General features: G+C 43.0%; 4 protein-coding genes across 6 annotated transcripts; 1 reads left to right on the plus strand and 3 right to left on the minus strand.

Annotated features, from left to right (window-relative positions):
- Positions 1-8,240: 8,240 nt before the first annotated feature.
- On the minus strand, positions 8,241-33,800 carry LOC310857021 (FYVE, RhoGEF and PH domain-containing protein 6-like). Its single transcript, XM_083762618.1, has 21 exons — positions 33,727-33,800; positions 29,536-31,627; positions 25,969-26,134; positions 24,739-24,806; positions 24,015-24,045; positions 19,777-19,928; positions 17,216-17,372; positions 16,512-16,599; positions 15,948-15,998; positions 15,762-15,820; positions 15,600-15,671; positions 14,743-14,811; positions 14,445-14,528; positions 14,238-14,314; positions 12,761-12,863; positions 10,938-11,075; positions 9,933-10,038; positions 9,206-9,309; positions 8,948-9,073; positions 8,662-8,801; positions 8,241-8,529 (listed from the first exon to the last, which is right to left on the minus strand). Exons 1-21 carry the CDS (start codon positions 33,734-33,736, stop codon positions 8,493-8,495), a joined length of 3,930 nt encoding a protein of 1,309 aa, XP_083618744.1. The 5' UTR covers positions 33,737-33,800; the 3' UTR covers positions 8,241-8,492.
- A 1,979-nt stretch (positions 33,801-35,779) lies between these two features.
- Positions 35,780-56,633, minus strand: LOC310857797 (uncharacterized protein). The gene is made up of 17 exons (XM_083763688.1): positions 56,098-56,633; positions 55,936-56,027; positions 55,333-55,820; positions 54,743-54,799; positions 54,200-54,296; positions 53,689-53,898; positions 53,394-53,543; positions 52,526-52,646; positions 51,092-51,217; positions 50,220-50,376; positions 46,416-46,623; positions 45,182-45,262; positions 44,088-44,502; positions 42,447-42,566; positions 40,647-40,789; positions 38,492-38,626; positions 35,780-37,635 (listed from the first exon to the last, which is right to left on the minus strand). Exons 1-17 carry the CDS (start codon positions 56,161-56,163, stop codon positions 37,533-37,535), a joined length of 2,769 nt encoding a protein of 922 aa, XP_083619814.1. The 5' UTR covers positions 56,164-56,633; the 3' UTR covers positions 35,780-37,532.
- A 186-nt stretch (positions 56,634-56,819) lies between these two features.
- LOC310857798 (methionine aminopeptidase 2-like) lies at positions 56,820-75,523 on the plus strand. Of its 3 annotated transcripts, none has more exons than XM_083763689.1 (11): positions 56,820-57,137; positions 58,076-58,204; positions 58,408-58,470; positions 58,931-59,033; positions 60,679-60,840; positions 61,339-61,520; positions 71,602-71,696; positions 71,827-71,923; positions 72,015-72,118; positions 73,802-73,917; positions 74,694-75,523. In XM_083763689.1, the coding sequence occupies exons 1-11, from the start codon at positions 56,960-56,962 to the stop codon at positions 74,944-74,946; spliced, it is 1,482 nt and encodes a 493-aa protein (XP_083619815.1). In that variant the 5' UTR covers positions 56,820-56,959; the 3' UTR covers positions 74,947-75,523. The 3 variants fall into 3 exon arrangements, with proteins under 3 accessions (XP_083619815.1, XP_083619817.1, XP_083619816.1); XM_083763691.1 differs by having other exon boundaries at positions 58,094-58,204; XM_083763690.1 differs by having other exon boundaries at positions 56,820-57,132; positions 58,074-58,204.
- Positions 75,524-75,528: 5 nt separating this feature from the next.
- Positions 75,529-99,031, minus strand: LOC310857800 (netrin-4-like). Its single transcript, XM_083763693.1, is given in 11 exon segments — positions 75,529-76,646; positions 76,902-78,473; positions 80,946-81,119; positions 82,627-82,695; positions 82,977-83,087; positions 83,090-83,146; positions 89,160-89,348; positions 90,039-90,165; positions 91,026-91,298; positions 94,482-95,044; positions 98,580-99,031. Coding segments are annotated over 10 exon segments (1,794 nt in total). The 5' UTR covers positions 98,668-99,031; the 3' UTR covers positions 75,529-76,646; positions 76,902-78,330.
- Positions 99,032-115,733: the final 16,702 nt, after the last annotated feature.

Below are 115,733 nucleotides of genomic sequence, written 5' to 3' on the forward strand. Positions count from 1 at the left end.
CTTACCAGTGTGTGTGTGTACAATGTAGGACAATAGGCATTATTGCTGTATATGATTCATTCATTTTTGTCACAATTATTTGTCGTCTCAAAAACAGCTACTGTGGGTGCCCTGAAACATTGACAATGACATCACATTTTTCCTTGAGCAAGGCACCTGCTGTCCAGCAGAGAGCAGCAAAGTAAACGGTTTAACAACGTGTGCTGCGGTATTTCTTGATCTAGTCTGAGTCGGGGCCCACATGGTGGGCTGTGAGGGTATTGGAAGTGGGGCCCCAAATAATATAAACATTAATCAAATAAAACAAATCATAGCATTTGTATTTTCTTTAAAATCAAGAACATGTTCTTGATTTTTTTTTTTGATCAACATGCTCTGAGAATGCACACCACTGACTCTTACACTTGCCCTGATTCAGATAAGGTTGGTAAACACTAATGATGGAAAGTAACTAAGTACATTTACTCAAGTACTGTAGTACTTGAGTAAATGTACAAAAGTACAATGAGGTATTTCTTTACTTTACTGGAGTATTTAGTTTTCAGTACGTTTACTAATACTCCATTACATCTCAGAGGAAAATATTGTACTTTTACTCTACAACAATTATTTGAAAGCTGTAGTTACTACTAGTTACTTTGAAGATTTCGATTATTATCACATAAACATACATTGACCACTTCAGCCCTATACTGTAAACCTTTTGGACATTTGAAAATAGCCGATCTACAAATTCACAATGTGTCGCGATACGTACGTTTGTTTTTTCTGGACATTTTACTAACGAGAGAGCTATAACTGTAATGTTTTATATAATTGAAAAAGAATGTCAATAAATATATTGTTTAATCCTGAACGGGAACACATTTTGGTGTCAGCATCATGTTATGCTTTAGCTATTGAAAAATAGCAGATCTACAAGCTCATATCGCGCCACCGAGTGGCGCGATACGAGCTTGTAGGTCTGCTATTTTTTGAGCGACTGACATTTTTAGAATCTGATCTCAGGTCAGAACGGGCTATTAAATCAGACCAGTGTGTGTCCGGTGGAAACCTCGTGTGAATCTGATCTCAGGTCAGAATGGGTTAAAAAAAGAAACAATGTGTCGTGACTCACCACTGTGGTGGTGTGGAATTTGAAGTCAGTGGGGCAAACGGTTCTGGAGTTATAGGCCTACGTGAATTACAGACGTACGTACATTACACACGTACATACAGACAGACGTTACTTACTTTCCACCACTGGTAGGATAATGATCTTATTGGATTACAGGTTCAACATACTGTAGTAATTATTGCACTTCCATTATTGCCATTGGACATCCTCTCTCTAAGACCCAATGTTGAATTGATTGACAACAAAAATGTGTATAGTTCCACAATCTTTGAATGTTTTGCTTTGAATTAATGTTTTTTTTTTTTTCAAATGGTTTTATCTTTTCTACTTTTCTTCTGAATTACATACTTTCAATACTTCATTCAACACTGAGACCTGAGATCAGATTCATACGAGGTTTCCACTGGGACACACACTGGTCTGATGAACCCATTCTGACCTGAGATCAGATTTTTAAAAATGTCAGTCGTTCTTCGATTTTTCAAAAATAGCAGACCTACAAGCTCGTATCGCGCCACTCGGTGGCGCGATATGAGCTTGTAGATCTGCTATTTTTCAATAGCTAAAGCATGACATGATGCCAACACCAAAATGGGTGCCCGGTCAGAATGGGTTAAGGATCTATTTTGATAATAAAGCATTTCAGTCAGACAACTCACGAATAGATTAAACAATATTTATTGAAGAATGAGTAATGAGTGTGCATATGATATTTGACTTGGCGTTCGGCTCTGCTGGATTTCTCCCTGCTCGGCATGATTAAGCAACATCATAAAACATAAGAGCAGGGAGATAGATATACAATAACCCCCCCCATGGGGAGCATAGATAGCAGAGCCCACCGGTGGTGCTGGGGTGGTGGTGGGAGAAAACATCACATACGACCGGGGAACCATGAGCAGAGGAAGGCAGGAAGAGCATGGAGTCTAGTGAGCTTAAGTAGCCTGCCCACTTAGTCAGCTGACTGCCGCATCAGCGAATGACGTGAGAGACTTGCACACACGTATACTCCCACATAGTAATGCAGCATGTTAACCCCTTGAGCATAGTATGGGCCTTTGAGCAAGCAAGAACTTCCCTTGAGGTTGACTGACTGAACTGACTCCGCCGCTCCGCGTGCTGCGTTTGATTTCAGTCAGACAACTCACGAATAGATTAAACAATATTTATTGAAGAATGAGTAATGAGTGTGCATATGATATTTGACTTGGCGTTCGGCTCTGCTGGATTTCTCCCTGCTCGGCATGATTAAGCAACATCATAAAACATAAGAGCAGGGAGATAGATATACAATAACCCCCCCAACACACATACCTTTCGGTGAACTCTCACCGTTGATCCGGGCAGGTGACCCACTATGAATGCACAGTGACGAAATGCAAATATGCATTTCTGGAGCCTGCACGGATTGCTAACCCCCCCAACAAAGCAGAACCGAGAACGCCCTACGGGCACACCCGGGCAGATGTCCCACGCATCCGGGCAGATATCCCGGATATTTTAACTTTACGTGAGCTATGTGTAGCCATGACTGCGAGCCGTGAGGCTTATCTGTGAGAAAGTAATGTGTGGGGTGAAAGCCGGACTCAAAACCCATTGGTTTGGAGTACAAGCATATACTAACCTTAAGCTTAAGCTGAAAAAGGCCTGCATGGCTGCGCTCGCCGATAGGCCATTCCTCTATGCCACTATAGAGGAATATTCTACGCTGCTTTCGCAGGGCTTACGTGTAGTGCAACGCCAATGTTCCTCTACTGCCAGTATGAGGACACACCATTGGCCCAATTACGCCGACGTTCCTTATGAGGAAACGCCATCAGCCTACGGGAATTCTCAACCGATACACATCCGGGCAGATGTCCCACTCGATAGTGACTCGAGAGTGCAAGCTATGCATTTCTGGATCCTGCACGGATACACGTGAGCTGCGTGTAACTATGGCGCATGCCATAGCCGTGAGGCTTACCTGAACTATTTCACAGATCTTACATGTAGTGCAACCATTTATGTTACCCCAACGTTCCTCTAACGCCAGAGTGAGGAAACCACAATTACCCCGATGTTCCTTTAATGCCACTGTAGAGGAACATCAACGAACCATTATTAACATTAGCTTGTGACATGCCACCAATTGAACTACCCCCAGCGACCACCGTATATGAAGGTAATAAGATTACCATTCCTGATCGAATACAGCACTTGCACTCATTACATCCTGAATAAACAACTGAAAGCTCTTCCGATTAGATGCACATGATGATTCATGGGCAGATGAGGACCATGGCCTGAGTTTCAGGTGGCGACTGGTGCATCAGCGTGGCAGTAGAATCGGGAGTAGCCAGGGAATGTGCTGAGGAGACCGATAGCCGATTAAGCAGGGCTTACGCCACCTTACGGAATCCGGAACACAGCCGGAGCAGGTTGCCCAATGTAGAACTAAAAGACACGAGCAGAGACAGAGTTACTTATACTTCATCCTGACTGAATGAATTAAAGAGTGAATAGGGGATCCTAAGCACGGAGAGACTTCCCACACCCACGAGCCGAGATACCAATACTTAAAGAGAAGCCTTAGATCTTAATCCTAAACTATTTAAACACCCAAGTGATAATAATAATAAACTTTATTTGTATAGCACCTTTCATCCATAAATGCAGCTCAAAGTGCTTCACAGGGCAGGACACAAAAATATAATACAATAAAACACAAGTGGTTAAAATGATAGAACAATGGCAAGAACAAAATTGAATATAAGAACATAAAATAAACTAGAAAATTCGCAATTTTAAAATATTGCAGAGTGTGGTTGCCGCAATCGTTGATTTTGTAACCTAGTTTTCTTTTCAGCCAGTGCCAATTATGTAATGTAATCCTGGGCGCTAAACTTCCTCTGCCAACCTGGGGGGGCAGCGGACTGACATCATGCCTCCTTCTATGCATGAGGAGTCCAAGCTGCTTCTGAATGTCTCTCCTTATAATACAAGTGGAATCATTGTCTATCCATGTCAATTGCTGGTCTATAGCAGATTTGAATGCTATATTCATTATTTTGGGGACAACCCAGTCAAGGACCCCACTTTGAGAAGTACATAATCTCATTCTGTATCATGAAATATAATAATTCATTAATATGCATGGTTAATCTTGCACAGTTCTTGATTTCTGTAGTGAAACTCCAAAAACCTATGTTACAGTGTCAGAGTGACATATCTTTAAAAACAAAAGATTTTTGTGGACAAATGAAAGACTGAGAAAGACTCTGTTTGATCAAAATACATTTGACCATGTTGACTTAGTGGTCCGGGCACACTTGGCTCTAAAGTAGCTTGACAGCGCATTGTGAGTCTACAGAGGGTGCGTGACTGAGCTCGAATGGAAGTTTATTCCAGGCCGTTGGGCCGTAGAAGCAAAAAGCTGCCTCTTTTTGTGCATTCTTTTAGGCACTTCAAGTAGGCCAGCATGGAGGACCTGATAGAGACCCTTTATGAATTAACTTAAATGAGCGGCATATGCTCTCAAGCGGCCTTTGAGCAATTGATTCTGAGCTTTAAAGAAGTTAAGCTTCATGTCATGCGGACCCGAGAACTGTTCGATACCACTCTCCAGAACTAAGATGAGATGACCCATGCAAGCAATCTATAAATAATGGTGCAGGATCGACAGCGCTGCAGCCTGCACATGGGTGATGGTGATGGACTTACTTCTTCGCTAGATACTAGAACCATCACTTTCGAAGAAACCCAACCGGCCCACACCGGCTGAAGAAGCATTGGTGAATCTCCTGACTGAGCGACCCGGGACATCTGTGATTGAGCTGAAAGAAAGCTTAGGACCAAAAGATCATCTGGGGTTCATGACCTGATGAACGAATGAGCCACAGATAACAGATAAAACATGATATGCTTTGAGAGAAAGCATGCCTATATATGTGCCTGTCCTGAATAGCCACTTTTTTGTATTAAATATTAATAATTAATTAATATAATTAATTAATTTAACACAGCGCTAAACAGCTTCTATGAAGAAGCAATGACAAAGGCTACGGTTGATTGATAACATATATGCAATTAACTATGAATTGATTACTGTCATCCAATGCCATTAGTTGCAATAACTAAGATGGGCAGAAAACAGCCTTGCCGAGTCATGAGGCCCGAGGGCAGGAGCCTAACTCTTGTTTCAGTAGAGTGAGCAGATTGATGTACACGTACAGCCCCTGGACGTGACGCTAGTATGACGCAGGGACTTACTCCATCCCGACCATTGGTGCCGAGTGCAGAGGATACCTATGACATAATTATCCTGTTGGGTTAAGGTTAGGGTTACACTTGGATACATTTTCCTAATGCTGTTACTCAATACTATAGTGGCACTGAGCGACATCAAATCAATTACTGATCTGAATACAACTGGCAGAGTACAATCCCAAGACTGCACCGGGGAAACCACAACAGATAGGTCGCACAAGCACTGCGACACGGAAGCCAAGCTTGCTGCGAACATAGACATAGTCTATGGCTGCCTTCCTTCAACCCGGATCCTCTCACGGATAAGTGATGAATTATTGCTTACGAGTTCAATTTAGAGCTCCTGGCAGTGGATGTTAGCTGTGCAGAAATGAAGCAACGCAGCGAGCTGCTAACCTACCACCTTCTGAAACATCTTCAGTCCCACGAAGCAACTGCCATTACCTAATCCCACTCAAGGACTGATCAACAGAACATACAATATGAATCTGAGACATTAAAAGTGACAAATGGGCAATGGGACGCACGGTGACAAGACGCTACATACGTGTACGTATATATTGATCTGAACTTCTGACCTCAAAGAAGGTGAGGAGGGTATACACTAGAGAGACTAGACCGACAGCTAGATAGGCTTGAGGGGCGGACGGAGGCAGCAGTTTGTTAAGGCTTTCAGCTCTTCTCCAAGACAGCTCAACCCGTATAGAGAAGCTGAGACATGATACCACGACAGAGGAAGCACTAATTAAATGCCCATTTAAGAAATACATCCAAAATAAACAGCTAGAAACAAATCTTACAGGAGTAAATAAACTAGACAGAAGGCTATGACACTTGACATGAGATTACTGCAAATGCAATTTGCAATCTTAACCTACTTTAATATGACACTGCACATAACTGAATCGATTGAGATGAATTAACAATAACTTATGTTATGATACTGTCATGAATGGAAACATGGAAAACTTTAAGAATAATAACTATGCCACATATAAATTCAAAACTGAAACATAATAAATCACATGGAGAAAGGGTGCTAGCTTTAGCATTAGTTTAGCATGAACAAACCCTCATGGCAATGAGGAAACCTCAACAACCACATGGCTACAAAGCAGTAAAGCACCAAATCTATAGAGATTGCCATTGAGGTAGTTAACTCACGGCAATACTTTCAAAGCACATATAAAAAGTGTTAAGTAATACTAGAGTAAGCAGAGTGTGACTGAAGTCTTGCTTCAAAATTAATGAAACTGGAGACAAACAGGCAGCAGAGTTGCCGGATCTTGAGAAAGCAAGCAACTAGGTGTAGAACCTTCCCATACCTAGGACTCACCACGTGAGAACTTAGTTTACAATATATATACCTTAATGACTACAATGACTTGAAACAATACATTTCATGGACGAGGTCATTTGGATCTATGACAGAACCCCAGAACAACGATTAACTACAGAAAACAAGCCCACAGTTGCTTATAAAAGCGCATGTGGCAACCACTGCGCATGAGTTGAGGACCCATAGCTGGACGGGACAAACACTGCACCTGAGCTGACTTGGCAAAACATCAGCAAAATGAAAGCGTGGCTTTGACTGTAGACACTAGACACGTACCACATTACAATAGAAGCTGCAGCACTGTCTGTGCATCCGGCTGAATTACCAGAACAGGCTATTATGAAGCTTGATGAAGCCACATAATCGAGCTCAGCAGCATTAGCAGACTCATATCAAACTTAATATTGTGCATACAACCTGCAGGCCCTTATCACAGCATGGACAGAAGCTGAGAAGCATAATTTAAGCAGCAGTAGCTGCACACGCGGACAGCAAAGGCAGCAGCAATAACCACGAGGAACAGAAAACATCACATACGACCGGGGAACCATGAGCAGAGGAAGGCAGGAAGAGCATGGAGTCTAGTGAGCTTAAGTAGCCTGCCCACTTAGTCAGCTGACTGCCGCATCAGCGAATGACGTGAGAGACTTGCACACACGTATACTCCCACATAGTAATGCAGCATGTTAACCCCTTGAGCATAGTATGGGCCTTTGAGCAAGCAAGAACTTCCCTTGAGGTTGACTGACTGAACTGACTCCGCCGCTCCGCGTGCTGCGTTTGATTTGTCACTTGCTTTAATTTTGAACAGTTTGTTCCAACAAGAGACTGGAACTTTTTATGAAACCCAGAAGACATTCATTACAACAAGACAATGGCGCATTGGTACAACTATATTTATTCTAGCTACTGTATATAAATCAAAATTACACGGCTAAATATAAAAGACATGATTTCAGATTCATCACATGCTTCTTTAAAATTCTATTTACACAAGATGCTGTAAAACACGGCTAGTGCGATCATTGGGGGAAAGGATTAATACATCTGGGTAAAAAAAAAGAAGAACAGATATAAAGTGCAACAAATTCTGTCTTTTGTCACTACAGTGTGAAACTACATCAATTTGTTCAGGTATTCTGTCTCAAGAAAGCCTTAAATATCTCTCTCGCAATGAGGATTAGTCTCTTCTTGTGCATGTGTTCCGCAACTAACACTAAAGGTTATACAGCCTCTACTAAAACATATCTAAATGGTCTATACCGCCTTCTAGAAATGTTGGTAAATATACAAGTAAATCAACAACATAGTAATGTATAATAATAATGTTGTAAAGACAGTCATTATTGTGTCACATAATCAGGACCCAACTCTCTAAAACAGAGCTGAACATGGTCCGGTTGTATCAAAACTGTACATAAATGAACTGAAAGCTCTTCGGTAGATATAGCTTCAAATGGCCAGAATATGACCATGCAACAGTGCTATATTAGCCTTCACATTATACAAAACAGTAAACGTGCTTAAAGATATATATTGCACTCCAATATTTTTCATTTGGTGTCTCCCATTGTTTTGCTGGTTTACGAGAGGATTGAGGTAAATTGTTCATATTGCTGTTAGTTACTCTAAACATAACATATTCACATTTAAAGCAATGGTAAAACACCCTGCTGAACTGCAGTATCCATTTCACACTTTGTCTGCAGACAGTCGAATCCTCAGTTAATGTAACTCGGAGAGAGGGTACACATGGAATCAAATGCACCCATAGAATATTAGACAATATTAAAGAACCGTGGCTTCTTTGAACGAATCAATCCATCTGAAAAAGAAATGGAAACATTATGCTTAGGACAAATTAAGCATTAGTCAACAAAGATGAATTGCGGTGTGGACATACACATTATTATAATTACTATGTAGTCTACTTGTATGAATTGTTTTAACCATGTACCTCTGGGCTGTTTGGATGTCATCGGCTTTAAAAATGTAGTAGAGCGTGTTTTTGTGGTAAAGCTTGAACTGTAACTTCTCCGAGGAATCTTCCTTCAACATGAACCCCAACAGGGGTTGACTCTCCAAGGCCGCCACATCCTACACGGATAGAAAAACAACAACATCATGGCCATTAGAGCTTCATTACATATGTTTGGGTTTTTAAAACAAATCACTACTTGATGTGGGGTTTCACGACGGTAAACCCCCATGTAATACAAATAATACGGTGAAGGAGTACTCACCTCACTGGCGGCATACGTATAAAGGACCTTGTCCTTTATGACAAACCACAGCCTCTTAAGTCTCTTATTGCCTTTTGAACTCTGCAGGTAACCACTCATCGAGGAGTTGTCCGTGTTCGCCGTAACCTAAGGCAAATTAAAAGCAATTAGATGAGAGTTCTACTCTACTGAAACTTAGTTTATGCTGGCTATTTTCAGTGCATGACACTGTTTTACGACAGTGGCATATATATATACTGTATATCAGGCTTCAGTTACCTCTTTGAGGGCGGCGGGTATCTTCTTAGGTAGCTTCCTCGTGAATGGAAAGGCAGACTTGCCTTGACTACCAGGGGACAGAGCCATGGCCTGTGCTTGTTCACCTTGTAAAATGATTTGTGAAATACTGTTATTTTTTTATTTTATACATTGTCACACAAAAGGTTGTCCGTTTGGGTACGATAATGGCTTCCACCCGACAGCCATGATTTGTCTGTAGGATAAATATACTGTATCCACTATCCACTGATGTGCCTCTTTGAGTCTGACAACATCGGAGAATACAAACCTGTTTGTTGGGTTCTGTGGTGTACTCGACATGCTTATGGCTCTTTTCCACTACAAGAACTACAGTACGGTAAGTAAACTGTGCCGTGCAGTGAAATGTATTTCACAGGCTCTGCATTCGTTTCCATATGCTATTACAGCTAATCAGCTATGTTTCAGGTGATGTTCTCAGAACCTAATTTGGGTCCTGCTTTTTCTTTTTAAAACAACTTCAGGGGTGGCTCTAGATATCATATTTTGGTGTAAGCATTATGTTGTGCTTTAGCTATTTTTGAAAAATCGAAAAGAACCACTGACATAGAAACACTGACACACTTTTTGAGAAAACTGTCAAGGATGTAGAATACATTTTTATAGAATCTGATCTCAGGTCAAAATGGGTTAAATAAGATAAGAAAAGCGTTAGAGAACGCACAAGGAAACCCCTTCAGTAACGTACTTCTCTTCTGCTGGAGGACGGTGAAGCACTGAGAACACACACGTGCCAGCTGGTTCTTTAGATACTCCAGGCCGTGTTTGTAGGAGGAGCACGCCTGGCACACCACCTAATGAGTCATTTACACAAAACGAATTAGGACAATTGATGTACTTTGCAGTTGCAATGGATGTTAATGTGCTGCATTCTCCTTTCGTTCTTCAGTCTTCGATCCAATTGCCCATTTATCACCCGTTTGTGTGAACCGCGAATCTGCAAATTCCTAACTAGAAAGACTGCAATCTGCAATCACATCGGAGCGTCCTACAGTACAGTACCACCTCAGCAATAACCTAGAAACCACCTAGCCACATTCGTTCAAATAATTGCCATTTAATCATTTGATAATATATATTTTTTTATAAAAAATACATTTCTGTTTGGATTTTATGCTCCGTAAGCAAAGATTCCACAGGAAAGATATGACAAATAACTTAAAATATACAATGAAAAGACATAGTTAATGACTTTATATTTTCAAAATGCAAAAAAAGTTTAATAATAAATAGCCCATCTACAAACTTAGTACTTGTTTCAAAATGTAAAAAAAAAACAACAACCAAACAGTGGAGTGGAAATAGCCGATCTACAAGCTCACAAACGGTGCTTTTTTGGGGAAAACTAAAAAGGAAAAGTAGGAACATTTTCCAACGTGGAAATGACTGCCGATTAGGCAAAAATAACTGCGATTATCTCAAATAATCGCGATTATGCATTAACCCATTCTGACCGGGCGCCCATTTTGGTGTTGGCATCATGTCGTGCTTTAGCTATTTAAAAATAGCAGATCTACAAGCTCATATCGCGCCACCGAGTGGCGCGATACGAGCTTGTAGGTCTGCTATTTTTTTAAAAATCGAAGAACGACTTTTTTAGAATCTGATCTCAGGTCAGAATGGGTTAATCAGACCAGTGTGTGTCCCAGTGGAAACCTCGTGTGAATCTGATCTCAGGTCAGAAAAGCCTCACCTTTCCACAGGCTCTGCAGTGGTGCCGCCTCCATGTGAGCGTGAAGTCACAGGTGCAGATCATACACATGGTGGCTCGCAGGTCCGGGATCCAGATGGGCGCTTTGGAGCCCAAACTGGCACCGTCGCTCGGCGCTATCTGAATATGAAGCAACAACAATCATTTTTTTCATGTATTCTTTCATTTTTTACAGAGAGTTGGACGAATTGTCTGTTGATAAGAACCCGTAACTGTTCTTCTATACATGTTCATTATAATACATAATTAACTATTCATTAATTTTAACCACTTAAACCCTATCTAGTTAGCTGACTGGGGCTCTATCCTAGCAGCTCCTTTCTGCCCCCCACAACAACCAAATCTCTTATTTTAAAGGGATTGTGACATTAAAAAAAAGGTTTTGGAATTGTTCTTATTTTTTTTAGGTTTTCTAATCTCAATTGCACCCAAAAAACATGAACTTTTAACATTCAGTACATTTTCTGTGATCTGGGTTTCTGGCTCAAACAGGTGCTCTGATTTTCCGGCAGATTGTGATGCAAGATCCTGCAAATCCCATATATGTCAATGGGATTTGCCAGCAGATGTCACTGTTTTCACTGTTTTGCCTGTTTTCATTGTAGCTCAAAAGGCTTCCAAACCCCAAAGAAAACTTCAGACCACAGAAAATCCACTGAATGTTCAAAGTTCAGGTTTTTTGGGTGTAATTGAGGTCATAAAACCTAAAAGAAAAAAGAAAAAGAAAAAGAAATGAAAATAAATGTCATAAAACCTTAAAAAGGTTAGTAAAACGGTAGGGTATATAGGGTTGAGACGGGACGGTTTTATCGTTCGTCCCAGCGCTGTGATGATAATGTCCTGTCGGTCCAAGTCAACCAACTGGTTCAATTCAATGGCCCAAACCACACCAATGGGTCGTTCATGCGTCGACTCGCAAACCGCTTGGTTGCGAGTCGATGCATGGCGACCCTTTGTTGTGGTTTGGGCTTGAGTCAACAAAATGAACACTGGTTAACGTGGTTAAAAACATCAAAAGAACTAGAAAAAGTGCCCTTCTGGGCACAGGTCTCCACCAGGAGGATAGGAGAGTGTGTGATGTTTGGCAAAATGTTTAGGAGTAATTTAAACATGTTTGTTTGGGTGTGTGTGACGTTTACATTGCCACAGCAAAAGTGGAACAAAACAATGAAAATTAGAGGTAAAAACACTTTTCGGCCAGTTATAGCGCCACCTTGAGGCTGAGTTGAAATTGTTCATGTGGCATTTCTTCCTCGGCCTAGTGGGAATGTGCGTGCACAATTTCACGGAAATCACGCAATGTGTTCATGATTTGCAGCATTTTGTTTGAAACTGAGCACTCCTGTGAACTTTGGAAGCCAATCTTAACCAATCAGGATGGAGTCTGAGAAATCTGAAAGACCCGTTTCGTTGAATGGCTCTAGAGAGACTGTGTACCAATTTGCGCGATGTTTGGACAAAATCTGTAGGTGTACTGTGCAAAAACTTGTTTTGCACAAAGCGGCCTCCTGGTGGCGCTATAACAGGCCGTTGTGGAAATTTTGGGGCAGAGGTTCATCGTTGGCATCCAGGGAGTGTGTGTGCAAAATTTGGCATCGACCGGGTTAACGGTGCGGGAGATTAGCTGCTCACGGACACACACACGGACGGACACACGGACGGACACACACACGGACGGAGTGCAAAACATACTCTCCCCACATGCCTTCGGCCTGGTGGAGACAATAAAGATGGACTTGTCCCGACTTTACTTAAATAATTGTGTCTAAATATTGTGTGTCAATCAACACTGTACAGTACAGTACCTCCTCTGGAGCTTTTCCAGATATGAACGTTATCTTCTTCCTGGTGTAGTCGTTGATGGCCATGGAGATGGCCTCCAGCCACTCGTCTCTCTCTGTGGCAGAGCTAGTACAGCAAGAGGACAACGTGTGATCACTGTTACACCACATAGTATAAACTACAGATCGTTATGGGTGGAAAGCTTATATTGTTCAACACTGTTACTTTTCAGGATTCAAATTTAAGAAATAGCTCAAATAGATTCAATCTATGATCTACACGAGCTACATTGCAGACGCAGATCAGCTATTTCTTTTGCTAGTTTTGTGTAACATCATAGAATGATGAAGTAGGGCATTAAGTTATGAGAAAAACGTAAAAAGTTAAAAATATGGCGTTGGTTTCTGCCCAACAGCGATGATATGGTGTGATTATTGGTTCTGCATGGGGAAAATATTTTCCCGTTAAGAATTTGTTTTTAAGCAGACCCCCCCTTGCAATGCACCCTTTGCATAGACTTATCTGTGATGTTAGGTCAAGAGGTTTTGTTTCCGTATTGTATGATTATTTATTAGAATCTAGTTATGGGACCTTGCTTGTCGATACTGTATGGAGGAATGACATACCAAATCTAGATCCAGATTGGAGCTGGGATACAGTGTGGTCTAATGTTGTCCTGTCTTCTAGGAATCCTGATCATCAACAAATTCATCTAAATTTTGTTCATAGGACATACTTAACCCCCCGTAGATTGTGTGCTATGCGGATTTTAAATAATCACAACTGCATTTTCTGCACGTCAAACGCCATAGGTACATTCTTTCATATGGTGTGGGAGTGTCCGAGTGTCCTCACATTTTGGAATTTGGTTGCTACTAACCTTTCGACTATTCTACAAGTTAACATCACACCCTCCCCATCTCTATTCTTATTAAATCCCAGTTGCCATTAAATAACACCCGTATTCGTGTCTTCTTTGCTGGCGTAACGGCCGCAAAGAAGATGGTTGCTTCGCACTGGAAACCGCCTCATACATTGTCATTTCGCCAATGGGCTTTGACCTTTCTAGACATCATTTATCTAGAGATGTCTACAGCAAGATTGCATGGTGCAAAAGAGGAAAACATTGGGATTTGGTCTGGTATTGCAGATTTGGTTAAGGGCATGGTTTAATCATTATTATTATTATTATTATCATTATTTATTTATTTTTTGTCTCCATTGCACAGTAGTAGGAGTAATGACATTTGTGTGTGGCATCTTTGATCTCGGGGGGGGAGGGGTGGGTGGGATTGTTTGTTTTTGTGTTCCTTGCTTTTGCTGTTATGTGTTGTTTTATATGTGTTTTGTTTTCTTTAAGTCATTCATGTTGTTAACGTGTATTATTGTGATTTTTGTCTTAAAATAAAAAACATTTGATAACAAAAAAAAAGAATTTGTTTTTAATACCACAGGATTGTCCTTTATCATAAGAATGTGGTTTTTGCCTCTTCCTCTTACCTTGCAGAGAGAATAAACGAACGCTCTACACTCTCAATGTTCAGCTCATTCTTCAGGTCTTGGTTCGGCTTGCTGACCTGAAATTATTTCCCCATCGTGAACAGAGAATCAATTAAATACACAGTCAAATCCAACGTGTCAATGCCCGTTACAGTGTGCCCACGGTGTTCTCACGGCAGTCGTGAAATGGTCTGAGAAGTTATTCACCTTCATCCCAGCCAAGGACAGCATGTTGTTGAGCTTATACTGGCCCGACGGGACAGGAGTGGTGTACAGCAACGTGTCGTTGAACTACAGGAGAAATGGTAGAGACGTCAGTCGCTTTTACTAGTCTATGCTGTAAAATCCCGAGTTGAACTTTTACATAGGGAGTGTAGAAATGCCCATACAGGACATCTGTACAGTGTCAGAATCCACAGCGTCTTTGTCCAGTGTATAAAGGATTAATAATACAGTAGAGAATCAGAGGAGTGAATCGCTCCTGAAGGGTTAAGAAGAACTGTACCAGGAAGAACCTTCTGGGTTGCATGACCTTCCTGGACAGCTTCATCAAGACGCCCTCTTTCAGAAACACCTGGAAAACAAACACATGAACGCCGTCATAAGAATGCAGGGGATGGACAGTAGTATGCAGTAAAATCAACAGCCAAGTTAACGCTACAATCCAGGACTTATCTCATTTAATTAAGAAAATACAAATCAGTATGGTAGACTGCACATCTGCAGTGAATGGAGATGGTCTCCCTACTCTTTCACCGAGATATTTTGGCCTTGGCGAATATAATTTAAAGGTTTTATTGACATTCATTTTCTTTTCTTTTTCTTTTTTCTTTTAGGTTTTATGACCTCAATTACACCCAAAAAACCTGAACTTTGAACATTCAGTGGATTTTCTGTGGTCTGAAGTTTTTTTGGGGGTTTGGAAGCCCTTTGAGCTACAATGAAAACAGGCAACACAGTGAAAACAGTGACATCTGCTGGCAAATCCCATTGACATATATGGGATTTGCAGGGTCTTACATCACTTACTGCTGGCAAATCAGAGCACCTGTTTGAGCCAGAAAACCCCAGATCACAGAAAATCTACTGAATGTTAAAAGTTCATGTTTTTTGGGTGTAATTGAGATTAGAAAACCTAAAAAAATAAGAACAATTCCAAAACCTTTTTTTTATGTCACAATCCCTTTAAACAAAGTTATTTGAAGCAGATGCGCACCAGACCAGACTATTGCTGCCACCTTTATTGTAGTTCGAACATTGAACCTCACACTATACAATTAAAGTTTGACTTGGCTTCACAATAATCTGCAGCAACATCTCTTGGGTGGGGGGGAAAAAAAGACAGTTTTGTGCAGTACCCACCCTCCCAGGTAGGACAATCTCATGGTGGCCATTCAGACGACACTGGACCTGGATCAGCTTCTGAAAATTATCCTGAGAGATAGTTAAGATGTTAGAATGGTCCATCTGCAATTTCACATTCATTCATTCAATTGAGTGGATATATTTTAGTCTGGCCCTCACCCCTTGTTTCATGATATCATTGGCATGATTAGCCACCTCTTTGACAATACCAAGGGCAGCTGTATGAATGAGAATGTAAAAAGAATCTAAGTGAAGTAATTGGTGCATAGGATGAGTAGGTGACACCACTGACACTGACAGAATATTTCAGATTAGCAGGTTCATTGCTGACCATCACATTATTACCTTGTGTGTCTTTGTAATCCACCGATTCCGGGGTCAGGTTCTTCAGATAGTCTGAAATTACAAACGATTTGAGAAGCAATGAAAAGAAGAAGCTATAGAAGGAAATGAGACACCCACAGTACAATGGGTTTTAAAGTACTGGATTATTTGTGTGGTACATTCTTCTACTACAATAAAATGGGGAAACCCTGGACACAGAATATGCAGGTTCTTAGTTACGTTCTTAGTTATGTCAGAAACATTCTTCACATTGTGGCATTGAACCTCACCGCACCGCTTAACTCTGTATGTTAAAGGTCCGCTTGTTAAGGGTCACCAGCTAAGTCAAGGGGCATGTCAGCGGGCCTTTAAAGCTTGTTATGTCACTTTAAATCTTAGTACATTGAAGGTAAAGGAGACAAATGCCACACTGATCTCATTCTTACCACTAGATGGTAGTGTAGCACTTGTGATGAGATACCACAAGGTTTGTAAGTTGGAGGGAAATGCATGAAGAAAATAGAATGAATATAATATAATGGGAAAGTAATTGTTAAAATGAAGTGAATATTGTGGAAGTGTTACCTGTAAGCAGCATCTGATACTGTGGGATTCTTTGAATAGGCTTCAGCAAGTAATGTCTCAGCGCCAGGTTGGCACAGCGTGGACTAGCCTGGCACACAATACATATACAGTATTATAATGGACATCATGTGTGCAACATTCAGTCAATTATATTTAAAGAAATATTTTTTTATAAAATAATAAAATTTAAAAAATACAGAAAATAGCAGATCTACAAGCGTGCAAGACTAACAAAATCCACTTGTTGCTTATTCGATGAATCAAAAAATAATTGATCGAATAATTCCTACTGGAAATCGTCATAGTGCTAGGGATGAAGACTTTTTGTAGGCCAACATAGGGTTTCCTTCCCCGTGAATTCCTACCACATCCACAGCTTTCCAATACACTATTTGCATTGGAGTAAATTAAGAAAGTAACCTCTATAGCAAACAAAGGCTTATGATATTCAGGTTTTGTTCAACAAGATAATCACATAACGGCTTCAAAGAAATGAAAATACCCAAAAACACTCCTCGTAAACACAATTGCAGGTTGATAAAAACACTATGTCTTCCATTTTTCTTTCATTTACACTGAGGAAGTTGAGAGCCATCCAGGCCTTAATGTCATTGAGACAGCTTCAAAGAAATGAAAATACCCCAAAACACTCCTCGTAAACACAATTGCAGGTTGATAAAAACAGGTCTGTCGAGCTTCGTTACCTCAAATTCCCGCAGCACTGCAGCAAACACAGAGTTCCTCTTTGTCTGCTCTTCCAGCTGGGTGACATTCTTGTCGAACTCACGGATGTACGTGGAGTACATCTTTAGGTAGGGCCCTTTCTTCACAAAGATGTCTGCTAGCCGGGCACTCTCATCCCTATCAGTAAAACAGCATCCAGACATTATGCATCATAGAAACATTACCTGGCTGGAAATAGACTTGAAAAGCATACAGAGACTCTAACTATATTTATTCGTATTTTATCTTAATTTGCTTCCACCTCTTCCTTGAACGTCTCCTATGTTTCACACTTACTGCTATTGCTGCTATGATACTCTCTCTGGCCAGACTACTCTTCCTCATTCTTTAACTATCTTTAGCAATAGTTACGACAATTCATTTCCGTTAAGTTAAACTAAAATATATTTCTAAGCTGGGGTGGCCCAGTGGTAAAGTAGCTAGTGCCCACCACTGCAGAGTCTGGGGGTTTGAATCCATCACAGCAAATGTGGCTTTGTCGAGCATCTATTGTAACTAAAACAAAAGACACCAACAAACCACACAGTAGAAAAGGAAACATTACAACAAGCCACAGAAAAACACAGAACTCTCAAACGGAATTAAAAGCCAAGGTGTACTGTACAGGTGGGTCTTAACTCTTAAGGCGAGATTTAAAAGTCTTCATGGTGGGGGCCAGTTTCACATGGGAAGGAAGGGAGCTCATTCCACAGTTTGGGGGCTATGACAGAAAAGGCTCGGTCACCTCTAGTCTTTAAACTTGCCTTTTTTGTGACCTGGAGATTCAACTGGCCAGCAGAACGCAATGACCTTGAGGGAGTGTAAACCTCTATAAGGTCACAGAGATACTGTGGCGCAAGACCGTTCAGTGATTTAAAGACAAACAATAACATCTTGAAATCAACTCTAAAACGGACGGGGAGCCAGTGAAGGGAGGCCAAAACAGGTGTAATATGGTCACGCCTACGGGTTCTAGTTAGGAGACGCACAGCAGACCTTTGGACCAGTTGTAGACGTGCCGTGGAAGACCGGTTTAAACCAACATACAGTGCATTGCAGTAGTCTAAACGAGTGGAGATAAAAGCGTGAATGACACGTTCAAAATCGTTGAAAGACAGTCGTTGACAGACAGTCGTTGACAGACTTGATTTTGGCAAGCAGCCTCAGGTAAACGCTGTGGTTAGTTCCAGCTTTTATCACCCGTTTGTCCAGTTTGAGTGCATTATCCAATTTGACCCCAAGGTTAGAGACAACAGGTTTGGCATAAGGCTGCAGGGGACCGGTGGGTCAGTGGGTACAACAACGGGGCCACTAGGCCCAAAACACTATGACTTCCATTTTTCTTTCATTTACACTGAGGAAGTTGAGAGTCATCCAGGCCTTAATGTCATTGAGACAGTTAAGAAGGGGTGTCGGGGACAGGGAGTCGTTGCTTCCCTTTTTTTAGAGGCATATAGATTTGGGAATAATCTGCGTAGAAGTGATAGGCAATGCCATGTTTCTTGAAAATTAGCCCGAGGGGGAGAAGATAAAGGCAGAACAGTATTGGCCCCAGGATCGAGCCCTGGGGGGACTCCGGAAGACAGGGGGGAGGATTCAAAATCTCAGTATAGATACAACAGCAGTGACAACAGAAAATGACTAAATAAGGGAAAAATGTTGTCAAAAATATATGTACTGTATATATTTTTAATATATATTTTCGCTAAGCAGCAAGCTAGATAGGCTTTCACTAATTTACAATATCAGTGTTGTGAATGCGATTGACGTGTGTAATTGTGCCACACATGGAGCCCTTCTATAACCCGACCCATACATCTGACGTTATTCGACTTTTTTGTTGACATTGGTATCAGCGGTTATGCAGCTGATGTGTCCCGAATCCCGTTTAGGGACAAAATATAATTAAATCCATCATGATGCGCTTATAGTAAAAATTTGAAACTTTTTGAAAATCTTTGCCAATAATGACAAAATATGGATGCCAGGTTGAAACTAAAATACACGTTTCTCAAATTGATCAGAAACGTTTTAGCTTTTGGACAAAATACAGTGCATCAGTCAGAACGTCAGTAATCAACAGGCCAGGACTCTCCAAAATCAGGATCACATCGGACCAAAGAATGTGCCATCTTTCGGGCTCTAAGGCCCCATTTAAGTCTAATGCAGACAGGTCACATGGAATCTGATTTAGATCAGATTGTTGCATTCAGACTGAGACAGATCGCCCCAAATCAGATTTGAATCAGATTTGAAACCACCTCTGAAAGTGACTCAAGTCACATTGGAAAAAATCTTGATTCCATGTGACTTGTATATGTCTGCATTTAGACTTATTTAAACAAATCGGATTTCAATCTTGATGTGGCACAGATCTGATTCAGGCTAGATTTGGCTGCCAGTCTGAACACGTCGCAGATCAGATCTGGACACTTGAAAAGGGATGCAGTTGTGAATGGCCGGGCCAAAAGATCAGAACTGAGAAATAAATCAGATTTGAATCTTTTCCATTAAGATCACGGTGTGTGAATGAATGTGGTACCATTTGGCGACTCTTTGCTCCAGCTCTCTGAGCAGGTCCTGGTTGAGCTCGTACAGCTGGGGAAGGTTGTAAAGGATCTGGTTGAGGACACGCTCTTCTATGACGGGCTTCCCACTCTGACGAGACGCCTTGTCCACGGCCTCACGGAAATCCTGCAAAGACACAGACACAGTGCTTAGAATAGACTGTATACTATATGTCATTTTAATGTAAAACAAAAAATAATATGGGGTGACATTTTATTATTAAGCCCTACATGCATACTTATCAAAATTCCATATATTTCCCCTAAGGAAATATGTATAATATCTTTATCGTTTTTTTCCGTTTTATCCCTGCTTCTGGTCATGGGGATATATCCCCACCGTGGAATGGATGGAGCCCGCACACCATAGGTACTAGCAATATATCCCCACCGGCCATAACAATTAATGATCAGAGGGGGGGATATCAAAAGCAGTGGCATGGATCCCCCCCCCCCCCAACCCCCCTGCAAATCGACCCATGCTGTATTTATATAAAGAGTGTCACACTTGGTCATATTATATATCCTGGAAAATTACCTGGGCATGAGTCGTTGGCTGGGCTTACACAACTGAGGGCAACGGCGAACGCCTGGCCAATAATTTGTTTATTTCATACATATAGACGTAATATGTTTTCACGTAGTCATGGAGAAAACAGCATTTCATCAGCACAACAACCGTGGTGCCCATCAATGTGTTGAGTTCAACCGGTCAGTGTGTTGAGTTCAACCGTGGTGCCCATGTCAATGTGTTGAGTTCCTTGCACAGCGAGGTCCCTCATGGTCCACAGCTCACTGTGGACCAAACTTTAGCTCACGTTGATTCACGTTGATTGTCAGTCATTGGGGTTATTAGTTATCAGCCCATTGGGGCTAACAGATATCACCTTGGCTTCTCGGTCCTTCTAGGACGACGACGACGACGACAATGTGATGAATTCTTTATCAGCAATCAATCTGTCTAAACTCCAACACCAAAACCGTCAGAACAGTAAATGGGTGAAAGAAAGGAGCACACTGGATATGGCAAGTTGCACACAGGTCTCAAACATCTTCTACAGAAAGCTGTTAACCCTGGGCCCTGACCCTTACACAAAAGCTGTCTTACATTAAGAGTCCTTACACTTCCAGGATCCCACAAATCCCCGTGCGGAAAAAAAAAGAACAGGAACAGCAGAGCCTGGGGGTGCCTGAGAAAGCACATTCTGTCTCCCTTTTCTGATGACACCAGAGTAACTTTGCGGTTTTATGGGACACAGCAGGGCTCAGAAAGTGCTTACACGTCAGAGAAGGGAGCCAGGAGACAGCTCCAGTGGTTTATACACGAGGAGGTCGAGGACCATGGATGATGTTGGAAAAACCTGGTTGGTCTTCAAAATAACGGCGTACCATTTTAAACCCATTCTGACCTGAGATCAGATTCTAAAAATATCAGTCGTTCTTCGATTTTTCAAAAAATAGCAGACCTACAAGCTCGTATCGCGCCACTCGGTGGCGCGATATGAGCTTGTAGATCTGCTATTTTTCAATAGCTAAAGCATAACATGATGCCGACACCAAAATGGGTGCCCGGTCAGAATGGGTTAACTGATCGAAACAATGCTCACAAGATGGCGTGACGTTGCAGGTCAAACCAAAGCAGGTACAGTAAAGTAGATAATGGAGTCCTTGTTTACACCCTAACCAAAATGAACCCTATAGCATATATGTCAAACTCAAGGCCCGGGGGCCAAATCAGGCCCGTGAATGAATTATCTTTGGCCCGCGGGGTGATATTTAATTAGTATTAGAACTGTCCCTCTGGTATACTGCACGGACCACCATAATACTACAAGTCCCACAATGCACTGCGAGCGCATTGTCACGTATCGAGGGCCCGCAAGCGCAAGCATGCGTCTTCTCTCCACTATTGATCAGCAGTGAAAGTATATCACTTGCTACCCTTCTCCTCCAAAAATGGCCCGTGTGTTGAAACACAGTCCGGCCCTCGACTTGTACCAATTTCTTTATTTTGGCCCACTGTGTATTTGAGTTTGACATCCCTGCCCTATAGAGTCCATTCTCTGGTCATGTCATAATAGGCGAACATTCAGCAAAAATAACAGACCTACAAGCTCACAACGCTTCATGTTGCAATGCGTTGTGACATTGTAAATCAACTACTTTAGGCAAGATTTGATGTCGAGGGTAAAAAAGGAGGGGTCCAAGTACAGGGCCCTAATTTGACATTCTTTCCTCAGTTTATGTGAGGAATACTCTAGGGGTGCATATAAAAACAACCACTCTATTTTTGTTATAACTAAACAAAAATAAACCCTATACTTAGTTGACCATATTCCCAAGGGCTCTAGGCCCCCGACACCAAAATATATCAGACGACAATAGCTGAATATAAGACGCTAGTTTTCAAGTGGTTAAGAACTGTGGCATGTAGGCCTACTGTATATTATTAATACGATTGTATTGATCATATTTTTCATTTGTGACACCAATAAAGTGGACCTTAATGTAAATCCTCTCCATTGAGCCAAGCACAATTCATTGACTCATCATTAAAACAATCCTTCTCTGAAAATGCCTGCGGCCCACCCACCCATCTGACCACTAGTTGGCCGTGTTGGTGGGTACGCGAGGCCCTGAACCAAAAAGGGTTGTGAAACACTGGGGTAGAGTATATGTCTGTGTTCATTAAACTGTTTACCTCCTCCCCCATCGTCCTGTGAAGAGCCCGATGACACCACCATTCTTTTAAACTGACTCCTTACTGGATATCGGACTAGACAAAACAGCCAGTGGTGGAAAAAGTACTCAATTTCTTTTACTTAACCCATTCTGACCTGAGATCAGATTCATAACGAGGTTTCCGCTGGACACACACTGGTCTGATCAACCCATTCTGACCTGAGATCAGATTCTAAAAATGTCAGTCGTTCTTCGATTTTTCAAAAAATAGCAGACCTACAAGCTCATAGCGCGCCACTCGGTGGCGCGCTATGAGCTTGTAGATCTGCTATTTTTCAATGGCTAAAGCATAACATGATGATAACACCAAAATGATAACACCCGTTCAGAATGGGTTAATACTGCAATATAGAAATACTAAATAAAAGTTACAGGAATTCAACATGTACTTGAGTAAAAGTACAAAAGTGTTGGCATCAAAATGAACTTAAAAGTACCAAAAGCACCGTATGTATAAAGATCTTTTGAAAATAGCCGATCTACAAGCACACAATGCGTCGCAGCGCATCTTTGGGGGGGGGGGGCCAAAACAACAACTGTCTAAAATCTTACAACGTTCTTCTCGTCCCACCTACACAGTATGACACAATATATCTGATAATATTCTTAAGTTGACTTAGTTTCATTTTGAGTTCTGACTGAGTCAACAGGAAGAAACTAAAGTGACTCACTGTCTAAGTTCAGAGAAACGTGATGTGTGTGTTATCGTCAGTTCCCAAAAAACCGCCGAAGTCTGGGTGAAAAGACCGTGAGGAATGTGAGCGAATGTGGGCGAGACGGAGGAGCTAGGGTCCACGCTGTCTATCCCACACGGGGTGTGTCTCAGTGGCTAACATAATCAAAGACATATGGGCAAGCTTGGCTCATGAGCTGAAGCTCGCAGCAGATAACACACACAGACGCACACACACGCACACACACACACAGATCTAAAGCTCCGCATCAGTGGTGGAAAGTAACTAAGTACATTTACTTAAGTACAATTTTGAGGGTAGTATTTCCAATTTTCTGTACTTTTACTGCCAACTCCACTACATCTCATCTCCGGCACAAATATTGTACTTTTACTCTTACTTTTACTGAAAACTTTAGTTACTAGTGACTTTGTGTATTTCAATTTTTCTTAGAAAACATACATTAACCACATCAGCCCTATCCAATTTTCGGCCATTTGAAAATAGCAGATCTACAAGTTCACAATGCGTTGTGATGAGTCACATTGTGAGCTTGTAGATCTGTTACTTTCAAAAGACTTTTTACACAATTTGAACTGGTGGATTGCATTCTGTACTTTTAGTACTTACACAGAGTAGGCTACAGTAAATCTACGTTGCAGTACTGATACTTTTACTTAAGTAAAACATTTGAGTACTTTTTCCACCACTGCCGATGGTCCATCACATTTCACACAGCATATTATACTTGTTTTTGTGCCGAGAACCAAAAAAAACCCCAAAAAGGAGATACTTACGATATGCAGCAGCTTCAAGACATCTACGAACCTAAACAGACACAGGAAGTGGGGAGAGTTAAAAAATAAAATGAAAAGGCTTGTTGTTGATATGGTTGATGCTGTAAACAGTAACTCGTGGATATGGTTGAAGTTGTAAACAGTAACTCGAACTGTTAGTAGAGCAGTGGTTCCCAAACCTTTTAGCTCGAGAGCCAAAAGAGAAATGTGTTGTCTCCTGCGATGCGCTGTGAGCTTGTAGATCTGGTAGTTTCACTACTTCTTAAAAAGGTAGTGTTTGGGGTTAGGGGTCCTTGAGGGGTTACCAGGGGCCCCCCAGCTAAATGACTGATAGTTAATTACCAATAGTTAAGTAACCTTTTCAGATCTGTAACTCAAGAGTGTATTAACCAAATGGATTTTGCAGTATTGATTGGGTTCCCAGATCTAAGAAAAATGATATCAAAAGGGGCTCCTTGGCCTCATGCATATCAAACCGGGGTTCCCTGACATTAAAACATTTGAGAATCGTTGGTGTAGACTAGAGCACTGTTTCCCAAAAAGTGTGTCAGGAGTCGACCCGAGTTTTGGGTTGCGTACCTATTTTTACGGGTCTCAAGTAAATAGATTTTCACATTTGGGTCCCGGGAAACATCAAATTTCTCTTTTGGGTTTCCGAGCTCAAAAGTTTGGGAACCACTGATGTAGAGTGAAAAAAGAAAAGAAAAAAGGACTGTGCTCTTACACTTTTTCAGAGCTCATGATCTCAGTGGCGATGTGGTGGATCTTGCTCCTTTTCGGTCCGCTCTCATTCTAACACAAAGACAGAGGTCCATCACAAAGTATAGATGCATTAATCGCCAGAAGGACTCAAGGGTCCATTGTGACCGAGTTCACTTGAATACACACACACAGACACTTCTCAAGACAAATGCCTTTTTCCCCCATTGCATAGAACCGGCTCAACTCGACTAGCTTCGTTTTCCACTGCAAAACAGAGCTGCTGGTCATAGCGATGTTCAACCCTCCAAGAGGGATAATAAACAATGCTAAAGTTAAAGGCCCGGTTTCCCAACGGACACATGGTGTAAAGGGGTATGGTGTAGCACATGCTCAGATGCCCTCTAGGCCGCACACAGAAGCCTGTGATCATAGACATTCCGTGCATAGATGCATGGAATGTCTTACCAGATGACTACCATACCAGGCCTGAGGCCTGGTATGGTAGGCCTCAGGTCTACCATTCTGAAATGTATTCTGTATTCTCAAGCTTCCATGAATGAAGTATTTCCATGAATGTGCGTTTGTCTAACCCCCTCCCCATTACGTAGAGCATGTTGATCATGTCTTTCTTTTTTAAAGGTTTGTTTTTTGGGCCTTTATTGATACAAGTGAAGATTCACAGGAAAGAGGGAGAGAGAGACAGGGGGATCTGAGACATGCAGCAAAGGTCGTCATGAACGGGACTGGAACACTTCACACAAGTGTGATTTCTCTTAAGAATAGGATGGAAAACAGAAAAAGTGCCCCTCGGGGGGCACAGGTCTCCACCAGGCCAGGTCAGGTTGTGGCCTCCTGGTGGCGCTATAATAGGCCAATGTGAAAAGGGTGCCATTTGTTGTTGTTGGACACCATTGATGGCAATTGGATGATTTGAGGCAAAAAAGTTTTTTTTGCAAAAATCCACTTTTGGGGCAAATTTGGGGCAGAGGTTCATCGTTGGCATCCAGGGAGTGTGTGCGCACAATGTGGCATCGACTGGGTTAACGGTGCCGGAGATTAGCTGTTCACAGACTGACAGACACACGGACGGACGGACGGACGGACGGACGGACGGAAACAATCAACAGACACTACAGCCGTATAGTGTATGGAAACGATTCCAGAGCCTGTGAAATACGGCCCTGGTTCACTTGGTTCTTGACTTGTAGTCGAATAACAAGAGCCACAATGGAGCCTCTCGGTCGATGCTCACCTCCCTCTGCTCCTCCTCTTGGTGTGCAGCATCTCCTTTACTGGAGGTGGAGCTCCCATCGTCCTCCTCGTCGGAGCTGTGGGCCATGATGATGTCGTCATCATCATCACCCCAGGAAGCATCGTGCAACTGGTCCACCAACACCTCCTCTTCCACCACAGAGCCTCTGAAAGGAGGACGACAGGATGTTATTTTAACACGGGTCAAAACAGTCCAAATGAATGAAGTGAGTCCTTATATACTGTACATGTGCAAACACTTTAAACCACTGGTTCGCAAACAGTCGGTCGGGAGGGACCCACATGTGTGTCACGGGCACATTTGTATGGGTTATTATTATTATTATTATTTCAAAACATTTTCAAAAAACATTCCTGTATGTGAAGTTGTTTGTGTGTATGAGTGTATAATTTATATATCCTGTGAAAGTATGAAACAGCTGAGGTTGTGAAAAGAAAAGAAAAAAACTGAAATAAAAAAGGAAACTTTTTTTTTCCTTCTCTTTTTCAGTAATTTCATGAAGAATTCAAAGGAAACTCAAAGAAATTCCATAAATTATAAAACAAAAAAGAAGTAGTGAAAATAGCCGACCTACAATCTCACGCCTTGTGAGCTTGTATTTCTGCTATCTCCACTAGTTTGGGTCCCCGGGCAAACATCCTTCCTAATCTCTCTTTTTGGGTCTTGAGCTAAAAAGACTGGGATCCACTGCTTTAAACACATGTATACAGTTTACATACAGTTCCACACTAAAGAACATAACTGCAGCGTACATAAAATACACCCACACATACCGTACTGTAAATGCACTCGCACTGTGGGAGACAAGTAGAGTTTGATCACGAGGGAACGACAGCCCGTGAGTTCTGTATAAGCGTGGGTAAAATAGGACTTGGAATAAGAATAGCTGCGTCAGCATAGTATAATTTGAGGGAGGATGTCTTCTCTAATAAAAACAGAACATGTATTCTAACATTTCCTGCTCAGAGAGAGAGCCCCCCCCCCCCCCCCCAAAAAAAGAGGGGAGAAAAATCAGTATGCATGCAATGCATACAGGAAATGGAGCGTTTTAACAGAGCAGGAAAAGCCTTTTCATGATAACCATCAACACATCACACAGCCCTCGAGCCCTGGACCAGATGCTTGGCTCAGTAGAGTGGGTCTGGCTGTGTGCCGGGGCTGCCAGCCACCTCCAACCAAAACAGTAAAATGGCTCGGTTCCAAACGGGTCACTCCCCACTAAATGTATTACGAGCCTTTGATATGATTTGACCTTGTAGATCTGAAATGATTAGATATTAATAATCTAGGTTTCAAATTCAATTAGTGAGGCATTAGTGTGCCTATTTGGTATGCGTCTGGACCGCTATAGGCGAGCGGGCACCTGCAATTATTACTTTTTGTTAAGAACTCTCAATCAAGTACTAACGACTGAGACAGTATATGGTGGATAAAAGTCTAATGGTAGCCTACTCTTCCATTGATCTTCTACTTTTTGTTTTGTTGCCTGGTATGGCTCAGTCACAGTCAGTATCATTGGTTAATAAGAACAAACTCCATAAAATCATCAATGTATCCAGCAAGATAGCTGGGGTACGACTTGAGAGTATGACATCAATGTATGAGACCCGAGTACTTAGGAAGGGATAGAACACTGGCCACTATGCACTCGGAGATCATTTTATCCCCACAAGACTTCTGAACAAACGGGCCCTATCTCATGTGAGTGATATGCGATGCCACTCAAACCATGACTGGTAGCCTCTTCTATTTTCCTCTCTGTAAGAGGAGTCATGTAGTGATGTCAATGTATTGAGTGATCTGTCCATGTATTGCGTATGTATGCGTTAAGTCATTTTTGTGTTCCAATGGCTGCTCGGCGCCAAATACATTTCCGGCCAAGGTCAAAGAAATAAAGCATCTACCTATCTAACTCTGTAGTCAAATGTTTTCTTTCTTTGTGATCTTAAATTGCTTCGTTACATGGCTCTGGTATACAAGAGCGAATGCTTTGCACCACTGTGCTTGGAAGTAGCTCAACGTGTTTTCAACATGTGATCGTTGTTGCACAGTTCAGAGCAAAAAGGGCTGACATACTATAAGCTGCTCGGAGGCACACGGTACTGTACAACGTGTAATCCTCAGACTGCATTTTTTTTAAAGGTATTTTTTTGTGGCTTTCGCCTTTATTTTATATTTTTTATGGCGGAACAGACAGTAGGCTGACAGGAAATGGGGAGAGAGATGGTGGGGGGTGACATGCAGTAAAGTCCGTTGGGAGTCGAACCCGCGGCACACTGCCAGACTGGATTACCAGCCAAGGTGCCTGGACCGCTGAGCCATGGCCCAGGTCAGACTGCATTTTTTTAGGCACAGACCAAAGTACTACTGGATGGGGTAGACATTCAAGAACAAAACTGTATGCATCTTATTGTTATTGCTCTGAATTGACCTACTGAACACTAGTACGGACATAAACTCATTAAGCACATGAAGCCTAGCATCCCTGTTCTGAAAGAGCCGATCTACAAGCTTATAACCCCTTGAAACATGACACATTGTGAGCTTGTAGCTCGGTTACTTTTGCTATTGACGTACAAAAGCACGAAAATGATTGTCCCATACACATTTCACAAATACAAATTTCAAGTCTTAGGGCTGTATTTTGCGTGTCTTAAGTACCAGGTCTTATTCCCTAACTTGAGTAAACTAAAGACCTGGAGGCGTAATCAATGCCATTTGGCTATTCTGAGTGTCCAAAGAGCATTGATCGATCACGCCTCCAGGTCTTTAGTTTACTCAAGTTAGGGAATAAGACCTGGTACTTAAGACACGCAAAATACAGCACTTGTCTTTCGTGAGCTGGCAAAACTGGTCAAAATCTGAGTCTAAACTTCAAATCTCTGAGCCTGTGCAGCTGTGTAGGTTGTTGTTAACTCCCTGACTGTTGCCAGGACCAAGACTGTTTGCATTGTTTGCATAAACATTCTTTCCCAACCAAATGTCCCATATCAATGTGGTCTCTCCGACAAAGAAAAATAGCTACGGTAAGAATGTTTATTTATGAAAAGTGTGCCATCCTCCTGCCGCTCGTCTGTGTGCTGGTCTGACAGAAATGTCAACACAAATGTACCTGGGATGACGTTTCCTTTTCAGTATTTCTTTCTTTTACTTCCCTTTAGACTAGAGTATTGTTGACAGTGAGTCACTCACCTCTGCACATAAACAGCTCTGTATGACCTACCATTTCTGGTTCTCCCATGACGTCAAAGTTGAATGCTATATAGCAGTCTTTGTCCTTTTTTGGCTTTTTCAATTTGTATTTTGTAAGTCTTCCTGCTTTATTTAGTTCTCCATTCACAATGTGTTTTGTCTAGTAGTCTAGTTTGACTGCAGTTGGTCTCATATAATCCTTGGTGTTGTCATAAAATAAATAATACGGTTGAAAAAAATACAAAGGATACAAAGAGAGAGAGAAGGAGAGAGAGAGAGAGAGAGAGCGGCAGAGAGAAAGTGAAAAACACAAACATATCGAGGTGAGACAAATAAGATTTAAAGCTGCTTTACCTGTGCTTCTGTTGGTGTTCAGTGTGTTTCTGCGGGGGGAGCATGTAAGGTTCCGGCTCCTCATAAATGTTATCATCGTCATACATCTGCAGGGCCTGGTGGGATGTCGCTGCTCTCCCCTCAGGAGGCAGGTTCATGTAGTCCGTTATCTCCTCATAGAGAGGACTGTTCTCGTAGTCTACGCACTGCTCCACGCCGTCAGATAACTCGTCTCCGTCCACGTTCTGCTCAAAGCCAATCTGCGGGCAGGAGAACTTCCTGACGGCCCACCGCCTAGCGTCCAGGTGCTCCTGGGAGCCCCGGTCCCCGTCGACACATTGCTCCGTTTCGGCCGCGTCGCATTCCGGTGTCTGGCCACCTTTGGCTTTCGTTTTGGCCAGCATCATCAAGGAGAGCTTCAAGTCGAGGAGCTTGCGCAAAGAGCTCTTTTTCTGTCCCTCGGCGTGGATGAGGTCGGCGGAGCTGAAAGACTTGGATCTCTGCTTGCACAGGACCGGGCGAGGAGCTTTACAGTGTCCAGGAGACACCAGAGTGGGAAAGAGACTTCTCTTGGTCGTCTTCTCTGGAAGCAGAGGCAGCTCTCTTATTCTCGTGTCCCTCGAGGCTCCATCTTTCACCCCCCGGGGGACAATTCCCCAGACATTTTCAATGGCTGGGGATATGTCCCCCGATGGGTCTTTTTCCAGCATCCACGCCATGTGGGCGCTGTGTCTCTTGGGCTTCTTGGGTGCCATCTTCACAGCCCCATTTCCCTCTGACGACCCGTCACCGATTCCCAGGGCCGTGGCCGGGTGTCGACTGAGCTCCGGAGGGTTTTGGGGACCGCTGGATGGAGGGAAGTGCGCAACGTTGCCATAAAATGCCTGCCGGTCATCTGTTCGTCCCTCCACCCGTGCGGCATCCCAAATGTCCTCACCGTCCACCAAACATTCCATCTCGTAGACACCGTCGTTCCAGCCAAGATTATCCTCCTCTGCATCCCGTGAGGGTGAGCAAGGGGCGGAGGAGGGCGTCCTCTCAGGTGTGGACAGGAAGGGCTTTTTCCTGGGCGGAGGTGCCGGTGGAGGGCAGGCCTTCCTCGACGACAGCGAGAGGGTCTGCTCGTTCTTGCCCACGGCGGTGCTCTGGGCTGGGACGCACACGTTGACAGACAGAGATGACAGGCTGCTCTTCCTCTCCGATGACACCTTCACCTCTCTGGCGCTCATTTCCCCTCCTCCTCGCTCGCCCTCGCCCTCCGCCTTTTCCTGGCGAGCCAGGGCAGCTTTCCTGTAATTCCGCGGACTAGGGACAGGAAGGGTCTTCTTGGGGCCCGTTGGGAATGAGGTGGGGCTGGCATGGGACGAGGCCGACGCACGACTGGAGCCAATCGACCCGTCTTCTGGTCCTGGTCCGACAGAGCTTGATGGAAGGACGTTAACATTAGCCTCGTCGCTCCATGATCTGAGAGGTAGAGAGAGCCTCACGGTCGCCACTGGGCTAACGGCATCTGTGTGTGATTTGTGGTTTTCATTCTCTATCCGTTTATTTTGAACAGGTGTGTCTGGTACAGAATTATTGTTACGACAGTAGGTATGGATGGTCGACTGTAGAACAATGTCTGTGAGAAGGTTGACATTGGTTACTTCCACTCGAACCTGAGATCTAGAGAATGACTTTCCGCATTCCTCCGCTTTACTTTTGTGCCATTTTTTCAAGTCTTTCTCACTTTTACCTGAGATTTTGTCTGTAGCATTGCCCATGCACTGACAGTTTTCATGGGTACACAGGCAGATGGGGATGATGTAATCCCAATCTGGTTTCTTGTTCTCTTGCTGTATTCCATTCTTTGAGTTCTGGAGACCAATGTCTGATTTCTCCACTACAGATGTAAACTGGTGAAGGCTCTTTGGAGAGAGCGAGTTGGATTCCGGCGCCGCTGCAGCACCGAGTTTGGACAGGCAGGGTTTGGGCGCCAATGCCGGTTTGACCCGATGTGGCGTGCCAGGCGAGGCGTGTGGGAGGCCATCTCGTCTGGGGGTCAAGGGAGATAACTCTGACCTCTGAGGTTGGTTGAGCTTTGGTTTAGGGGCCAACTGTGGCTTTTGCATGCCTGGAGAGAGACGGAGAGACATGACGAAAAAAACATGCTTAAAAAAAAACTGTACCTGTTGGTGTACAACCTGCATTAGCATCTATTGTAATGTGAAGCAGCAGGACCATGGGTCCACCAGCACATGGTTAAAGCTTTAAACTGAAACTGTAAATTGATACGACATGAAAATAAGAGCCGGTTTGAATGGCCAAACGGCATCCTTCAGATACTTTAATTAGTCTGTCAGATGTTAGATAAGATAAACTTGTATTGATCCCTGTGGAGAAATGCAGGTGCCGCAGGAGAAGTAAGCGTGAAACACAGGATATGTAGCGGTTAGAGAGGAAGGATAAGATCAAATAAATAGACTGTACTTGGTCTGACTGAGTTAACCCATTCTGACCTGAGATCAGATTCATACGAGGTTTCCGCCGGACACACACTGGTCCTGATGAACCCATTCTGACCTGAGATCAGATTCTAAAAATGTCAGTCGCTCTTCGATTTTTCAAAAATAGCAGACCTACAAGCTCGTATCGCGCCACTCGGTGGCGCGATATGAGCTTGTAGATCTGCTATTTTTAAATAGCTAAAGCATAACATGATGCTGACACCAAAATGGGTGCCCGGTCTGACTGAGTTAACATGTATTCTATCACTAAATATAAGCATGCCATCACAGTACACAAATACACAAACACAAATACACAAATACACAAATACAGTACACAATCCACCATCAGTGAATATTTGCATGAATACATCTATAGCCAATGAATATATGAATATTATGGATATATCAACGGTGAATATGAGACAATATAGGATAGGATGAGGATAGAGTCTGAGAGAGTACTGTAGGTATCTGGATAAGTAAGTATATGTATTGTACAATACACATACTATCCAGATATCGACTGTTTAATCTATCAATAGAGATTATGAGTATGTATATCAACAATGAGCGTATGAGTGAATATACAGCTTGTGAGTCTCGCAAGTTGTCGCAACAGTTATCCTTAACAGTAATAGTTACAGTGTACATTCCAGCAGCCCATGTAGGAGTGTACCAGAGTCAAGCAGGAATCAGTAATCCCAAAGAACAGAACAGAATGTGGGGGGTCAGGAATCTCAGGATTGGATGGGGAGCCTGGTGGCTACTGGTACAAATAAAGGACTGCTGACTGACGATAGGTGAAGAAGTATTATGGGCTTATTATTATCTCCTAAATTGCTCCGTAGTAGCGGACCTGTCCTTAAACCCCTCCAGTAAGCTATTGTTTGTATATTGTCTGCACCGTGCAGCTTGTCCTGCAGTGTGATAAGCCAAGCAAGATAACAATTAGGGAGTGAAGTGAATTGGCCGAGCTATAGAGCCTCCTGGACTGGAGAATAATACCAGATACGACCAAGTGCTACTACACTACTACTACAATGGGACCCAGGGCCAGGGGGCTTACATATCACATCACATGCAGTTTATTGCCACACAATGCCAGTAATCCTGTTGATAAACCAGTCAACAGGCTGGAGGAGGAGGAGGAGGAGAGGGGGCAGGTGGGGTGATGGTGTGAGGTGTTGTTGGTACACTTGTTGAAAAGTCAAGATACTGACTTAACAACTAAGCGTCTGTGGTGGAGAAAAGTGCAACATGCTGACTCTACTATCAGTACGTGGGAGAGAGAGGTTTGTTGGTCTTGAGTTTTTTTCCCCCTCCCCAAATCAGTGTTACTGTTAATTTCTCCACTCGGCAACCCTGATCAGCAAAACAAAATAGAACCTAACGTCTGACTAAGGTAAACTTTGGGAAAAGAGCCACAGGAATTTGACATAAGAGGAACATTAGGATATAAGAGATTCCGATGTATGTACCACCAAATTGTAGCCTATAGTAGCTTACTCAAAACACAGAATATTAAGATTATATTAAGATAAACTATGACCAGATTTAAGCCCACTATGTGGCCTTTTGCCCGAAATGCAATAGGCATGTTCAAAACTATAGCTCCGTTTACTTTGGAACCTCAATATTCAAAGCGTACTCAGATATTGAGGTTCCTAAACTGAGCTAAACAGTGAGATAACTGTCTGATGAGTTGATCGGAATGATCGCTTACCTGACTTCATGTTTAGGTTAAATCCACGTCTTCTTTTTGCTAAATGGTAAACATCAACTTATAATGGAAGCCAACCGCTCTGTTCTTCAAGACACATTGTAAGCAATGTGGAGCACTAGCACAATATCTTTGGAGTTTGTCAGCGCTCCAGCTCCAGCCCACATTGTGACTGATCTCGTCCTAGTTGCGCTCGTGTGTGTGTGCGTGTGTGCGTGAGTGTGTGTGGCATGTGTGCTGCTCCACACTGTTGTCAATGTGTTCCACACGCCACTAGAGGTCACCCGGAACCCAACTATTCAACCTAATTTATATGAGTAATGTAGCTCTGTTCCATAGCTCTAATATCTTTGCATTAGAGCTATGGACAAAGCTATGGACCTAGAGCTATGGATCAGAGCTACAAGTAGGGGGGCTCCTTGAAAATAAATTTAAGATACCCATATATTTTAATAATAATTAGCCCTACAATAACATCGTACAATATGATGCACATCTTATTAAATACGATTGTACAAATCTCTCACAAAACATTTGCACAATCTCAGAGTTAAGCAGTATTAACAGTAAAGGGTCCATTCATTTGGAAAGCTAAGGGTCCAAGAGTTGTAGAACAAGAACCGCACTGATTTGTACAATTAAGCTTGTCAAATTGGCTCCTTATACAATGCAAAAAATATCAAACACTTCTCCTTCAAAGTTTTGTTTTATTTTAACAGTTCACCACAAAATTAAGAATACCACAGTGTACAATTATTTGCACTTTCAAGCACTTATGTTTCCACATGACATTTCATGACGTCATCAATCATCCAGTGTCTATTAATAGCACTGGGATGAGTAAGCAGGGATGTACTGTATGTATGTGTGTGTGAGCCAGTGTAGGCATAATACCTGCTAAATTGAACACTTTTTAAGAGGAAGTGAAACTCAAAATATATAATTTTATCATCTGCGTATTAATCAGTGCTACTTTTCCACTCGATGTAGGCCTACGTGGGCACTTTGCCGATGAGTCACTTTCACAGGAAGGAAGTGTCATTCGTTCAGCTGAAAGAAGACCAATAAATAGCATTTACAAACATAAAAAAAAAGAAACCAAAGCGTGGTTATTTTTGCTCCACTCAAATCTTTATTGACATACTATAAAATACAGATTCAGTCATTCTTTGTGCAAGATGGATTACATTCATAGTGGCTGCTGATGTGCAGCGTTTCTCAGGACCCCAGATTGATCTGAATTGGTCCATAGACCCCCATTTGATTTGATTGATCTGGGAGGGACCCCAATCTAAGGGCCCAAATCTAAAATCCTCCGTGTTTTAACCCTGACGGTGTACAAATCCACTGTGTAAGAGTAGTTACAGACCTGTAAGGTCTCTATTTGGTTCCTAACTATCAGCAATTTAGCCTCCTGGGGGGTCCCCGGACCCCACATTGAGAACCAGTGGTTTAGTGGGTAGACTTTAGGGGTGCGTTTCGGAAATGCGCCCTGAACGCACTGGTGTGCTCTCTTGTCGTTCGTTTATTCAGTGCACTCGGTGCGTTGTCGTTCGAAAAATCCAGTGCGCTGCACACTGGGTGTGCCGAGTGCACGCACTGAGGCCCCTTTTCCACCAGTTGGTTCCCAATGTGAACCGGTTCAGTTCTTTTTGGTTTTTAGTCCATGAGCCAGAGCTCCAAAATTGGAACGTTAATTATGAATTGAGTAGGCAAAACCATACCTATATTAGATTGTTATCACCATGAAACTTCCCCAATTGAGTACTTACATGAAGGCAATGATTTATTATATTACAAATTTTACATTTTTAAATATGCAAATGATGTATTATGTAGGAAAATATGCAAAATAATCAAAAATATGAAAAAGGTACTACTCTGGAAGGGTTATCATGTATTAATTTACTTGTATTGATCCTATAAACAATTTAATATAGGGTATAGTTTTGCCCACCCATTTTGGAGCTCTGGCTCATGGACTAAAAACCAAAAAGAACTGAACCGGTTCCCATTGGGAACCAACTGGTGGAAAAGGGGTCTGAGAGACCCTACCCTGAAGCTGGTGTTGTCCAGCGTCGGCGGTGTGAATGCGTCACGGCTGTGGTCGTTCGTAAATAAGGCACACTGTGACGTCACCGCCCGCCACACTCAACAAACTGACCACATTCCCGGTGGTGCGCATTTCCGAAGTCCGAACACACCCTAGACTAGACTGAGAGACCTTTCTTGTAGTCAGGTCACAGGGTCACCTGTCCAGTATGTGTCGACATAGACATAGAAAGGTAGACGCCTCCTTCGGCTCCAGAGTGTCTGTATCTCGAGGGAAGGCAAGCTTGTTTGTTTGTTTATTTTCACTTTCACAAGAATATTTAAAAAATGATACACAAGGTCAATAAAAATGTGAAGGAGAATGCCTAAAAACCCACCAGCGGCTTCAGAAGTCACATTCTACAGTAATATTTGTGCATTCATAGGAAAACGTTGAATATGCAGATCTATTACACTATAAAACATTAGACCTGTCATACAGAGAAAAAAAATCAACATAGACAATATCACAAGTAAAGAAAACAGCAAGAGCATATCACAATAGTAAAACAAAACAGTAAACTGCTAGGGAAAATATTGAATGGACCCAGGTTAATTTGGCAGACTGTATGGAAAGAATTTGGTGTTTAAGAGAAGTGATTTCATAATCTTCTTGAATAGGTGAGCAGACAACTCCTTAAAGGCAGATAATTCCACATTTTAGACCCCCTGAAGCCTATATTAAACTGAGTTTGAGACGTATTGGAGGTCTGAAGTGATTTGAGCTACGTGTTGGGCAATTATGGACCTGAGAATTATACCCAAATAGAAGAAGGGAAGGGTTTTCCCCAATGAGCCATGAACAAATAGACCAATTTGAAGATGGTTCACTTGGTAAACACTGAGGACACCTAATCGACTAAATAAAGGCTGAGATCGATGAATGTCTCGGATGTGCACAAACACAAGTTTCTGAACACGGTATTAATGGTTCAAGTTTGGTCTGATGAGTACTAGCCCAGACTATATTACAACAATGAATTGTCACATAAGGGGATGTTTGGTAGGCCAATCCGAGGCATTGTAAACGTTTGTTTTCTCATGCCAATAAAGCTCATTTGAATTGAATTGATATGTCCCGGAAAAGACCCGCTGTGATTGGCCAGCCGTCACCCTTTGTGATGCAGGTCGCTCCGATGAACTGCAGTGGTGAATGAGGCATTTAGGTTTTCTATCTACAGTATGTGCGTCGACATGTCCCTGAGCAAGGCACTTGTTCTAACCCCCTAACAGCTCCACCCACAAGCACTCATCATGGCCATCTGAGCAACCATCAACTGGGTGAAGTGTGTACAAAATGCACCGAGTTAAATGAACACACGGTATGTCAGTGTAGCCGTCGTAGCGTTAGTGGTCAGTTAGACCCGGTGCCAGCAGTGTGCTCTTGTTGAATCCTTCCTCCCTGGTGCTTTATGAGGGTTGCCAACTGATGTGTATCCTACTGCCAGTGCCAAACACTAAAACCCGCTCTGCATCCTAATTACAGCCTTGTGAGAGAGAGAGAGGTCCGGTTCAACCCAGTTCACCTTATTCGTCCTCATGGGGCAATTGCAGGCAGGTAGTGCAATTAACAAGTAACAAAATACATCAGTGGTGTGTGTATGTGCTTGCCTGCCAGTGGAGGTGCTTTGCAAGTCTCCTTGCAAATGGACCTACAGTATAGCTTTTGACCAGGTGATGAGCCTTGAAACCGATGCCTCTTAGCCACTGGATTGTGTTCAGTGTGTTGCTATGGACACTGGAGCGGGAGGAATCCTTGCGGCCTTCGAGACAGCGTCGCTCTCCTGCGGCGGTGACATCTCTGGACAGTGAGCGGTCGTCCTAATCGGGGTAGAGATGTCACATCAGACGCTAATGCCTAATTCATGCTCCGTCGTACGATGATGTCGCGCGTCGGAAAATAGCTGATCTGCAAGCTCACAATGTCGCATCCTCGAGGGCATTCTAGAGCTTCTAGATTGGCTATTTTCGGGCACATGCCGCCTGACAGTTTTACAATGACTCATGCCGATCAAGGCTTTAGCATCAGAACGGATCCAACATGTGGGTTCATTGAAATTCAGTGTTAGCAAATTGGGTGATGAGAATACAGCACATTATGGAAAAAACAATGCAACATACAATACGCAGATCACACTGCAAAATCATCAAGTGTCAATTTAACCCATTCTGACCGGGCACCCATTTTGGTGTCAGCATCATGTTATGCTTTAGCTATTTAAAAATAGCAGATCTGGCCCAGGCCGTAGCGTAACGGTCTGGGCACCGGACTGGTGATCCAGTCGCGGTGTGCCGCGGGTTCGACTCCCGGACCCGACACGGCCTTTACCGCATGTCATCCCCCCATCTCTCTCCCGTTTCCTGTCAGCCTACTTTCTATCCCTTAAAAAATCAATAAAGGCGTAAGCCGCAAAAAAATATCTAAAAAATAAATAAAAAAAATAGCAGATCTACAAGCTCATATCGCGCCACCGAGTGGCGCGATACGAGCTTGTAGGTCTGCTATTTTTGAAAAATCGAAGAGCGACTGACATTTTTAGAATCTGATCTCAGGTCAGAATGGGTTCATCAGGACCAGTGTGTGTCCGGCGGAAACCTCGTATGAATCTGATCTCAGGTCAGAATGGGTTAACAATGTAAACATGAACTCTTAGTAGGGTTAGCCGTACGTACCCACCTTGAACTAGTTTGAGTCCTTTTCTTTTCCAGTGGAGGAGTTGTCCCTTCAGGGCCTCCGACCTCTACTGGGGTTGATGTTGAAGGATCTCCTGAGTGAAGTAATGTCCTGGCACCAGGTCCTTCTATTTTAACACTGCAAGCAATTACCGGTACAAGTACTTTATGTTCATGTTGACATTTTAATTTGTGACACACGCATGCGCACGCACGCACGCACACTTTTTTATTTGTTTTCATTTGCCACTACACAACTACACAACTTACTGAATATGGATAACGATTAGGGCTGCGTATCTTTAGGTGTCCCACGATTCGATTCGATTCCGATTCTTGGGGTGACGATTCGATTCAAAAACGATCTTTTCGATTTTTCCGATTCTCGATTCAAAAAAGATTTTTTTCCGATTCTAAAGCAGTTTTTTATTTTTATTAAAAACAATTAAATATAATTTTAGCATGATCTACTCCAGTCTTCTGGCATGAAAGCAGAGTACATTTAGTAAAAAGCTTGTATAATTGTAAAGGTTTTATCAACTGAATGATTTAAACACACAAAGGTTAAATCCAAGAGTAAGAACATGTCTCATTTATTTAGCTTGCACAAATTTGAACCAGTACAAAAGTTACAAAATCTCTTCTCACTCAATACCAGTACATAATTAGTATTAAAACAGGTGTAAAATAAATACAATAGGCCCTGCGGTAAGCCCCGCCCGCTCGCACAGCTGCCTCGATACCGTTGTTAAGCAGGACAAACATCAGCGAACCTCCATTGTGGACCGTGTTATGTCGGCGTTTTTCCGAAGAGGAATAGACGCATTCATATCAACAACATTCATACTATAATAACGCCATGGTGAAACGTTGCTGTTGGGCGTCCTGCAACAGTGCTTAATAAGTACCCAGAACGTTTGGGGCATTTCTTTTTATTCCTTTCCCCGTGGGTGCGCACATCATGCACATGTCAATGTTTACATTCTGGAGGTGGAGGACGCGGCGGTCACTCATTCACCCTCCCTGCTACTAAATCATACTATTAACGTCAACTTTTACTAAACAATGTTTAAATCAATCGTCTAATAAACAACTAACAACTTACCTTGGAGCAAATGGTGTGCTTTGTAACTTTCTAATCTCCACGCTCAGTTGCTTGTGTTGGTCTCCAGCCTCCAGTCACGTTCCCTCCCACTGCGGTTCAGAAAAAGAACGCTGCTTACCATTTTCTGCACATTGTATCCAAAAAGTGAAGGTCCGCTAATGGTCTAAACTATTTTGAATTTAGGAACGGCAAATAAAATAGTTTAGACCATTAGCGGACCTTCACTTTTTGCATGCAGAAGGGGGTAAGCAGTTCTTTTTTTTCTGAACCGCAGTGGGAGGGGACGTGACTGGAGCCTGTGGTTGAAGACAGTTATGTGGCTGCCGTCCAACACAAGCAACTAGAAAGTTACAAAGCACACCATTTGCTCCAAGGTATGTTGTTTGTTGTTTATTAGACGATTGATTTAACCATTGTTTAGTAAAGGTTGACGTTAATACTAGTATGATAGTAGCAGGGAGGGTAAACGAGTGACGCCACCGCCGCTTCCTCCTCTAGAATGTAAACATTGTGCGCACCCACGGGAAAGGAATAAAAAGAAATGCCCCAAACGTTCTGGGTGCCTATGAAGCACTGTTGCAGGACGCCCAACAGCAACGTTTCACCATGGCGTTATTATAGTATGAATGTTGTTGATATGAATGCTTCTATTCCTCTTCGGAAAAACGCTGACATAACACGGTCCTCAATGGAGGTTCGCTGATGTTTGTCCTGCTTAACAACGGTATCGAGGCAGCTGAGCGAGCGGGCGGGGCTTACCGCAGGGCCTATTGGCAGGCTTAGCTTAGCTGGTAGTAAATTCACTATGCAGAAACCCATGCCATAATGCATTGCATGCACAGGTAGTACCTGTGCATGTTTTTTTTTTTTTTTTGCACAACAAAAAAATAAATAAATCGATTTTTGGTAAATGAGAATCGATTCTGAATCGGACGGCATTAGAATCGCGATTCTAACTCGAATCGATTTTTTTTGACAGCCCTAATAACGATAGATTCAGATTCAGATCTACTTGGGTTCTTCTATCAGATCCAGAGCCAGTATATTATGGTACCTGAACTTGTAGTCTGGAGGGAGACTCTGGCCCAGTCTGTAGTCTCCTCTGGTTCTAGAGATCTGCTTCTGGAGGGTCCTGGCTGAGCAACAGTAGCCGTTGAAAATGTAATCGGCAAACAGCAGCTTCCCTCTGATATACATCTGTCACATTAACAAAGAGACCTTCATGTTAACTGCGGAAAATACTGTTAAAGGTCATTAATCCTGTTTATGTTGCATCGTCGCCCACATGTTTGCAAGACATAATATATGGCAGCTTACAGTATGGCCATTTCTGGTTGTGATACATCAAAACAGACCACTTCCCGTAAACTGATCTTTGTGTATTCTTACTCAGTTTACAGGGAAGTGATCTCATCTCCATATACAATTCAATTACCCTCCTTCAAAATTTTAATGAATTTAATACATATGCCCTTGGGGCATTTTGTGTTATCCTTTTAGCACCATTGTATAATCGTACCACTGTACTATTTGCAAACTGTTACTAAAGTATTCAATCAATCAACCAATCGGTCGTTTGTCAAACCCTGGCTTCAGCTTTTCACAACTGAAGAACCTGTTTATCCTGTGATAATAGTACCTTTCTCTATGAACAAATTAAACCTGTAAGCCTAAGATCTGAGCGTACAACGATCACTTGTGACTTTGTTCAGGTTGATTTATGACCCAATATCTGCATTGCAAATTTCCCCGTACTGCCATGGCTGTAAGCAAGATTTAAACGTAATGCTGCTGCCACTACTGGATCAATGCTGTCATTCAAGGGCAAAGTACATAACATGCATAACTACAGTATAGTCCCACACACATCCCCTTCTGTCCTGAAACCAACTGCACTGCTGCCACCCAGTGGGACACCATAATGTAGTATATTATGGTACATAATACAGTAAGTTTGCTGATCTTGAGTCTGGCAGTATATGTCTTATATTTTACGTTTCTTACGAAAGCCATCTCACTGACCATCACCATTCAGCCATCTCACTGACCAGCACCATTCAGCCATCTCACTGACCAGCACCATTCAGCCATCTCACTGACCAGCACCATTCAGCCATCTCACTGACCAGCACCATTCAGCCATCTCACTGACCAGCACCATTCAGCCATCTCACTGACCATCACCATTCAGCCATCTCACTGACCAGCACCATTCAGCCATCTCACTGACCAGCACCATTCAGCCATCTCACTGACCAGCACCATTCAGCCATCTCACTGACCATCACCATTCAGCCATCTCACTGACCAGCACCATTCAGCCATCTCACTGACCAGCACCATTCAGCCATCTCACTGACCATCACCATTCAGCCATCTCACTGACCAGCACCATTCAGCCATCTCACTGACCATCACCATTCAGCCATCTCACTGACCAGCACCATTCAGCCATCTCACTGACCATCACCATTCAGCCATCTCACTGACCAGCACCATTCAGCCATCTCACTGACCATCACCATTCAGCCATCTCACTGACCAGCACCATTCAGCCATCTCACTGACCAGCACCATTCAGCCATCTCACTGACCATCACCATTCAGCCATCTCACTGACCAGCACCATTCAGCCATCTCACTGACCATCACCATTCAGCCATCTCACTGACCATCACCATTCAGCCATCTCACTGACCATCACCATTCAGCCATCTCACTGACCATCACCATTCAGCCATCTCACTGACCAGCACCATTCAGCCATCTCACTGACCAGCACCATTCAGCCATATCACTGACCATCACCATTCAGCCATCTCACTGACCAGCACCATTCAGCCATCTCACTGACCATCACCATTCCTTGCCCAGCGTTGTGTCTGTGTTGCAGCAAAACGTTGTGTTGGAGTCCAGGACAGGACCTCCCAGTAAACACCTCATACCTCACCAGGCGGAATGAGTCCATCTGACACTAGACATGAGAGGAGGACGAAGACAAGTCTGTTACTGTTGCACCGTTCTGACGTTCGTCCATTAGCACATTTGATTTCTCCCTCAATATCACCCAGGAGAACCCCATCCCCACCCCTCAGGAGAACCCCATCCCTCATGCCTTTTCTTGAGTTGGTAAATCAAATCATTTGTGTTGTGCTATGCGGTGTATTTTTTTTTAAAACAAAGTCTGGCTTGCAGAAATGACATGTGGCAGCCATGTGGCACACCACTCGTGATGTCATGATGTGGCAGCTATGAACTTGTTGTTTGATGTTTGATTAACCCATTCTGACCTGAGATCAGATTCATACGAGGTTTCCGCCGGACACACACTGGTCTGATGAACCCATTCTGACCCGAGATCAGATTCTAAAAATGTCAGTCGTTCTTCGATTTTTCCAAAAATAGCAGATCTACAAGCTCGTATCGCGCCACTCGGTGGCGCGATATGAGCTTGTAGATCTGCTATTTTTCAATAGCTAAAGCATAACATGATGCCAACACCAAAATGGGTGCCCGGTCAGAATGGGTTAACAAAGCACCTAACCCCCCAAAAACCAAACAGGACCCCAGCCAAGTCCATGGACTTTTAATGTTTGATTTAAGCAGTGATGTCATTTGGCAGCCACAGTGGGCGCCCCTCACTTCACACAAGTGTGCTTTTTACTTAGCTCTGGTCCATAGCCCTAATGCCGTTGCTACCATTGCATTAGAGCTATGGGACATTCAATGAATTGCCCTCTCATTAAATGCAGACCAGCCTCTCGACTTCTGCTAAAATAAAAATAACGTTTTCGCTACTTACCAATACAAAGACGGTTTTGGTCATTGGAAAGACTACTTTCCCTGGTGGACGCACTCTGAGCAGAAAATGATTTTTTTTCACCGGAAGGAAAAATCTTGTCTGTGGGATTCTCTCTTGGCAATATCGGTAGAGGGCGCAGTGGAGTGAGTAAAGTAACTAAAAGTTATTTTCTTCTGGTGAAAACAAAAAATCCCTTTCTGCCCAAAAAGTGCATTTTATAGGTGTGCTCAGAGTGCGTCCACCAGCGAAAGTAGTCTTTCTAATGACCAAAACCGTCTTTGTATTGGTGAGTAGCGAAAACATTATTGAGTTGAGAGGCTGGTCTGCATTTAATGCGAGGGCAATTCATTGAAAGTCCTATAGCTCTAATTCAACGGCAGCAATGGCATATAGGGCTATTATTTTACTATAAGATTTATGCACGCACTTTCATAAGGGGAAGGGAAATTACTTTTATTGCTTCACCCAGCAGATGGCCGCTCAGAATGCCTCTAATGAGCGCGCTTTGATGGGGAACATCGGCGCGTAGCCTGGGCGAGCCTAGGGTCAAACCAGGCGACCGCCCGGTTCCCAGATGGCCTCGTCTCAACCCACCGAGCTACGGTAGGCCACGTCTGAGCCTGCGCGTGTGTTTATGTGTGTAGTAGTCGTTTGTGAACATCTGTGTCAAAGTGTGCAAAACGCCGTTCAGACCTGCGCGCACGGCAAGCTCCTGCCCTTGTTCATGCTCTCGTAGAGCCGCTCGAGCGCGTCCAGCTGGCCGCCGGACAGGGCGTCGTCGACGTGCGGCGGCGTCCCGAGGGGCTGCCGCCGCCGCCGCGGCGGAGTCACGCACACCACGATGATCTGCTCGCTGCAGCGCGCCGGCTGGCCGTGGATGAAGACGTCGTACTCCAGGTCTGTCACGAGCGGCATGGACCTGCAGCTGCAGCAGCACAGCCAGCGCTGCTGCTGCTGCGGCGTCCTCTCCCCCAGCAGCGCAGCCCGCAGCAGGACCGGGCAGCACGCGCTGACGGGGGGAAGGGAAGGAACGGAGGAGGAAGGCTGCGCGGCTGGCGGAGAGGAGGTGGTGACAGCGGAGGAGGGACTCCTGGGAACGACCACTGAACTGGGTGAGGGACGGACGGGGAGCACACAGACAACATGTCGACTGTTGAGCAGTGGTGGAGAAAGTATACTCACATTTCTTACTTAAGTAAAAGTACCAATACTGCTAATGTTACCGTTACAAGGTAAAAGTCCGGAATTCAAAATTGCCTTGAGTAAAAAGCATCGAAATGCACTTAAAAGTACCAAAAGTAGAAAGTACTCATTATGCAGAATTTCAGACGTTTTCAAATGTATAAAGTGTATTAAAATGTTTTGAAAATAGCAGATCTACAAGCTCACAATGCGTTGCATCGCGATTTTCAAATGGCTGAAATGTATATGGGGCTGAAGTTGTTAATATATGTTTTGTAGTAACAATCAAAATCTCCAAAGTAACTAGTAACTAAAGTTTAGGAGTAGAAGTAAAAGTACTGGAAATTGGAAATACCTCAAAATTGTACTACCTCAAAAAAATACAGTACTTTTGTAAATGTAAATGTAAATGTACTTACATGCTCCGGACATAACGTACAAGCTAACAACGTGATGCGTTGCAAGCTTGTAGATCTGCTATTTTCAGCGCTGTATTTTCAGCTAATTTTATACTCGTGATGCAATATAAATTAGGTATGAGTTCAGATGTTAATGTTATGGCAATGAGGAGAAAACGTGGATGAGGAACAAACATGGGGTCTTACTCCAATTTGACGTTGCTGCGAACTCGAAGGGTTCCTATTTGAGTGACATGGGACTCCTCCTTCACACGCTTCTTTGGAGTCCTGATAACACACAAATGCCCAAATTAAAATGACTATAAATACAGTATATTACATAAACGTAACGTTATAACGTTATAAATACGGCTGCTTTAACCCATTCTGAACGGGAACCCATTTTGGTGTTGAGCATCATGTCGTGCTTTAGCTATTTAAAAATAGCAGATCTACAAGCTCATATCGCGCCACCGAGTGGCGCGATACGAGCTTGTAGGTCTGCTATTTTTGAAAAATCCAAGAACGACTGACATTTTTAGAATCTGATCTCAGGTCAGAAACTCAGAATGGGTTCGTCAGACCAGTGTGTGTCCAGTGGAAACCTCGTATGAATTTGATCTCAGGTCAGAATGGGTTAATAGTGGGTACTTTTGATTTAGGTGTATCAATTAGCAGTTATTATTGTTATTATTGACTAATGTCAGTATACTCCCTTCTTCTATAGTTTATTAATATTTGTGAGGAGAGTACCGAGAAACGTTGACAGCTGCAGAAGCACTGTTCCACACGCTGTACACATGCATACGGCCAAAGCTCATTTCCAACACTCTCTTGATGGACATCAGTAGTTGGCATGACTAAACCAGACTCGTTATTAATTTAATTGGCTGCATCTGTCTTTATTCTACTGTGACAAATACACTAATTGGGTCCATTATCTATGTACATTTCTGTTCCCAAACAGAGTCCCAAAGAAGCTGGGTTTTCAACACGTTTTCTCTGTTGAACTCAAACGGCTGTGTTTTAGTGTTAGCCTAGTTTTAGTCGACTAAATGTACAGTTGATTTAGCCGACTAAAATGTATTTTGGCGGGCCTTGATGACGACATAAAGGCTGGTTTTACACTTGGTCGCGTGCTGAAAATAGCCGATCTACACGCTCACAATGCGCCGCAGCTCGACGCGTTGTGAGCTTGTAGATCTGCTATTTTCAGAGACCAAACATAAAATGTCTCTTTAGTTCTACTGGATCTCTTCTCCACCAGTAAGTCCCTCCCTAACATTTGAGTCTAGCTTTTATTTGTTGACGAAATTGTCAATATATTTAGTCATAGTTTTAGTCATCACGGCTTAGTTTTGATATAGTTTATATTTGGGTTTTCGTCGGTGAAAAAGGTCAGTCACCGTCCTAGTTTCGGTGGATGAAATCAACACCATACCGGCGCAGAAGGCAGTCCGCCGGTGCAGACAGGTGTCTGGGCGGGCCCTGCTGCCGTAACTCCACACTGCCCTCCGATGGATGTCCTTGCTGACTGACTGGCTGCTCCGGTGGGGTCAGGGAGGGCAGGGCGGCCGACTGTACCTCTCTCCTCAGCCTGGTCCTCAGCGGGGACTCTGGCAGCTGCTCCGTGTCGGGACACTTGATACCTGAAGGACGGGGAGAGGCCATTCAGAACTGCACACACACACACACACACACACACACTGAGTGACACAAGTGACCGTGAACAGGATCCTTGTTTGAACTGCTCGATAGCGTTGAGGTTTGCACACGTCGGGGGCGATACGGTAACTTTCGCTCTACCGAACAACCCTATGCCGTGTGAGTTTGATTTGTTTCGAAAGTGTCTCGAATTGTTTCGGTATTATTATGTACTATATTCATAGATATTTATATAAAATCGAGTACAAAGTTCATCTGGATTACAACAACCGGCGATTGGAAGCAGTATGCATACAGGTCTTAACCCATTCTGAACGGGCACCCATTTTGGTGTCAGCATCATGTTATGCTTTAGCTATTTAAAAATAGCAGATCTACAAGCTCATATCGCGCCACCGAGTGGCGCGATATGAGCTTGTAGGTCTGCTATTTTTGAAAAATCGACTGACATTTTTTAGAATCTGATCTCAGGTCAGAATGGGTTCATCAGACCAGTGTGTGTCCGGCGGAAACCTCGTATGAATCTGATCTCAGGTCAGAATGGGTTAAACGGTACATCAAAATGTAGAGCAGACCTATGCTAGCCTGGAAACCAGATGAATCTGCCACAGGAAAAATATGGCCTGGTAGATTGGGTCTGGCACTCCCGCCTCACGGTTCAAAGTGAGACTTTTTGCTGTGATGTTGGAATCTGTTTGTAAATCTTCCACACCGAAGTTCCAGACTAATATCTACGCAGTGATATTAGGCCTCTTTTCCACTATGGGGTGGAACAAGAACCAGAACTAGAACTTTCCAGATCCCAGAACTACCAGGAACCTGTGAAGTTCCAGAACCAAGTTCTGCTTCTGTTTCCATATAACCAGAACCCAGAACTTTCAAGAACCTGTTAAGTCTGCCATGACCAGTCTTGGTCATGTACAGCCTGAATATTTCATATCTTTTGTCAGGTGTGTGCTGTGAACAACAAGTGTGACTCAGCCTTTTTACACATTACCACATTTAACCAGACAAGGAAGGTAATATATATATACAAGGAACAAGGAACTGAAAAATTATACTCTGGGAAATCGAAACAATAAAGTTCCTTTAAGGACAGTTAAGGACAGAGTGCTGGTATTCTCTTGTTTAACAGTTTCTTCCCAGACTGCCTGCTTCCTTGATGCGTGGTGAGACGAGAAAAAAGGACGAGACGAGAAAAAAAATGCGATGAGAAATAAAAGACGAGATGAGAGAAAAAAGACGAGACGAAACGAGACGAGAAAAATAAGACGAGACGAGAAAAATGATGAGGAGAAAAAAAGACGAGAGGAGCTGTTTTGGGGGGAAATAGTATACCATCTAATGGCAATTTCATTGGAAAAAAATGCTGTCTGTATTACTCTTATTACACTATTACACTATTATACTTATTACACTAATATACTTATTACACGATTACATTTATTACACTTGCACTTATCGGATTGAGGGAACATAGGGCTGAGGGAACATAGGGTCTGTTTTGAAATGGGAGAACATACTAGGGCTGAGGGAACATAGGGCTGAGGGAACATAGGCATGACCCCGAATTTAATTCTTCCAATGTGTAGTATTGTGTACAGCACATTTCTAGTAGCCTAATGATATGCCTAATGCCTTGCCCTGAAAAAGAAAGAAAATTCTGTTCTGGCAATTTAGAATAGATCATATGGCGCTCTCGCGCGCGAGCACACACACGCAAACACATACACGCACGCAAACACATACACACACGCACGCATACACACACACACACACACACACACACGCACACGCACACACACTCCTATCTGCAGTTAGCCTAGCTGCTGTAGTGTAGAACAACAACTGCAAGCAAACAACTCGTCGCGACAGCTTTATGGCTCTCTCTCTCTCCCTCACGCACACACAAGCTCTGTCTCTCCCTCTCTCGTGGCCATAGTGTTTCTGTGTGCTTTTCCAGGTTATTTTTCTGTGTGTCCGCTGTCGCTGTGTCGCACTTAGGAGTTTAAAATGTGCGCTGTTGTGTTGTGTGCGCTTCTCCTCGCTCCGGTCTCCTCAGTGCTCAGGGTGCTGTCACCTCAGCTCGACCAATCGAGAGCAGCAGCGCTGCTGGCCCCGCCCATAGGTTCCCAGAACTCAGTGTTAGTACTACCTCAAAAGCAGGGCCGAAAAAAGGTTCTGAGAACCTGGTCTGAAACCGTGCCGTACCGCGCTGTGCGCTGTGGAAACAAACCCAGAACTAAAAAAATAGGTTCAGGTTCTGGAAAGTTCTGGTTCCACCTTGCTAGTGGAAAAGGGGCCTTAGTCTGGCCATGCCAGGCTAGACCTATGATTCCTCTGATTGACTTCCTTGACTGTGGGTACTCGGCTACACTCAAAATTTTGGGCTCAGATTTTTTTTTTTTTTTTTTGCTACGTCAGGCTGCTAATGTGTTCTTCAGAGGATGCGATGAAGGCCGAAACACGTCAGCTGCCTGATGAAGCAAAATCAACACTGTCAGGTGGAAACCTTGTATGTCCAAAACCGTAACTTTTCAGGAAATGGAAAAAAGAACCAGCGGATACAATGAAGTTATTATTTAGTCACTCTTTTTAATACTTTTCATTGGTCAAAACCAAATTTTCAAAAAATAACACAAACATGCCTTGATGCTACGAGTATATCGGCTATTTTCTCTGAAACTATGTAAGGCATTCATTTACGCAAATTCTTATTTTTATTTCAAGGTTTCGGTCCGACGGCGATGAAATGTCTTGCACTTTTATCATTTGGATAAACTCATGTTGTGGTTTTTAATACTAGGGCTTATACATCAGTGTAAAATAAACTGAATTAAAAAATAATAATCCAGGAACACTAACAAAAGTTACCATATTACCGGTAGTGTAACCTCATGAACCGTTATATTTTGGTCACATCATAATAGACGAATCAGCCGATGTATAAGCTCACAACGCATTCAGTGAAGAGATTTGTTGGTGTAGAAGGAAAACATGGTTAAAGCGGTTAAGAAGATAATGAGTAATGCATAAAGACTATCGCTGTAAATTTGTGTTTCAGTAACACCAGAAACCTCTGAAATGCATTCAGGTAACATATAATATCCTGGGAACACTACTACAGTATTGGGATCCCTGTAATGTACACTCTGAATGGAGCAGAGACTTGAGAAACATTATATATAATATTATATAACACGATGCTCCCTACGAAGAAGAGCTTTTATTTTATTATATTTACTTTCCCCTATTTTATTCTTTTGTGTTGGTTTTTTGTATTATTGTTGTTTTGTCACTATCTACTTTTTCTCTGTGTTGCATTTTAATGCACTGAAAGAAAAAACTCCTGCACACTGTCTCGGCAAGAAAAAGACGGTGTGCGGGTCTTTGTGCACATCATTTCTAATGCCACACTTTAAAAAAGTGTATGATTCAACTTTTCATGGTTTATATCGTTTATAATTGTTTTAAAGAGTAATTTGGAATCGCAACAATCATTTAATCGCAGAATCGCAATCAATATGATTGGTTGGAGTTAGATACTGTTATGTGGTAATGGTAGTGCTATAGTGCGTACCGGTGGCTATGCGGTAGTGCTCTAGCCAGTCTTCCAGGGTGTTGCGCACTCTGCGCTGAAGTCTGCTCAGCTCCCTGCCACGGCGTGCCCTTCCTCTCCACATCACTGGAGGCTGCTCCTCCAAGCCCTCCACCTCCTTGTCCATCTGGAGAACCTCCTGGGAGCGCACACACACCTGCCACATGTCATTAGACGCACGCTAGAGTGAATTATATAGAACATATGGCATTTAGCAGGAGCTCCTATATCCATAATGACCAGTGTTCTCTAAATACGGTTTGCGATTTACTCAACCACAATCACCCTGACATATTGGTCAATAGTTTTCTGAAAAAAAGAATGTTGCTAAATAGTGTAAATAGCTAGCCTGGTTTGCTGCGTTCCGCGGAGCGAAGTGACATTTCAGACCCGCGGAATGCAGAAAATCAGGCTGGAACCCCAGGCTAGTAAATGACAACGACAACCCAAAAATGTGTTCCCGTCTTAAAATGTAAAAACCCAAAAAGGGGTTCCCATCCGGATAATTCAATAGGATTGTGCTTTACAATTAACCTCTTTCATCCTGGTGTACATATTTTGGGTGACAATCTTCAACATTATCCCATTCTGAACGGGCACCCATTTTGGTGTCAGCATCATGTTATGCTTTAGCTATTGAAAAATAGCAGATCTACAAGCTCATATCGCGCCACCGAGTGGCGCGATACGAGCTTGTAGGTCTGCTATTTTTGAAAAAAAAAAAAAAACGACTGACATTTTTAGAATCTGATCTCAGGTCAGAATGGGTTCATCAGACCAGTGTGTGTCCGGCGGAAACCTCGTATGAATCTGATCTCAGGTCAGAATGGGTTATATTTCTAAAACAGTCTCACCGTGTCCTTTGGCCGGGCGGCATTGGACAGGGCAGAGAGAAACAACTTGACACATTCACTGTGAGTCCTAAAACTGATCATGGCAGAAGTACCACTGAACAGCCTGATTGAGATGACCTCTGACACCTGCAGGGGTACAGAAAGACACAGCATGTGGCTTTATTGTCATGTCACAGGTTTGCAAATGCGAAGAATTATCATTTATTTGTGTGCAAGCTATGTCGTTTTCAGAAAGGGTAAGGATAGAGATAGAAAAACACATTTAGTAGGGGCACGGTGGCACAGTCGGTAGTGCTGTCGCCTCACAGCTAGAAGGTCCTGGGTTTGATTCCCGCTGGGGACACTGTGGGCGCTGGGGGCGTGTTCTCTCCTCTGCGTCATCAGTGCCCATACCCGAGGCGGTGTTGGCGAAAGGGAGTTTGCATGTTCTCCCCATGTCCCCTAGGGTAGGTACCCTCACAAAAAACATGCAGTAATCCTGGTCTCTAAACTGCCTGATGGAGGGGTGTAAAGGAGCAACTTGAACACTCATGGAGGAAGCATGAGTTCAAGTCCGTTGCTCTCCCCAGGTTGGCGGAGAGAAACGGGATCACATTAGATAATTGACACAGGGGTGAAAAATGGGTTACAAAATCGTGGGATGAACATTTTTGAAGTAAAAGAAAAACACATTTAGGAGCACATACCATGAAACGGAGGCGATATTTGGTTTGGTATTATGGAAGTAGGTTATCAATGTCAGGAAACGGTCATACATTGCTTTTGATGCGTTCATGACCATCCGGCTATCCGGGTGACGGCTCTATTCTCAAACAAGCGACCCAGCAGTCGTGGTGGAGTCTCTTTGTGCTGTCAAACGCTGACAGTGATTGTCCATCAGTGCGTCATACGTCACGGGACACATCCCCTGCTTTGTCGTAACGGCCATTAACTTCCCTACATGCACTTTATCACAGGCTATCAAATAACTGAGGGATGCAGGCACTTTGCTCGTCTCGACTGGCGTTGTCATTGAATGGTTGTCTTGTTTCGGAAGTAAGTAGGCTACAGACTTTATGTTGTAAGCGGAACTGGCCTGTTTTGTTACTATGCCGTTGCCAGCAGTTTTGTGTTATGCAGGGACACACCCTACGGTACACATTAAAGTCAGATAGTGTATATTTATTGGTGCTCACGTGTGTTTCATCAACCCAAAGAGAGCACTGTACAGGCAATGTGGTTGAGTTCTGTTGTTAAGAAGAAAAGAAAAGAAAAAGGGATCACTACAAACTGCCACTGTTGTCGGATGAACGAGTTTAGTTTAGCTTGTTTATGTCATGGAAGACAGAGCACATTAATTACATTATTATATGCCAGAGTTAGCAGAAATACAGTACTCCCGTATGCTCCCAAATGGCTCGTCCTCAGCTACGGCTAGCAGCATATTTACTGTACCTGTAAAAGTGTCTTCTCCAACGGCCGTGCTCCAGCCTGCCAGGTCCATTCCTTAGTCACGGTCCCATCTGGCTCAAACATGAGTCCACCACTCTGATCCCACACAGCTGTAATGGTGCCACTAGAGACAGTGGTGGAAAGTAACCAAGTATATTTACTTAAGTAAGTACTGTTGTACTCAAGTACTTTTTTAAGTATTTCAAATTTCCAATACTTTTAGTTCTGTCCTACTCCACTACATCTCAGATCCAAATGTTGTCATTTGTCAAAATTGTCATTTTTAATCCACTACATCTATTTGCAAACTTTCTTTCTAGTTACTTACACTTACAGTACTGTACATAGATTTGGATTATTATTACAAAACATACATTTTGCATCGCTACACAATGCGTAGCGATGTGACTCATTATGAGCTTGTAGATCAGCTATTCTCTAAAGCTTTAGTATTGCATATAGCTTTGCATTTTGAGTTTTTGACCTATATATTTTTAACTCATTCTGCACAATGAGTACCTTAGCCTTTGGTACTTTAAATATATATTGATAACAATACATTTGTACTTTTACTCAAGTTACTGTAGTAGTAAGTTTAATACCCTCACCCATTTTTCCCTCTACACACCAAATAAAAATAATAGCAGATCTACAAGCTCACAGCACATTGCAACGCATTGCGTTGCGAGCATATTTGTGTACATATGATATTTTTGCAGAATGTTCCCCTTTACATGATCTAAGGGGAAAGTTGCTGTGGTCCTTTTTTTGATGTGACTCGATGTCACCTAGCACTACACATATAGATAAATGGTAAATACCAATATTAATAACAAGTGGGTATTTGCACTGAATCCATAAATGGACTAACCTGATAGGGTGTGTAACAGTCCCGTGCCCAAATGCTGTAATACTAGCGAGTGTAACGGGACAGTCGCTGTCACAGAACACATTGGTGTAAAACCCTCCGCAGGGCCAACCCGAGTGGCTCTGGCACACCGCCACGCGACCCGATGGATAGCTGAGAGGTCACGATCAAGGTGTCAAAGGTCAGCCAGGTATATTAGGTACATGTAATCTCCTGCAGTGGATGTTCTGGCTCAGCGGGTATAAACAAGAATGAATATTCAGCATTAAACGTGAGAATAAACATGAGAAAAGGATACTATACGACGGAAGAGCCGTCGTTGATTCTGTAGTGCAGTTTTTGCGACAGAGGGGCCTCTCCCTTCACCTCCGGTATCCGAGGCATCCCGTCCACTAAAGTGACAGGGCGGGCGAGGGTCTTCAAACACGGCTTGTCATCATCACCATAGCAACGAAGGATGAGGGCCTTGTTCAGGCCCTGCTTTGCTTCTTCAGTTGCTTGCTGTTTTCTGTGGCAGATCGATGAGATCGCATTTTTATGTTTAAATGGCCACTTAGCTTGGACTCTGAACTAGTTAGCTGTCTCAGGAGTGTTCACCGATATGGGGTTGCGCCAAAATGGCTCTGGCAGTGGACCCGACACTATGTCAGGTCCACTGCCTCTCCTTTATGAGAGGGAGAAAGCTAGACATATTTTTCTAAGTAAAATGGATGCATAGCATTTAAATTAAAACCCAGGGCAGGGTAACAATTTACAAATTGCATGCAGAAAGTCCAACATAGAATCTCTGATGCGTGTGGACAACATACATAGGAACTGTTGCCTTCTGCAGTCGGTCTAGCACCCATTGACACGTCTGCTGAGGTTTGGCAAGGAATGAGCCCTTGCTTGGCTGAATGATCCAACCTAGACGCAAATAACATTCAACTGACTCAGCACACTGCAAAGACCATGAGTGAATAAAACTAAGTGTAAAAAGAAAAAAAGAATTGGCAAGATTTGTCAAACATTTTCTAAAAAACTACAAGTTTACACAAAGTGCAGCTATTTTCAAATAGAAAGTGTAAAACAGGGCTCATGGCTGTACGGTTACACCTAACTTTGTATCTGTGGCCGTCTTTTTTGCAATGATGGTTTTCAATGGAAATTGAACATTTTCACACAGAAAGCTGCACAATGGCAACGAAAACATTCCCTTCCCATTGAAAACCATTGCAAAAAGACGACTATACCCTAGGCGGTTAAATTGAGACTGAGGATTTTGCAGTTCAGTTCAGGTGCTACTGTACACAGCAGCTGGAGAGGCACAATGAGCTGACATGATAAGGAGATTGTACCACAGCTTACAGTACCTTGCTCTTTGCAGATATTCGATGACATTGAGAAGCTGATTGTCGTGGAAGCATGAGCTGTTGGGAATTAAGTCATTGGAAAGGTCAGGAGATGGTTTAGCTAAATTCCACCCCAGGCATAAAAATCACAACTTTGCATTGGCATTTGAACATACTGTACAGTGTACACAGTTTACTGGCAGTGCCAACCACAGTAGAGTGGGCTCTCCTCTCAATCATGTATTTAAATTAAGACAAATAGGCCTATTGGGCCTGGATAATGTTGTGTTGCATCATGTTCCCGCTATCTTCACACATCCCTGTGTAAACCGACTCTCCCACTAGATTGTAATCATAGATCTGTGATCTCAATTAATGACAATGAGAAGCACTTAAGAGGCGTTCAATCGTTAATGTCCATTTTCATTACTTCTCACTTTCAGCCTGGTGCAGGGTGGGTTCTGAATTAAAACTGCTGGACCGTGGCCCACACAGTCCAGCAGTTTTAACAGCCCACAGTCTGTGGGGCTGGACAAAGGCAGTTCTAATAGTCTAATAGTAGACTTTTATCATTTTTTACACAGACCACGATGACCTATATCCTACTTTACCTTTATTGCCATTAGATAGGCCTCCTGACTTCTTTCTGGGTACATTTGGGTCGGCTTTTGCCTTTCTCTCCGGACGACCGACAACCGGATTTCCATTTTCAGCTTTCCTCTTGTCACAGTTTGCATTCAGCCTTTGAAGGGTTTCGTCAAAGCTCATGATGGAGCCTTTAGACTTTCGACCAGGTTTCAAATGCAGGCGGCGTGGCGCCCATGAGGTCATATCCCGCCAGGAACAGCTCAAGATGTTCACGAACCCGCGTGGAATGCATCTCACCTCAGTCCACCTGTGTTGTGCAAGCAGGCAATCCAGTTCCCGTAGCAGCTGAGGGGCTGCATGCTTGTATATGTCCACCGGGCTGTCATCCATAGCCTCAGATGTCTTTATCTCTGCTGGGTTCGTCTTGGCAGTGGAGGATGCGGTAGGTTCACGTTTATCACTCCCATCACTTGGCACTGTCTGCACATTGTGCATTTCCTTTGCCAAATTGCTGGAAGAAGACCCACTCCATTATTATTATTAGTTAATAAAAAAAAAAGAAATACATACAAATAATGATAAAATATGTGTCCTCATTTCACGTTGTGATAAATTCGAGATTTTACCTTGTAATTGTATCTAATCGCACTCCTCCTGCCTTAGCCGAATTAAAGTGTAAAATGTTGGTTCTTGTGCCTTTTGTCCGATCCCGTCCTGGCTGGAAATATTAAATTAAAATAGTAAAAAGTAGGCTAATGTAGGCCTACTAATGAATGTTTAGCCTTTACCTGGTCAAAGAAGAACAACGGTCCTGATCTGAACTCTTTCAGCGCGCTGCCTGGCGAAGTCATCATTTCTTAAAAGATAGATAATCCAAATATTTTTTCCAAAGATGCGAATAACGAATAATTCAGCCACCGAGTTGTTGTTGTCGTCCCAAACAAAGCCATGATGTAACGTCTCCGCACCGTAGCCTATACTGTAAATGTAACCTTTATCCTCTGAGTGTATCGGCCTGGTTGCCTGGATACACTGCATGCGTGCTGCGCCCGTCTCCAAATGCACCATTACGCGCTATAAATTATCTACTACTCCTGGACTGGTAACAATTTCAAATGCTGTCTTTCTTTACTACCACTATCGCCAAGACTGAGCAAGAGTGCTGGCCGGGCATTATGAAAACACGAGTAATGTGACACATGACAAAGCTGCTCCCCCATGTGTGCAGAACGCCGTAACTTGAGCCGACAATAATTGGATGGCAAATGTGCTTGTGCACAGAGAAAGTTGTTATTCTAGCATTCATTGCAGCATTTACAGGTCATTTACCGAGGACACGCGGTGCCACGATGCGCATGCATGGGTTTTTAATCCAGCTAAAACATTCACTTTTGACTTATCTGCAAAATACTTCTGTAACCGTTATCACAAAAGACGGCCACTGTTCCTTTGATGATAAAATACTGTAGTTCCCCACGACAGGGAGTGTCTCTCTTCTCCCTCTATTCGGGTCAAGTTGTTGCACAGAGATTGTCTCCTCTTAATTCGCGCATTATTGGCTCAGCAGCATGAGCCGTCCAGTTCCAGGCATAGCAGCACATGCACTTTCAGTTTCATCTCTGACCACTTGGAGGCTCCCAGCAGCTTATTATGCGTCACTTCATCTCTCAGTCGCTGATCATGGCGGAGCCTCGGACGGAACGCGAAGCGGAGCCTGAAGTTCTCAACGGGGACGACTTGAACGATGAGAGAGAAGACGCCGACGCCTCGGAGTCAGGGAAGAGGAGGAGAAGGAAAAAGAAGAGGAACAAGAATACCGCATTATTAGGTGAGAGATGCACCACTTTGTATATCTTGAAAATCACAGAGGGAGAAAATAGCGCAACATTGGTCCCCCCGTCCTGTGCCAGGCAATAGAACAAGAGCATCCTCTATGCGGGACAGCCAGGAGACTTTTCAACCTGTCAGACTCAGAGGGGGCTGCTATACTACACTGTCCCAGCGCTGTCTGTCTGAAAGTGATGGGTCCCGCTGAGAGGGGCCAAGACAAAACTGTTCATCTGGAACTGGGATAGCTACATTTTGCTCAATGCAACAATAACGCTGTAATTGGATCAACATATTAAAACAACTCAAATATATTTCATTCAAGAGTTGCAATGCATGTTCTATACATTCATTTAGACTAGAGTTTTTAGACCATGTGCCATCTGTAAAAAGACATTTTGAGATTTTGGTGCAATCTGATGACAACCATTGGCATGAATACTAATTGCAGCCTATACCCATGAGGCATTATGGTAAATCGTGGAATTCGGAGTTGCTGAACGTACAACCCAACTGTGTGTCAACTGTTGGCAACAAGCGCGCTCTCTGTCATAATGCTGCATGGCATGGTACATATGCCCTTGGGGATATTGATTGCCAAAGGTATAGAAACAAATTATGCATGGACTCTGCCAAGTTCTGATCATTGTCAGTGGATGCACTTGCTTGAAAAGAACCAAGATTACTCACATATACTGTGTGTTTGCGCGCGTGTGTGTGTGTGTGTGTGTTTTTTTGTTTGTTTGATTGTTTAATTGTTTGTTTGTTTGTGTGAGTGCACACATGCAATATGTGTGAGTGCACACATGCAATATGTGTGCATTGGGCTGTTGGGTGTGCGTGCATGCATGTTGCATCTGCGTCCACATCCATGCATACGCGACGTTGCGCGTGTGTGCACATGTGTACGCACTGTGTGTGTGTGTGTGTGTGTGTAAGTGTGTGACTTTGCAGCAGGGACAAATGAGGCTGAGGGGAACGGAGACAGCGGAGGTGTTGGGGATGTGATGAAACTGTTGGAGCAGCAAGCTTTGGAGGACAAGGAGAAAGAGGAGGATGGAGATGAAGGTATAATTCTTCTAGATCTCCTGATCTTCCACCATTTCCACAATTCCACTGGAGGATTAAGTTCCCTCAAAGTGTATATACAGGCCACATTTTGGCCAGTTTTCAGTGCAGTTGTGCAGGTTCTTCATGGTTTTCCTTGTCAATGTTGGTCAGAATGGTCGCCCTCAAAAAGTTGCATCGAAACAAGTGACGTTTCTCAACAGATGGAGACGAAGGGGAGAACTCTGCGGGGAAAAAGAAGAAGAAGAAGAAGAAAAAGAAACGCTGTAAGTTCTGCTGCATCACCGTCTTTCTCCTCTGCCAGACGAGAGAACGTGTTCCTTTTCACGTCTCTCTTCCTTTCTTTAGAGAGAAGCGATGTTGCAGTGTTACTGCTATCAATTCTCTTTCAGTTCATTCAGTACAAAAGTCTCATGCACTCAGAGACGTTCACTCAGAGTTCATGCAGTTCCCCAATGCTGAATATAAAACGGTCACGTGATAACTTGTCGACATTTTCACAGCGCGGCTTTCCCAATGTATTGTTGATAATAAAATACACCATATGAGTGAACTGAGAGTGACCCTGTGTTTTTGCGATTGCACTGTGTAAGTAACTTATCAGCATGCCCTATACCGTGCATGCTGATCCATGCATTATTCCATGTGTTGAATAATGCTGTACAAACTACAAAGGCTAACTACTGTACTGTTTCCTTCTGTGCTTTTTTTTCCTAACTGGGGCAGTGAAGGGACAGACTGACCCTCCCTCAGTTCCTATTTGTGATCTCTATCCCAACGGAGACTTTCCAAAGGGAGAGGAGTGTGAATATCCCCCATCAAAAGACGGGTATGCAATGCATGTGACCTCCACGCTGTCCCTCACTCTCGCCATTACAACATGATGTACAGCATGAGATGCTCTTCAGCTCATATGTAGGATTGTAGGTCTCCGTGTGGTCTCCTCCACATCGTATACAATAAGGCCATCACACGTCTAGCACTTTCAATATCAAATGACACCTGTATCGCTTCTTTAACCCATTCTGACCTGAGATCAGATTCATACGAGGGTTTCCGCCGGACACGCACTGGTCTGATGAACCCATTCTGACCTGAGATCAGATTCTAAAAAATGTCAGTCGTTCTTCGATTTTTCAAAAATAGCAGACCTACAAGCTCGTATCGCGCCACTCGGTGGCGCGATACGATCTGCTATTTTTAAATAGCTAAAGCATAACATGATGCTGACACCAAAATGGGTGCCCGGTCAGAATGGCATTAAACAAACTGCCCCGCCGATAGGATGGTTCTGTACACAGTGGGGACCTCATGTTTGTATTGTCTTGTTATGTGCTCTGTGTTGTTTTTGATGTGGGTGTTGAACAGTTTGTGAAGACAAATATCCTTCGGGACAATAAAGATTATTATTATTATTATTATTATTATTATACTGCGTCACTGAGTGCGCTCGCTCTTCACACCTTATGTTTCCCAGACACAGCCATTTTCATTGGTTGTGTGACGTGATTTTTCCTCGGTGTGCAACAGCATACTTTGACAGTATGTCTGTAATGTGCCTAGCCGTACCCTCATTACAGGACATTTGCATAATGAGAAAATAAACTTCACACCTCCTCTCACACCTGCCCAGTGGTGGAAGGTAACTAAGTATATACTCAAATACTGTACTTCACTACAATTTTGAGGTATTTTCTTTACTGTATAGGCTACTTTGTTTCTTTTCAATAGTTTTACTTATACTCCACTACATCTCAGAGGCAAATATTGTACTTTTTACTCCACTACTATTTGAAAACTTAAATAAATTAGGCCTACTATATTTTGGTTACTACAAAACATGCATTAAGTTTCCACTTCAGCCCTATACGTTGCCTATTTGAAAATGGCTGAGCTTGTAGATCTGCTATTTTAAAAATACATTTTTGTATACATTTGAAAACGCGTGAAATGGGACATTTTGCATAATGAATACTTTTTTCTTTTGGTATGCCTAAAAGTATATTTTGATGGCAATACTCTTTGCACTCAAGTACATTTTTCATATTGGAATTCTTTTAGTACTACAGAGTATTTCCACATTGCGACATAGATACTTTTAGTTAACCCATTCTGAACGGGCACCCATTTTGGTATTAGCATCATGTTGTGCTTTAGCTATTGAAAAATAGCAGATCTACAAGCTCATATCGCGCCACCGAGTGGCGCGATATGAGCTTGTAGGTCTGCTATTTTTGAAAAATCGAAGACACTTTTAGAATCTGATCTCAGGTCAGAATGGGTTAATAATTAAACTGTCAGGATGTAATAGACATTTTTAGAATCTGATCTCAGGTCAGAATGGGTTCATCAGGACCAGTGTGTGTCCGGCGGAAACCTCGTATGAATCTGATCTCAGGTCAGAATGGGTTAAGTAGAAATATGCGAGTACTTCTTCCATCACCTTCGTACTGTACTACATGTCCCCCCGCCAGGCGCAGCGCAGCGTGGCGGACCACCAGCGATGAGAAGCGCGTTCTGAACGAGGCCAACGAGGAGATGTGGAGTGATTTCCGGCAGGCGGCCGAGGCTCACCGGCAGGTCCGCACCTACGTCAGGAGCTGGATCAAACCGGGCATGACCATGATCGACATCTGGTGAGAGAGAGAGAGAGAGAGAGAGAGAGAGAGAGAGACGCGAATTTAGATTTTAGATTTTAGTCAGTCTTTTGAAATCTTGTTTAGTTTTGGTCACATTGTGTAGTCATCTGAAATGTTTTCGTTTAGTTTTAGTCGACTAAATATGAGATTTTTAGTCAAAGAAATGTATTTTTTCCAGTCCTTGATGGCGTCGTAATGCCTTTTGTTTGGTAGCATGCTGAAAATAGTATATTATTACCTCTATTGAGGTTTCTGCGGTTCAATGACCTGGCTTGCAATGAGCAGTTTTTTAAATGGTGGGGTTTTGTTCATTTTCTTTTCGTTACCCCCACACGGTTCATTTAATAATGAAAGTGTAGGTTTCAGGAGTTAAACGAACACTCCAGATTTTTATGGTGTGTACTGCGTGCTTTATGTATTGTGTGCCGTGATGATTGTTCCATTGTCCTTGTCATGGCTTTGTCCCTTTTGTGGCTTGCTATCTTTGCGCGGCAGTGAGAAGCTAGAGGATTGCTCCAGGAGGTTAATCAAAGAGGACGGGCTAAACGCCGGCCTGGCCTTCCCGACCGGCTGCTCCATCAACCACTGCGCCGCTCATTACACCCCCAACGCCGGAGACCCCACTGTGCTGCGCTACGACGACGTCACCAAGATCGACTTTGGAACGCACATCAATGGTGAGGACCAAAGACACAAGTACAGTGTTATCGCCCCCAATATTCACGTAAAAATCACACCTTGTGTGAAGTGAGGGGTGCTCTTATCATCATACATCATCTCATTCCGGCCAATCACAATTTGCGTCCTCTCACTTTTGTCAAAGCTAGCGCCCCTCAAAAATGTAATATCGGAAAATATCAGTATTGGTTTTTGAGGGGCTATAGCGCCCTCCTATGCCCAGCTTTGTGTATTTGTGTGGATAATAGCGATGATTCGTTTGGCTGATCACCCCATAGCGATGATTTTATTGGCTGAGTAAGTATGTAGAGCGGAAAAGTGTGGACCAATCATATATAATGCTGAGAGTGCCCCTCACTTCGTGCTTTTTGAGGGGTGCAACCACTCCTATAGACAGCTTTGTTTGTCCCTGGGTCTGTCCCTGGCTGGCTGGCTGGCTGGGTCTGTCTGAGCACAAAAATAGCGTTGTCACTGTTGCGCAGCCTAATACACACACACACACACACACACACACACACACACACACACACACATATTGCGTGCAGGCTCTCCGGAACCGGACCGGCACCCTGGGCTCGTTCCTGTGGGTCTTGAACGGGTGTGATTTTTTATTTCAACGATTAGTTCGACAGCTGCAGGCTTCAGCATTTCAGAATCTTTATATTTGGAAAGCCTTGTTGCACAATGTGTTTATTCCACGACAGGAGATATGTGAATAGTTTGCGTGAAAAAGGCACAGGGGGATTTTCTGAGCTTTTATTTAAATAGATATAATAGTCGAGACTGAAGAGAGAGGAAACAGAGAGAGAGAGTAGAGGGGTGACATACAGCAAATGGCCCGGCCCCCATGGGGCCTGTCAGCCAGGTATTAGAGCCAATGTGGTACGCACTTGGCTAGTGGGTCGCCCCGTCATAGACGTCTACTAAAGCAATAAGCCTAGCCTCAAGAGGCCTTGCTGTGGACTTCAGAACAGCTAAGAAACATAGTGAGTCACAAAGTCAAGTGCACCTGCCTTCTAAAACGGTTAACAAATATTGCAACATGGACATCACAGAATCAGCTTTATTGTCACGTAATGAACAAAGCTGATAATGAACCTGGTGGTGCTGTTCTTGACACTGTGGTATAGTCCCCCTCGCCCGGGCCGCGGTCGTTGTAGAGGGGTTGAACAGTTTGTGACTTGGGTGGTGCTTGTTGTTGCGCTGCACGTTGCCACGGTGACGTTGCCGGATCTGAAACCAGCGTCCCGTTCATGTAGTTGTACCCATATGAACCAAACTGTCTTTTCTTAAAACTATGTCGTCTCTGCACGTATTGATACAACCAGTGACTGAGTATGAGAGCTCGTTGACATTATTCCCAGCGGCCTCTTTAAACATCCCCCAGTCAGTCTGGTGAAAACAGGATTCTAGCAGTCAGCCTGCATGGGCACACTTTAGATTCCATGCGCGGACAGAAGAAGCTGTGTTTTGCGTCATTTCCGTTTTTTTTTTTAGACAGCTGGTGGATGGAAAAGAAGCTCCACCCACACGGCAGGTTGCCGCTAGCTAGGGCAAGCTTTTCCGGGAATCTGGCCGACGCGGCAACCTGCCGCGTGGGTGGAGCTTCTTTTCCATCCACCAGCTGTCTAAAAACCCGGAAAAGACGTCGGGAGTCGGCTTCCTTTGGCCGCGCATGGAATCTTAGATGTGCCCATAGTACCCATAGCGTCCTCAGAACAGGTTTGGACCTCCTCCTTTTTGCCTGGATTAAAACGGTTTTAATATAAATGTAATTGCGAGAATAATGTCTAAGTAGTTCTACAAGAAAGTAGCGACTGCCTGCATAAACAAGGAAGTTCCTGTGCAAATGCATGGAAGGTACCGAACAGTACTGGCTTGTTTTAAAGGGATTTAAAAAGTAACACTTTTTTGTAAAATCGTGCACAAACAAAATAACCAATGTAAATGTAAATAAAAGGCTCTTGTACACTCACTTTTTTTTAGCATCCATTCTTTATCTGATAAAAATGTTACGCACACACACATTGCACACTGAAGCTTATTTTTCTACTATAGACAAAGACACAATTGGTGCTCAGCTCACCGGAGACGTATAAGTCAATAATGTTAAAATAGTATGTACCCACGCTTCCTGTTTATTTATTTTCTCACGTAAATTGATTTCCCAGGTGTTTTATTTTCTGCTGTGTTTCTCAGTGAGGCATGTTGTTTTCAAATGGCTATAACTGGAGAACGCATGAGGCTCGATGATGTAATATTGTTTTCCCTGTGAAATGAGTTACAAAAAAATCACACACATGTGAACTGAGTGGTGCAACTCACCTCGCCCCTCTCCCCCTGCCTCTCTCTCTCTCTCTCTCTCTGTAACAAGTAAGACGCGAGAACGCGGGAAGCGAACGCAGATCGTAAATTGTAATAAGTTACAGACAGTGTCGTTGTTAAGCAGCGGCGGGTGGTGTAACAGCGGGACACACAGACATTCAGTGTCGTTGTTAAGCAGCGGCGGGTGGTGTAACAGCGGGACACACAGACATTCAGCCCTTGCTGTCTAGCTGCGCCCTCTGGTGTGTCGTTGTTGAGCAGCAGTAAACAGGACTGTGACTGCTTAGCTAACGTTAGCCCATATGTATTATTTTTATGTTGGGCCTAGTACAGCAAGTTACAGACAGTGTCGTTGTTAAGCAGCGGCGGGTGGTGTAACAGCGAGCAAGTTACAGACAGTGTCGTTGTTAAGCAGCGGCGGGTGGTGTAACAGCGGGACACACAGACATTCAGCCACAGTGTCGTTGTTAAGCAGCGGCGGGTGGTGTAACAGCGAGCAAGTTACAGACAGTGTCGTTGTTAAGCAGCGGCGGGTGGTGTAACAGCGGGACACACAGACATTCAGCCCTTGCTGTCTAGCTGCGTCAGCCCTTGCTGTCTAGCTGCGCCCTCTGGTGGCGGGCGGGTGGTGTAACAGCGTGACACACAGACATTCAGCCCTTGCTGTCATACTAAGTGGCTCACTGCGTTCGCAATTAGCAGGCAACAGTGCAACACTATCTCTCTCTCTCTGTTTCTGGCACAACAGCACCACTTTTGCCCCTACTGGTAGGGGAGAGCCGCCACGATTGTAACGCTTCACGGTTGTAACATGGACGTTATCTCTTGATTGGTCAACGCCACCATGACGCCATCGCGTCAGTATGTGTACAGCAACGTACTCTACGTGCCCAGGAAGTTTGAAGTGTTTACCTTTATCCTACGGGGAGTTATTGGCGAAAAACTGACTTTTTTCAAAAGGCGTATAATTTTACACCTGGAGTATATGTGTGCTACAATTCTTTTCTTTGATGTTGGTGAATAAAAATCCACATGGATGTCTTCATGCTTATGTTCTTCATTAGTTTGCATCGTGTTTAGACGGAATTCACGTTCATTCTGGTCTGTAAGCAACGGCAAAGAACAACTTGCAAAAGTGGGCCATTTGTAACATGTTACAAATGGTCCGCTTTCCATTAAATACCATTATATGTAATATTTACATATTTGACATATTGGCCAATATTATATGTTCTAAAATTGTATTGTATTGTGTAGTGTATTCTAAAATTATTGTAGGGTTGTATAACATTGTACAACTCAATCAATCAAACGTTTGTTTAATCAATGTATTTCCCCACTGAACTGACCAAAAAAAAAAAAAAAAGCCCAAACTGGTACACCCGATACTATTTAATATTTCCCTTATTTTTGATACATTTTCTTATCACATCCATGGTATGAAAACAATGCTAAGGAGTTGCTTTAATGAAATATAATTGCTTTAAGCTGAAAACGATATGTTTAATGGTGTTTTTTTAGCGTTGTTACATTTATCATGCATGCCGTTACAATTAATCCGATATGCGCAGCAAATGTAACACTGAAACAGCGTCCACGTTCGGTTTAATAACTCCCGATCTGTTTCATCAAAAAAATAACTTGAAGTGGTTTATGGTAGCAGACATGTGTAGGTCCGTTACATGTGTAGATAAACGGATCTCTGAGTAAAAAAATGAAACGTGCAAAATGTTACATCCTTGGCGGCTCTCCCCTACTCTAAACATCGGGTATAGTCCCATAGTATATTGCTGTTCCTTGGAGTGGTTGGAGCACAACTCAAACATGTCTTGCAAAGGTAAGATGAAAAGGCTTGCCAGGCTTTGGGTGAAATAAATCTGGCAGTCAATGATCACCCAATTCCACAATTGATAATGAACAGCAGCTGGCCCACACACACACACACACACATACACTCGCACTTATTTTGATTGGCATTCCAAATTGCATTCGCATCGGAAAAATGCATGCTCGCTATAGGTTATGAGTTAGTAAGTAAGTACGTAAGTACATTTTATTTCTAGAGCACTTTTCGAAACAAGGTTACAAAGTGCTGAACAGTCACACAATATAAAACAATCAGGTTAAAACAAACATAGTAGTAAAATAATGCAAGAAATATATATATATACATATATATACACAAACACGTACATACACACATACGTACATATACACATGTAAATGTACACATATACACATACACATATATACATACATGCATACATACGTCATAATCAATACTCAAAGATTTAAAATGGAGACAAAACAAACGGACCTGCAGAGGAAATCAAGTGACAACATGGGGAAAGTATTTACGAAATAAAAACGTTTTTAAACTGCTTTTAAAAATGGCAAATGACTTGGAATTTCTCAGAGGCGAGGGCAGAGCGTTCCACAGGGTAGGGGCAACCACTGCAAAGGCCCTATCACCTTTTGTCTTTAACTTGGTCACTGGGATTTTCTTTCTGGGAAGTTCTTTATCCGAGGACCTGAGGGGTCTCACATTGTCCTATAGGAATTAAAGGGATTGAAAAAAAGGTTTTGGAATTGTTCTTATTTTTTTTAGGTTTTCTAATCTCAATTGCACCCAAAAAACATGAACTTTTAACATTCAGTAGATTTTCTGTGATCTGAGGTTTTCTGGCTCAAACAGGTGCTCTGATTTTCCTGCTGTTTGTGATATAAAGATCCTGCAAATCCCATATATGTCAATGGGATTTGCCAGCAGATGTCACTGTTTTTACTGTTTTGCCTGTTTTCATTGTAGCTCAAAAGGCTTCCAAACCCCAAAGAAAACTTCAGACCACAGAAAATCCACTGAATGTTCAAAGTTCAGGTTTTTTGGGGTGTAATCGAGGTCATAAAACCTAAAAGAAAAAAGAAAAAGAAAAATAAATGAAAATGAATGTCATAAAACCTTTAAAAGGTCGATGATGTGACAGTGGGGCCAGTCCATGAAGTGCCTTAAAGGTGGTTAAAAGGATTTTTAAATCTACTCTGGCCTTGATGGGTAACCAATGCAGTCCAGCTAATACCGGGGTTATGTGTGCTCTGAGAGAATGAGCCATTCTTGAATCCGCAGATAGGCTATTCAGGGTAGAGACTCAAAACACTTCAAGTGTGTGTGTGTGTGTGTGTGTGTGTGTGTGTGTGTGTGTGTGTGTGTGTGTGTGTGTGTGTGTGTGTGTGTGTGTGTGTGTGTGTGTGTGTGTGTGTGTGTGTGTGTGTGTGTGTGTGTATGTGTGTGTGTGTGTGTGTGTGTGTGTGTGTGTGTGTGTGAGTGAGTGAGTTCGGACATAAAACATATACTCGCTAGTCTTACGCCTTGTTTCCACTGAACTCTGTGTGATGCCTGTAATTACTTTTAATACACACAATATACCTAATTACCTAGTGTTCAACACAAGGATTCATTTCACGGATGAATTGAAACAATAATTTAATATATTGACTACCCTGAAAAGCGCTCAATAAATAAAATATTATTATATTCAAGCGACATAATTGAATGAAATGATGTATTCTGCTGTTTCCTGCACAAAATGAATAGGACTGGAATATCCTCAAAGTCCATAGACTTGGCTGGCATATGACGTAATCTTCAAAAGCCATGCATTGGAGAGAAACAATCAGACCTGTGTGAAGTGAGGGGCGCTAATATATTAAAGTCTAACTCATGATTGTTTTTTTATGTTTTTGTTGTAGCTTTCGCCTTTATTTTATATTTTTTATGGAGGGACAGACAGTAGGCTGACAGGAAATGGGGAGAGAGATGGGGGGGAAGCAACTTAGGGGCCAGCTATGCACTCCAATGTTGAAGCGCTGGGCCCTAGTGGTAAGAGGAAGGACTGCAGGCGGACCCGTGGATTCTTGACGAGGAAAACCCCGTGCAACCGAGCGCCCAATGTTAAAGCCCAGCTGCACTTCCGCATTTGGACACCAAAATTTGGTGTCCAAATGCTGAATCAGCGAAAAAATGCGGAAATAGACGGTACTTCCGGCAGCCAGCCTGCCTGGACCACTGAGCCACGGCCCAGGCCCTAACTCATGTTGATTAGGTGATGTAATGGTTATGTAAAACAAGCGGTGCCAACCACCATTAACAATAAAGAGACAACATGACGTAATGAGGCACATTATGATGTACATTTTCCCTTCATTGTCAATGGCGTTTACAAAACAAACATTGAACTAAAGACAAACATTAAACCTGTGTATAGGAGGGGCTGGTGCCCCTCAAAAAATATATATATATATATATACGGAAGGAGGAGTTTCATAAACAGGAATGAATAGACTACGCGGAATTTCAGACAAGACAGACATCACACAGCATTGAGGCGAGGTGTTAATACATCCTTAGAACGTTAATGTGAATATTGTAAAAAAGATGTTGGCACAAAAAATAGATACAGTATGGCCCTGTTTATTGAGTATTTTACAACTCTGCAGAAGGTCATGATGAAGGACTGGAGCTATCTGTTTTAGAAAGTTCAGTAGAGGTTAACTAAGTCTTAACTGTACAGCATTTTTGCATCAATCTCAGTATGTGGACTGTTTTTCTCAGGCTCTTATTTTTGTGCTAAATTAAGTTAAATAGCTCTATATTCTGGTAGTAATAATTGCTGATCTGTGATTGTTCAGCAACTCTCCAGCTCTTTAAACCATTTTGGGCAGGAACCCATTACGTCATGCTTTAGCTATTGAAAAATAGCAGATCTACAAGCTCTACGAGCTTGTAGGTCTGCTATCTTTGAAAAATCGAAGAACGACTGACATATAAACAGCTTTTTCAGAAAACTGTCAGGATGTAGAAGACATTTTTTGAATCTGATCCCAGGTCAGAAATGGGTTAAAGAGAAAATGAGTGCTGCAACCACTCTATTGCGGAGCTTTGTGTGTCCTTGGGTCCCTGGCTGGCTGGCTGGGTCTGGGTCTGCCAACCAAATAGTGTTTGGTTGGTTTTCACCACCAACTGTCACTGTTGCACAGTTTAACACACACACACATATTAATTATTTTTGCGCCAGGTCCGTATACGGACCCCGCCGCTAGGGGACATTATTTGCTAGGTCAGTATATATACGGACGCCAACGTATACTCTTTGTGTATAATGGTTGAGCCCCACGGCAGCTTTTAACATTGGTCCGGTTGCTATGCAACGCTTCCGTCACCACCAGCTATGGGACGATAAAACTTTTCTCAGTTTACCTCAATTCAAAGCAAGTAACTCTGTCATTTCTCGACCGTTTCGGAAGCGGGGGGGCGGCTCGCCGGAACCGGCCCGCCACCCTAGGTGCTTTCCTGTGGGTCTGGAAGTTCCGGGGACCCCCCACACGGAGTTGCACCACTCAGTTCACACGGGTGTGATTTTTTCCAATCGGGAGAGGGAACTCAAACAGTCAAATTGGAAGTGATGACACAAAGAAATGAGCAGACAAAACTGGAATACTGCGGAGACGAGGGACACCACTGTTTCAGAACATACACTATAGCAATGATTACTATCACAATATAGAGACTATAGAACTTTAACCTTTTTATATACAAAAAGATTACGCTTTTCTTTACTGACGCATCCAAGACATTTTGATGCCCAAAGCATTACCACGGGGCGGGCACAGTATCATTCATAGTATCTTTGGGAACAGAGTCAAAGTCAGACGCACCGCCAGCTCGACTATACGTGGCTTCCGCGTAGTCGGAATAGCAGGCTTCGGAATGCCGGTGAGTAAAGCCCTAACCACACCAAAGGGTCGAGGCGGTTTTAGCGCTGTCCCTGCGGTGTGATATGTCCTGTTGCACGTTGACGCACGTCGTCCCAAGTGATTCAACGCATGGAATTCAATGGCCCAAACCACACACAAAGGGTCACCATGCAACTCCTTGCAACCGTTTGGACCCAAGGAGTTGCATGGCGACCCTTTGATGTGGTTAGGGCTTAAAGGTTTTATGAAAAAAAAAATTTTTTTTTTTTCTTTTAGGTTTTATGACCTCAATTACACCCAAAAAAACCTGAACTTTGAACATTCAGTGGATTTTCTGTGGTCTGAAGTTTTCTTTGGGGTTTTTTGGGCCTTTTGAGCTACAATGAAAACAGGCAACACAGTGAAACAGTGACATCTGCTGGCAAATCCCATTGACATATATGGGATTTGCAGTAAGTGATGTCACTTACTGCCGGCAAATCAGAGCACCTGTTTGAGCCAGAAAACCCCAGATCACAGAAAATCTACTGAATGTTAAAAGTTCATGTTTTTTGGGTGCAATTGATATTAGAAAACCAAAAAAAAACAAGAACAATTTGAAAACCTTTTTTTTAATGTTACAATCCCTTTAACCAGTATCTTCACAGCTCACTAGAGAACTTTGATCTCCATTAAACCACATACAGCCATTTGTTTTGTGGGGCTAAAAAGTAAAAACACAAGGAAATGCATCATGGTGTAACAAAGAATATAATCATACAAATAGAATATGCATGAATATAATCATACAAATAGAATAAACATGAATGTAATGTAAAAGAAAATCTGATTATCTTCGATAGGAGAGATGTTAGATCAAATAGTAGTGTCGTTTCAGTCATTGCCAAAAGGTTATTGCAGAAATCTTATTTCATTTATAAATAGCTCCTATAAATGAACAGCCCCGTTTTTATGGTCATTGTCACCTTAAATGGCTGCTGAATAAGACTCGCTTTTGGCGTTTTATGTTTTTATCTCCAGATAGGTCAGTCAGTGTACAGTAGAGTGTACAGTAGAGGGACAGAAAACCAAGGGCAGCGAAGACAGAAACGCTGACGAAGGCCAGAAGAGCTGGAACACATTTGTTCCTGTGATTGCTGCTGTGATGCATCAAAAAGAAGCTTTGAAACTTACATCGGGATGCGATTGTTCCTATTTTTCATCAGAGATAGGGATCTGAACCTGCCCCAAGGAACACATGGCTGCCGACGTGCATCGACTGACTGAGCAAGCCACCTCTAAAACTTTAACCAATTCTGACCTGAGATCAGATTCATACGAGGTTTCCACCGGACACACACTGGTCTGATTAAACCCATTCTGACCTGAGATCAGATTCTAAAAATGTCAGTCGTTCTTCGATTTTTCAAAAAATAGCAGACCTACAAGCTCGTATCGCGCCACTCGGTGGCGCGATATGAGCTTGTAGATCTGCTATTTTTCAATAGCTAAAGCATAACATGATGCGAATACCAAAATGGGTGCCCGTTCAGAATGGGTTAAAACAGTAGTTCTCAAAGTGGGACTCGGGGACCCTCAGGTGTTCTCGAGGGAGTTCCAGGAGAAGCATTTTTTTTCCCCTTCGAAAATAGCTAAAATAACAGACTTTATTGACATGCCCAAAACATGGATACCAAGTTGAAAGTGGTAAACTTCACTGTTATTTCACCTGCTTCAGTCCAATGAGAAAATTCATGACTTAGAATAATTACTTTAGGTTTCACTCTCTCAACCTGTCCTACAGTATAGATTATGTTCTGTACTGAATTCAGTAATACATCTAATCTACAACAACAAGTTATCTTATCGGGGACCCTGTGCACAAAATAATGTTCAAATGGGAGGGTCCGTAGCCTAATATGTAACAATTTGGGGGTCCTTTATATAAAAATGTTTGAGACTCACTGGTATAAATCAATTACCCCACAACAGCTTCGATCATAATGACTGTGCTTGATCTTCCAGGCAGAATAATAGACTGTGCCTTCACCGTCACTTTCAATCCAAAGTATGACAGGCTGCTGGAGGCTGTGAGAGATGCTACTAACACTGGCATCAAGGTAAGGCACATGCCTGTTAGCATGATTAAATTATAGGCATCACAAATGGTCCTGCCGGAGATTACTCTGGCTGGTGAAGAATAATGCTATTTGCATCCATGTAAAGTGTAAACACCTCTTCTGTCCTCAGTGTGCGGGGATTGATGTGCGCCTATGTGACGTCGGCGAGACCATTCAGGAGGTCATGGAGTCGTACGAAGTGGAGATTGACGGTAAAACATATCAAGGTGAAGACGGAGTCATTTATCTCTCTTTCGTCGTGTACACGTTAGACGGCATCTCGTATTTATCAAACTTTCCACTCGTTCCTTTCTACAGTGAAACCGATTAGGAATCTCAATGGCCACTCTATTGGACAGTACAGGATACACTCAGGCAAAACAGTTCCTATTGTCAAAGGTGGGGAAGCCACCAGGATGGAGGTTTGTATATGCTCTCATGTCCACATCTTAAACGTTATCTTTTAACGAGGCTTATATTAGTCAAATGCATTGGGATGGTTCTTTGACAATTTGCTGAGTCTTGGGATTCCGCTAATGGATTCTGCAAACAGAGAATGAGGCCATGGACTCGGTTGATCTTTTTACCGGTGCGGTCTGACCTTGAATAGAAATAATCCTGTTTTAAATGTTAAGTGTAATCCGAAGAACTTGTGGCTGGTTAGGGTTACGGTCAAGGCGTGGACAAGTGATTCCAATTTACTTGCTGTGGCAGCTCCTTAGTCGTCGCACTTTAATTACACCATTCGTGGAGTCACTAGATACCATGAAGTATAGCAACACAGGCCCTAAAGTAATTGCGCCGTAAAAGCATTGCTTCGTGGGCATTCGTGGGCCCTGTGGACAGAACTGAGAATTTTAACTGCCAAGCTGCTGAGTCAAGCTTTTTACCTGCTGGTTCCAGGAGAGTGGGGGGATGGTGACGGTGATGTTGGGGGCTTTGCTGATGTGGCAACGTTGTGTATGTTGATATTTCCTGTTGGGAGTGTGTTTGTTGGTGTAACGGAGCCATTACTGTCGTCTGCGTGTGACGACGGGAGAGTGGCAGCTGGGGCGTGCCACAAGGCTGCTAGCACTTTGACTGATTGTCGAGGGAGGGTGTTGCAGAGGGTGTTGCAGTGTTATCAGCCAATACCACAGAGACCCCCACCTACAGCCACGCGCTGATAGAGATGCAGAAACACTGGTGAACACCGGCAACTTCATTCACATAACAGACTGCACTCCTGTCTTTAATACAATGCACAGCAGCATGTCGACTATACTGACATCTTGAGTTATTGAATCCATTTTCTCAGAGTTCTTCCCGGAAAAAGATTTGCTCGTGGTCTGAGTCATTTTTCTTCTTTCAATTACCTCTTCATTATGCCCGTTGTGTGATTACCTTTCTATAACGGTGTGTGGAGTGGACACAGCTTGCATTAAATATGGCTTGTGGAAGAAAATGGGGCTTCTAGGCTTAATAATAATTCAGGGAATACATGAAATGCTAATGTAAGGCCTACGTATGATCCTTTTGACAAAATGTATTTTCTTTCAAAAGAAAAATGTGTAAAAAAAACTTCTTCCATTGTGTGATAATGTATTAATTAGCATAAAAAACTAGAAACAAGCACTATGTGGAGGGACACATGGTGCTTGTTTCATCCCAGTTCCCACTCTTTATTGCAAGGTCACGAGATCAACGCTTCGATCACCAAACTCCTTCAGGATTAAACCTTATCCTATGATACTATTTTGATCCTGATGAAGATACTTTGTTGATTTAAACATTAATCTTGTAATCCTGCAATGAACTGTGCGAGGAAGTAACAGTGTGTTGGACTCTGTTCTTATCTTTTCTATTGATCTCATGTTTGTACTGTACTCTGATTGAATGAATTGTATTCAGTGAATGTCCATGATTTAAAAAAGAAAAGTGCATCGTGCTTAATTTTTTTGCGTGGTACGGCGGTGGTTGCATGCGGAAAGTGGCAGATCTACAGTACTCTCTTGTAGATCTCCTATTTCCTATTTTTGGTACAACCGAGTATAAATGGGGCTTTATAACCCTGATTTCAGAGTTTGATTGCCAAAAGGTGAGTGTGTTCTTTCCCTGCCCCGCAGGAAGGTGAGGCGTACGCCATCGAGACGTTTGGCAGTACAGGGAGAGGGGCCGTCTATGACGACATGGAGTGTTCGCATTACATGAAAAACTTCAATGTAGGACACGTGCCAATAAGGTCGGAACTGCTGCCTTCCTTTGTCTCATATCGGTGCCGATATTTGAAGCATTTTATTGATTTAGCCCATTCTGACCTGAGATCAGATTCATACGAGGTTTCCACTGGACACACACTGGTCTGATTAACCCATTCTGACCTCAGATCAGATTCTAGAAATGTCAGTCGCTCTTCGATTTTTCAAAAATAGCAGACCTACAAGCTCGTATCGCGCCACTCGGTGGCGCGATATGAGCTTGTAGATCTGCTATTTTTCAATAGCTAAAGCACAACATGATGCTGACACCAAAATGGGTGCCCGGTCAGAATGTGTTAGAAAATGTATTTTTAGGTCGACGTGCTCGTCGCATTCTTGTTTGTGCTTGTGATTGTAAATTTGTACTTCAATAGCAAACCTTGCTAGTGAGTGCAGATCATTTTATTGAGAGCATAACTTTGTAAGGAAAAGGGCCTTGTGCACTCCTACAAGGACAGGTGCGTCGGAGTCGGCAACCAAATGCGAGTCTTTCACTTATCGAGCAGTAGTTTTATTAGATGACAAAGTTTTGGTCTAAACGACCTTCATCCGGTAATCACCGGATGAAGGTCGTTTAGACCGAAACGTTGTCATCTAATAAAACTACTGCTGTGAAAGTGAAAGATGGTATGCGGGACCCTTTTCTTCTCATTGAGAGCATAACGTAATGTAGTGCCAGCTAAAGTCCATAAATAAGCAATCTACATTTTTGATTAGGACTCATTTGTCCTCCTTGTCTTCCTCTCGTGGCACTGCACAGGCTTCCCAGGGCTAAACATCTGCTGAACGTGATCAATGAGAACTTTGGGACGTTGGCATTCTGTCGCCGCTGGTTGGACCGCCTGGGTGAGAGCAAGTACCTGATGGCGCTTAAGAACCTGTGTGACCTTGGCATCATAGACCCATATCCACCGCTCTGCGACACCAAGGGCAGCTACACCGCGCAGTATGAGCACACCATTTTACTCAGGCCCACCTGCAAAGAAGTAGTGAGCCGCGGAGACGACTATTAAAGCTTCCTTTATACCGTGTGGCACAATGGCGTCGCTCGCTGAAAAAGAACAGATTTCCGGAAAGCGACACTGCCGCTACTACGGAGAATGAAGTAGGCTTAAGCATGCACTTAAGAGTCAGGATCATGACATCTCAGAGACAAGAAATAACCTCTTCAGACTGATAACAAATTATGCAATATTTTGACCTAAATTTCCATGGCTTGAAACCCATCTTTAGATAATTATTTTAGCAAGAGCAAGAGACTGGTGTCATGGCAATAGCTTACTCATGTTTTGTTTTATTTTATTTATTTTTCTCCTCAAAGGATAAAGCCAATAGAATAAGGGCATATCGTATAATCTAGACATATTGTTTTTCTGCTATACTGCTTTTAGAAATTATGACGACAAACAATATGCAAAAGGATTTATGCAAAAAGATGTTTTGGTGAATACGTCACCAAATAATGCTATGCTTCAATGCCTTGTTAACAATAACAACAATATCTGCTATGAAAGTATTTATATTTCTATATTTATTTGCTCTATTTTATTTTGAGGCAGTTTTATAAGAAATAAATTGTTATAAATCTTCCATCCATTGTCGTGTCCATGTTTACAAAGCTACACGTTTTGATTATACTTTAATCACACTAATCTTGTTCATTATCCTAGTGACAATGCATTTCTCACTTTTAACCAAAGGAGGGCAGTATTCAAAGTAACCAGTCACCTTCAGTGATGACTCTAGTTAAGAAAGGCAAAGCTCCAGAGAACATCACACTCCAAAATAGACGTGACCATAAAATGAAACAAAGTTATGAAGAATCTGCCCTCGAGGCACAGTTTATGCAATACTCAGGTTTAGTAAGCAAAAATTTTACATTATAGGACACGACGAGTAGAAAAAAAACATGCTGTACAAAGAAATGTCACATTGAAGCCAGAGAATGTCATTGTTTTTTACATGTAGATTGTATCTTATAGTCAGTGAACTCATTTGGGACAAGGACATGGGCAGTGATGTCAGAGCAGAGGTATGTACTCCTTGGAGACAGTAGACAGGCCTATTCTTAACTGGGCCTGGATCAAATATGGCCTGTGGACTCTAGATCTGATCACTGACCCATGCCCCCCTAAAAAACTATGTGCAGTCTTTTAATACACATGTATCTTTGGGTTCCAGGGGGGTTGCCGGCTAATGAGAGAAACACATTTGCATTTTTAACCACTTAAAAAAAAAAAGTAAACGTAGACCTGAGTTGCAACTGGCCTTGGTATGCTTTTTTTTTCACTCTACACCAAATCTCTTCACCAAAAATACCCGGTCTACAACTCAATCCGCACAACGCGTTGTGACGAGCTTGCCCCCCCCCCAGAATATGGATACTGCCATTGAAGTGTTTAAATAACCGCTCCCTTATTTCTCTCTTTTCACATTACGCACACACGCACGCACGCACACACACACACACACACATACACACACACGCGCGCGTGAAGGTTCAAAGTGGCCTTGCCAAGTGAAGCCCTCGTAGATGGACAAGATGAACTGTCAACCCTCATTGACTCACGTCTGGTAGATCCAGTCTGACAGTCATCCCTGCACTGCACGCTAACGCCAGTGAACACATCCAACGACAGAAGGATACAGGTTCCCAAACACTGCTGAGACCTTGGGATTTTGTAACAACCACACATTATTATCCCATTCTGACCTGAGATCAGATTCATACGAGGTTTTCCACTGGACACACACTGGTCTGATTAACCCATTCTGACCTGAGATCAGATAAAAAAATGTCACAGTCGTTCTTTTCGATTTAAAAAAAATAGCAGACCTACAAGCTCGTATCGCGCCACTCGGTGGCGCGATATGAGCTTGTAGATCTGCTATTTTTAAATAGCTAAAGCATAACATGATGCTGACACCAAAATGGGTGCCCGGTCAGAATGGTTTATTGCAATACAACTGCCGTGTACAAAAAAGTTAAGAATAATTTCTCAAATTTACTAAATTACACCAGTAGTACTTTCCCCAAAAGAATATAATATATTATTAAAAAATAATATATTTTAACCACTTTCAACCTGGCGATGGCATCCCATATTTTGTGCTCGTCATCATAGGCTTGTGAGTCTGTGACTGACACATTGTGAGCTTGTAGACCGGCTATTATTGTTTGCCATGAATCCAGCTGTGCGTTGAGATTTGGACTTGGCCGTGTTGACGCTTGCATTTTTTTAGAGCATGTTTATTTTCAAGATCAATCAATCGATTGTGTTCTGGACGGTTTGGATCAATGGAACTAACACAGCATTCCTATTTATCCGCAATGAAAACTCATTCATTCATTACTCGATGTCATAAAGAAAGAAAGAAAGAAATAGGGGGCCTATATGCAATACCCTCGCGGGCCACCAGTGGGCCCCCGGTCCACAGGTTGAGACTTTGAGAACCGCTGTTTGAGTAGTTCACTCATTTGCATATTGTTAGGTCCAGAGGCCAGATGTGAATGTGTTGTACCCTCGTCTTGACAGCATGGGGGGGGGGGGGCGAGTGGCATAGCAGCGGTGTCGTGTAGATTAGGTCGCCTGATTCCTTTTAATGTTTTCCCTTCAACCGGGTTGTGTTCTGACCTGCACAGTCCCAGCAAGGACATCAAACACACACACAGTACAAACATTCTGGCGATTTCATTCATGATTTATCACCATTGATGGTGAGAACAGGATGATAATTCAGTCCAGGCCTCTGCTATAGGTTTCAAAGAATCAAAGAGATCGTTAAATTACATCCGGACATAAGTAACCTTGCGATGTTTCGCCATGGTCAGCTTTGACAGATAAGAGTGGCCATAGGATATATGCATTAACAGTGCATTGCTTTATTAACATTCTGCATTGCTTTATAAATAACCTGAACATATTTATGGGCCAAAAAAAATAATCATATACACATGTAAGGAAATGCCCAAGACCAACTTCGTTCTCTGACAAAGGTCTATGATTTGACTATTTTGTTTATTCTACGTGTATATCTTGAGTTTGTCCTCTTTCATGTAGGCAGGAGGAAACTACGAGAGGAGCAGTTAATTGTCTTTCTGTTTGGTTTGTACCACAGGTTTACAACCACAACACCAGACAGACCCCCAGTGTTCTCACAGTCTTTACAGTGCTGCGTTTGGAAGTGGCAGAAAAAAAGAAACCTCTTTTTTCTCTCTGTTATTTTAGGCATGTTGTTGTCGTCAGTGTCACGTCAGTGTCCAAGCAATGTCAAATTCCAAGACATGCTTGCCCGCATTCTCCCAGCTAGTCCTCCTCCAAATCATCAGTGTGTTATCGCAATAACTGTGTTGCCTGTTTGTCCATCTTGTCCGTCCCTCGGCCGTCGGTGGGAAACTACTGTTGGCCGCAGTCTTTGCTGAGCATGTCTAGGACCTTGCGTGCCAGGCTTGACCTCCATGGCTTGACCAGGCTCTTGACGTTGATCATAAGACGGCCGGTCCTCCAGTCCTCGTGGCCAGCCACCATGTAATCTGAGCCTGGACAGAAGACAAGTCACCTTTAACCCCTGTACGGCCACCATGTAATCTGAGCCTGGACAGAAGACAAGTCACCTTTAACCCCTGTACGGCCACCATGTAATCTGAGCCTGGACAGAAGACAAGTCACCTTTAACCCCCTGTACGGCCACCATGTAATCTGAGCCTGGACAGAAGACAAGTCACCTTTAACCCCCTGTACGGCCACCATGTAATCTGAGCCTGGACAGAAGACAAGTCACCTTTAACCCCCTGTACGGCCACCATGTAATCTGAGCCTGGACAGAAGACAAGTCACCTTTAACCCCCTGTACGGCCACCATGTAATCTGAGCCTGGACAGAAGACAAGTCACCTTTAACCCCCTGTACGGCCACCATGTAATCTGAGCCTGGACAGAAGACAAGTCACCTTTAACCCCCTGTACGGCCACCATGTAATCTGAGCCTGGACAGAAGACAAGTCACCTTTAACCCCCTGTACGGCCACCATGTAATCTGAGCCTGGACAGAAGACAAGTCACCTTTAACCCCTGTACGGCCACCATGTAATCTGAGCCTGGACAGAAGACAAGTCACCTTTAACCCCCTGTACGGCCACCATGTAATCTGAGCCTGGACAGAAGACAAGTCACCTTTAACCCCTGTACGGCCACCATGTAATCTGAGCCTGGACAGAAGACAAGTCACCTTTAACCCCTGTATGGCCACCATGTAATCTGAGCCTGGACAGAAGACAAGTCACCTTTAACCCCTGTATGGCCACCATGTAATCTGAGCCTGGACAGAAGACAAGTCACCTTTAACCCCTGTATGGCCACCCATGTAATCTGAGCCTGGACAGAAGACATGTCACCTTTAACCCCCTGTACGGCCACCATGTAATCTGAGCCTGGACAGAAGACAAGTCACCTTTAACCCCTGTATGGCCACCCATGTAATCTGAGCCTGGACAGAAGACAAGTCACCTTTAACCCCTGTATGGCCACCATGTAATCTGAGCCTGGACAGAAGACAAGTCACCTTTAACCCCCTGTACGGCCACCATGTAATCTGAGCCTGGACAGAAGACAAGTCACCTTTAACCCCTGTATGGCCACCATGTAATCTGAGCCTGGACAGAAGACACGTCACCTTTAACCCCTGTACGGCCACCATGTAATCTGAGCCTGGACAGAAGACAAGTCACCTTTAACCCCCTGTACGGCCACCATGTAATCTGAGCCTGGACAGAAGACACGTCACCTTTAACCCCTGTACGTCTCAATTCTAACTCTAATCATTTGAGTAAATATGACATGGCAAATAAATCTGAAGCTTATGTAAGATATTGTTCGCAGAGGGCCAGAAACCTTGTATGTCCATATTTCAACTCTTTGTTTTCACGTGAACTAGCGGCCTACTTATTCGTCGTACAAGAGCGTCGCACAAATGTAGCAAAAAACAGCTGATCTACAAACCCAAGTTGCATCGCGACACTACGTGAGCCTATAGATCTGGAATTTCTTTTAAAGGTATATTCAGTGATTTCACTTAATTAAAATATCACTTCTTTTTTTTGTTTTGTTGTGATAATCCTCTCTACTATAGAGTGTGCTGACCATATAAGGAGTTCCTCCCTGTCCCCAGTTAACCCCTGGGGGTCAAAAAACCTTAGGTTTAGTTTCTGACTCTCTATCCTGATTGGACGAAAGGCTGGGTCCCACAGCCAAAAACGAAACCTAAGGTTTTTTGAGTGAAATCACTGAATATACCTTTAACAATTTGAAAACAAAAGTGGGTTTTTTTCTGTGGGCTTTAAAACCATTTAACCAATGAAAAGTATTATTTAACAAGAACTTTTAAGAAAATATATTCAAATAGCCTATCACTGATCTGCAGCTTAATGTTGGGTGATTAAAAGTCCTTGAGCTTTATGGGATTAGTCACATGAACACTACTCGATGTAATGTCTCCAACATTTTAGCATTTTATTTAGCTTTTAACAAAAAAAATATTAACAGTGGATCCATATGCAACACGGTTTTCCGCCCGACAGTGACGATATAGACAAATTAACTTTTACTAGCCCTAACTTGCTAATGTGCTTGTACTGTATGTATATGGCCTGACCCAACACTCCAAAAATAAAACTGTACGACCTACCCCTGAGAGGTTGGTCGTGAAACGCTCGAATAACAAAGTGGCAGTTGCAATCTTGTAAATGTCCCACTGCAAATGAATGATATGGTTAGGGATGCTGGCTCCGGCCCAAAACTTCCCTCACGAAGCAGCGATAAGGATTTGCTGCTCAGCACAATGCTGGCAGATCGTCCATGTGAGTATCTACTAATTAGGCGCTCTTATAGGCGCTTGCCTACAAAAGTCTGCATTGCGAGCAATTTTACGTCGATTTCAGGTCTCTGACTAGAATGCATGGTGTCAAACCTGACTCTGAGTTACGGACGGGGCGGGTGCATGCAAGGTGTTCAGACCTGGGTTAAGGATGGGGCAGGTGCATCCTTGTGTGGTCCAGGACTCTGGGTAGAGAGTGGTCGTTCCCTTCTGGACCTTCGTCTGAGGGCTCTGGTACAGAATCTTCTTCACCTTGACCTCCACCTCCGCATGGGAGCCCTTGTCGTGGGCAGACACCACCCTCACCATGAGCACTGCCGAGACAAGTCAACAAATCGGTTCTGTGCGAGCAGGAGCTTAGACGTCATTGCAAAAATTCACCGTGTCACTCTACTGCCTTTTCATTCTCAAATGAAGGTACTCTGGAGACAGACAGATCCCAGCATAAGTAAAAGACATTTCTTGTACCCATTTCGGGAGGGAACCCCTTTTTGGTGTTAGCATTATGTTATGCTTTAGCTATTGAAAAATAGCAGATCTAGTGGCGCGCTATGAGCTTGTAGGTCTGCTATTTTTGAAAAATCCAAGAACGACTGACATAGAAACATAGCTTTTTCAGAAAACTGTCAGGATGTAGAAGACATTTTTAGAATCTGATCTCAGGTCAGACTGGGTCAACCTATATTTATTCAAGGATAGGTGATTTCAGGACCGCCCGGCTGCTTCAGTCATGCAGATACGCACATTGACACCTGGGAGCTGCCCAGAACAACCACAGTATTATACTGTTGGCCACTGAGCGGATCCGCTGGATCGGTTGGGGATTAAGCAGTGGTGGAAGAAAATAAGTACTCACATATCAAGTAAAAGTCAGGAATTCAAAATGTACTTGAGTAAAAGTACAAAAGTATTGGCATCCAAATGTACTTAAAGTAACAAGAGTCAAAGTACTCCCTTTTCAAGTTTTCAACTGAAAATATTAGATCTACAAACTCACAATGCTACACATTGTGAGCTTGTAGATCGGCTATTTTCGAAAATGTATAAGGCTGGAGTGATTCATGCATATTTGTAATAAAAATCAAAGTACCGTAACTAGTAACTAAAGTTTTCAAATAAATGTAGAGGTACAATATTTGGATCCGAGATGTAGTGGAGTAAAAGTATTGGGAATTGGAAATACTCAAGTTAAGTACAGATACCTCAAAATTGGACCATTCTGAACGGGCACCCATTTTGGTGTCGGCATCATGTTATGCTTTAGCTATTGAAAAATAGCAGATCTACAAGCTCATATCGCGCCACCGAGTGGCGCGATACGAGCTTGTAGGTCTGCTATTTTTGAAAAATCGAAGAGCGACTGACATTTCTAGAATCTGATCTCAGGTCAGAATGGGTTAATCAGACCAGTGTGTGTCCAGTGGAAACCTCGTATGAATCTGATCTCAGGTCAGAATGGGTTAAGTGAATGTACTTAGTTACTTTATACCACTGGGATTAAGTGCATTATGCATAATATACTAGCTCTTTCCATGGGAAAGATGACAGAATAGTTGTTGTGCCGGTGAGGTAGAAAACCATGGGGGGGGGGGGGGGGGGTTATAAGAGAACCTCACCGTTTACATTGCATACAATTTGCATTTATTAATATCAAAAAGAAAAACAATAAAAACATTTGGATTATTTTCTTCTTTATGTATAGGAGTCTCATGGATAATTGGATATAACGCCGCCTCAGATTCCAATAGGCCAAGGCTTCAAGCCCCGTCATGGTTGACTCACCGGGTAATTAATTGATTTCCTCTGTCAAACAGCACTCACCATAGTCATACTCCATAGCACAGAAGAATTTGGGGCTGCCAAGGGTCATTTCTACACACTCGCATTTCTCTGGGAACGAGGAATATGATTGGAGGAAAAAGTGTGGAGGAACAAAATGTCAGAAGTCAAGAATGCACTGAAGCAGCACACACACACACACTGTGACACACACACACACACACACACACACACACACACACACACACACACACACACACACACTGGGTATTAAAATATATTCATATACTTCCCCAAAAAAAAACATCTGCGTTATTATGATGTGTGCGTGCAGGCTGTAGATGTGAGTGCTGAGTGTGTTCTGCCCACGTTGTGAGTGACCTGTAACTCACCAGAGTGGTGCAGTGCAGAGAAAAGCTCCTCTACCCTAAAGAGTGCCGTGTCACTATCACTGCTACTGCTGCTGTGTCCCACGCGGCCGCCGGCCGGAGGGAAGCCCCCCGGTCACAGGGGGGGGCGCCGTCACCCGAGAGCGTGGCGCCCACGCGGTGGCAAGAACAGGCTGCAAGGGGAGGGTTTGCGTAAAACTTGCGTAAATGTCAATCTGTTGACTCTCTCTACCCAAGAGACATGGTTGTTATTCTCACACATGTTCTTGCATACAACTTAAGTGCAGAGTTTATACGTTACAGTAAAATGGTATGTGTTTGGGTGGGTGCCAAAAGCACACGAGCACACACATACAGTACGAACAATACACACATTCTTACGATTTTTGATCAGTTCAGTGCCATCTCAGGCTACAAAATCAATTGGACAAAGTCAGCCCTTTTGCCGCTAAATGAGGAGATGAGATCTGTTGTTCTGCCTCCCATAATCCCAGTAGTGAACAAATTTAAATATCTTGGCATAGATGTGTTCCCGTCTCTTCAAGCTACTGTTAAAAACAATTATAGTGACACTTTGAACAAAATGTGTCTTGATTTAGACAGATGGTCGTCATTGCCCAACTCTCTTCGAGCTCGAGTATCAATCATAAAGATGAATGTCCTCCCTAGGGTTAATTTTGTGAGTTCTATGCTCCCACTGCCACCGCCAGCACAGTATTGGACTAAGATTCATTCTGCTATATCTAAATTTGTGTGGAATAGGAAACGCCCACGTCTCAAACTTTCCTTGTTACAGCGGGCCAGAGCTGATGGCGGTCTCTCGTTGCCTAACTTCAAATTATACTATTGGGCTTTCACTCTTCGCCCCCTTTTAAGATATTTCGACTCATCTATAAAGGTTTGTTGGCGAGAGCTTGAGGAGAGTTTGGTTCATCCTGTTGAATTGATAGATCTGATCTATTCAAACATAACGAATAATCAATGCAAAGTTCGCTTTGGGCCAATCATTTCTCAGTTAGTAACAGTGTGGAGAGCGGCTGAAAAATTGCGCAAGATTGATTTGAAATGGAATTTGTTTTCCCCAGTGTTCAACAATGATGGTTTGCTTTTGGACAATCGTCCTATTCGTTTTCCCAGATGGAGTTCCAAGGGGATTCATACTTTGGGTGATTTATTTGATGTTAATGGTTTACGTTCTTTCCAGAATTTATGTGATATTTTTAACTTGCCTGGTAACTCTTTTTTTTTCTATTTACAATTGAGAACTGCCATGAGGACATATGGGGTGCCATGGCAGACCCCCCTTGCAATGCACCCTTTGCATAGACTTATCTGTGATGTTAGGTCAAGAGGTTTTGTTTCCGTATTGTATGATTATTTATTAGAATCTAGTTATGGGACCTTGCTTGTCGATACTGTATGGAGGAATGACATACCAAATCTAGATCCAGATTGGAGCTGGGATAGTGTGGTCTAATGTTGTCCTGTCTTCTAGGAATCCTGATCATCAACAAATTCATCTAAATTTTGTTCATAGGACATACTTAACCCCCCGTAGATTGTGTGCTATGCGGATTTTAAATAATCACAACTGCACTTTCTGCACGTAAAACAGGTACATTCTTTCATATGGTGTGGGAGTGTCCGAGTGTCCTCACATTTTGGAATTTGGTTGCTACTAACCTTTCGACTATTCTACAAGTTAACATCACACCCTCCCCATCTCTATTCTTATTAAATGATGTATCCCAGTTGCCATTAAATAACACCCGTATTCGTGTCTTCTTTGCTGGCGTAACGGCCGCAAAGAAGATGGTTGCTTCGCACTGGAAACCGCCTCATACATTGTCATTTTTGGTCTCGGGGGGGAGGGGTGGGTGGGATTGTTTGTTTTTGTGTTCCTTGCTTTTGCTGTTGCTGTTTTATATGTGTTTTGTTTTCTTTAAGTCATTCATGTTGTTAACGTGTATTATTGTGATTTTTGTCTTAAAATAAAAAACCTTTGATAACAAAAAAAATACAGTACGAACAAAAACATACATAACGTGCATACGGTGAACTCCCAAGTTGGTGATGCAAACACAAACATTCCATTAGCCCTGAAACATGACTGTCATGATTAAGGATTATAAAAATAAACATATCTTTTTATCTTAGCACCCCGACTATTTTTCTCAAACGGGGTTTGTTTGGGAAATTCACAGTTGCACACCGGGAGCGCACTCGCCTATTAGTCTGTATTGGCAGTGCGGTCAGCGTGCATATATCGCACACACCCAGTGCCACACTCCTCCCGGCCGATAGGGGCGCGTATAGTTGAAAGCCAATGGCAAAGAAACAGCTCAGATAAAAAAGCCTTTTATTAAACAACATGGGATGCAGCAATGATGTACCAGTAAATTTCTAACACCCGTGGCACATGTGGTGAGTACTTTATATTTAAATAACGCTAGTGGGTCGCACACACCAAGACTTCAGTTAAAATTGTTTATTTCATATTTGAACAGGGACCCTGAACAAATATGAATTTGATGTGTGACCCACTACCGTTATTTTGTTTTGAACGGGTAACACACCTACAGTCAGAGCGCGGTGGTCACATGAAGAGTACTTTATATTTGAAATCTGAATGTTTATGTACAGTTGTACACGCTTACAATCTAAATGTAGCAGTCGGGTAAAACAGGCGGAAGTTAAGCCATGACGCTCGTGATTAAGTACGAGTGTCATGTTGTGAACCATGGCTATACCATTCCATCTGCCACCCTTCAACGGTAACAGAACAGAATATGGAGCTGTACCACTGGAATATTGCTCTACACTGCTGGACTTAAATAGCAGATCTACAAGCAGATCTACAAGCTCATATCGCGCCACCGAGTGGCGCGATACGAGCTTGTAGGTCTGCTATTTTTGAAAAATCGAAGAGCGACTGACATTTCTAGAATCTGATCTCAGGTCATAATGGGTTAATCAGACCAGTGTGTGTCCAGTGGAAACCTCGTATGAATCTGATCTCAGGTCAGAATGGGTTAAAACAAATCATTGTCTCTCCTCATGGTCAGCAGGCCTCCCTGCTTGTGATGACGGATTGATTTTTGTTTTTCCGTCTCGCTTCGTTTCTCTCCCAAAACGGCATGTTTGTTCTTAAAAAAATGCTGCAGCGTGTCTGGGGAAAAGGGCAAGAATTGGAAAAATGTGCTCGCATTGGACCATGGGAATGTCTTCTCCCATTGTTTGCGATCACGGTTACACTCCGTCACTCCTACTATGGAGCCCACCGGAGATGTCTGACTGCTATGTAGGGGCGGCGGTGGCTCAGGGGTAGAGTGCCTGGATGGTAACCGTAAGGTTGCCAGTTCGAACCCGGGCTCCCCCAGAGTTACTGTCGAAGTGTCCTTGAGCAAGACACTGAACCCCTAATTGCTCCCGATGTGCTAGTTGGTGCCTTGCATGGTTTCCGCTGCCATCGGTGTATGAATGTGTGTGTGAATGGGTGAATGTAATGCACAATCTCTGTAAAGCGCCTTGGATAAAGGTGCTATATAAATGCACCATTTACCATTTACCATTTACATATAAGTGATTTTGAAAAGGTCCTGGAGATAATTTGCTTTATCCCGGACGGTCAGCACAATATGAAATTAATATCGTTAAAGATTCTCTCACTCACATTTAATGTATTATCTTTCCTCCAGGGTCAAGCTGGCCGGGGAACTCAAGCTGTATTCACTTTGTATAAGAGCCATTTGAGCCTCCAAAGTGTATCCAATGATGTCCACTGAGGGGCGTGGTCAATGTCAAGGTTGGCAAGGGTATTTAATGAGGTTTCAATCAACCAGCATCTCTACGTTGAGTATTTATTTAGGTATTTATTTGTTTTCAAAGTATAGGATTTTGGACAGTAAATTAATATCTTTATTTTGACCTTCAGCAAACATTCTGGACATCAGTTATTTATGTACACGTCTAAACTTAATCCTCAACTGTCGGTAACCAGTAGCACCTAAAGTTCAGTTCAGTTCAGTTCAGTTCAGTTTTATTTTGGTCAAAAAGCAAAGACATTACATTACATGTATTATTATTATTTTATTTTTATTTTTTGAGACCAAAAGGGTTTAGGCTGAAGCCAATGGCTTATTGTGCCTATCCGGGGGGGGGGGGGGGGGGGAAGAAGAGAGAGAAGACAAAAAAAACTAAAACATGAAAAACAAAACAAGACAAAAAAAAAAAAAAAAAACACAAAAGAGAACACAAGGAAAAGTAAAACAGAAAGATACACAGGAGAAGACAGATTTGATCACACAGAATCCAGAGTCGCACACGAGAAGAATGTTGTATATATATGATTATTATATGGTTATTATATTACTTTGTCATACTAATATGATTTAGTAAAAATACTAGGTTTATAATGTTCTATACTTATCTATAATTTTTAGATTTATACATTCTTTTAAATGTGTTAATTGAGCCGCACTTTTTCAATTCATTGTCTAAGCCGTTCCATAGTTTCACACCTCTTACGCTTATACATCTCGCCTTTTTGTTGGTTCTTGCCTTATTCAGCCTGAATATGCCGAATCCCCTGAGATTGTACCTGCTCTCTCGAGCCTCGAACAACTCCTGGACACAGGGCGGAAGCGGTCTGTTATGTGCTTTATACATTATAACTGCCGTTGAGAGGTCTACCAGATCATGCAATTTTAGGGTGTGTGACTGAATAAAAAGAGGATTTGTTGGTGTGTAATAATCAGCGTGATTTATAATTCGGATTGCTTTCTTTTGGAGAAGAAATATGGAGTTGATGTTTGTTTTATAGTTGCTCCCCCATACTTCCACACAATAACTGATGTGCGGAAGTACGAGGGAGCAATACAGTAAGTATAATAATTTCTGGTCCAAAATGTACCAAAGTAAAGTAAAGTGAAGTAAAGTACAGGGACTTGGGCGCTACACACACTTTAAAGTCAAATGTCATGGATGAAACAAAGATACCACAGAAACAACCACAGGCCCACCAGTCTCATACTGTTGGCCAGTGGCCACTGAGCAGCTCCACTGCAGCAATTGGAGACAATTGTTTTTAAAATAAAAAAATTGCATCTCCTTCCTATCACCTTTATGCAAATGATTCACAAATCTGCATCCCCCTAAAAAAAAGAATTCCATTGCACCAATTCTGGCTTCACTTCACTGGCTCCCCAGATTTTACGATACTGTTTTTAAATCATTTAACGGTTTGGCACCTCTCTGAAGTCTGAACTCATAAAGGTTTTTACTCCCTCAAGGTCATTGGGGTCTGCAGGCTAGTTAAAACTAAAGGTCGAAAAGAAAACATGTTTATGGACCAGAGGTGACCGCCGCCTTCTCCGCCGTAGCACCCAAATTATGGAATGAGCTCCCCTCCCATATATCAAACTGGGCCCCCCTCCATTGAGACTGTAGGATTCACCTTCATACCTTGGCTTTTAATCTCCGTGGTCTATGTTTTGTTTCACTGTCTGCTAACGCTGCTACATCTTGTATTCTTCAGTGATGTATTTTTCTTGTTTATTTCATTTGGTTGTTTCTTTTTTTACTGTATGATTTAGCTGTTGTTTTTGTTGTGTGCTTTAGCTTATAAAGTGTATTTAGCTTTTGATTTTCTGTGCGGCACTTTGTAAACCATGAGTTGTAAAATGTGCTATATAAATAAAGTGGATTGGATTTAATTAAGTGTTGATGGCAGACACTCTGGTCAAAAATAGTGTTAAGAGAAGTTGTCAAAAAACACATAATGTGGAATAGTTAAAGGTATATTCAGTGATTTCACTCAAAAAACCTTAGGTTTCGTTTTTGGCTGTGGGACCCAGCCTTTCGTCCAATCAGGATAGAGTCAAAAACGAAACCTAAGGTTTTTTGACCCCCAGGGGTTAACTGGGGACAGGGAGGAACTCCTTATATGGCCAGCACACTCTATAGTAGGGAGGATTATCACAACAAAACAAAAAAATAAGTGATATTTGAATTAAGTGAAATCACTGAATATACCTTTAATGTCAAAAACATACAACTGAAAGATTATATATATATTTAAAAAAAATATATATACATAAAAACCTTTGCATAATTGAAAAGGTTACACAGTATGACTTTAACTTCTTTAAGGCTGAAGGAATATATATGTATTTTATATTGCCTCACGTTTGCAGTAGTCAGGGGCGGACCGGGGTTTGCTGGGGTCCCTGAAGAAGCCTTTCTTGCAGTTGTGACAGTGAGGACCCTCGGTGTTGTGGAGACAGTCGTCACACACGCCCCCACTCCGTCTCCCCAAGGCCAACCACAGGCCACGGTTCAAGTGACAGCTCTGGGAATGGCCATTACACTTGCACTCTGTTTCATCATACACATAGAACACCGGTAAGAGACAGGGACACAAATACAGGTACAGGTATATATATATATGTTTTCCTTTGTGGGGCATTCCACAATAAGACAAACTGACCATATTTCAAATGAGCTTTTTAAGCTATACTCATAGTATGATGAGAGGATAATGGTCATCTTCACTGAAGGTTGTTGTGAGCACATTAAACCCCATTTTGGGGCGGGGACCCCTTTTGGTGTTAGCATTATGTTACGCTTTAGCTATTGAAAAATAGCCGATCTACAAGCTCATAGCGCGCCACCGAGTGGCGCGCTACGAGCTTGTAGGTCTGCTATTTTTGAAAAATCGAAGAACGACTGACATAGAAACGTAGCTTTTTCAGAAAACTGTCAGGATGTAGAAGACATTTTTAGAATCTGATCTCAGGTCAGAATGGGTTAACTAAAACATAAAATCGAATTTACTGGACTATACAGAAATGACCCTATGCGCAGCATTTGACCCGCGGCCGTCAGGTAATCGGGAGGTCCCCGGTTCGCCCCCCCCCCCCTTCCAAGCCACTGATCCCCAACCACTCCTGGGCACTGTGTTAATAGCGCCCACTGACGTCTAAAGGTTAGGATGGGTGAATGCAGAGGACAAAATTCCAGGTACCGTATAGTTTGGGCAAATAAGCTGACAGGATCTTGACTCACTCTTGCACTCATGCGGCGCCCCAAGGATCCCGTTGGCAGGCCGCCAGGGCTGATCATGGTAAAGAGGTGCACAGCGCTCGCAGTGGTCGCCGGCCGTGTTGTGTCGGCACACGCACCTCCCATGAACCTGAACCATGCAGCCACAGATATACACAGACAACATACAGAGACAATGGTGCATTGAGGTGCATGGAGAGAAGAGGCAAGCAGCAGTGTTTCCCCCCAAACAGTCAAAAAGCCAGGGTGGGCCATCCTGCGTAGAGATATGCCACCCTGCTTGCATTGGCACAGGTGGAGGGGTTTAAGCCAATACGCATCATGTTGACTTTTGAAACTCTGTTTCAGTACAGTGGATGTGTGTGACACTGCTGCTAAATATTTAAATACTGTATATAATTAATATATGGTGCTTCACAACACTTCACAATTCTTAAGCAAACCGAATCGTTTCACGGTACGCTTTACACAGTCATCCAGTCATTTTAGAGTGCTTAGCTTGCAATGCAAAGTGACGTGGCAGCTACGGTATACCTTAAGCCATATGGGTACTCAGCTCGTCTTTTCTATTCTCCATTTACAGTAAATAGAACAACATGGAAGAGTCTATGGGTTGTTAAAGCATTAGATTTAACGCTATAATTAAGGTTTCCACATCCTTAAATCCCTGTAATAGAGGGCAAGGGCTATGTGCCGATACGTAGTCCCCTCAGCAGCCCTCGACCGAGGCAGTGCATACCACATCACAGCTGTGCAACCAGGGAGTGGTGGGAATACAACCCATAACCTTCAAACTCGCAATCCCGAAACACAAACAAACATATACGCAATTACAAACACAAGGCACAAACATACGTGGCATTACACAAACTCCTGGGGAGTTTTCACAACAGAACGCACTACGCACAGAGAGCTCTGTTTCTCCACATCGGCGGGCGGTGGAAAACACCAGACACCTGTGAGCCGTGTAGTTAGTAGAGCTTTACTCACCATATTATTGGTCCTCTGTCGACTGGGCCGATAACCATCGGCTGGCACGCAGTGCTCTGCGTGCCCGTTGCAGAGGCAGCTGCCTTTGACAATGAAGTCGTAGATAGCATAATGAGCTGTGGGCAGAGTGCTGGCACCAGGTCGTTTGGCCTGGCAGGGGCACGGCTGGTGCTGCAGTAGACGCACTCTGAGGTTAGTAATCATTATTTGGTCTTGGACGGCCGGACTGTAGGGATCCATGGAGTGCCAGGGAGACAGGGCCCGATAGATGACCTTGGAAGTAGAGGGACAGGACGACTAATATTAAAAGATTTATGGTGAACTAATCAAAATATCAAACCCAGAAGAACACGTGTTGTTCCTCTTGCACATTTCACAAGACTTCAAGAGGCCGCTTCCTCCTTGTGGATTCAAGGCCAAACCATTAATCATGTCCGGTTCTGCTCCTTGTTATGGCAAATAAAAAGCAGGCATCAATCTGGGCAGCCTTTAAAATGCACCTGAAATAGCAGCCATTGAAGAAGCATGCGCGCGCGCGCGTGTGTGTGTGTGTGTGTGTGTGTGTGTGTGTGTGTGTGTGTGTGTGTGCATGCGTGCATGTGTCCATCGATCCATTACACAGTACGCACGCAACGTGATAAAAATATTGAAGTTGCAATAACTAATGTTATTTATTGATTATTAATAAATAATATAGTGGGAGCAGCATATTAGTTTGATGTTCTATCTGCTCATCCTGTGCATGTCTTAAATCTCTCAACCAAGTACAAGGCTATCAATTACAGTGAACTCCATTAGTGAGCCCCTTCTGTTGTTGTAGGTCAGGATCACATTGGGGGTTTCCTTTGAGTGTCTATGGAGACACACAGACACTAATTATGAAGGGTGAGGGGATTAGGCAAAGAGAGCTGGCATAGCAAGACGCATACCTGTTGCAAATACACTGCAATTATGAGATCAGTCAAAGCCATATATTCATTCAGACATTCAACCAGAGTAGGTCTTTAGAGTCAAAACAAAAAGCTACGTTTGGCCGTTCTGTCTCTCTCTCTCTCTCTCTCTATCTCTCTCGCTCTCTAAAAAAAAGGGATGCTCATGAATAAACCATAACTAGTTACTGCTATCTGACTCAAACCTCCTACTGTTCTGGGAGAACTTCAGAGGAATGAACATTGATATTCTACCCATGCGTGTTATGGCCTTTTCCCGGTACTAAAATGTGCCGTTGTCCAAAACGTTTCTTTGACAGTCCATCAGACAACATCAGTTTTACACAAAGCTTGGTCATCTGCTTAATCAGTGGTTTGTGTGATGTGAGGTGTGCATTGAACGCAATACATCCAAGCAGTACAGTCAATAAGAGCAGGTGTTACGTGTTATTGCTGTGAAGTGACTGGGGGAACTGACTGGGGGAACTGGGGAGGGGGGGGTGCCTATGTCTGTCAGCATGTTTTGATGTGGTCACGCTCAGATCTCTCTTAGAAGTGAAATCACTTATCCAACACTGGAACCCTCACTGTGAACTTTCCTCAGTCAGGCCAAAGTGTCCCTCTGATGCCTCGTATACAGCTCTACGGAGATCACATGAACCCTATAGCGTCTCTATTCTGGGCATGTCATAATCTAGAAAACATTCCAAAAAAAATAGGCAAATATTTGAAAAAAAATTGCTCAATTAATTTACAAGCTGATCAATTGACACGCCAGCCATGATTCGGTTGCCGTGATAAGTGGTGCATTTTCAGTAGAGATGTCCCGGTATCGGCCCTTAAACCCATTCTGACCTGAGATCAGATTCATACGAGGTTTCCGCCGGACACACACTGGTCTGATTAACCCATTCTGACCTGAGATCAGATTCTAGAAATTTCAGTCGCTCTTCGATTTTCCAAAAATAGCAGACCTACAAGCTCGTATCGCGCCACTCGGTGGCGCGATATGAGCTTGTAGGTCTGCTATTTTTCAATAGCTAAAGCATAACATGATGCTGACACCAAAATGGGTGCCCGGTCAGAATGGTTATCGGATCATATCGGTATCGCAAATATGCCAGTCTAACCACCGATCCGACACAGGGGCAGAGTTGACACTAAGGTCACATTCTCACCTAATACTTCGGTAGACTCATGCGTATGGGCGGAGATTTGGGGATTCTTGCATATTTAATTTGCTGCGGTTTGCCTTCACACTGTCATCCGTAGCAATTGGAAACGCAGCAGGGCCAGGGGGGACCTTTATCAATGTGTTCCATTCATAAACCTAGCCTACAACACAGCCTACAACACAGTGAAATCTATTGTGATAAAATTATACTCATAACGTGCATGTGTCGTGCCGTCTGGGACTGGACCCCCCCCCCCCCCCTCTCTCTCTCTCTCTCTCACTATACGCACGCAGCCACAGTGCCACACACTGTTCTTTTGGGCATGGAGGCACAGCGCTGAGCGCACTGATATAACAGACAGCAGCGCAAAATGTTTACACGTTTATTGAGATGAAAGTTCCAGTCCCCACTATAGTCCCCACACAGTGACAGCACTCCATGTTTACGGCACGCACAGACAGACAGAATATTCTGTAGGCTATAATACTATTACACTGCACTGCAGTGTTTATGTGTTTTCTTAAGCAATTGATTAATGTACTCGTCCTCATTTCGATCAGGGCTTCAGTCTCCTCATTCGACCACGTCTATCCACGGTAACGGGACATCTTTGCGCTGCGTAAAATATGCTTTCTCCGTCTCCAACTGTGTTCAGCTCCTCGCCCGCCACATTGTTTGCTTCATTTCCTTTATTTACTGCGGATTGCATTCACACCTGCACCGAATCGTAATCAAGTGCGATTGGAAGCGAAGCGAAACCCCCGTTTTTGCTCGGAGTATAATGCGGTTCTTTGATACGCATTACGATTCGAATGAGCCTTCACACCTGCCAAACGAAGTGCACTTTCTGAAAATGCGCAGCAGAATTCGTTTTAATCGCAGCAAAGCTCTCTGGTATGAATGTGACCCAAGGCAGGTAAATAAAATATTGGGGCATATGGAGTTTGCTTTCAAGTTGCCCAAACTGCAAGTGAACATTTGAGTGAGGAGTCTGCAATAAACATGACACGAGATATATAGCTATAGCTATAAACACAACACAAGACCACAACACTGGTATCGGTATCGGCTAACACAGACATTGTGGATTCGGGATCGGATCGGGACTTCCCTAATTTTCAGAGCATGTTTATTTTAATGATCAATCAATCAATCATCAATCGATGTTCCAGCTTGGATTATTGAGCAATTGTAGTATAGTAAGTTCTTATGTATTGGTTTCACTATGAAAAATACAATATTATCATTTAAATTTTAGTGTTTAGATTTTTTTTTTTTTAAATAAGCATTTAACTTAAACTGACTTATAGGTTCAAGGTTCAAGACACAAACAAGACATTCACAAATCTCACCTCTCCTCTGGTACACGGGAAGCCTCCTGAATACTTGGAGGTGCAAGTGGCTCCTTTTCCTTCGGTGGGAGCTCCTTCAGTGAGGCCGAAGGTCCCCTCACAGTCACTGGCGAAATACTTGAGGGTCTTCCACGTGCGCCCCTTGTCCTGAGAGCGCTCCAGCACCATGGCGACGGGCCGAGGGGATCGGAAGACCAGGATGAGATGGGTGAAGCAGAACTCCGTCTCCAGGTCCAGCCGAAGAGTCTCCTCCTTCACCCCCTCCGCCGACTGCCACCAGGTGCCCGGGTAGCGGAACGAGGAGTCGCTCATGGCCGAGGGAAGGTGTGCTTGGCTGGGGACGCCGGCGTTGCACTTGCTGCATTTGGCTGCGCCGCAGGACTCTCGACTATAGGGGGCAGCGGTCTGCTTGTAGAAGCAATAGGGCTCCGAGACGTTGGAGCCACAGACCGTCCGAGTGGTCAGGACTCTACCCTGGGCCAGGTTGCCCATGCGCGGGTTGCATGCTCGACCAGTGCAGCGGCTCCCCGCGGTTGTGCTCTTGAAGGATTTGGAAGAAGAACCTAAAAGGGCAGAGAAAAGTTGAGTGTATATTATATAAGTATATTATAAGCCTTGAATGAAAGGTTTGCAATTTTTGTAAGGACACTGATAAAGTCTCCCCCCTCGATTTTGCCGTCTTCCCCTAGATCTACAGTACCTTGAATTAGACAAAATGGGGGGGAAATGGATGCTTGTTGTGCATGAGAGAGACACTGGTGGACTACTGACACATGGAGTACTGTGGGACTGAACAATACTGAGATGTCCTAGTGGGTCTTTGGGTTGGATCCAGGCTACTAGTGGGTCAGATGACTAGAGGAATTTGAATGGATACAGGGGAGTAGGCACTAAGGAAGAGTGGGCACCTTTGATGTAAAATGGTATATGGGGACGTGCTACAACTCAAATAATGACTGACCTAACTGATCAGGCAGGATTGGGGAGAGTGCGGAAATCAGATTTTAGGAGTAGACCGTAACGCCAGGGCTCCACTGGGCGCGTTGCGTCACGTGTGCGTCACGCGTGCGTGCGTCAAAAAACGAACCGGTTCAATTTTATGGTGACGGAGACGCGACGCAACGCGGGCAGTGGAGCCACCCTCCATTGATTAAAAGGGCACATTCCCGACACTGACGGAGACGCGACGCAGACGCGCCGCAGACGCGCCGCAGACGCGCCCAGTGGAGCCCTGGCGTTAGAGGCGGCTGTTCATAGCTGCTGTGGAATCAGTGTTGCTGTATGGGGCCCGAGTCATGGACCCTCGCAGTACAACAGGAAAAAGCTCTGGATGCCGGAGTCTACACAAGAATGCTATACGAATGGCACTAGTGTCTTATGCATGGACCGCATCAGAAATGTGGACCTCTATGGGGACCTACCACGGGGTCACGGACAAAGTCAGAGAGAGAAGGATGAGGCTGGCAGGGCACCCATAACTTGAGGCAAGTAAATTGACTCTATGCCGAGCCATTAACCCAGGACAAAGCCAGGAGGGGAACGAAGCTACCACCTATGTAGACGTACTGCGGCGCGACAGCTTAGCTAACAGCACTGCAGAGCTCAAGAACTGATGTTGGATACATAGACTGTAAAAAATATGGACAAAGCGTTCGCCGGGTCTAACATGGACGTAAAATGAAGCCTGTTATTCCTGCACTGTAAGTCGCCATCTTTCTAGATCCGTTTGGTACCAGCTGGCCATTGGTTGGCTCCGTTTTGGACCAGCTGGCCATTGGCTGCCCAGACAACGAGGCGGGACTTCCCCCCTTCTTCTCCGTTGGTTTTTATTTTGACTCGAGTGGGAGGGGAATCCCGATCATAGACTGTAACGGTAGCCACGCCCCTCAGAACATACGCGATGTTTTTTGTTCTTTATGGTCATTTTTTTAATTAATGGGACCATAATTTTCCAAAAAGAATATTATGACATTAGAAATGAGACTTTAAACTAGTGACTGGAAGAAGAAAGTATTCATGACCATGTTTATTAAGGTAATACAGTCTAGGTGAAGTTGGGCCAAAATACATGGGCCTCTATGGAGCTATGGGGCTTTTTGGGTCCAGTCCAGCGCCACAACAGGCCATTATTATGAACTACCGATTTCAAATGAGGCTTCACGAAATATCTGGCTGACTGCCCCCCTGGTTGGATAGGAAATTGTGGAGGGCAGCGATCCAGGAATCCTGAGTTGGTGTTGGCTAGAGTCTAGACCCTCCACTCTCGCAGTAACTAACTAAGATAGATAGATGAGATGTTGGTCCACCGGTATACCTCAGAATGAGCATAATGGTCTTTGCACTGAATGACTGAACCCAGGTCTATCCTGCACAATATAATTGATATTGACTGTGACTGGTAGGCTATACTGTACCTCAGCTGATTCCACTGAGTGTGTGCTCTTTGCAAAACAATGTTCTCACACCTTAATTAATTAGGCCTACTGGTAATTACAACTGCTGAGAAGAGAAGTCCTAAATACTGTAATCTTCTTTAATAACTAAATGACCAATAGAAGCTTTGTTCACTGAGTGTGTGCTTTCATTTGTTTGCTAAACAATGTTCTCACACCTTAATTAATTGTTATAGGCCTAATTACAACTGCTGAGAAAAGAAGTCCTAAATACTGTAATCTTCTTAATAACTAATGGCCAATATTTAGAAGCTTTGTTCACTGAGTGTGTGCTCTTTTATTTCTTTGCAAAACAATGTTCTCATCTCACACCTTAATTAATTGTTATAGGCCTACTGGTAATTACAACTGCTGAGAAGAGAAGTCCTAAATACTGTAATCTTCTTAACTAATGACCAATATTTAGAAGCTTTGTTCACTGAGTGTGTGCTTTCATTTGTTTCTGAAAGGTAACCTCTTATGGCCTAAGCTTGCGAACTGCTGCTAGGCGTTTACTGGATTCCAAGATGTCTTAATGGCATTAGAATCATGTATAAATTTCATCAGTTATAGTTAGCCTAAAATGTGACCAATTGGCTACTTCTGTTCTGTCCTTGAAATAAAAATGTTCATTTTTGTTGATATTTAATGGGATACAGATATTTTAAGTGACCGTTTCGTCACGTTTCATGACCTTAATAGGCTTAAGGCTATATAAATTATAGGACACGCGGTGTTAATTAAGGCTCTGTGATTGGTTGATTGCATACGGGCTGCTGTGCCTGTTTCCATAAATTCCATTTTGTGGTCCTGCTGCTCTCCGTGTATTCAATTATGTTCACTGAAATCCAGATCCCCTTGAATAAAATCAAAATCATGTGCTATGTTTGTTCAGACTGCTCGAACTTCGACATAGGTAATTGTCGTCGGTACAATTTAGGCATTTAGCAGACCAGAGCGATTTACAATAAGCAAGAAGAAAGAAGTATTTTCAATTTGCATAAAACTGCACGCATCATGCATCCAATCCATGAATATTTAGGCTTGGTTAGCCATGGTTCACATGACGCTCGTACTTCACGATAATCAAGACATCAAGTCATGTTTCAGGGCTAATTTTAGGCTATACCGTGTGTACAGTAGTGCCTGCAACGAACACGCACGCACACCGTGACCACACCGAGTGCAGTACTTTCATCCGACGGAGCATTGGTCCGAACGACAACGGACCTACCTCCTCCCTCACCCTAACCCTAACCTCCCCCGGACACCTAAACCTAACCGCAACCCTCTCCCGACCCGCAGCGCACCTCGGAGCAATGCTCTGTCGGATGATAGTATGCCTCCCGACCAGACCGCCAAACCTCGGCGCAGCGGTCCTGTTGCACTGATAGTAGCCTTGCACTGTGCATTGGTCAACGTGGTCACGTTTGTAACCTCAACATCTACGCTGATGCGCTTAGCTCCGAGATGAGCGCAGCAGCGTAGATATAGCCAGTTCCAAACGGAGCTATATCTGACACCCACTCACGCAACTGGAGAACTGGAGATCAAGAAAGACTCGAGCCCTCTCTGTTTGTTAGAAATATTGTTTGCGAGACGGACATATCCTCCTCCTGTGCACTGTGCAGTTATCACTGTCGCACCGAAGACTGTATATACTCACCAGGCGAAAGAAGAGATGCACAAATCGGGATGGTGAGAATCAGAGTGCATAGTTTCATCCTGGACACCGCTGAAGTTCTATAGTCCATCTTTTAAAGCAACCTGTTTTATATTCTTGACTATTCTATTCACGTCATTTGCTCAAGTAAAAATAAAAACATTTGAAACTCGAGCAAAAGTCAGTCAGCTGACACTATGGTTGATCAGTATCAAAACAAAGAGACGCGATCACGACTTCAGTGCAGTGCTGTCGAGTCTAAATAATTCCACATGGTGCATTCCAGTAGGCTAAACAAACCTGACAAATATAAAAGACATTCACGATGTAGACTTCATAATGAGGAAAAAAACACCATCTGTAGGCCTATTTATGCTAAATTAATTACAGGTGGCCCTATTCCACTGTCTGTGAAAGCCTGTAGTGTTGCTCTCTGTCGTCATAACTCCTGTTGCTTCAAAGTACCCTACTACTTTGTTATGAAGAGAGTTCATTGAAAATTGGGAATATGAAGTGGTTGTAGTAAGCCCCGCCTCTTACACAGCGGGCTTTCCCAAGCCCCTCCCTCACAGACTATTAATAAATCAGACATTGTGATGTTTAGCGGTTTAGACTATGCCATTGACAAAAATGTATTCATGTATTTCAGAATACTTCTCCACACAGGTGGATCTCGATGTGGGGTCCGTGGCCGGTGACCCTCAGGGGCCCCCAGTAACCCAGTTAGCCTACATGTCATGCATAACAATACAAATTATTATATATTGCCTATTGTGGTCCCAGAGATAGAAAAACAAAGAGAGATAAAGAAAACAAAACAAACAAGGTCGAATTGAGGGTCCAAACAAAATGTTATGTTTCATTCTGTGGCACTACGTATAGGCTAAGTGATGAGGATGAGGATGATGATACTAAATTAAATTACTAATTATATCATTTATATCATGACCTGACGAAGATGTAACGTAAACATCAAAACGTCACTTTTTACTTGCACCCTTTTATTAAACTAAGGGCCTAAATTGTCTGAGCTGCTCCAGTGCCTTCTTTTTCGTATATATTTATATTTTCTTTGCTCGTCATTGTGCCGATCTGTCGATCATCATCACTTCATTTTAGATCAATTTAGCCAACAACCTAAAAAAATAAGTGTTTGGAATTAGACCGTAGGCGTTTTGGAACAAACTATAAAATCTTCAATTCTTTGTCATTTTGCCGAAGAATCTCAGTCTCAGTTTCTGATCACAAAACACATCTGTGGAGTTTTTACTTTGCCCCCCATAAACAGTGGCGTGCACAAATAGCAGACCTACAAATAGCAGACCTACAAGCTCATAGCGCGCCACCGAGTGGCACGCTACGAGCTTGTAGGTCTGCTATTTGTTTTTTTATCGAAGAACCACTGACATAGAAACATAGCTTTAGATTGTGGGGGGCCTAAATACTATAGTAGAAGTGTTTTTTTAATCAAGATTTGATCAATGTCACCGCATTGTCCACACACTACAAATTAAGAAAAAAAAAAAAACGTTTTTTTTTCTTTTCTTCTTTTTAAGAGCAAAATTGCCAAAAGGGCAGTAGTCTAGTCTCTGGAGGGGGGTCTCCTGCACCCCCCGGAAATATACTTCTAATCAATGTTTTCTTATTGGAAAAAATGTGCTGAAAATGATGAGCTATGATAAAAAGTTGTCAAAATGTCCCATCTACCTCAAAACCCCCTTTTTGGTATATAGCTCTGGCGAAATTGTGTAAAGGCAAATATTAATTCACTAAAATTACATAAATAGACATGGTAGTCTGAAATTGGTCATGAAGTATCTTGACACATAGGGGTAAGTAGCAGAACAGGATTTGGCGGGTTGCTACCATTATATTCTTAAATATGACCCACATCATCCTCAAAAACACAAAAGAATATGGTGTCCGCTTGACTAATAACAACAAAGATGGTTATTTTCCAACACATTATGGTGAGTATCACTGCCTCACTTGTATATAGAAAACTTCCCATATCCCTAAGCTTCAATTTGAGCCCAAGATAACCTTTCTATCTTGTAAATTAGTCTTTCTGTAGCCAAAATTCTGAACTATACCTCAAATCGGTGAAAATTGTATATTTAGTCAGTATCAGCTATACATTTGGAATAAATGAATGAATGACTGAGTTTGAACTGACTCCACATCATGGAATATTTCTTACTTGAATAAGCTATGTTAAAAAGTTTGCAAAGTGTCCCATCTACCATTTTTATGCAAATGAGTGCCTCCATTATCAAAATAATCGATTTTCACTATATCTCAGCCAATATTGCACTTAAATGAACAAATAAGGTGTCTAGACCTATGTTTTGAGGGTCAAGGATCTCAGTGAAACTACTACTTGTGACCACATGTGCCCGTGGCATGCTGGTGTACAAATCAGTGCTGATTAAATATCTATCTCGTCGGCTTCTTGTCCATGCTCTCCAGACAGTGTCAAGGAGATCAACCAGTGAGGTTGGTAGGACTGCACCGCAGGACACACTGGATAAAAAAACTCAACCACCCCTGTCCTTCATCATAGGGTTTTGGTTTTTCCAAAAAAGCTTCATCAGCTCGCTTGTATAAGGCAACACGGTGGTTCTCTTCAGAGCAGAGTAGCATGGAGGAAGACGAGCCAGGTCAACTTTAGATTTAGAAATGAGTTTGTCATCTGCCCCCACCACTCTTTCACTGAAGACTCACAATTCAAATAGCTCTATAGCTCTAGCCAAGCCATGTGGCTCATAGGGCAGGAACCTAACAAGTACACTCCCTGGCATGACTAGTATGTACCAAAGGGACCCTTTGGTATATACTATACCTCAAATCGGTGAACATTGTATATTCAGTCAGTATCAGCTATACATTTTGAATTAATAACTGAGTTTGAACTGACTCCACATTATGGAATATTTCTTACTTGAATAAGCTACGGTATGTTATAAAGTTGGCAAAGTGTCCAATCTACCATTTTTATGCAAATGAGTGTCACCATTATTAAGACAATCGATTTTCACTATATCTATATTGCACTTAAATGAACAAATAAGGTGTCTAGACCTATGTTTGGAGGGTCTCAGTTAACCTATTCTTAAAGTGACCACATGTGCCCGTGGCATGCTAGTGTACAAATCAGTTACATTACAATAAAGTCACATTTATACGTAAGAGATACCAATATTGCATATAACATCTAGACAGGTGCTGTGTTTTTAAGCAAGCTTTATAATTTAGAATATACTGTAGAATAACATCACAAACTAAAAACATCCTTAGTATGAACAATAGTATACGGCAGTATACACACTAGACTATAGAATGGCCTGCAATATGCAGTACAAAATTCAAACATTCACACAATCCTGTAACAGTATTCCATCCTATTCCTGTACACACTCAAAGGCAAAAATGTAAGCAACAGTGTACAAACAGTGACCACCCTAGCCTGCACCATAAAGGACAAAATGCACAGTCACAAGAATGAGTCATCGTGTTCATAGAACTCATCAGTCTTCTTTGTCTGCTTGTCCATGGTCTCCAATGACAAGGATTTTCAACCATCTCTGCCCTTAATATGGTTTTGGTTTTTCCACAATAGCTTCATCAGCTACATCAGCTATCGGGCAACACGATGGTTCTCTTCAGAGCAGAGTAGCATGGAGGAAGACGAGCCAGGTCAACTTTAACCCACCATTATCCACAGCAACTTGGCACGGGTGACGTCCACTGGGGCGGCGGTGGCTCAGGGGTAGAGTGGCTGGATGGTAACCAAAAGTTGCCAGTTCAAACCCGGGCTCCCCCAGAGTTAGTGTCGAAGTGTCCTCCTTGAGCAAGACCCTGAACCCCTAACGGCTCCTGGTGTGCAGTTTGGTGCCTTGCATGGTTTCCGCTGCCATCAGTGTATGAATGTGTGTGTGAATGGTGAATGTAATGCACAATCTATGTAAAGCGCCTTGGATAAAAGCGCTTTATAAATCCACCATTTACCATACTGAAGACTCGCAACTCTGTCCAAACAGCAGACAGATTAATTGCTCCAACTATACTAATTAAGGATCTGTTGCATATAGTGTAGCACAAGGCACATTTCAAGGACCCCCATAACCCTTACAGTTCCATTTGTACATTCAGAGTTCAGAGTTGCACACCCGTAAGGGGCCCTGGATATCAACAGCTCAGTGGCCTTGTGGTCAGAGCATTTGCCTTGAGCCTGGGAGGTCAGGGTTCGATCCCCGGCTGGGTCATACCAAAGACTCTGAAAAATGGAACCCAGTACCTCCCTGCTTGTCCCTGCTTGGTACTCAGCATCAAGGTTTGGATTGGGGTAAGTCCCTGCTACATACTAGTGTCATGTCCAGGGGGTGTACTTGTACATCAAGCTGCCTCCTACTACAGAAACGGGAGATAGGCTCCTGCCCTATGGGCCTCATGGCTCCGCAAGGCTTACAGGTCCATTTGGTTCCATTTTTTACACTCTAGAGTTACACACCCGTAAGAGGCCCTGGATATCATCAACAGCTCAGTGGCCTTGTAGTTAGAGCGTCCACCCTGAGACTGGATGGTCAGGGGTTCGATCCCCAGCTGGGTAATACCAAAGGGTCCCTGCGACATACTAGTAATGCCAGGGAGTGTACTTGTTAGGCTCCTGACCGATGAGCCACATGGCTTGGCTAGAGCTATTTGAATTGTGAGTCTTCAGTGAAAGAGTGGTGGGGGCAGATGACAAACTCATTTCTAAATCTAAAGTTGACCTGGCTCGTCTTCCTCCATGCTACTCTGCTCTGAAGAGAACCACCGTGTTGCCTTATACAAGCGAGCTGATGAAGCTTTTTTGGAAAAACCAAAACCCTATGATGAAGGACAGGGGTGGTTGAGTTTTTTTATCCAGTGTGTCCTGCGGTGCAGTCCTACCAACCTCACTGGTTGATCTCCTTGACACTGTCTGGAGAGCATGGACAAGAAGCAGACGAGATAGATATTTAATCGGCACTGATTTGTACACCAGCATGCCACGGGCACATGTGGTCACTTTAAGAATAGTTTCACTGAGATCCTTGACCCTCAAAACATAGGTCTAGACACCTTATTTGTTCATTTAAGTGCAATATTGGCTGAGATATAGTGAAAATCGATTATTTTGATAATGGAGGCACTCATTTGCATAAAAATGGTAGATGGGACACTTTGCAAACTTTTTAACATAGCTTATTCAAGTAAGAAATATTCCATGATGCGGAGTCAGTTCAAACTCAGTCATTCATTCATTTATTCCAAATGTATAGCTGATACTGACTAAATATACAATTTTCACCGATTTGAGGTATAGTTCAGAATTTTGGCTACAGAAAGACTAATTTACAAGATAGAAAGGTTATCTTGGGCTCAAATTGAAGCTTAGGGATATGGGAAGTTTTCTATATACAAGTGAGGCAGTGATACTCACCATAATGTGTTGGAAAATAACCATCTTTGTTGTTATTAGCCAAGCGGACACCATATTCTTTTGTCTTTTTGAGGATGATGTGGGTCATATTTAAGAATATAATGGTAGCAACCCCCCAAATCCTGTTCTGCTACTTACCCCTATGTGTCAAGATACTTCATGACCAATTTCAGACTACCATGTCTATTTATGTAATTTTAGTGAATTAATATTTGCCTTTACACAATTTCGCCAGAGCCATATACCAAAAAGGGGGTTTTGAGGTAGGTGGGACATTTTGACAACTTTTTATCATAGCTCATCATTTTCAGCACATTTTTTCCAATAAGAAAACACTGATTAGAAGTATATTTCCGGGGGGTGCAGGAGACCCCCCTCCAGAGACTGTACTACAGGGGGTGCTCTAGCACCCCCTAGTGTCTATCTGTGCACGCCACTGCCCATAAACCACCCAGCCAGGCACTTGAGCCCTGGCTGACAAGTATGTCATTGTGTTGCATTCCTGCTGCATATCGCCACTTCTAACCAACTGCCACTCAATAACCATCCTCTACCCTGCCTTGACAGACAGACAGACAGACAACAACCCGTACCAGGGGGTTGCACAACTCCTGACCCCACTAATCTTAGCCATTTCATTTGCAAGACAGTTGTTTAACCTGCATGAACCCTATAGCGTCCCTGTTCTGGGCATGTCAGTCAGTATAGAAAAACATTCGGTGCAAATAGCCGATCAGATGGGTTATTGATCTGGAGTAGAGGGAAAAAAGGAACAGACCTAGTGTATAGACCCCTGGGGGACACCGGTCAATGAATTATATAGGGTTTTAAGTGGTTAACTCGTCAATGACATCAGCGTGTCAGAAGAGCTGGACACCTCCTCTGGGACAAAAGTACATCTGCAAGCACCTGATAAACATGGAACATTTTCATTCCATGTAGGAGATTATGACGATGACAGACTGACAGAAAGAGAGCGAGACAGTGACGGAGACATTGGGGACTAGGTCGTACCTGTTAATACAGAAGGTCACGGGTAATCCTATATGGCATGTCACAGAGTCGTTTGACTCATATATAGGTTCTTACGGCAGAGGGTATAGACTTAGAGGGACGCGATGGGAGGGGGGGTCATAGGAGAGAGAGAGAGAGAGAGAGCATTCCCTGTCTATCCCTGAGGCATCCCACCCCTGACGGATCAGAACATTCCTGGAATACTGTGCCTCACAGTGACGGCCTCTCTCCTGTTTTAGGTGTGTGTGTGTGTGTGTGTGTGTGTGTGTGTGGGGGGGGGGGGGCAGGGTTCACATCTGTGTGTTTTTAGATGCGTGGGTTCAGGTTGTTTTTGTTTGTGATGCACCTTGAAGAGTACGTCACTGCCGTGTTTTCCACTCTTCAGATCCCAGGAGTTATACCGTCGAAAATGCTCCAGGAAGGATGTCTAATCTTAGTCAGTCTATGGCAGGATGAAAGCGACCCGCATTACACCCAAACAAATTCCTCCCATTCTTCCGTGACTCTCAATCCAGTTGTTTGTTGACGTCTGTGACACAAATTCTTGTTCTACCCACCAAGCCATATCATTAGCGAGAAATCTATGTTCTTTTTTCTTTCCATTGCAAAGTTAGAGCTCAGACCTGTAGGCAGTGATTATCCCGGTGCTGTTGTATGATTAAGCAGCATACCATTCAGCTCAATCTCACAACAAAAAGGCCCTGAGTGGATTTGAGGATCCACTTGATGATGAATGGTCAGTTAATCGGCATCCTTGGGAGAATTAGTCGTTGTTGTTTGATGACACATGGGCAATTGCATCCAAACACTCAACGCTGTTGTCTGTATTATTTCAATTACAGCCCTCCATGTCAACCCATTTCATGTCATGCACGGTTTGGCCATGAACCCCCCATCTCTACTATACGCTTCCTACTTCCTATAGTACACAGTGTACAAATGGACCCTTGTTAGGCCTTTATTTATTTATTTGAGTTAATGGCAATTATTTTTTGCATAATCGTCAATTGTTTCCATGTTTAAAAAGAAAATAGCACATCTAGTAGGCGTGTAGATGTGCTATTTCTGCTATTTTGTATAGTTATTGAAAAGAAAAAAGATATAAAAAATGATTAAATGTGTCAGTGATTTCTTTGTATATTTAAGTTATTTGTCATATCTGCCCTGTGCAATTTGTGGTTACGAAGCCTAAAAGAAAACAGAAATATAAATTGTAAGGCATCGTGACACAAGTGCACTACCTTTTGTACACAGAGTTAAATGAACACCTGAACACACAATGAAAAATGCCGTGTACTGGTCCGCTGACACGACAGATGCGGGGGGGTCTTGTTCCAGCGCCATTAGCCTGCTTTATTTCCAGACTGCAAACGGATATTTCAGTCCCTCGCTCTCTCATCATGCCATGTCACCTTCTACCTTCAGCTCACTGAACTGTTCAGGCCCCGTGGAAGTAATCTGTCTGCTCCCCTGCAAAAGCCAGACGAAAAAGCCAGACGTGCTCCAGGCGGAGATGTAAAGGTAAGTGGGTTGCTTAAGGGTGGGTCGTCTTCTCGCCCTCCCTGCATCTGTATCAGAGGTCCCACTGGTTTGGCCTTCCGCGTTTTGCCGCATCCATCGATGGGAGCCATGTGTTTTTAACGACCCGGAACATTCCCCTCATCTGCAATTCATCACATGGCTTAGCTTTTAACGACATGGGACGGAAGAATCTCTGTGTTGCGGTTGTAGCCCCAATGCCGAACCCTCGCTGTAAGGCAAATACATTATTACTTATTTACATCATCCCATTGAATGCAGCTGTTACCACCGCTTATCATCCCATAGCTAATATGGTCCCAGTAGGCCCCCATCGGCCTACCATAGAGGAGGCTCTGATAGGCTGCTATGATGTGTTATCAGCCATTCTTTTGACAGCTCATGCATTATGGCTGATAACAGCCTACCAGAGCCTCATTTTTGAGTGGTGCAACCATAGGGTGCAGCCACTCCAGGCCACCGACATCCGCAGCGAAGCTCCCAACTTGCACTCTGATTGGCTGAACGATGCCACCAAAAATACACAATCCCTGCTTGGATTGGCCGAGCGACGCCACCAACAGTACACAATCCCTGATTGGCTGAGGGGACCACCAAATATTCACAATCCCTGATTGGCCAAGGCAGTCACCGACACGCATCCGAAAACAGTAATCGCGCTCTGCTCACGCAAGTAATAATAAATAATAAATCACACCCGTGTGAACTGAGTGGTGCAACTCCGTGCGGGGGTCCCCAGGTGGGTCCCGGGAACTCCCCGTGTCCGAAATGGTCGAAAAATGACAGAGTTACTGTGTGGGGGAATTAGCAGACCTCTCTCTCTCTCTCTCTCTCTCTCTAAACATAGGGACATAGGTAGGGACATAGGTTGTGACATAGGGACAATGCTGTTTCTTGGAGTGGTTGCACCTTTTTAAAACATACATTGAACTTAAAAGAAACATTGAGGGACACCAGGGGCTAGTGTCCCTCAAAAAAGAAAGGCCAGGGAGGAGGGCTTGTACACTACAGTACAGTACAGTAGTACAGCACCACTCACTTCAGACGGGTCTGATTTCTTATTTACAAATCACACTTCTATAACAATATTGTAACTGGATATATTACTGGATATTGTGTATTTATTCACATTAGACATCTGTAAAGACTTGTTCGGGAAGTCTCCTTGTAATTGCTAATACAGCACAGCCCCTCTGCCAGCCCCCTCAATAAGGACAGCTCTGGATAGATGTTTTATGATCGTATTTCCGCTCACCTTTTGACATGCTCTCTTATTGCACAGGAAAGTCTCCACGGACCGAAGCGCCGGCCTGAATTAGCAGCCGAGGCAGAGAGAGCACACTGTAGAAAGCATGCAGGCATCTCTATATGAAAGCCTGGCAAATGGATCTGTCCCGTTTGTTTGTTTTTTTCCTTTTCCCCCCCGTATTATTGTGACACGAAGAGGAGGTAACAGAATCCCTCCAGAGAGCCCCAGACCTAAATTGCACGTGCGTCGTGCAATTTAGGGATGAATAACAGCATATTCAGTGTTGTCGAGGACAGAGGAGAGAATGGCTGGGTTCCTTGCGGCGACACCTTCCATTGTACAAGCCGGAGATACGGTTTCCCACGGTATACAGCGGGTTCAATGTGACATACTTGAGTCTTTAGTTTCTATCGTACTTTTTTTTTTTAGTTTTTCTGTAATCCTGTAAATTGCCACATTTCCAAATAGCCTTAGACGAAGAAGAAAAACGATCAGAATCACGTCATGAAAGTCAAAGCACATTAAAGGTATATTCAGTGATTTCACTCAAAAAACCGTAGGTTTCGTTTTTGGCTGTGGGACCCAGCCTTTCGTCCAATCAGGATAGAGAGTCAAAAACGAAACCTAAGGTTTTTTGACCCCCAGGGGTTAACTGGGGACAGGGAGGAACTCCTTATATGGTCAGCACACTCTATAGTAGGGAGGATTATCACAACAAAAGTGATATTTGAATTAAGTGAAATCACTGAATATACCTTTAAAGCATATCAAAGCATCAGACTACTGATTATGAATCAAGGAGCTTGATGTCATGGTGTTATACAACGCTGTTCTAAAGTGAGCATGAGAATAGAGTCTAGTGAGGATGTTTCACACTGGGTGAACATGAACACATCCTCCTTTGAACCAATTGTCATGACACAGTCACTGTAGGATATGATGGACAACAGTGACCTTGGAATGGAAAGCCTCCTGTGGCTGTTATTGGTGAGGACGGTGCCCCTACTGTTGACCACAAAATACCCAGAGAGAGGGAGAGGCGTGAAAGCACGGAGCCTGTGGTGCATGTGTGAAGGGAAATAAAAGGCTGGAAAAAAAGTCAGTCCTCATTTCGTGGGTACTCTGTGTCCCTATTTTGGGCATGTCATTCATTATAGGCAAAATAATTCCCCCCAAAATAGCCTAGGCCTATTTAATTTATATAGGCTCACAACACATTGCATATTTGCCCTGTGACACATTGGCATGCCGCAAAGTAATAAGGCTTACGTGGTTAACCGAGGTATAGGGGGCTCCCAGGGAAAAACGGGACGATAATTTGGGTCTGTGAACCATTTAATTTGGAGGGCCCCCGGTTTGATGGTTACCACACACACACACAGACCATGCACAGACCCCCATATCTCTGAGTGTATTGTGGACCTCTTCTTTGAACCCCCCCGTGGGTATCCCCCAGGCCAGACCCCACTTTGAGAGAAACTAATTTGGGGTTTGAGGAAGAGACTCAGGTTATGACAGGAATGTTTGCTGCACCCGGCTACTGTGACCCAGTGTTACTGTAGTAGGCCCCGAGTTCTGCTTGGAGAGCAGAACCCTCACAGCAGTGACAAAACCACATGTGAAACACATGGCTGCACTGTCAGACGGCTCAGCGGACAAGGGCATGACATCTTCATCTCTGGGACTAAAGGAGTTGCACACTCCCTGACAGTGGATTCAATTTGTCATCAGGGTATCTAACAATCTCCTGTAGTGAAACTAACAGGGTGGATTGTTGTTCAACAGAGTGATTGATCTCTGTGCTGACTCCGCAGCTTGAGGTTTCGTGTCACTGATATTTCACCAGCAGAAACATGCAGGCAGAGGTAGAAGTACTCAGATGTTACTTAAGTCAAAGTATTATGCTATAGTGTCGCAGTCCCGCGCTTCCTTCCAATGACGACGACAGGCCCAGGAAATAATTCCCCATGCATTTTTCCCCATAGACATTTTTTTTAAATGTCTATGAAAGAAGAAAAAAGGGCAGGGTACACAACACTTATTTTTGTTGTTTTTCTTCTTTATAAGTATTTGTTCTGCCAAATATATTGTGTTTGTTGTCTTGATTTGTCATGATCCGAATTGGCTTTGTTCGAGGCTTATACAGATCTTTAAATAAATACTTATAAATATCTATGTGGAATTATTTCCTGGGCCTGTGTTCGTCACGATAGGTGGTGGGACTGCGACGCTCTATACTTTTAGTATAATGTAAAAATATGCTGTTAAAAGTAAAAGTCCTTTTGTTTTTGTAGATCTGTTATTTTGGAATAGCAGGATACAGAATATGGGTCTGTATTAATAATAACATTATGCAAAGTCATGTTTGGGTAAAATTTTCAAATAATTGTAGCAGAATAATAAAAGTATAATATTCGCCTCTGAGATGTATAGTGGAGTTGAAGTATACAGTATCTAAAACATTTTTTTGCTGATACAGATCACTTCTCAGATTGTACTTTCCCCTTGGCTGTGAAATTACAATGGGGTTTTAGCGATGCTGGCAGAAACAAGGGCTGGAGTAGACTTATCCAGTGTTACTGGCACATTCCTATACTATTGCTGTTTGTTTCAGGTTAGATATCACTAAAAAATGTTGCCTGGGGAATTTGTTTTACAGAATCAGGAGTAAACCAACGACTATATCACATTACTCGCATTTTTACGGTATTTGGAGGTTGATTTGTCATAAACAATAGAGTATTGTGATACCACAAACAACACCTGCACACCACCTGTTGCATATGATAGCTGGTAACCCCTGCATGCTCTCAGACACATAACCCAGGGAATGGTTGTCTGAACCAGGTCATGTCCAAAGTGGAGGACATACTTAAATACAGCGGTTTGGACCCACAAATGAATACTGTATGTATTTAGACAGGGACCCCCATTTCACAATATTTTGTGTCGGTGGTCCAGGGACCCCATACAGGATGTGTTTTAAAAATATAAGATATATATACATTTTTAAAGTTGTAGCGATGGCCTATTTTCAAATAGCCTATGCATATAGGTTTATGGTGGTTAAACTGCTTTAGATGCTGTTATGTAATTTTTATGGGCTCAACTAGAACCCCCTCAAGGACCCCTGGTGGTCCCTGGACCCACTTTGAGAACCACTGTTTTAACAGATATAGGACCTTCTTCAAGTGCCTTATTCAGTTTTTTTACATCTGACTACAGGTTTAACAGCAGACTATACTGTTATGAGTAAAAGTAGCCTAATCTGTGTCACTGAGATTTAGGCATTGTTCCTTTTTAAGGGGTGCTAGCTAGCCCCTCCTATGTCCAGCTTTGAGGGTCTGTGTAAACACAAACATTGAAGACAAAAGGGAAGACGCAAATTGTGATTGGCCGGAATGACATTTGGCTGAGCACGAACTGTGATGTAGGCCTATATGATGTATGATGATGTATGATGATAAGAGGGTGTTAAAGCGCAAATAACATGCATTTTAAAACTGCTTTTAATATTTAATAATCATATGGTCTATGTCCCTCAAAGTTATTTCTAATGGTTTGAGCCTCAATCACCACTCTGATATAACCAGGCCTTGTCATTTCTTTCTGGACTTTGAAAGCAGTTTTAGCTGTAGTACCACAATGTCCTGAGGTGGTGCTGATATGCAGATTATTTAATATTTGAGTCATTATAATACTGATGCTAGATAAAACCAGGCTTGTTTCCATTCCATGCCAGCTTGGAAAATCAACAATGGTGGACATTGTAAACAAAGTGGAAATGCAAATTTGGAACTTAAGACTGAAGAAGAGGAGGAATTATACAAAGTAGGGTGACATTGATGACATCACGATGAGGCCAAAATCAGCCGAGCTGTTCCTGAGAGCAATTTCCATTAAAACACCCATATGACATGAAGGCCTGATTGTTCAAATTTGGTTATTTGTGGGGATAGAAAACACACATGGGAGCCCCAAAAACACAAAAGAAATTGAAAAAGTAGAATTTTATGGTTATAGGTCCTTTAAGATTGAGTTGTGTTCTGAACTCAAATGCAACCACTCAAGAGACAGGAATTCAGCTAGGCACTTTAGTTTAGTTTTTAGTTTAGTTTATTCGCACAATAAAACAGTACAAAAAAGTGTAATATACAATATAGTAATTAGTAATATACAAATAGTAAGACAAAGTAATCAAACATAGGTATGGAAAAAAAAAAAAACAACAACAAATACATTATTTACACTTGTGAAGTGTGTGTGTGTGTGTGTGTGTGTGTGTGTGTGTGTGTGTGTGTGTGTGTGTGTGTGTGTGTGTGTGTGTGTGTGTGTGTGTTTGTGTGTGTGTGTGTGTGTGTGTGTGTGTGAGAGAGAGAGTGAGCGAGTGCGCGTGTGCACGCATGCACGCATGCGCAAGCCTGAGTGTGCCTAGTGTACATGCCATGTCTATCTGAGTGAGTATGCACAATAAGGCTACATTACGTTTGAATCAATTGGAGAGGGTAACTTCAAGAGGCTGGCCCTCAATCTATGTTTAAAGTTACAGAGTGAAGATGCGGAGTTGGCAATAAGTATGTGTGAATTCCAGAGTAAAGAACCTCTGACTTTTATGGAGAACTGGCTAAGAGTGGTACGGCTGAAGGGAGGATGAATATTGTCAGATTGTCTAGTGTTATAATCATGAACTTGAGAGTTGGTCTTAAAATATTCTTTGAAAGTTGTAGGAAGCATATTTGGAAGGTAAGTGCATTTATAGATGAAAGAACCGGACTGTACTATGTTAATGTCATAGATAGACAATACATTTAGATCTTTAAACAAAGGAGCAGATGGAGCCAAATAGTGAGAAGAGGTAGCTATTCTTACAAACTTATTTTGAATAATTAATCATTTGTGTAAATTGGATTGGATATGTACTTGCCCAAACAATATTGCAATAAATGAGATATGGATAAATCAAACTGTAATAAAGGGTTAAGAGGCAAGCCTGATGAACCAGGCCCCTAATTATTCTGATGATACCACATGATCTGTATGTATGTGTTCTTTCCAAGACAATTTTTCATCCACCAGGATTCCTAGGAACTTGACTAATTTCAATCCCACCAATAGAGATCTTAGCTCTATGATGACAGTATTTTTTGTTTTTACTCACAAAAACTATAAAATTAGATTTATTTACATTTAGTGACACTTATTTGCAAGAAACCATTCAGATAGCATATAGCTATGCCAGAATTGGCTTCCTTTATGAGAGATTCAAACATTTTGTGAGTTAAAATCAAATTAGTATCATCAGCAAACAGAATTGGGGTAAAATATGAGGATACAGCAGCCAGGTCATTGATGTAAACAATAAATAATAAAGGTCCAAGAATAGACCCCTGAGGGACCCCACAAGACAACTTTACTTTGGATGAAGAACAATGATTGGCATATACATATTGTTCACGGTTGGAAACATAACTAGCCTATTCAGCCATTGTAGTGTTATATCATGAAAACCATATTTATGTAATTTAGCAAGTAATATAGTATAATCAACAGTATGTAGTCATAGCACTTTATAGTACACATGTATATTGTATAATATATAATATAGTATAGTATGTATAGTTGACATAGATACTCCACTGTTACGTTCTTAGTTTATACATGATTCATGATAACTACTTTTTATATATGTGATGTATGCCATGCTTTTGTTTTTGCTTAATGTAAGTCGCTCTGTATCAAGAGCATCTGCTAAATGCCTAAATTGTAAATTGAAAAAAAAACAAGAAATGCTCTACAGAGTACGAACAGCAACTGAGTAGAGAGCAACTATACTTGCCAGGCGTTTCTATAGGAAGATCTGGCGAGGAGTGGGGGGAAGGCAGGGTTTTTGAAGACTCTGGTGTTGATTGTAGAATGGGAACAGGTGTGCAGTGCCACACCCAGGCAGCTCGTCAGAGGGGAAGGAAAACAGAGAGGTGAGTGTTTAGGTGGGAGAGTGATGTCGCCCGGCGCAGTGGGTTGTGCCCAGGAACACCAGGGGTGCGTTCGGAAATGCACACCGGGAGCGCACTCGCCTATTAGTTTGCATTGCACAGTGCGCACAGTGCGCTATTTCCGAACGCGCCCCAGAAGTGGAAGGCGGAGGTGGAGGGTTTGAACCCGGTTTGAACCTGGGTTCGAAACTGTAACAGAGAGCCCCTCACTTCACATGGGTGTGATTTTTTCTAATCATAAAGGCATAGGCCTACTGGACTTTGTACAAGCTACTCCAAATATAAACTAGAGTAGGCCTAATCAGGGCAAAGTAATTATGTTATTCAAGGCAGAAACCAAATCTTGTAATATGGAAACATTGATGCGTTGACGTAAAAGTTCCAGCCACATAGAAAAAAGTAATGGGCTTTCTGATGTGTTTTGTTGTTATTGTTGAAGTGTTGTGTAAGGGGTATTTTTTGGTTGAAAGAAAAAAAAGTTCTCCGCTGACAGGTGACAGGTCTCCGCTATAATAGGCCAATGTGAATCTTCTTATACCTTGGATGGCAATTGGATTTGAGGCATTTTGTTAAAAAAAATTGTTTTGCACACACACACACACACACACACACACACACACACACACACACACACACACACACACACACACACACACACACACACACACACACACACACACACACACACACACACACACACACACTCACACACACACACACACACACACACACACACACACACACACACACACACGGACGGAGTGCAAAACATACTCCTCCCCATGCCTTCGGCCTGGTGGAGACAATAAAAAAAAGGTGTAAAAGGTTAAAGATCTCTATTCTGATAGTAATTCTTTGCTATAGAGTGTTAGTTAAGTTGTAACAGGTGCCATCCATCTCTCCAGCTTTTTAATAAATAGAACATAAATGTTCAGGTGGGTCACCAATGTATCATATTTATATACGTATATATTTTTATATACTTTTTACTTTTATAGTGCTCCAGTTCCAATTTTGTCTGCTCACCCCCCCCCTCACCCCCCCCGGCCCCCACTTGCTTATTTTGTATCCTGTATGAAATTGTATGAGTTGTAGCCTGACCCGAAAATGTAGCTAGAGACGGGGAGACAGAACAAACACTATCACAATGGCACAATGGCAATGTCTATCACAATATAGAGCTATTAAAGCAATAATATGTCAACACTTGAATGCCTTTTTTTCCCTTTTTTTTGTATTCAGACAGCTCAGACGCTCCCAAAAAATCTAGGGGCCACAATCTGCATTCAAAGACTTTCCTAGAAGGTTTGTCATTGGTCGATTTGCCTGTCTACTTCCTGATTGGTTAGTCATTTCGACCAGGTTTGAATGCAGAATGATGCCCCTAGATGTGTCACAGACACTACATTTTTGGGAGTGTTTTACTCATTACTGGCTGTCTGAATGCCAAAAAAAAAAAAAAAAAGGTCATTAAAAATGTGACATATATTGCTTATAGCAGCTTTAAGTTATATTTAAAGAACAATAGTAACTAGAAAGGTGCAATTCTGGAAAATTCTGGTTGCACTGACCAGTTGAGTTGAATTAGAAAAGGGACAGCAATTGGCTTTTGAGGTTACAGAAAAGGTTTCAAAAAACGTCCATTGAACTCAATAAACAAAAAAGGTTAACAAAAAACAGGTTTACTTAGGTGACATAAAGGTTCTCTGACCTAGAACAATAGTGTGTTGCCTATACAGCCACTGGCGTAGCATAAGGGGGTGCAGCCAGTGCAGTGCACTGGGGCCCAGCGCCCCCTAGGGGCCCATGAGGGGAAGGGAAAAAGAAAAGAAACAGCTGACGGGCCCGGGCCGCTGTTTTGTGAATGAAATAGCTGTGGGCTGTGGCCGGTCGGTAAG

Source organism: Protomyctophum parallelum, assembly GCF_964188405.1.
Source record: "Protomyctophum parallelum genome assembly, chromosome: 4".
Lineage (NCBI taxonomy): Eukaryota > Metazoa > Chordata > Actinopteri > Myctophiformes > Myctophidae > Protomyctophum > Protomyctophum parallelum.

Excerpts from the sequence above, each read along its gene's own strand:
- LOC310857021 (XM_083762618.1), bottom strand. Across the intron at positions 24,807-25,968 it reads AAGAGGAGGAGCAGAGGGAG|AATGAGAGCGGACCGAAAAG; the intron begins GTGAGCATCGAC and ends TCTTTGTGTTAG. Across the intron at positions 17,373-19,776 it reads GAGCAAAGAGTCGCCAAATG|GGATGAGAGTGCCCGGCTAG; the intron begins GTACCACATTCA and ends TTTTACTGATAG.
- LOC310857798 (XM_083763689.1), top strand. The coding sequence starts at position 56,960 with ATGCGTCACTTCATCTCTCAGTCGCTGATCATGGCGGAGCCTCGGACG. Across the intron at positions 58,471-58,930 it reads GAAGAAGAAAAAGAAACGCT|TGAAGGGACAGACTGACCCT; the intron begins GTAAGTTCTGCT and ends TAACTGGGGCAG. Across the intron at positions 73,918-74,693 it reads GTAGGACACGTGCCAATAAG|GCTTCCCAGGGCTAAACATC; the intron begins GTCGGAACTGCT and ends GGCACTGCACAG.
- LOC310857797 (XM_083763688.1), bottom strand. The coding sequence starts at position 56,163 with ATGATGACTTCGCCAGGCAGCGCGCTGAAAGAGTTCAGATCAGGACCG. Across the intron at positions 54,800-55,332 it reads CCTATCTAATGGCAATAAAG|CTCATGCTTCCACGACAATC; the intron begins GTAAAGTAGGAT and ends AATTCCCAACAG. Across the intron at positions 51,218-52,525 it reads TGGAGAAGACACTTTTACAG|GTGTCAGAGGTCATCTCAAT; the intron begins GTACAGTAAATA and ends GTACCCCTGCAG.